Here is a 144,179-nt window from a genome sequence, read left to right as displayed (position 1 = left end):
CCACCAGTTCCAAGTCCACCTGGGTGAATAAGTGACACAGCTGCAGAACAGGGAGCTAAGAGTGGATTCAAATCTGCTCTTCCACTGCTTCTGGACTGTGCTGTATCTTTAAAATTTTGTCCTACATTTGTGGCTAGTTTAGCCCTTCCTGGTAAACCTAGGGGCTTCCTATCACGAAGAGATCGCTTTTGTGGTGGAATATATGGATAAGATTCTGTTTGTAGAAATGTATTGAAAAGCTCTGAGAAAGAACTGTTAAGTGCAGGTTGCTGACTTGCTCTCACAGGTGTTTGGGGAACATTTTTTGATCCTCCTCCAAGCCACCTACTCATCCACGTGGTAGCACCACCTTGATCATCACAGAACAATTTCTCCATCTCCTCCTTTTTCATTCCAAGGATGCTTCCCATTAATCTTAACACTTCTTGCCGCTCACTTTTTGGAGTTTGAAAATAGCCTATTAAGAGATTTCTCAGAAGTACCTTGTCCACTTTTCCTTCTGTGTCATTTACCAAGTTCATCCATTTGTTTTGAATGTCAGCTAACATTCCCTGTTGGACCTCATTGTGTTTTTGAAGTTCTTCAATTTGTTCTTCCTGTAGATGTAACTGTTGTGTGAGTCTCGATGCTGAGTCCAAAGCAGCATTGGCTTCATCCAAACTGTCCTGTAAAGACACCAGCTTTCCTTCTAAGTTTTCAGCCTTTTTCTTCCACTTACTTACAAGCGCACTTTGCTCTTCTAGTTCAGCAGCATACATAGCTCTTTCCTCTTGTTGCGCACGCTCTAGTACCATCTGTAGGTTGGCTAGTGATAGAGCATACTGCTTTACCTCATCTTGTGACACCGAAAGCTGAAGAGCGGTTTCATCCCTCTGCTTGGAGACTACATTCAGTTGTTCCTGCAATGACTCTACCTGCAAACTGGCTTGATGACTTGCATTTTCCAGTGCATTAGAGGATGAAACTAGCTTCTCCTCCAATACTGTGACTTCTTTTCTTAGGTTAGCCTCTCTCTCGGCTGCAGCCAGAGCTTCACCAGTATAAAAATCCTGTGATTCTACAAGTTGATGACGCAGTCTCTCTAGCTCCTGGATTAAGCGTAATACTTTATCATGTAAATCCTTCACCTCATTAAGTAGGGAACTGTTTTCCATTTGTTTCTGTTTCAGGGCCAACATGACATGGTCTCTTTCCTCTTGAAATGTAACTGTCTTCTGCATCGACTGAACTGTATTTAAAAGCTGATTTAACTCCCCAGTCTTGCCCTGTTCTTTTTCTTTCAATAGTTGCTCAAAAGCAAGAGCCTTCTCATTTATCTCCTGGCGTTCAAACTCCCTTTCTTGCAGCATCATAGTAAACTTCATGTTAGTCTCTTGTAATGCTTGACATTCTGTTTGCTTTACCCTGGATATTTCTACTAGTTTTCCATTTTCCTCTTTTAGTTGACACATGTCCATTTCTAAAATTGATATTCTCTCCTTTAGGTTTGTTACTGCCTGCCTCAGAAGTTCATTTTCATTCACTTGGTTAGTGAAAGTTTTATTTAAAGAACGTAACTGATCATATTTGGCTTTGAGTAAGAGGTCTTTACCCTTAAGCAACTTTTGTAAAACATCTTGTTTTTCCTTTAGCTGCTTAATTTCTGAATCAGTTTGTTCATGTTCTTTTCTTTCTAGCTCTGAGGTGGCAGCAATCGAATCAGACAATCTATGGTTATTTTCCTGGAGAGTTTGAATTGTTGCATCTTTTTCCTGCAGTGATTTTCTTAATTTTTCTATTTCTTGTTGAAGCAATTTAGAAGGTTCACTAGGTATATCAGACTTAACTGCCCCGAGAGATTCTTCTGACTCTGAAACAAGTGATGATCCAGAAAAGAGCCGTTGTGAAATAATATCAAGTTTTCCTACAAGATGATCCTTGGTATTCAAAAGTTGCCCTAAGCTGCGCTGAACTTGTGCTAATTCCTGACCCAAAGTTTTGAGTTTGGTTTCCTTCTGGTCATAACTTTGGATTAGGCCAGTATATTCTACCTGCAGTTTAGAGTTATTATCACTGTCAATCAAAACCTGGGTCTGAAGTTTTTGAAGTTCTTCCTGTTGTTGGGCTGACTCATGTTCCATATTTTGCACTGTGGTCATCACCTGTTGTTTCCACTCTTCCATTTTCATCACTTGCTGTTTTAATTTATCTCGTTCCTGTAGAAGCTCCTCAAACTGATTACTGTTAACACCTCCAACCTCATTTCCTGTGTTAGATGTCTGTAACACTGTCAACAAAGTCTGACATTTCTGACTTAATGCATCTATTTCAATGTCTTTTTCTCGAATGATAAGTGATAAATTCTGAACAGTTTTTCTAAGCATTTCCTGGCCACTACTTTCCAATCTAGTGGACAATTTTTTATTTTCATCTTGCAGCTTAATAAGTGCTGCTTGTTGGGCAGCAGCCGTGTCTATCATTTGGTGATGTTCTGTTTTTAGGCGGCTATTTTCCCTAGTCTTCTCATCCAAAACAGCTAATATTTGTCCTCTCTCCACGGCGTAGGCCTGTAGTTGCTGTTGAAGGTAAACAACATCCTGGGTGTAAGAAGCTGAAGACATTCTTGCATGAAGAGCTTTTATCTCCAAATCCCTCTGCTGGATGATCTGAGTTAGTTTACCAACCTCGTCTTTGGACAGCTGATCAATCTGTTTTGTTAAAGTCAGATTTTTTTCTTGCAGAAATTTAATCTCCAACTCTCGTTCTGTTAATTTTTCATTTTGCATGTCTAATTCTTTAGTAATGTTCCCTTTATCATCTCTAATTTGGAAAACTCTCTTTTTTTCATCATCCAGATCTTGGGTGATGCCTGTTAGTGACTTATCCCTTCTAGAGGTTGAAATCTGGCCTGTGAGGGAAGCCAGGCTGCCCCCCATGTGGCCCAGAGACTGGCCCAAGCCAGAGCCAAGGCCTCGAAACCAGTTCATGGCTGTGGGTTGTAAAGCGACGTGGTCCACTCCCTCTCTGTAGAGAGTGTCCAGTGTTGCCGGACATTCCCACCAAGTGTCCTCAAACTGCTGTGAGCTAGTCGGAATCACTGCACTCAGGATTCCACATCACAAAGGGCTTCCTAGGCAACAGTGACCTCAGCACCCACCAACTGCCTGGCTCTGCCCAGCACCTTAAAGGGCCAGCCTGTCACACAGTTACACAGCCAGCCCCGCGGGGCCTCTGCTCTTTCCAGTGATTTTCCACTGCCAGGGTTGGCTACTTCTTCCCCCTTTTCATTGACCATTCTCAAATGGTCAGTGGGCAACTCCCGCCAACTCAACGGCCATCACCATGGCACCCTCTCTAAGAGCTGCAACTGATCATAAAGAGGCGCCATGGTGGCTTTCTCCCTAGTTATAATTTGAATCAGAAAATCAAATTTTATAATGAAGAATTTGGCCTCTTATAGTAATTATTAGTTTCAGCTCATGGAAATTATTTATTCTCTCCAAATGGGGACAAGAATAGAATTCACATAAAACAGATATTTATATATCTGATTTACTAAACTATTGTTTTTACACCATGGCCAAAGCGAGTAGTGAAGGTTAAAGTCAGGTGACACACCTTACTGATTCCATCAATATAATGCAGATTCTGAAATCTGCTTATGCTCCATACAATAGGAAAAGCAAAGTGATATTTTGATCTATGACACAATATGAATTATTCTACAGGAAAGAACCCAGGAATCTCATGAAAAGACAGGATATGTTAATGGTATGTTACAATTTGCCTTACAATGTGACATGCTCTTTGGTACATGGTCTATAATGAAGAATAGAGGTGGAGTGATTTGTCATCAGTTAATATAGAGCCATCATAGAATTCTAAATTACCTATTGCTGGACACAATTTTGTCAAATAGCCTAAATTTGCATATAAGTTAAGAAAAGTGAAAAAAATTATGATGTACTTTCAACTTTCTTTCGACTGTAATTGGCCTTTAGTAAATTATTGGTGACTGCAGAAATTATTGAGGTTAGTCATGTGAATAGAGTATTTGGTATTTAAAGAAAATTATTTTGATATTTTACCCATTAAGTTGTGCTGTGCCCCATCCCTTTGACTCTGGGAGGGCTTGTGAGTGCTTTGATCAAGAGAATAGCAGAAATGAGCCTGGAGGGTCCATGTGTAGCCACTTCAGTGGACAGCCCTGGCTGAGCTCTGAGCAGACAGCCAGCATCATATGTCCTTTAGATAAATGAACCATCTTGGTCCAGAGCAGTTGAGCTTTCAGATCCCTGCCTCCCCAACCAGTATCTGACTGCAATCACATGAGAGGATGCAAGCAAGAACTGACCTGCTGAGCCGGCTCACATTCATCACTGACAATATTATCAACAGAGCAAAATGTTCTTTTAGCCTGCTATGTATAATCAGTGTCACAGTAATAGTATCCGGAATGAGTGTGTACCCAGGAATTCATTTATTTGTACCTCTTGGTATGGTTGAAAGAAGCAGATGAACTATGGACAAATGCAAACCTTTGCATTTTACTCTTTGTTAATAGAGTGGTTATAGAAAAACCACTTAACCCTAAGTTTTCATTTCAGTATCTTTACAAAGGAGTTGTTCATAAAATGTAACTTTCCGGATTCTTGTAAGTATCAAATGAGATAGAAACAAAATAAAGGTCTTGAAAGTAACAAAAACCAAAGTGGCAGGCCTATGGCACAGTTAGTCAAAGTTTATGAACCTTTGTAGTTCTGGACAAGGTGCTTTCCAGATGCATAGAAAAAGTAGTGTTCTGCATTTGGAGAAACAGGAGGTAGTTTACATCTAACATCCTTCCCATTCTGAAGGCCTATGATCCTACATTTCATTAGGGTTACATATCTTTGATTCACTCTTAGAATGTCTAGAATAAAAGAGAAATGAAAATTTCAAAGTTACCTAATATATTCTTCCTTTCATTAATCATGTTATTGAAGATGCTTATATACCAAAAATATTTTTTCCTGTATCAACCAAGACAGAGTCTCTCACTCAATGGATATGGGCTCTGTTTTTTATAAACATTTACTGTGAAATTTTTCCAATGTTGATGAACAATTAATGACACCTTTTCCTATGAAAAATAATTAACTGTAATTATCCATTCCAAGCATGGATCATTACATTTTCATTGAGAAAAAAAAGCTAAATTATAATAATTAAAGTTACACACAGAAAGAGAGAAGGAAAAAATCCAAGGAAGAAACTCATTTATTTAAAGGAAAGGTATTCCTATTTTAACCACATTATTCTTTGACATGTAAGATAGCATCCATCTTAATTGGCTTAAAGTAGCTTTTTTTTTTTTTTTTTTTTTTTTTAGCAAAAAGTAGGTCAACTGTCAATTCTTCTATGACTGCATTTATAACACAGGGGAACAGATTTTCTCTTTACTTCCCCTATGATAAAATATAAAGGAAACCATGTGTATGAAGCACAGGAGTTAACCTCTAAAGAGCTTAAAGCATAAGCAAAACAGATTGGTTTTCCCAATAGCTTGTTTCATCAAGTAAGGTAATTGCAAAATGTTAGCGTGAAGAACAGAAATTTCCATATATGTGTATTTGTGATGCCAAATACAAACTTTAAAAATGTATTACAGATTACTGTTCATTAATGAGAAGCACTCCAAGAAGCTAGGACAGTGTGCTCTCTCTCCAGAAACCAGATGGTTTAAGTTCCTATAGGGAAATATAAGGGAATGACAGAAAAGTCTCTGAGGGCATAGCTTGGTGAAACTTAAAAAAACCTTATGAAGGAACATAAAACTCTTGATATGAAAAGAATTTGGGAAATGCAATGAAGAAAATGTCAAGCAGGTATGATTTTTATGATACAAAAAGAACTGATTATTTAATCATCATAAGTATCATGGTATGGAATTGACTGGTGATGACTTTACATTTTGGAAGATTAAACATCAATTTGGACAGAAATTCACTCAACTGATTTAAAACATGGTGATGCATTTGTTGACCATTTGGAAAAAATAGCTGAATTGACATAGGCCTATATAGAAATTCACCTAAACTAAGTTGTCAAAGTGGTTAAACATCAGGCCAAGGTCTCCAGGAAAAAAGGATTCATCATTCAAAAGCCAATTCAGATGCCAGCTGCTCTGAGCAGCTCACGTCACCCCTGCAGTAAGGCACTTTGGGGAATCCATTGTGCCAACCTAATGTCAGTGTACTTCTTATTTCATAATTATAACTTGTTCCCTCTTTATTTAAAAAAGTTTTGCCCATAATCTCACAAATCCTGCAGAATTCAGTTTCTCAGGTTTACAATGTAACAAAACTAAAACAAATCCCTGTGTTTAAATCATGTTCTCTATAAATACATCTTACTTCATCTCTTTTGCATATTCTCTAGCTCATATTATGTTGAGCTTTTTTTATTGCCTATTTGATATAGAATGAAAAATTAAGTATATTAATCTGATTTGTGAAAGTGCACACAATTTCTCCCAGCCCAGATATTCTGGTGTGTCCAGTGGAGGGGAAGGACCTGGAGAGTCAGCTGAGTAGCCAGCTCAGGAGGCCTAGCTGCTGTCCAATGCAGGGGAGAGGGCGAGCCCAGCAAGGAGAGAGAGAGCAAGAGATATGGAGCTTTAATTCTTAATGAGAATGACATTACAAATGTCTGCAAATATTCTGGCAACATGTTTAGTTATTACACCAAGCCATGAGCAAAAAACAAGTTCAATTATATTTTTTAAATAAATATGTGTTACCCTTACTAACTGTAACTCCCACATCACTTGTATAAAAATGAATATACAGGGAAAATGAAATAATGAGAAAAGTCCATGAAAAAAAATCAGTGAAGTGTGACAAATCACATTCCTGATCACAATAAATGTCAATGGATCAATCCCTAATGAGTAGGTAGGTCAAGTCAACTACTTATTCTTAAAAAGCACACACACAAAGTGTAAACAAAACACAAAATAAGTTCAAAAAAATGAAAGGCTGAAAAAAGAATAATAAAGCAGATCAAACACATTTTAAACAGACATACAGAGCTTTTTAAAGCAACAACAACAACAAAAAAAACAAAGTGGCTATTAGAAATATAAATAGATGAATCTCTTTTAAATATAAGAGAGAGAGAAAGACAGAGAGACATGTAAAAGGTACTTGGGAGAAACTGAACACATGGCTTTTTCAGGTGGCTTATTCTGTATTTACTCCCTGCAATACTCAAGCAGATTATTCAAATTCTCATTGTTTGCTTCTGTGTCAAACAGAGATTAAAATAGCTCCTATTTTATACGGTCATTTTGAGAAATAAATAAGTCATAAGAAACATTTAGCACAATTCCTTGCATATATTAATTGCCTACTGAATGTTTCATATATATATATATATATATAGATATATAAACTCAAATGTTTATATGTATATATATGTGTGTGTTTATATATTATACATATATAAGTTTATATATAGGCATAAGTGATAAACCAAAGTTATTAACAGTATTTATTGATACTGAAATTTGAATATATTTCTTTCCCAACTGTATTGTAATTTTTCAATACTAACCATGTATTGCTTTTTATGGCATTTTTAATACAGTTTTATTGAGATATATATATACACCCTACAATCACCTACAGTGTACAATCAATTATTCCCACTATTATACAGTTGTGCATTCATCACCAGAATGAACTTTTGAACATTTTTCTTACTCCAAAAAAAAAAGATAAAATAAAAATAAAAATAAAAAAGAACACCCAAAATATTCCATCCCCCCCATCCTACCCTATTTTTCATTTAGTTTTTGTCCCCATTTTTCTACTCATCTGTCTATACGCTGGATAAAGGGAGTGTGAGCCACTAGGTTTTCACAATCACACAGTCACACCCTGAAAGCTACATAGTTATGCAATTGTCTTCAAGAATCAAGGCTACTGGGTTGCAGTTCAACAGTTTCAGATATTTCCTTCTGGCTGTTGTAATATACTAAAATCTAAAGAGGGATATCTATATAGTTCATAAGAATGCCCTCCAGAGTGACCTCTTGACTCCATTTGAAATCTCTCAGCACTGAAACTTTGTTTCATTTCAATTCCCCCTTCGGTCAAGATGATTTTCTCAACCCAGGGATGTCATATCCAGCTCATCCCCAGGAGTCACATCCCACATTGCCAGGGAGATTTACATCCTGTGGAGTCAAGTACCAAGCAGCAGGGAGGTCAGTGAGATCACCTGTTTAGCTAGAAAGAGAGGCCACATCTGAGCAACAAAGAGGCACTGAGGGGGAGACTCTTAGGCACAATTATAAGCAGGTTTAGCCTTTCCTTTGCAGTAATGAGCTTCATAAGGGTGGGCCCCAAGATAGAGGGCTTGGCATACCAAACTGTGAGTCCTCAATGTTTGTGAGAAAATCAGCAACGACCCAGGTGAGGAAGTCCAACATTTCCATTTCCCTGCAAATATATCCTCATTCTCTGCCCAAATAACTTTGGGATGTATCAGAATTTCACACTAACCAGTACAAACCTACCAGATCTCACTTCTTTTTCAAAGTTCCATGTAACTACGGCATTTGACTAAAGTGACTCTACAAGTTAAATTTAGTGTGCTACAGAAAATATAGATCCTGCACCCAATAAACATCTCTTCCCTTGGTCTCACACAGAAGTAAAAATTTTAAAACACAGTCAATATCGTCCTTTACCCTTTTGCCTGATTTGCCTTTGTCCAAACCACATTCACTTCATTCAATTGAGGTCTGAATTCTTTTTCACTTTTTTTAGCAACTGCTGTCTGAGGTAATACTGACATTCATAGGTGCCAAGTTCTAGCTCTGAGTTTCAGGTGTCACACAGATACCCAAACTTCCAGAGACCAACCAGGTTATACACAAGTAGCTCAGCATCTCAGAGTTTAGAGATAACCATTACAACTCAGAAATAGATGTGCTCCTTACACTCTGGGGACCATTACAATAAGCATTCCCCTGATAAGCTGTGCTCTGAGTTAGTTCATATTAGTGAGGCATTATAATGTTTGTCCTTTTGTTTCTGGTGTAATTCACACAAAAGGCTGTCCTCAAGATCCATTCACCTAGTCGTGTTTCTCAAGCTTTATTCCTTCTTGCAGCTGCTCAATATTCTATTGTATGCATACACCACAGTTCACCATTGTGTTCATCAGTTGATGTCCCCTTAGGTCACCTCCATCCATGGCAAATTGTGAATATTGTCACCATAAACAGCAGTATGCAAATGTCTATTCATGTCACTGCTCTCAGATCTTCAAATATATGCTCCATAATGAGGTTGAAGGACCTTATGGCACCCACATATTCAGCTTCTTGTGGAAACACCACACTGTCCTCTAGAGAGGTGACCCCATTCTCCTTCCCCACCAACAGTGAAGAGGTACATTCCTCCCTCCATGTTTTCTCTGGCACTTGTATCCCTCTGTTTATCTTTTCCCTACAACTTTTAAAATTCATTTTTATTGAGATACATTCATATACCATACAATCACTCAGAGTATACAATCAATTGTTCACAGTATGATCATATAGTTGTGCATTCATCACCCCAATGTCTTTTTTGAACATTTTTCTTGTACCAGAAAAAGTGAAAAAAAGAATAAAACATGAAAGTAAAAAAGAACACCAAAATAATTCCCCCACACACACCCTATTTTTCATTTAGTTTTTTGTCTCCATTTTTCTACCCATCCATCCATACACTGGATAAAAGGACTGTGATCCACGAGGCTTTCACAATCACCCAAAGACTTGCACCCTATTCTGGAGAGATTTAGTGCATTTCTGGTTGTACACTGCCCAGCGGAGTTATTGTTAGGTGAAGCATATGTCTGTTATTGTCCTCTACTTAGAGATAAAGTATGGTTTTAGGTGATGTGTTCAACTGCCAAGTTGACAAGGAGTGGACTGTGATGTTTAGGTTCATGTGTCAACTTGGCCAGGTGATGGTACCCAGCTGTCTGGTCAAACAAACATTGGCCTAACCATTGATGTGAGGATGTTTGTGGCTGCTTGATAAACCAACAGGCGGGTTTGTTAAATCATCAACCAATTGGCTGCAGCTGTGACTGATGACATCAACGATGAGAGAATCCATCAGCTGGATTTAATTCAATCAGTTGAAGACTTTTAAGCGAGGCAGATAGAGGACCTTCACTTCTTCGGCTGACCAGCGAAGCATTTCCTGAGGAGTTTGTTGAAGTTGCCAGTTCATTTCCTCAGGAGTTCATTGAACATCCTCATTGGAGTTGCCAGTTTGCTGCCTGCCCTAAGGAATTTGAACTTGTGCATACCCACAGTTGCATGAGACACTTCTATAAATCTCATATTTATAGATCTCTCATTGATTCTGTTTCCCTAGATAACCCTAGCTAATACATATGGTAATGTCTAACTGTTTTTTTTTTCATATTTTAACTTTTTAATTTTGAGATTATTGTAGATTTACATAAACTTTGAATGTTTCCTCTTGCAGATGTAACAAATAATCACAAACTTTGTTATTTCAGACAATACAAATTCATTGTCTTATCAGTCTGGAGGTCAGAATTCAAATTGCTTCTTAAGTGGCAGAAATCACAAATCTCTCTCATGCTTCGAATCCCTCCTCCTTCTCTCTCATATTTCTTTTTCACTGCAACAGGGAAAGGCAGTGATCCCTACAGACTTTGTGAACATTATAGATGTTGGAGAAAGTATGCTCTTGCTGACACCTTGATTTTAGACTTCTAGCCTCCCAAACTGTGAGCCCATAAATTCCCATTGTTTAAGCCAACCAATGTGTGGTATTTGTCATAGCAGCCCTGGCAAATTAATGTATATCTATTGAAAGACATTTTGGTTGTTAGTATTTTTTTTGAAATTACAAAATGAATACAACACAGATTACCATTAGTAGATGAATGGACCAAGAAATTGTGGTAGAGCTATATGATAGAATATTAGTAAGTAATATAAATGAGTTATTGATATATCCAACCACATAGATGAGTATTTAGATAATTAAGATGAGTGTCAGAGCCAGATTGAAGAAAAGACTAGACACAGTATAATTCTATTTATGTAAATGCTAAAGAATACAAATTAATCTATAGTGATTGAAAACAGATCAGTAGTTGCTTGGTACATTAGTTTTTCATCACTGCCATAAAAAATACCATAAACTTAATAGTTTAAAAAATGCAAATTTATCATGTTATAGTTCTGTATGTCAGTCCAGGTCTCACTAGTCTAAAATCAAGGTGTTGAATGCATTGCATTCCTTACTGAAGGGCTAGGAAACCATTTGTTACTTTGCTTATTAATGTTGTTGGCAGAATTCACTTCCTTGTGGTTATAGGGCTGAAGACCCCTGTCCTTGTGGTGAGTCAGTTGAAGGTCATTCTCAGTTTCTAAAGGCCTTGGCCCATGGCCCTCTTTCTCCATCTTCAAGGGCAGCAACAGCAGATCAAGTCCCTCTCATCCTTTGAATATCTCCTCCTTCTTCTCTCTTATATTACTTTCTCACTGCAATTGGGAAAGTTTCTACACTTTTAAGAAGTGACTCATTTGACTAGATTGGGCCACTTGGAAAATCCAAGCTAATCTCTTTCTCTCACTGCCCATATCCTGAATCACATCTATCAAATCCCTTTTCCCATTTAAGATAGTGTAGTCAGAGGGTGCTGGGATTAGGTAGGCCATCCGCATCCTCGGGGGACCATTATTCTAGCTAATGCCCATGGACGTGGGAGGAAGGAGTGGGAGACAATACAAAGAGGAGGACCAATGAAACTTTTGGAGTGGTGGATGTATCCATTATCTTGATTGTGGGGATGGTTTCACAGGAGTGAATGTGAAAAAATTTACCAGATTGTTTACTCTAAAATGTGCAGTTCACTGTATGCCAATTTATTCTGATTAAAGTTGTTTACAAAATAAGAATCTAAGTTTGGGTAATGTTAGGAATGATGGCATATAAACTGCTTCACAGATCTTAGATTCTGTGATCCAACAATTAAGAAATAATACAACCTACATATGGGGGATCCCAGATGAAAGTAGTTGTTTAGCTACATGTGTATAATGTTGATCTTTTTTGAATTCTCACTAAAATTACAGTAAAATAATATTTTAAAATGCTCTAGGCTCACAAGAATGGTTAGAATTTTAGAGGAGATAACTGTACTTCATTTTTGAAATGTGGAAAGCAGATGGTTACATAATAACTGATTTATCAGTACCAGTAGAGCAGAAGCCACAAACAGATAATGGAGAAATCTGAGAAACAAAATTATTTACACTGTATAATCCTCAGGAATTGGTGATACCATACAGATGTTATAAGAATCAGAGCTCTATTTTGGTTTTAACATTTTTTATCTGCTGCTATGTATATGTCACAGGAAGGCTGCTGGTAACAAAGAGATTTCATATTTTCTTGGGAAATTGAGTGTTTAAATGAGTATATACAAAGTTATGGTAAGCACCCTCAGGGCTAGCAAAATCAGAAAACCTTTTCCATTACTAAAATGAAGGACAAGGGCACAGGGATTATCGGAACCACTGGCAGCAGCAGGAGGCCACCAGAGAAGAGCTGGTTTTCGGTGGAGGAACACAGCTACTGCCAAGAGGTGAGCCAGCAGGGAGAGAACCAGGGGAATAAACACTCAGCCCTCATTCTCCGACTGTTCTGGAGGCATGGCGAAAAAAGCAATAGAGGATACTGCATTTTGACTGTATGCCTTTGATCACACATCTCCACCTTGTGTAATTGAAAACCATTTCATTATTCTGGAGCCAAGTTCAAGGATTGTACCCTTTATGGAGGCTTTTGTCATTCTTCCACTCCTTGATGGAAAAGTTGGCTATGAGTGTAGTCAAGAGAGCAGAAACAGACTGTACGATAAATTCCACTGAAGAGAATACCACGTAATGCATCCTGAAGATTTGTATACACTCAAAATCATCAGGTGTAATATTTGCCTCTCATCTTTGTAAAATCTAGAGAAGAGAGAATAGGCAGAGTTTTTAGCATATCTCTTACAAATAGTTTCTCTATTTTAATCAGAATAACACAAATTACATATGTATACCATTATATTTAAAGCATATTGTTAAATTTCCATTTTCTGAAAAGTAGGAAGACGGCCATGAAAACAGTTTCTCCAGTCATTTTTAGATTTCTTACATTGGCGTGACTTTGATATCAATATTCAATAAAGCACCTTCTGGTGCTTTTGATATGACAATGTGATTGCTATTGAACATTAAACAAGGGATGCTCGTAATTTTATGACAATTATGTTTTAGCTTTCCATACCAAAATAATGGTAATCAAATGTCATGCTTGAGAACATTAGCTGATTGTCATAGGGAGAAACATCCTGCCACCAATGGCATAATTATAGGGAGAACTTATTGGGATATTTCACCTTCCTTTGAAGGGTAGGATTAAGTCATTGTAACTGATAGAATGCAGCTATGGCCTGATGGGCTGATGTAGCTTATCAAATCCTGTGCGCAAATGTATTTGCATTATATTCATTTAACTACCATGTATTATAGCTCAGTTACATTTCCAAGTTCAAGGAAATGAGCTTGCTACTCCCATCTGCTGCAGAGTATATGGGTCCTCTGAGAATAGAAAGGAGATGCTATTGTATGCTATTTCACATTTCCTTGGAGTGAGACTTGCTGTCATTTATATAGGATTCTAGGCAAAAGTTCTGCTTTCATTACTCTTGTTTTTCCCTCATACCAATAGAATTCTTAACCAATCTCACTGGAGAAGGGAGACCCTTTCTATGCCCCTCACCCCCCAAAAAAGGATCAAAGCCTGCATCAATCCTGAACAGGTCTGTGAAAACTATATAGGAATCAACACCAAGCAATCTAGAAGTCATCACAGAATTTATTTTAATAATATACCTAAAAATAAATAATGGAAGAATAAGATTGCCAATGTTTGGTCTTGCATTTTAAATGTCCCTGAATGTTTGTGTTCATTCTTGTGATAATGGGACATAAAAACTAGCATGATACGTAAATAAAATAAGAGGAATATCTTTGTTAAGTTTTGACAATGATTTTTACATGAACAATTTCAACTGGAGTAAAAGGATGTTTGCACAATATATATATGTTCCAGCCTTAAAAATGTAATTACATATATATATACAAAAACACATCTAATTTTGCTACACTTGTGTTTAAAATGTAAAAGGTAAAATGAAGCACAGATGCACAGCGATAACCCTAGAGCCCTCCAGTATCTGAGCTAAACTACTGAGACTCCTCCACTGTTTCCTGCTTTTCTTCTGTAAATGAATAATGCATGTACCTGCTGATCCCAAGGCTAAGCAGACCAGAGAGGACCAGTAAATTGGTTTTACCAGTCGTTATAAATGGCAGGTCTTGCCTTTCATTCTTCATGCATTATGTACCTTAGAAAGAAATGAAGGCCATACTCAGTCAGCACCCTTAGAGCCTTTGCCTGAGTAGTGTCATTACCAAGCTGCATCCAGAAACTGGGTGCACCTGAGCCCTAACTTGAGCTAAAGAATTAAGAAACTTAACATGAATAATAATAATTATTATAGCTACCATTTAAGGGTTGCAATGTATCAAGTGCATCATACACTTTACATTCATTATCTCATTTAAAGAAATAATCACATGGAATAGCTGTTATTTTCCCCATTCTACAGATTGTAGAAGCTGAGGCTGACAAAATGTTAAGTAATACACCAAAGTTTACTCAGCTCATGTGGCCAAGGAAGGGCTCACCTACAACTCTGTCTAACTCAGTGATACATTGGTAAATAACTAACAACCAAGTCTCAAAAAATGGACTTATTTATAGCATTTTCTAATTTTTATGATGTAAGTACTATTACCATGGCCAATTTGATTACCAAAGTAACATCATTGAATCCAGAATAAGGTAGAAAGGCACAAAATCGTCTCTCACCACCATTTTAAGCCAGTCCCACTACACCACTGAATTTCTACTCCATTGGGTTACTCTGCAAAGTCAAAAAAAAAGCAACAAGCAGTAAGAAAGAAACAGACAAAAGAAAGAAAAAAAAATAGGTAAACTCTTTGGCAGGGATCTGACAATATTCTGCTGTTCACTAACCACTTAGAGGATTTCCTGTTCAGACCTTATTTCCAGCCAGAAGGTTTATGGTCTGAGAAGAAGGAATTTTCTGACTAGATTATGTACAATATAGCTTCATGTAACAATCCTTAAGAAGGAACATGGAACACTATGTATGTATGTATGTGTGTGATATACATTTTATATATATATATATATATATATATATATATATATATATATGATGAACACATGATTTTTATATATGTGGATAGGTGAAAAAGAAAGGAAGAAAAGCTTCAGAACAGCTTCCTAGAAAAGTTGTCAATGTTTGTGTTAGAAATAGTTAAGGGTCAGAGAAGTAAAGGCAACATTTAACTGGTCACTTACTATGAATGGTTGGCCCCTTTTATTGGTTAGGTCATTAAATTGCAACAATAGTACTTAAAGGTAAGTAATATGGTGATGATTTTATGGTTCTAAACAAAACGTGGCTTACACTTACAAAAGCTAGGAAAATAGCACAGAACTGTTTTCATCCCAGACATGTCTTAATTCAGTGTACATTAAGCTATACCCTTCCATCCAAAGCAAATGACTATTTCCAATTTGTGCCCACATTCTGCATACATCGCCCCATCTACTTCCTTATGTTAGTTTTCTGCCTCTTTTGCATATTGATGAAACTTGGTTCAAGTTATTTATGTAAGATAATCTCTATTCTTTTTTCAAGGTAATGCATGTTATAGGACTCATATTATCAAATTAAATTAGTCCTGGGGAAGACAAAGCTGTCTCCAAACCCTCACTTAACCCTTCCCAACTTTTCTATTATGTGTGGATGTTTCAATATGTTTCCATTCTCTCTGTGAGAAGGGTTAGGTCTAACAGAGCGGCCTGACCCTTCCTTACACCTAAAATGGGAATGAGCAGAATCAGCTGCTTATCAGAGCAGGAACTCTCCACAGCAGGACCCTCTTCCCCTGGATTATACAGATATCCCACCCCTGGGCAGCATCCATTTGTCTGTCCCCTCTGATGTGAAGTGGGGCATGCAGAGCTGCCATCCCCTGACCCTGACAACAGTTGGCCTCGCCAGGAGACCGGGCATGGTGGGATCCCTTCCCCTGCTATTTGGACCCTTCTCGATGTGTAAGTAATAAAGCAGTCATTTGTTGAGCTTGGGTTCCCATGACACACCACATAGCATCTCACTCCACCATTAGATGAGTGAAAAGTGCATGGAGGATGTACAATTACATTTATTCAATGATTGTTTTTTTCTTTCAATTCTTAGTATAATTTTACAGTCATTTTTTTGACTCTAGTCTTTATTCCCTCACAGTCTTAAAAGAAATACTCTTTAATCTTCCCAATTAAAATTTTTATTTTTATAGAATCATACTCTACTGCGACGTCTATAACAACACACCCTCATTCGTCTCATGGAATGTTGGTTCCCAAGTTGAGATAGTATATCAATCCAGGGATGGGATTCATTTTGTTTTATTTTCTTTTTAGTTCTCTCAATTCCCTCATCCCCACCTCAGAGCCTGTAAATATGTATAGAACATATGCTAAATAAATGGATGTCACCTGCTCAGTATGAGACTTTAGTGATTGAATTTTGAAGAAAGTGATGGAAAAGCTATTAAAAATGCAGTATATTCTATTGGAATTATAGAATATGCTTGGTAGGGAAATGGAGGATGTCTATTTTAAATCTTTCTTAGAATATTGAAACTAAATGGAGGGAAAGTTTTATTTTTGCACAAATTAATTTTGGGAATATGTTACAATGGATCAAATATTTTAAGCAGGAAGATTTTTAAGGAATCAAGCGAATATGTAGAATTTTATAAGATCCATTTTTCTGAAGTAACATGAATCTGGGGAGAAAATGAGGTCATAATCTATATTGAATATGTATAGAGAGTTAATTACATGCCAGAGGTATTATTATGAAGTATTAATTATTATGACTTAATAATTACATGAAGTATTATTACATGAAGTATTATTTTAGGGGAGATCTGAAGGTAGTTTTCCTGCAACTGAGAATTTCTTCATTTTGTCTTCTTTCCTGAAGCACATGAAATATTATTTTAATCCTGACAACAGATCTGCATGGTGGATAGTATTATTACCCCTCCTTTTTAAATGCAAAAACTGAAGCTTAGTGAGGTTGACTCATTGACTCATTCTGCATTGGTTATCAAGTTCATAACTACCAGAGCAGGTACAGCTGACCCTCGCTATCCAGGCATTCTGTATTTGCAAATTTGGCTAGAAACTAAAAATATATTTGTAACACAAAATCGTTACCCATGGCACTTTTGCCATCTTTCATGGACATGCGCAGTGTCCAGAAGTTTGAGCTGCCCAATGAGCTTCTTCCCAGCTGAGGTCAAACAAGGTGACACTCTGCCTTCTTGTTTCCACTCTCATATTGTAAATGAGTATCCTTTATATATATATATATATATATATATATATGATTAGTACCATGTTTTTTGAGTTTTTTTTGCTTTTTGTTGGTGGTTCCACTGTTTAAAATGGTCCTGGAGATTACTGCTGTAATGCTATCTAGTTTTCTTAGGTGCTAGAAGGCTCTGATGTCCTTATGTAGGAAACACATATGTTAGATAAGCTTTGTTTAAGCATGAGTCATAGTGCTTTGGGCCATGAATTCAATGTCAATTAATCAGCAATGCATATTAAGTAAGGTGTCTTTAAACAGAAACTCACATAAAACAGGGTTACGTATTGATCGGTTGATGAGACTGTTGTAACCAAAGGCTTGTGGGAACCTAACTCAGTGTTTTCCTCTAGGAGCAGTGGTTCAATACCTGCTAATTCATTCTTTGTGTGCAACTTTGTAAAGCATAACTACTGTGAATAATGATAAGCAATTGTACTTAAATCCACATCATTTACCCAAATCCATGATCTTAAACACTATATTAAATAATGTTTGTTCCATCCAGCAGCATATGAACTCCAGCTTCAATTAAATTCTTTCTAGATACTTTTGAATAGCCATGGGGAGGCCTCAACTACCTACCACTTGGTATTGATCTTCATTGTAATGGTTAAGTTCACGTGTCAACTTGGCCAGGTTATTGTGCCGGGTTGTCTGGTCAGGCAAGCACTGGCCTGATTGTTTCCATGAGGATATCTCATGGGCTTAAATCATGTTAAGTTGATTGCATGCATGACTGATTACTCCTACATCAACTGAGTGATTGCCTTCAACAAGGAGAAACATCTTATCCAATCAGTTGAATGCTTTAAAAGGAGAAGTGATGATTTTAGCAATTAATATCATCTGCTAAAATAGAATTTCCATATCTACTTCAGCCAGCCAGCTTCTCCTGGAGAATTCACTGAGGACCTTTATCTGAGTTCTGAGCTTGCTGCCTGCCCAGTGAATTAGGACTTGTGCCCCCCCACAGTCACATGAGACAATTCCTGATGTCACTGCCTGGGATGTTGGCACCCAACATCCTGAAAACTTAATAGGGTTGCTTCTGAAAGCTTGATGTGAATGCTCTTGAAAGCATTTTTTTCTTCTCACCATCCTACTGTACTTCAGGGAATGCTGTTTTTATGTTTTACTGACTGTTTATTAGCAGTCTTTTTTAATTTGGGGAATTTCTTAACTCTAAGGACTTTAGGACTGGGCAGAGAGCAATCTGTATGGCAGTTATAGTTCGGTGTTTTTAACCACCCCTCAGCCCCTGGCCATTTTTTCTTAAATTTATGTGTGCCTTTAACATTTTCTGCTCTTTGGAAAAGTTTTGACCAAAAATTTTCTTGGAAGGATATCCCCAGTGACCCTGTGGTTCATCGGGATTCACTAATTCTTCTGTTTGCTTCAGATATGCTAAATTCAGGTGGAAATCTGCTTAAGCAAAACCTTGGGTCACTACAGTATTAATTAAAAAATAATTTTACATAGTAATACCTTTTCTAAGGTTCTTTCATATCATTTTCTCATTTCAACCTTATACCAACCCTGAGAAAGAGGTAGGAAATATTATTTGCTATTTGAATTTGATAGAAACCAGGCTTAGTGCCATTCAGCACCTCTATATGGTCATGTAGTTTGTGAACGATAAGACATGGGTTTAAATTCAGTTTTGCCAACTAAAATCCATTTTCTTTCAACTAAACCATGTTGTCTTCAAAATACATAATTCCAAACAATGCAATGACCACCAGATTTGATTACGTTAAAGGACAGGTTTGAAATACATGAGTTAGCAGGAAAGAATGTGTAAAGTAGCATATCTTATTCACGAACATGTATAGAACACTAGGATGAGGATACAAGTAGAAGATATGATTCCATTTTCAAATGGAAAAAATGAAATGAAGTTAAACTGTAGATCCATACCAAATTCACCATTGTTAATGATTGTTGTCTGAATACTAGAGAAATTGGATGGTAATAACAGGTGCCACTAAACGTGCATATTTAGATCACAGGAATTCCCATATTTGCTTCTACAAATCTTTCTTGCTTCCATGATTCACATACCATGAACTATAAATTGAATAGAGGTTATGCCCACCCTAGGGCATTTCTTCAAACTGAGTCTTAGTTAACAACTCCCTCTGACATTTCTTGATCAACCTAGAATTGTAAGATATTATTCTCAGTAACAGACAGCAAATCAAATTACTATTTCATTGCTTATGAATACAGCAATAATGCAAAAGAGACACCATGAAATAGAAACACACAAATTTAAGATTAGCTTTAAAATATCCTTGTTTTACCTTGCAAGCACTTTTATAAAAATAATTCTAATGAAACATAATATCAAAAGTAGTGAGCCACTTGGGGGTCCTTATATTTCATATCTTTAAGGATAGATGTTTCGTAATACACCTTATTAATAACACACTGATTTTAAACACTGATTGTTTTTCTGGCAGATGAATTGAAATTTTTGAGTACTAAAGCCTATGAAAAAATTGCCAGCAATATAAACTCATAATACTAATTAGAATAAATGTTTCTAGCATCTGCTAATTTTTTCTCCTTATTCATCCAATACAAATCTGGACATATAAACCACTCAAACTCTTTATTGCATAACAAAAACACAATGCTTTGAAGAGGATGAAGCATCTGGTGCTGGGTTATTCTGGTTAATATTTTGAATAGATGTAACAAAATAGGCTAACTCCTTCTAGTCTTCAGGGAATCAACTTATTAAATGGTTCTAAGTAACAAAAGGTTGAATTATTTAAAATTACTTATACTACTGCCCCATCATGCCGGTCTTCAGGTTTTTATTTTTTATTTTTTTCAACATTTTAATTTGATATACTTCAGAGCTGACAAAAAGATTTTAGTCATCGATTTTTATGCTCAATTTAAGAGAGAATATTAGAGTCATTTCTTTAATTTTTATTCATTAGTTCAGAATTTAATACCTATTATGGTTCAAAAAGTGTTTTAGGTTCTGAAAACCGAGTGGTGAAAAGAACTTAGCCTTTCTCCCACCAAACTCAAAATCAGAAGGGGAAGAAAGCTGAGGAAATCTGAGGTTTCACGGGATATGCTAAAAAGTGTGGTTTAATCATCTAACTTAGTCCAAATAATAAGTCAGAAAAGGATCACAGAGGAAGCAACACTTAAGGCACATCTTGAGGTAGGCAGTATAAAATGGCAGCTCCACTGGACTGTAAAAGCTGGGAGTGGCTGCAATGTAGGGTGGATGTCAGGAAGTGACAATAAATGATCAGTCAGAATAGGGGACTGAACACTACAGCCCCTGGACTGGCTCGCTGTTTTTGCACATAAAGGTCTATTGTGACATAGTCACATTCATTCATTTATGTTTAGGCTATGGTTGCTTTCACACTGCAATGGCAGATTTGATTGGCTGCAACAGTGAGCACAGAAGATATTTACTACGTGCCCCTAACATATAAAGTCTGGTAAATGTTTCGGGCTTTGAGAGTGTGTGACGCCTGCAGCATCTCCTGCGTGAAGAAGGCCTCCTCCTTGGAGATCCCTTCCCCATGACACAGTGGAAGCTCTGGCTGCTGTAACCTTGGGCACAGCCCAGCCTAAGCACATCTTGTTTTGACAAAAAAGCACATATTTAGATTTCTTCCCCAAAAACCTGCATGTAAGCTCTGGCATTTAGCCAATTTTGGCAACCACTAATCTGCTTTCTGTCTCCATCACTCTGTTTTTTGACAATCTTACTTAATTTGCAACATGTGGTTCTTGTCTATCTGGCCACTTTCATTTGGTTTTGAGACTCATCCATGTTATAGAATATGACACTAGGTTGTTTCTTTTTTTTCCTAAATAGTATGACATTTAATGGATATATATATATATATATATTATTTATCCGTTTCACTGGTTAATGGACTTTTAGTTGGTTTCCAAATTGTGGCTGTCATAATGAAAGCTGCTGTGAACATTAGTGTACAAGTCTTTTTATGTACTTGGTTTTCTTTTCTCTTGGGTAGCTATTTAGAAGTGACATTTTTTTCCCTAATGTTTAATAATGTGGAGCTTCTTTTGATGTACTAGAGTCATATATTTATAGTTACAGATACTATGTGCCACAGCATGCTCTTTTTAAAAATATTAAAATGTTTTGAAATCATTTGCCCATTTTTTAAAACCTTTTATTTTGAAATAACAATAGACTCACAGGGAGTTATAAAATAGTATAGTTCCATGAACACTTTATTCAGCCTTCAGGAAATTATCATTGGTACAATAATGTAAACATGATTACAAACCTTATTCACTTTTTGAAAATTTTTCATGCAGTCATTTGTGATGTGTTTGTATAGTTCTATGCATTTGATCTGAGGTATATATTTTGTAGCCTCCATCAAAATCAAGATACCAAACTGCTTCATCACCAAAAGGAACTCCCTCAGGCCACCCTTTTATAATTGCTTATGTCTTCATCTCTGTATCCTGGAAAGCAATAATATGTTCTCCATCTCTATGGTTTTGTCATTTTTAAAATGTTATATAAATGCAGTCATACTGCATGTAACCTTTTGAGATTGGCTTTCTTTCACTATGCATAAGGCCCTTGAGATCCATCTGGGTTGTTTCATGGATCAGTAGTTTGTTCCATTTTATTGCAGAGTAGTATTCCATCATATGAATGCACTACTGTTTGCTTATCCCTTCACTTGTCAAAGGATATTTGGACTGTGTCCAGTTAGAGGATATGAAAAAAGCTGCTATGAACATTCGTGTACAAGTTTTTGTGTGAATATAAGCTTTTGTTTCTCTGGGATAAATGCCAAAGCGTATTATTTCTGGGTTACACAGTGTGCTGGTTTGGAGCAATCATGTACCCTGGAAAAGTCTATGTTCTTTAAATCCATCCCTGTGGGAGCAGACCTATTGTGGGTGGGACCTTTTGATTAGGTTGTTTCCATGGAGATGTGGCCCAGCCCATTCAAGGTGGGTCTACATCCCCTTGCTGGAGTCCTCCGTGAGGGGATAAAAGGCAGATGAAACTCAGAGACCACAGAGAGACATTTTGGAGACAGCCATTTTGAAACCAGGGCCCAGGAGAGAAGGACCAGCAGATGTCACCATGAGCCTTCCCATTCGACAGCGGAACCCCGATGCCAGCAGCCTTTTCTCACACAGGGTGTCTTCCTCTTCATGCCTTAATCTGGACATTTTCATGGCCTTAGAACTGTAAATTTGTGAACTAATAAATCCCCATTGAAACAGCCAGCCCATTCCTGGTATATTTTATTCCAGCAGCTTTAGCAAACTAAAACATATAGTAAATGCATGTTTTGTTTTATGAGAAAAAGGAGAAGAAAAAAAAAAAAAAAAAAAGAGCAAACTCTTTTCCAGAGTGGCTGTATCATTTGGCATTCTCACCAGCAATATGTAAGAGATCTGGTTTTGCCACATCCTTGCCAGTATTTGTTGTTATCAGCATTTTAAAAAAATCTAATGTAGTGATAGTGTATTGAGGTTTTAATGTGCGTTTGCATTTCTCTAATGGCAAATATGCTTACTTGCTACCTGTATATTCTCTCAGGTAAAATGTCTATTCCTGTCTTTTGTCCATTTACTAATTAGATTTAGGTTTTACTGTTGATTATTGAAAGGACTATACATATTCTAAGATTGGAGATTTTTTGACAGATAAAAGAGGTTTAAAAATATTTTCTTACAGTCTGTAGCTTGTGTTTTCAAACTCTTAACAGGGTCTATTCCAGAACAAAGTTAAAAATTTTGACTAAGTCCTCTTTATCAATTTTTTTTTCTTTTGTAGCTAGGAAGTATAAGAATCACAATTCAGATATTGATACTGGATATTGCAGAATACCACACAGTGTTGGTTTCTGGAACTACAATCTGAGTAATGGGGAGAATAATTCCTTCCAGTTTATTCTTACTTTAGTTCATTTGCTTGTCTGCATACATTTTAGAATAAGCATGGTATATTTACAAAAAAAAGCTTGTAGGGATTTTGAGAAAAATGATGTTAAACCTATATATCAATTTGGGGAGAATTAACCTCATTACTATGTTGATCTTCCAATCAGTGAACATGGTATGCCTGTTTATTTATGTAGATATTGTATTTCTTTCATAACTATTTTGTAGTTTTCAGCATACACATCCTGTACATGTACATGTTCAGTAAAATTTATTCCTAATTATTTCATTTTTTGGACCTATTTTAAGTAGTATTGCATTTTAAATTTGGGTTTCCACAAGTTCATCAATAGATTATTGAAATATGATTGTTTTTGTGTACTTTTTTTGTATTGAGCTTGTATCCTGAAACCTTGATGAACTCACTTATCTGTTCTAGGTTTTCTTTTTTTCCGTTTGTTTTCTAGGTTTCTTAGTATACTCTAAATAGACAAACATAGCTTCTGCACCTAGGGCCAGTTTTATTTCTTCCATTTTAATCTGTAGGCAATTTATTTCCTTCTCTTGTCTTATTGTGCTGTGAGGACCTTCAGCACTAGGTAGACTTAGAGTGTTAGGAACAGATATTCTTGCCTTGTACTGGATAGTAGAGGGGAAATACTCAGTCTTTCACCATTAAGCATAGTGTTAGCTCTATGTTTTTGCAGATGTTCCTCATCAGGTTGAGGAAATTTCCCTCTATTCCCAGATTGCTGAGAGGTTTAACATGAACCAGTGTTGAACACATGCTTTGTCTGCATCAATTGATACGATTATGCACTTTTCTTCTTAAGCCAGTTGACATGGAAGATTGTATAGACTGCTTTTCAAATATTGAACCAGGCTAGTGTGGCAACCCATGGCCTGAGCAAAACAGGCCTGCAGATCTTTGGTGCACAGCAGTCTGCATGACTTAGGCAGCTGAATGTTTAACCTATTGTCTTTCTAAGCCAGTAAAGAGAAAAAGGGTAATTTGACCCTAAAATGTAACTTTATGGGAAGCAGGCAGGAAGTGAGAGGTTCTTAGTCTCACAAAAAGAGCAAAATGTAATAGTTCAAGTGCTATTTTAGTCCTTCCTGCACCACCCCCCAGGTCTGAGTAACCTGTTCCTGTATCTATGCTCCCCCCACCCTTCGGAGGGCCTTTTTCTTAAACACTTATAAAAGGCTTTCTGTCCTTTTTGCATCGCTCGGTGGTCTTCCCTGTGAACGTGATGCCTGCCCAGCCTGAGAGAGCTGTCATGATCTCTCCATGACTTCTCGCCCTGCAAGTCAGCCCTGAATAAAAGTTCATGTATCAGAAAATGCTTGTTGTCTTCTTTGGCCTTTGGACTGGCATGGCCCTCTTGGGCTGTGACACTCGAAAATAGCTAAAATACATACCACTTGGTAATGATGTATAATTGCTTAAGTGAATTAAATTTACTAATAATTTTGAGGATTTTGCATCTAAGTTTTTGGGAGATACTGGATTTTAATTTTGGTCATGCTGTCTAATCGCTTTGGTGAATAAAATTTACTAATAATTTTAGAGAATTTTGAATCTAAGTTTTTGGGAGACATTGGATTTTAGTTTTCCGGTGTGTGTGTGTGTGTGTGTGTGTGTGTGCGCGCGCGCGTGTGCGTGTTCTTTGTCTGTTTATGGTACCAGAGCAATATTGGCTCCATAAAATAAGTTGAGAATTATTCTCACCTGTTACATTTTCTGAAAGAGGCTGTTTTAGAATTGGTGCTAGTTCATTAAATGTTTAGTAGAATTCAATTTCTTCGACTATTCAGATTATCTACTTCATAATATATGAAACTTAGTATATAGTGTTTCATTTTGTTTTGTTTTTAAAATTGGTCCACTTCATCTAACTTGTCAAATATATATGGAGAGAGCTACTTTATAGTATTCTCTTTTTATGTTTTTAATGCCTGGAGGGGCTGAAGTGATATTTCCTATTTCATGCTTGACATTGGTAAATTTTTTCTTTAATCCTTTAGTCTTGGTCAGTCTTGCTAGAACTTTTTCAAATTTATTGATTTTTTCCCCAAAGAACCACCTTTTTGTTTCACTGACATTTTCTGTTTTTTCATTTTTAATTTTAATGGTTTATACTCTTATCTTTCTTACTTCCTTCTTTCTGCTTCCTTTGGGTTTATTTGCTTTACTTTTAATAGTTACTTGAGGTGAAAACTTAAATTATTGATTTAAGACTTTTCCCCTTGTCTTATTTAAACATTTGATGCTGCAGATTTTCTCTTTTCACTATTTTTTTAGCTGCACTCCACAAATTTTGGAGTTTATTTTGTTTTCATTGCTGTCTATGTATTTTCCAATGCTTAAATTGTGTTGTTTGACTTGCAATGACTGGGTTTAAGAGTTCTTTATTTGTTTCCAATGCAAATTCTTTAACAAAAATATGATTTTAAAATAACTTCTAACAGTCTCATGCTCATTTTCACTGTCTTTTGAAGCACAAAAGTTTTTTTTTAATTTTCCTGAAGTCTAGTATATTAATATTTTATATTTTTGATTAGGTTTTTATACTGTGATTGAAGAACACTTTGCCTAACCAAAGTTTGTGAAGATTTTCCCTTATGTTTTCTTATATTATTTTTATAATTTTTTTCAGTGCTTTAAATTACTTTTATTAAATAAGTCATCTAGAAATTAACACCAATTGTATACATCTTCCTAAAAAACTCATACAGTACCTAAAATCAAATTTTTGGCACACAAATTGATCCCATTTACATTTTTAAAGCACAGAGTATTTAATGCATAAACTGTAATTATTATATTGGAGTTAACTAAAAAAATACAAAAACTAATTAGAAACTGAAGGAAAAATGAAAAGGATGAGGGAAAGAAAAGAAAATATTCAACCTCCAAAATGAATAAATAAGTCAGCCCTTTTGTTTGGAGGTTAGTGTTCTGTGTTGACCGCTTGTTCTCCAAAAAAACCATGTGCATTCTTTCCATCACAATTCTTATTCCACATCACAAAAACCATCACATAAATTTAACACAATTAGCAATCTACTCAGAAGAAAGTATAACTGGAAAAATATATTAAAATTGCAAACTGTATTAGAAACTGCACAGTTATGCCACTGTTCTCTTTTTTAGAGAACAGCAAACACTTTAGTAAGCACCAACTTCACAGGAAAAAAAGAGACTAAAAAAAGAAAATTCTGCTATGCACATAAACCAATGGCACTAAAATCTATAGACACCTTTAATAATTCATTTTCTTTATAATGGCCCCACTCTACTGTTCTGCTAATCCATTCAAGGTCCTATGACTAGTATTCATTTTATAGGTTGTTGCTGTTTGACTGAAGCTTTTTCTTGCTAAATTAACCTTTGTTATATCTGGTAGATCCAGAACATAGTCTAAAATTTCCTCATATTTAGAGAAAACAGTAAAATATTTTGTAAGGTGATTTAACTTTCTCTCTACCTTCTCTTGTATTCTCTAGTTTTTGGGAAACTGGAGCATTCTTGATGTTCCAAGAATTTGACATAAGAACTTTCATCATTTTATATAAACTTTGATTCATTCTAAATTCTAAATTATGACACAATTGCATTGCTACAAGATTACACTGCACCTGCTATGTTTGTAGCAATACGAACATTCTATTGAAGTCAACACATAACCAAGGATCCAGCTATGAATGAAAGGACAGCAGAGCTGAGGAACGCTCCTGTGGGCAGAGCACAGCTGCAGCCATGTGACTGAGTGACTCACTGCTGAAGTGCTGGGTAGGGTGTCCACGGAGGAAACATGGCACCTTTAGGGAACTTTGCGTGTTAAAATTATCTTCCTTTTTGTCTCAGCTGCTAAAAGATCACCTTATGGACACAAGAGAAATTTAAAATTGATAGAATGTTTGTATCAACTTGAAAAAACAGCATATAAATAAATACTGGTCAAGGGCAACCCTGTTATAGAATAACAGTAAGTTCCAAATGAACCTTCAAAACCATAATTTGACAAAAATGCAAACCAAACAATGAACATAAATCCAATCTATATACAAACTTAAACATTTTAAAATCCAAAAAGACATTAAACAACAAAATAAAATATCCCAAACACCAAAGGGGAAAAAAAAAAAAAAAAAACTGAAGATATATGGGAACCTAATTGCACAAATGTCTCCAGAAAACAGTGGTAATGTTAATAATCTATAGAAGAGAAATTTTCAAGAAATCATGGTTCAGCTTTTCAAATGTTTTTGGGTAAAGTATGACCTGAGACTGATTCTTGAGCCTATTGTGATTCTGATTAAGATATTTGGACATGCCCTTCAAATTACATGATGAGATGAGTAAACAGAAAATCTTGTCTCCTTCCTGCCTTTTCAACACACCAACAGCAAAACATATTAATGAACATAGTACTCTTTCTAGTAATGCTGAAGGCAAAGGAGCTGCCTGGTATTTAAAGAAGTGTGGTTCTTATATTTCCTTTACATATGTTTTGGCTCAAGTTGAAAAACCTTTAGCTAATGAAATAAAGGATTCCTCATGTTACGTGCTTGAGGCCTCATACCATGAATAGTGAATCTACAAATATTACTTGCAGAGCCTAGAGTTGTCTGTTAACAATACACATACATTATCAAGAGGATTTATAAAATGTTTTAAATGCCAACCATGACTTAGACATGAATGAAATGCATAAGTCCAGAATATTGATAAAAACCAACCAGCATGTTACTCACTTCAACTATCATTTTAAATAGGCACTGTGAAAATGGGAATGCTGTTGTACAATGCATGGTACTTAATGAAATTAGTGTTCTTTAATGAGTACCTGCTCTACATTAATTCCCTTTAGTTAAAGAAGCACATGAAATATGCAGAAAAAAAGTTACCAGTCTATAAAAGGAGTTAGTGTTAGAAATGAAAATGAAGCACTTGTGTCTTCATTTTTAAAAACTTCACAAAGGTGCAAACAATGTAATGCTTTCCAGGCTCACATGGGCAGATCAGTACTACTATGCCTAGTCTTTCTAGATGTATCATCATCTTGTGGCAGCACTTTTTGCAAATTTGACATAGCAGCAGTTCTCTCAATGTCTATCACAGCACACAGCTCTGGGCACTTAGTAAGAGTTTGTGGAAGGGGAGTAGTAAGTGTTTTTGGAGTCTGAGGGTTGTCGGAGTCACTTCTACCTTCCAAGTCAACCTGTATGTAATTGAGCTGCCTGTATTCTAAACTTGGGCACCTGGTATCAAAGTTAAAGACTGTTGGCGTACAGTACTGATGCCTTGAATATTCTTTTTTGTGAGCACTTGCTGGCACTGTTACATTCTCTGTATTTACATAGTTATGCATTGGATCTAGATTACTATGGTAGCAATTTAGAGATGGGGTCTTTGGTCCTAAATTGTCATCTTCATCCCTACTTAGCTTGCAGGCTTCCCAAACAGGAGGCAAAGATGGTAAATTTTCATAGTTTAATAATGCAGTTCTCTGAGCTGAGTTGTTGATATTCTGGATATCTGAGGTACTGGTGGATATCAGACGACCTCTCCTGACCCCTGGGGTACTAGGGACAGACAGCCCATTTACATTTTCATGCACCAGTTTGTTAACAGAAGGTGCATCTCTTTGTTCATCACTGTCATTTCCAGTGTCCCATTCTGTGTTATTTGCACCACTTCCACTAACTTGATCTCTTCCAAGTTGCTCCAGTTTCTCTTTTTCCATTAATTGCTTTTGAACAGGGGTTGGTACTAAAACAAATTTGACTCCTTCTGGCTCAAGAAGAATCTGAGGGTCCCTGTCCTCACCGCTCCTTGGTTCTTTTGGTGTGTTGCTTTCAGCATTAGAAACCCTTGCCTCCAATGCGACATGCACACTTGTTTGATTTTTCCACTTTTCTTGCACACCAGTAGTGTTGACACAGGATGTACTTGTCCCTCAGCCACCTATGAAGGCAGGCGTGCACTTCCCACAGATGGATGCCTGCTTGAAGGATGGGATGAAGCATCTCCAAATAAGGGATATGGGGTATAGCCATTAGGTAAGTTCTGAGCAGCAAACCATGGAGTTGTAGGTGTTTGAGGTGTTCTGGGAACTTCCAATTCTGTTTGATGATTATTTCTTTTTTCAACTGGCTCTTCTACCACATTTATACTATTATTTTGCATAATCTCTTGTAACATGTTAAATAATTCTTCTGCACAGGCACACTTAAAGGCAAAAATTCCTTGTCCAGTTAGGCACCTTCAACCACTTTCAAAAGAAAAGAGATTTGAATCATAGCCATAGCGACGCAGGCAGAGGTAGTGCCATTTTACCGAGTCACATTTGCTGGTGTATAAAATCAGTTCTGTGTCTGCAAGTTCTATTTTGCCAGAACCTAACTCATTCCCATCATCATCCATATTAATCACCTAAAACTGGTTCCAACGGTTTTCTAGGACAGTGTCTTTATCTGCACAGCTACAACAGCTACCCATGGCTTCTTCAGAAGACCGTGTGAGCTCTAGATCTGGGCACTGATATTCCCATCCTTGCTGCAGCGTCAGGAGTTAAATCATACTTCAAGATACCATGTTTTCTTTGTTTGCTGATTTAACCTTGAGGAATTCTCTTCTGAGAAAAACAGACGTAATTTTGTTCCAATCTGGTTGAAAAGCTTCCACTGTATCCTTCTTTGTGATAAATGGGCTGTTCCATCCCTTCTGCACCTGGGCATCTACTTCTTAATGGTCATTTCGTTCGGCCCGGGCGCCTGGAGGGGCGGAGCGCGCGGGTCGGTGGGCACAGAACCCCCCGCCCCCACCCGGCCGAAGCCCCTGCTCGGAGCCGTTGGAGCCTCAGCGGCTGAGCTTTCAAGGAAAATTTTATCGTTTACACTTAGGCCTGTGATCCATGATGAATATTATTTTTGAGAATGGTGCAAAGGTTAAAATTAATCTTTATTGTCAAGTGGATATCCTATTCCTCCAGCACCAGTTGTTAAGAAGTGTATCAATATACAATTTAATTCCCTTTGCATATTTGTTGAAAATCTTTGATTATAAATGTATTCTCAAATCATTTTCTTTACTCTACAGGTATGTCTTGGCGATAATACTGCACTTTCCTAATTATTATAGCTTTAAAGTATGTTTTGGAATCAGAAATGTTATCCAAATTTGTTCTTTTTTCAAATTATTTTGGTTACTCTGGGTCTTTTCTTTTTACCTTTGACTTTTAGGATTAGCTGGTTATTTTCTGGAAAAAAAAATCCTGATGGGATTTGGTAAGAGCTGCCTTGTATCTGTGAATCAATAAGGGAAGGTTTATCATTTAAAAATATTGAGTGTTCCAGTCTGTGAATATTGAATCTCGCCAGTTATTCGAATCTTTAATTTCTCTCAGCCATGTTCATAGTTTTGGTATACATGTTTCTTTTCTTTTCTTTTCTTTTTTTTTTTTACCTCTTTGGTTAAATTTACTTCTTTTTACATTGCTTTGATGTTGTTACAAATGGAATTCTTTTCTTAATTTCATTTTTACTATTCATTGCTAGTATTTAAAAATGCAATTGATGATTTATATTGATTTTCAAGTCTTCACATATGTTGAAATCATTTATAAATCCTTATAAGTATTATTTGCAGAATATCTAATTTTATTGTTGTTGCTGTTTTTGTTATTGCTTAATTGCTTGCTTGTCTGTTTTATTCTTTGCCTTATTACACTGGCTATTTCGGTACATGTTGAATAGAAGTCATGAAAGAACATTCTTTACTTATTCCTGATCTTAGGGGAAAAACATTTGGTCTTTTACCAATAAGGTTGATTTCTGTTTATGACTTTATTCAAATTGAGGAAGTTTAATTCTATTCCTAGTCTGTTGTGAGCTTTTATGCTGAATATGTATAAGATTATGTCAGTTGTTTTTTCTCTGTCTACTGAGATGATAGTGTATAGATTCATTGATTTCTGATGTCAAAGCAAACCTACATTACTGGGATAAAGTTAAATTCATTATGCTGTAAAAGTATTTTTGTATTTTGCTGAATTTGGATTTTTTTTTGAGAATTTGTATGTATTATTTGGTAGTTTTAATTTTTTGTATTGTCATTTTTTACTTTGATTTTAGGGTAAACTGTCTTCATAGATGACTTGGAAAGTACTGCATTCTCTTCCATCTTCTAGGAGAGTTTGTGAAAGGTTAGTATTATTTCTCTTTAAATCTTTTACGGAATTCACCTCGGGAAGCTACCTGGCCTTAGATTATCTTTGTGGGAAGATATTTAGTAATTATTATTTTATTTGTTACCAGTCCATTCAGATTTTCTGTTTCTTCTTGAATCAGTTTGGATGATTTTTGCTTTCTAGAAATTTAGTGAAGTTGTCTAATTTGTTGGTACAAAATATTTCACACTAGCTTATAATCCTTTTAAATTCTCTAATATTAGTAATAATCACTGCTTTAATTACAAGTTGTTGGTATGGTTGAATATGTCTGCCGTTTTACTATAGATTTTCTATATATCTTATTTCGTTTGTTTCTCTGTTCTACTTGTCAAACTTTTGTTTTAAATATATATTTTAGCACACCATTTAAATTTCTTTGTTTTATTACAAAGGTTTTGTTTATTTCCTTATAGTTTGATATTGAGATTACAGAATGCTTATTAATTTATCAAAATCTACTTCAGATTAATACTAACTTTATTTTGGTAAAACACACAGCTTTGCTCCATTATAGCTCTGTTTTCCCCCTTCCTTTGTGCTATTATTGTCACATATGTTATGTTTTTAAGTGTTTCAGCCAATCAATATAGTTTTATAAATACTGTTTATGAAACTTTCTTTTAAATAAAAAGAATAAATGCTAAAATTATTTAATAAACTTTTATGTTGTTTTTACATATATATTGATAATTTTATTTCTGTCTGTGAATTTGAGTTACCATGTAACTTCATTTTCTTTCAGTCTGATAGAATTTTGTCAGTATTTCTTGGAGGGTAGGCTTTCTATCCACGATTTCTGATGAGCTGATAATCATGTTATTGTTCTCCTCTATATGGCGAGTCATTTTTCTTTTGTTGCTTTCAAGATTTTCTTTGGTTTTGGTTGACAAATGTATCTATGTGTGGATCTCTTTGTTTCAATCCTCCTTGAAGTTCAGTAGACTTCTGGGATTCATAGATTAGTGTTTATCATCATATTCTGGAAGTCGTCAGCTATATTATTTCAAATACATTTCTACTCTTTTTCTCTTTTTTTTCCTCTCCCATAGGAATCCCCAGTACATATATATTCCTATACTTAATGATGTCCAAACAAGCTTTGAGACTCTCTTATTATTTCTTCATTTTTCTTTCTTTTCTTCAGATTGGATAGTATCTATTGGTCTCTCATCAAGTTTGCTAATTGTTTCCATTGTCATTTTAAGTGTGTTCTACAGACCCTTTAGTGGATATTTAATTTTAGAATTGCTTTTAATTCTGTAATTTCCAGTGGGTCCTTGTTTATGATTTTTATCTTTTCATTGCATTCTCTACTTTTGAGTAATTTTCATTTTTTTAAAATATTTGAACATGAAATTCATTAATGCTTTGGAACTATTTACAATAACTGTGATGATGTATTTGCTAAGTCCAAGATCTGGGCCCCCTCAGGGACAGTTAATATTGACTGATCCCTGCCTACCCCCTCCAAGTGTGGCTCACATTTTCTTTTCCTTGGCAGGTTTATTAATTTTTATTGAAACCTTGACATTTGGGAGTATATATTGTAGCAACTCTGAATTGGGATTCTTCCTTCCAGAGGATGTTAGTGCTCTTTTCTTTTTGTTGTTTATTTGCTCACCTGGATTACTTTTATAGAGTTTTTCTCCTTCAGTGTGGAGTTACTGATGTTTCTCCCCTGTAATCTTCAATATTTGTTTTCAATTTTAATCTGGATTCCTAGCAGTTACTCTTGTGCCACCATTGCTTAGTAATGAGCCAGTGCTTTGTCAGAGGTTATGCTCAGACACCTTCAGCCTATGTTTTATATTGCTTGGCAATAAATTTGTGTTTGTTTCAGGGGCACATTCATATTCTGGCAGTTTGCAATCTTCCACATCATTTACTTCCCATCAGGCCCTCTTGGGTCTCCTCTACACATGTGGGGGTCCTTAAGTCCAGACAGAGCTTTAGAGAGAGACTGCACCCCTCCAGTCTCTCTTGAAGTGATTGGTTTGACAAAGTTGCATAGTTTTGTCATTGTTCTTGGAGGAGAAGATTTGCCATGCTCCTGACTCCATGACTGTAGAAGTCATTTCAAAATTAGTTATCATTTAGGAAAAATAAAAAAACAAAAAACTGAACCATACAGAAAAGTTGCAAGTATACTAAAACTAAAGTTAATTTTCATGAACCACTTGAGGATAAGTTGCCAATATGATGCATTATCAGTCCTGAAATCTTTAGTATTTCTTATATACAATGATATTAACCAACATAATTCCAAAACAATTATCTAGATAAGGAAATTGATGTTCCTATATTGTTAGCATCTGTGGTGGCTTTGTACTATGTGAAACATACCTAAGTTGGAATTACAGAGTCCCAGACTTTCCTTGCTTACATTGTTTCCAATTAGGTCTGGTCACAAGAGAAATTTACATGATATATGGAAGTTTGAATTTAAGTTGTAGCCATTTTTTATGCTCTGAAGTCAGTGTAGGCTAGTGATTTTGGAAACTTACATATGTGCTTGCTGTGGAGAGCTGGTGATTTTGCAGCTTACACGTGTTGCTGCTTATCTGCTAGCTCACGTTTGGCATCCGGTAGCTGCAAAACCCATGTCTTCCACCACCTCCTACTGGGTCTCATCCTTCATCTTCTCTAAATCCTGGACCCAGTGAATTTGTTACTCCATAGTGAAAGTTGAAAACTTATGCAACAGGTCACTTGCATCTCTGAAATTGTAGGTGGAGAGAGAGAGAGAGATGCTTGCAATTTTAGCTCATGTGCTCCAGGTTGTCATTTTCCTCAGCCACTTCCCATCCATCTTCTGTTCCCAACTGCTAGCTCTGATGACTGGAGGCCCGGGTCTCCATGCAGATAAAACAATCCTACATATACTCCCATAATTGCAAATGGTCTCATTCCTGTAATGAATCCCTTAGTCTATGCCATTCACAGCAACCCTGCTTCTCCAAGGAAATTGTTATTGATCCACCTCTAATTTTCAGACTCCAAGTTTTGCCAGTTTTCCCAATAATATTCTTTTTTAGGAAAAGTTCCACTCCAGAACCCCATATTTTATTTAATTTTCTGAAATAGTTCCTTGGTGTTAACAAAATTTTAATGACTATTAGTTTTGTGTTGCTGTATAACAAAGTACCACATAAATAACAGTATAAAATAACATTCCTTTATCATCTCCCAGTTTCTGTAGGTCAGAAGTCTGGGCAGTGAGTAGCTAAGTCCTCTGCTCAGGATCTGACAAGGCTAAAATCACGAAGTTGGCTGGTCTTCGCTCTCATCTGGAGGTCAGCATCCTCTCTCAGACTCGTTCTTGATGTCAGTAGAATTTAGTTCCTTGTGGTAATCAGTGTGAGGTCCATGCTTTCATGCTTCCTGTCAATCAGGGGTTGCTCTCAGCTCCTGGAGACCAAGCTCAGGTCTTAGTCAAGTAGCTGTCATTCAGCAGGACAGCTTACTTCGTCATAGTCAACAGGAGAGCCTCTCTTTTACAGACTGTCACCTCCTAACTCATGCCCACCTAGGGTAATTGACCTTTTCTTTAACTGAAAATCCACTACTTTTGGGGGTCTTAATTTCATCTGCAAAATTCTCCTTTGCCGTATTATCTTTGCTAGAAACAAATCCCAAGTTCTGTTTGCACTCAATAGGAGGGGATTATTCTAAACTATGACTCATTGGGTTTTACCTTAGGGTATGTCTGCCAAAGTGATATTGAAACATTTTGATGATTACATGGCTATTACTCTGGGTTTGGGTTTGTCTGGTGTTTCTTCATGATTCAGGTTATGTATCTTTGGCAGGGATATCACAAAAATGTGTCAAACAATATCAGTTTGTCCCTTTACTGGTGACATGAACATTGATCACTTAATTAAAATTATCTGGCAGTCTTTTCCTTTATGTATTATTACTCTTTTTTTCTGGGTATTAATAGATATTTTGAGAATAGGTATTTGGAAATTAGGTAACCAAAGTATTTCCCATAAACTGTTAATTTGCTAATTTATTTTTATCAGTGTTGACCCATAGATGTCTGTTTAAGCAATGGTGTGTAATCAGTGACTATCATTGTTTGTTTTAATGCACAAATTGTTTCAGATTTGACCTTCATTCTGGCTTCCATATCTCCTTGATTTGTCTTCATTATTTACTGAGCACCTCATATCTTTTGGCACAATAAAATGTTTCAGTCTCATTTGGTACTTCCCCAGCCCCAAACATGAAGATAATAATTTTTCCATAGTACCCTGGTTCTTCTAGTGGACAATGCTATTTAGTAACCAAGCTCTGGGAGCTAGGTGTGCTCACTGCTGCAATGCCTGTCAGTGGATGGAAATAGAGCATGCGTATGTCTATATTTAAGTCTATATTTTAAATATTTATATATATTTTTATACAGTAAAAAGCATGGTTTCATACAATGCCTCAAATTCCAAACCAAGTATTTCCTCTTATTTCATCATTTTCTTTTTACTGTGTATATAGTGTTTTTGCTGTTGTTTTATTTGGGCATACAAAAATTTATTTACATATTTACTTTTAAATGTTTTTGTGCATTCATCACATGTGGATTTTGAGCAATATTTATGACATCCTTTGCTTTTAAGCAGGTGTCAAGCAATTCCCTGATGTTTCCTTTGGTAAAAGCAGTGTTTATTTTCATACTTAGATACATCCACTTGAAGTATTATAGCATGTGCCAAAACCAATTATATATTTTTACAGTGGCTCCCCCATGGCTTCCTCACATTTAATAAACCACATTTATTAAACAATTTTGATATGCTATCTTTATTAAGTACTAAAGTTCTAATATTTTTTATAAGTTTATTTGATCACTCTTGTTATATTTATTTCCAGGTATTTTATCTGTATACTTGTATGCAGATTAAGATTCTCTCTCATTATATTTTCTAAAAGGTTGTTATATCTGTGTATAAAAGTTATTGAGTTTTGCATGTTATGTTTATATTTTGCTACCCTCTGATTTTTTTTGTTATTATTTGAGCTAGTTTTTATCATTGATATCATTTATCACTGATTTTCTTGAGTTTTCTAACTATGCTACACTATAAACCTGCAAATAGTGCTACTTTTACAGTTTTACATGTTCTTATTCAATATCTAATTGTTTTCACTTATCTAATTTAATGGGTAATATCTCCAACACAATATTGAAAAGTACTAGAAATAATGGGTATCTGCCTGGTTTCTGACTATAGTAGGGATAATTCTAGTGTTTTCCTTTTAAGCAAGATGATGCTTATATGCATGTGTATGTGGGTGTGTGTATGGAAAGGAGACAGAGAGAGAGAGGAGATAGGTAAAGAAATATCTAAATATCAACTAATATTAATTCATACTTTTAATAATTTAATCAGGAATGTATATTGAATTTGGACAAAGTCCTTTATCATATCCTCACAACAGGAATTCATACTAATTCTTATCTTTAATCAAAGATAAATTTTCCTTAGATCCTTTCATGTGGTGAATTATATTAATAAGCGCTGTTATACAGAACCATCCATAAATTTGTGCTATAAATACTATTTATCATGCTGTACTATTTCAAAAATGTGGTGGCGGATTCATTTTGCTAATATTTTATTTTTTCGTTTCTTCCTTGATCTTTTTAACTTTATTTACCTTATATCTTATTCTTAAATTACGTTGAATGTATCTCATAGTCAGGAGATCCAGTTACCATGACAGCTTGAAATCAGGTTATTCAAGTGTCCAATAACTAAAGTAACAAGCTTTTTATGGTCTTTTCAACAACACGTATGCATACAATCGTACTTCAAGTTAATGGAATGGAAATTACCGTAGGCTTACATATAAATTAATGGTTACTTTACTATGGCAATTTTCAAAAAGAGTATGAATAGGTTTTATACAATGCACACCAGAGAGCCAGAATTTGAGCATAAATAAAATTTTAAAGAGACTTATTGAGAAATTGATTTGTCATATTTGTGAACAGAGTGATGTGATCCTTAAAGACTAGGTTGTTATTAAAAAATAAGCATGGAAGAGCAAATCCGTTTCCCTTTTCTACAACTACACACCCATGGTATATTAGCAGAGTAACACACATTACATATTTTAATGCCTACAAGAGTTTTAAGAAAGCCAAATTCAATAAAAATCTTGTCTACTAAGGAATCAAAATCAAACTTGAGAGATATCTTACTGAGGAGCCACAGTTCTCTGTTCTCTGCTGTCTCTCATTCAGCATTGTTTCAAGGCCACACTTTCTTATTAGCATCATATTTTGATAAAGACAAAGTGGACAAATGCAAAAAAAAAAGATGAAATAAATTGTTTTAATTTCAGCATGATTTTGATAGTCTATAATCACATTCAATACAGATAAGCAATTTTTAAAATTCAAAATTTAGAATGTAAATCGATCTGTCTTATTTTGGGAATGAGCTTAAGCTTGAACCCGAAGCCTGTATTCAAATGACAGTGATTTTAAATACTCACTAGTTCATCTTTATGATTGGTGTGATAATATTGCTTTAAATAAACAAACAAATTTAGAGTGAATTGAAATAAGTATTGAATAATGCAGACCTGGACATTCCAGATAGAGCACATTTATAGAAAGTTGATCAAATGAAACAGCCGGAAATTCATTTTACGAGAAATGTTTGAGGGAATATGTAAATGACTGACGGGAGAAGTGATGCCTGCTTTCGAATTTCTGAATAACACTCATGCAGAAAAGGGTGTAACTTTAATGTCTCATTTCAGAGGTGAGAGTTTGGCCCAGGTATTGCAAAAGAAATACAAGAGCTACCATTTATCAAATGTTTAATAAGTGCCTGTCCTTGGTAAGTTCCTTATAGATCTCATCATATTTGTGGCCACAGGGCACTTGTGAAGTGCATAATTATTACTAATAAAATAATTTCCATTCCAAGCTTTACTCATTTCCTCTCCCTATTTTTTGATTTTATTATTTATTCTCTTCACCCTAGTGCACATTTAGGTTTGTTCATTATTCTGTATCCAAGTGATAAAAATCAAAAAGTCTTGCTTTAGCATACCAATTTAGTACATGTTTTTAAATGGTGTGAGTGCATTTCTTCTGTCACGTATGTGTCTGTTTGTGTGTGTGTGTTTGAGTGTATAAAAATAAACACATTTTTGTCAAGGAACAGTAGGATAGAAATAACATAAAAGAGAAATGGGAGTATAAATTAGTGCAATCTGCCACTCATTTTGACCATCTCAGTAAAAATACATCTTAAAATAAATCTTAAAGTAGTGAATTAATGTATTCTTACACTATTATTATTCATATCAAAATTTTAGAACCTAAAAATGTCTAAAATATAGGCATCTCTAAGAAAATTACAGTACCTGTATAGAACAGCATATTACAAAATTCAATGAAAATAATGACCCCATAAGAATTTCTAGCAAAATAGAAAATTATTATACTAAAACTTAAATTTAAAAAGCAGGTTATACAATTAAAACATACATCATCATCCCAGTTTTGTAAAATATGGACAATTTTTTTTGTAACAAAATGTAATGTAAAGTTAACACTAACTGTGTCTAGGCTTTATGATTATATAGTTTTATTTCTTCTGTTGTATTGTTAATGTTCAAATTACTTTCAAAATAACATTTTAAATAATTAGAAAATAAGTAAAACGAATTCCTCTAAAGGAAGAGAAAAACATGTTCTTGATAAATCCTTCATGGATACCTAAAAAGATCAATGTCCAAAATGTAAACTCCTTTAAACAGGAAAATTCATTATCTTATTTACACGCTAAGAGAGGCATGCTCACACGTAAGAGTGGGATATGATGTGAAATAAAATGACATATAGCTGCCAATAATTAGAGTATACTTTCTTTACACAGTAGCATACTCTACACTCTAAAATGATGGAGGAGTTCTCCATGTGACAGTACCTTAATTTAGATCCTTCCTAAGTCACTGCCTGCCTTATACTAGAGTTTAGTGTGAATTCCACTATGAATGTCGGGATTGGCTTTTATGTGGAAAGGGGAGACTAAGCCAAGACCACCCAAAGAAGAGGAACCACATGTTCCCCAACTTCCCATACCTCCAGAGAGGTCGAGAGGGCTGTCTGCAGAAAGCTAAGCTCTGCTGTAGCAAAATTCAACATTTTCCCTTGCTAAGGTCATTGTCCCTACACTTTTCATAAGGTAGTGGTGAGGAGCTACCCTTCTCAGTGGGGGAATGATCAGACTTCTTTGGTGACAGGCAGTCTGGATTCTAGGGACAACTATTCATTGGAACATCATCACAGCACCTGCGAATCGTGGGGTCTGTTGGTTTGGCCGATTGCCCTCTGTGGGCGAGGAAGCTGCACCTGGCAAGGGAAGGTGAGTTTGGCTGCAGCGCACCTCAGGACACTGATCCCAGCAAGCTTTTAGCCCTGATGACTCAGAGTGAGCTTCCTGTTCATTTCACTGTAGCTGATAAGGAAAAATATTTCAGAGATTTTACACTCTGAAAATAAAGTCCTGTTTGTATTTAAGTGTATGCATAGCAAAATAATTGTCTTGAACAGTCCATCCATCTAGGGCGTGTGATTTGGTGGGGTGGGAGCAGATGTTGGTGCATGTTTAGGAAGATCAGAGAAGTACTGAAGATGGACTGAAGCAATACTCAGCTTTTGTAATGCAAATAAAGTTACACAGCACAAAAACAGGCTGGAAAGGTAGACCCTGGAGTACAGGGGCTGCTAGACACCTTCATCACCCTGTACATATTGGGAACCTGTTTTGTAGCACCCATCTTCCACAGTGCTTTAGTTTGCTAAGCTGATGAAGTGCAATATACCAGTTATGGGTTGGCTTTTACAATGGGCATGTATCAACTTACAAGTTTACAGTTCTGAGGCCATGAAAATCTCCAAATCAAGGCATCAACCGGAAATGCTTTCTCTCTGAAGACTGGCTACCGGTGATCCCCAGCAAATCTGTCACGTGGCCAGGCACATGGCAGTGTCTGCTGGTCTCTCCCTTCTCTCCCAGGTTTCATTGCTTCCAGCTTCTGGCTTCAGTGGCTTCCTCTCTTTTTCTGTGGTTTCTCTGTGTTTTCAGTGTGTCCTCTTTAAGCTTCTCTGGCTTTGTTCTGTGTCTTCTCTGGCTTTTATCCTCTTATACAGGACTCCAGTAATAGGATTAAGACCCACCCTGAATGAGGTGGATAACATCTCAACTTAAGGTCCTACTCACTGAAACATCCTACTTACAAGAGATCCACATGTGCAAGAATGGATTATCTTTAAGAACATGATCTTTTCTCGGGTACAAATAGCTTCAAACCATCACACAGATTTGTAGAGAAAGACATGTCATCTGCCTAAGCAACTAGTCTGCTCATTGATAGGAAGAAACATGGATATAGAAGAGAAGAAAAGCTACCTTAAAGCAAAGGCTTATGTGGTGAAGGGATGGGATGAGAGGAAGAGGAGGCTGGGTATTACCCAATCAGAAAGAAGAGATACAGTTTTCACTAATTGCAGACTTCAGCTTTGTAGGTGGCAAAGCCCACCCACCAAGGACCACCAGAAACCTACCTGAAGGCAAAAAAGTGAGGGTTGGTTAGCTGGTTGTGATATGAAAACTTAGAGGAATCTCAGTAAGGGAGGGTTGGGAGGAGATTTTCATGTGGTTTAGGTTTGAGTTAGATGATTCAAAGGAGGAATTAGGGTTAGGGGGTCAGTACCGGATTGGATGCTGTCAAGAGACAGGACAATTCGCTGACTGAGTAGAGCATTTTAATGATTTTTTATTGAGGTAGGGAGAGTAAAGTGGGGCTGGGAGCTGCCATTGGTAAAATAGTAATAATCACTCTGAGCAAGACTATATTAGACAGAAGAGGATACTCAAGTTTTTGAGTGTTTGCAGAATGGTCTTGCCAATGACTTATTCTCAGCATTCTTTAGGTTCTGTTAAGAATACTGTATTTGGATGTTTTCAGGACTGTTTGCTTTTTTTTTCAGAAGCCAACAGGACATTCCATGACCATGTGGGCCAGAGGAAACTGGTCATTTCCTTTATTGTAATGTCCAGAAAACATGCATCCGTCTTCTCCCTATACCCAGTTATCATCTTAGGAGAGAAGATAGGGGTAATAAGTAGGTTTTTTTTTTTTTTTTTGGCTTGTTTTGATTTTCCCTGAAGCAACTAGTGTTACCTGAAGAGAACATTTAAATGATTAAAATAGGCTAATCTAAACTAACAAAGTAACCTTGAAGTGAGAGTTTGGGCAGCAGACTTAATTACCCATATACCAAATGAATATATAATATATTCTATATATTCTAGTTTAGGATTTAGTAGAATAAGTAAAGTTTAGATGTTATTATTTAAAGAAAATAACTAGGGAGATAGAATTATGTGCATTTAAATTTCTTAGAGAATACACACACACACACACACACACACACACACACACACAAAACTGTGGTCAATTAATGTCTGTAATGACAGAGATGGGGTGTTTGGAATGGAGATATGAATATAAATGGGGGCATTTTACTTCTAGTTACACAATTATTTTTCTCTCCAATACATGTATTTTATCATTTAAAAAACTGGTTTATGATTTTAAAAAGTTTACATAATATATACTTTTAAAAGTATATGTTTTTTTTAGACAAGCAATATTTTATTAAAGGTAATTAATATCAAATGAGTGTCTAATATCCAATGAGAAATAAAATAAATTATTTTATCCAGTTGTTTAATCTTTGGTTCCATTTTATCAAAAAATGTAATGGCATTGTATCATCCTGTAACATTTCCTTTCTTGGTTATTCACAATGCAACACTCAACCATTTTTCTTCCATTCATGCACAATACAGTACAACTTTCAGATTGTGGCTCTATTAGTTTCCTGAGACTGTCGTAACAAATTCTTTCAAACAGTGGCTTATAATGACCAAGATATTTTCTCTCACAGTACTGGAGGACAAAATTCACTTTCACTAGGCAGATTTCTAGGTTTCAGCAGAGCTACTCTCCCTTTGTAGGCTGTTAGGGAAAATCCATTCCTTGCCTCTTTCAGAGTCTTTTAGCTGCCTCCATACCTTGACTCATTTAAACGTCACTCCAATCTGGTCACACTGCCTTCTCCTCTTCTGTGTGCATCAAATACCCCCTCACCCTCTCTTTTGTAAGGATGCTTGTGATTAAATTTAATGCTCACCCATGTAATCCAAGATGATTTCTACATCTCAAGATCCTTAACCTAACCACCACTACACAATCCCTATTTCCTAATAAGGTAACGTTTACAGGTTGCAGTCATTAGAACCTGTTGTGTTTGGGTTGCCATGATTCAGCTCACTACAGTGGCTGACCAGGCAACCAGAAGAAAGCCCACCCTTGCTAATAAGCATCAGCGCCTAATACTCTAGCAAGGATTCTAGACTTTCAGTTTTTATGATTGCAGCTAATTCTTCAATGTAAAATTATCTCATCCACAGAAGGCCATAGAGAATTCATGCCTAACTATAATTTAAAAACAATCATTTTGCTGTTCTTAAATATTACCTAGATCAATACCCTAGTTTTCTGTGTATGGGGGAAAAGGGGGATTTCTTCAATATAAGCTGAAATGCTATATAGTACCATCAACTATTCACTTAAAATTTGATAGTGTTACATAAGTATATTAAATTAGGTACTACTTCACTATAATTGAACCTATACAGTTTGAAAACAAAATTGAAAATCTCATGAAAACTTGTTTACTTTTTCTTGACCTAAAAACAATTCAAGAATTCCCACATAATTTTGTAACTTCATGCCCACATTAATTAATATATATTGTTAGTGTTAGTGCGCTTGACCGATTATATCTTAAGGGAGGAATTTAAGGTCAGAAAGGAATCTCATTAATTTTATAGTTTCCAGAAATAGAATAAATATTAAATAAATAGTACAGCTATTGATAACTTTACCTGTTTATCTTAGATCATGAACTTGTCCTTGCATTTTTACTTATAAATGTGTAAATTAGTTTTGGCCGACACTTGATCAATACATCAGAAGTGAATGATCAGGCCTGATGTCAAATAATTAGAAGTGATGTGTGTTATAATGTTTGGAGATTCCCCATGGGTAAAAATGTGTTTAATTTTTGACAGTTGCCAAGCATTACCAAATCGGAGATAAAATGTCACTTTTAAAAACAGATAATGGATGTCAGAGCTGGAACTAAATTGTAAATCTTTCCTTTGGAACTCACTGTGGGTCACTAGTATTGAGCAATTACATTATAAACTAATAGATAAAAGAGCACAGCAAGCAAGATAAAATTTGCTAAGGAGTCTCCTCATTCCACATCTACATATAAAACTCTCTTCTAATTGCCTAGAGATATACTGAATTTTTCTTCCCAGGTGACATGCCTTATTTGCCAGTGCTGCTATGACAAAAACACCACAGACTGGTTCACTTAAACAACAGGAATGTATTGTCTCAAAATTTTGGAGACGAGATGTCCAAGGCCAGTGTGTCTGCAGCATCGCGCTCCCTATGACGTCTGCAGCGTTCTGGGGATGGCTTGCTGTCAGTCCATAACGCAATCTCTGCCTCCGTCACATGGCGTCTGTCTCCTTCTGTCTCCTACTCCTGTGCAGTTTCTTTTACTTACAAGCTCTCCAGGCACATTGGATTAAAGCCCACCCTGATTCAGTTTGATCTCACCCTAACTAATAACACATATGAAAAATTCTTATTTATGAATGGGTTCACACCAACAGAACAAGGGGTTGGGACTTGAAACGTCATTGCAGAGACATGACTCAATATATAATAAATAGGAATCATACAAAATGAGGCATTTCCTCACATACATGGCAATAGGAAATGAAAGGGCATTTTACTAGTTATAGGAAATAATCACCATCTTAAAATATCTGCTAAGATCAGTTAGTTGCATGGCCATACAAATAGAAACAAGCTGAACCATCTTTTTTACTGGAAAGCAAATAACCTTAGCTTTTTTTTCTCATTTTGGTATTTGATAGTTTTATATTACATATCTAAGTGATGTTTTACTTTCTTTTCCTCTATTGATTACCTGTGACCTGGCATGTAAGTACTGGTTTGACATGTGGAGATACGCAGTGTAAACAGTTATTATAGAATAGTTTCGTATAGACTGTAAAGCCTCAAGGGTGAGTTTCTCACTTTCACACTTTTCATTCATTTACTGATTCTGTTATAAGCTTATGCTTATTACAATTTTTTTTTTTTTTTTTTGCAAGGCAGCCCCATGAGAGATGGGGAAGAACTTCATCTGTGGATGCCAACCAGGGATTACAGTGCAGGAGACTGGAAACCTAACAACAATGCAGCTTACCAGGTGATACAGAAAAGAAGGCAAAATGCACAGTGTATGATTTAGGATAAATAAGACCACCACATAGATCTCACTGTATGAATGGACTCAGCCATTGATATCCTTTGTTTATAACACAGCCATACTGGATTAAAGTCCAGCTGCATATCTCTCAATATGAGATTGTGTAAAAGGATGAAAAATAAGACCTTTTTTCTCCCCCTGCTGCATGTAATTTTAAATAATGTTCAGAAAAACTCCAATCTAAATGCTGATTTTATTTTTATCAACTATTTTTACCCTCTGGTAGTGTTCATAAAATGCTTTGCCTAGGAGTTGAGTTTTCACTGTTGCTCTCAGCGTGCATGTTTTCTATATGTAGCATCCATGTGTGGCCCCAACCATTCGGCATGTACACATTAGCATGTGTTAGAAATAGAGTTCTTATTCTGTTTGGCAATATCCCAACAAATTTGTTACATAAAGTAGAAAATGTTTTGAATTATGTAGTGTCATTATGCCCCTGCCTCTTCAAATACCTGTTGACTTAATACCCCCTTAAAATTTTCTTATTAATTTGTGTGACAATTTACTTATTGTTTTGCCCATTAAGTGTGTAAAATTCATGAGAAACAAAGTTTCATTGGCTAATTCATTTATAATGTGTTCTGTAGTGCCTGGAATGGTGCAAAATAGCTATTTTCAGTGAATGCATAAATGTAAGCACAATTGCATCATCAAAGGTGTATTCCAAATTTCTTTTGATTGATGTGTTCAGAAATTTAGAAAAAATGGGAGTAATCTCAAAAATGTTTTTTATTATTCATAAAAACATAGGAAAATGACAATCTTGTTAACAGATATGAATGAATCTAAATGTTGCCTCATTGGTTAGTCAGCCTTGTCAAGATCAAATAAGATGTCTTCAAAGTTCCATAAAAAATGAATGGAGGGATTATTAATAAACAGGACTTGGGTTAAATTGTTAACATATCTGCTTAATATAAACACTCAGAATGTTAGTTAAACTCAAGTTCTCACTGCATCTGAAAAAAAAAAAAAAAGGTCAGCATTATTTATCTTCATAATAAAAATACTGTTTTTCAAATGTCTAAGAGACATAAAATGCAGGCAGCATCTTGGTTCCAAGAAGAGGATCTTCCCAAGAAAGAGGATTACAGTAGAGAATTTAACTCATTGTTCATGAGGAAACCAGAAAGATGTTTTACCCATGCAAAGAGAAGTCAAAGGAGCACATTTGTGTGTGTGTGTATGTGTGTGTGTGTGTGTGTGTGTGTGTGTGTGTGTGTGTGTGTGTGTGTATATATGAGTAAAGTTGAAATGAATTTACAAATAAACTCAGAACTGACTTTTTCCTGGAGGGGTGGCGAGAAGGAGGGAGTCAATAGAAACTCCAATCAACAGAATTCATTTGTGTGTCTATAGACAAGAATTATTTTCATTATTATCAGGTGTCTACAATTTACAGAGTTGTAAAAATATATAAGGGCAATCAACAGCAACCCAGAGGCATGTGTTTTGAGTCATGTACAAAGTAACAAGTAGACCCATGCTTTTGTGTTTGTTAAGAAACTACGTGTATGTTAATAATTTTCCATTGGAGACACCTATTCATCTTTTTGGTGTATTCCAAATTTCTTTTCAAGAATAAGAATATTACAATTAAATAAGCACGTTTCAGCCATCAAATAACATTACAGCTTTGATAGAATTACAATGAGAGAGTTCCCTGCTAATTGCTTATCTGCTGAATCTGATCATATTGTAACAAGCTTCGGCCTTTACCAAATTTCAACAAAGTTGACAGGTTATTGATATTGTTCAGTAAAAGAGTGCTTGGAAACCCCAGCATCCCTTAAAGAAACCATATCATGGCAAAGGGTTCATTATGATATTTTAAGTACAATTGAGAGAATTTATAAGTAAACACAAAGCTATTATCCCCCATAAAACAGGTAGGAGGAAGTTTGATATACATTCTTTGTTTACTATACTTTCGTTTGTAGGAGTGTGAGTACAGGCTCATATGATTAAGAAAATAAGCTGTCAGACATGCCTGCTATTATACCTAAAGCTTTGGAGCTGTGTGTTTAACAGTGAAGGGATGTGCTCCTAGGAAGGCTTCCAAGAATCACTCGGGAGCCCCAGTCTGGGAATAAACTTTTTCTCTCCCCACAGCAGTCACAGCCCTTTTGCTGAGATTTCCTGCCCTAGTGAACCAGAATTAGTGTTGGAAAGGTTTTGTCATCTTGTTATTATTGTTTTTAGTACAATGAACAAAGTTTGAGAATCATCATGCAAGAAAGCATTTCATTAAAGCAAGAAGCAGGATATAAAAAAATCCCTTTATCATTGTTAATTATTCCCTGGCATTTTATCACATTTATTGTATTTTTAAGATTTGAAAGCAATGCAAGCAATGAGCATAAGAAATTTGTTCAACCTCATTAACAATCAAAATATCCAAATTAAAATATGATGGCATTGCTTGTCCATCAAGTTAGCAGTTTCTTGTTTGTATGATTTTTAGATTGTTTTAATGAAGATACTAGTGTTTCTAAGAATGAAAGAATCCTTTTCCAATGCAAGTTAGGGAATTATTAATTATTTGGGCACATGCTTGTAATTTGTTTCCTTCTTAAAAAATACATGCTTTTAATCCAGTAAATTTTCTTTTAGGAGAATATAAGAAGGTTACCATTAAGTATATAAAAATATTAATATAAAGAAATATCCATGACAAAATCATTTATAATAGTGAAAAATTATAAACACTATACATGTCCAAAAATATTTCATTAAATGAAACAACCAATAAAAATAGTGTTTATAAAATATTAAAAGCTATGGGAAATGTTAATGATATAGTTGTTTTGTCACTTAAATTGCTATTTTTTTTATTAGAGAAGTTTTGGGTTTATAGAACAATCATATATAAAAAATATATCATCCTGTTATTAACACCCTACTTTGGTATGGAACATTTGTTACAATTGAAACAATATTATCATAATCATACTACTAACTATAGTCCATGGTTTAACTTAGGGTTCATTGTATTTCCATGGGTTTTGTTCTAATTTTTATACTAGTACTATATTTACAACCTAACATTTCCCCCTTTTAACCACATTCAACAATATAATTCAAAGCTGCTAATTACATTTGCAATTTAGTGCTAACATCACCACCATCTATTACAAAAATACTTCCATTGTCCCAAACAGAAACTCTGCACTTTTTGAGACTTAATTCCCTCCTTATCTAACTCTACCCCAACCTCTGATAACCTATATTCCAGATTCTGATTCTGTGAGTTTGTTTTTCTAATTATTTCATATCAGTGAGATCATACAATATTTGTCATTTTGTGTCTTCACTCAAAATGATGTCTTCAAGATTCATCCAGGTTGCCACGTTTTTCAGAATTTCATTCCTTTTTTCACAGTCAGGTACCATTCCACTGTGTGCATCTACCATCACATTTTGTTTATCCATTCATGGTTTGATGGATACTTGGGTTGAGTGCATCTTTTGGCAACTGTGATAATGCTTCTAGAAACATTGGTATGAAAATACCCATTTGCTTTCAGCTCTTTGGGATATAAATCCAGTAGTGGGATTGCTGGATAATATGATAATTGTATTCTTAACTTTCTAAGGAATTGCCAAGCAGTCTTCCACAGCTGCACGATTTTACATCCCTGTCACAGCCCAAGAGGGCCATGCCAGTCCAGAGGCCAAAGAAGACGAGCATTTTCTGATGCATGAACTTTTATTCAGGGCTTACTTACAGGGTGAGAAGTTGTGGAGAGATCATGACGGCTCTCTCAGGCCAGGCAGGCATCGTGTTCTCAGGGAAGACGACCGAGCGATGCAAAAAGAGCAGAAAGCCTTTGTGCCGATTTGAATGTATTGTGTCCCCCAAATGCCATTATCTTTGTGGTCTTGTGGGACAGACGTTTTGGTGCTGGTTAGATTTGCTTGGAATGTGCCCCACCCAACTGTGGGTGGTGACTTTGGTGGGATACTCCCATGGAGGTGTGACCCCACCCATTCAGGGTGGGCCTTGATCAGTGGAGCCATATAAAACATGCTGACTCAAGGAGACTGAAGGGAGTGCAGCTGTGAGTGACGGTTTGAAGAGGAGCAAGCTTGCTAGAGAGGAATGTCCTGGGAGAAAGCCATATTGAAACCAGAACTTTGGAGCAGACGCCAGCCACGTGCCTTCCCAGCTAACAGAGGTTTTCCGGATGCCATTGGCCATCCTCCAGTGAAGGTACCCGATTACTGATGTGTTACTTTGGATACTTTATGGCCTTAAGACTGTAACTGTATAGCCAAATAAACCCCCTTTTTATAAAAGCCAATCCATCTCTGGTGTTTTGCATTCCACAGCATTAGCAAACTAGAACAGCCTTTTATAAGGGTTTAAGACAAAGGCCCTCCTAAGGGTAGGGGGAGTCTAGATGCAGGAACAGGTTACTTTGACCTGGGGGGTGGTGCAGGAAGGACTAGAATAGCACTTAAACAATTACATTTTGCTCTTTTTGTGAGACTAAGAGCCTCTCACTTCCTGCCTGCTTGCATAAAGTTGCATTTTAAGGTCAATTTACCCTTTTTTCCTTCACTGGCTTAGAAAGACAATAGGTTAAACATTTAGCTGCCTAGGTCATGCAGACTGCTGTGCACCAAAGATCTGCAGGCCTGTTTTGCTCAGGCCATGGGTTGCCACAATCCCCACCATGAAATAGTGTTACCGTATCTCCACATCCTCTCCAACACTTGTAACTTTCCATATTTTTTATAGCAGCCATTCTAACAGATGTGAAATGACATCTCATTGTGATTTTGATGTGAATTTCTTTAATGGCTAACGCTGTTGAGCATTTTCTTATGTGATTTTTGGCCATTTGTATATCTTCAGAGGAATGTCTTCATATCTTTTCCCATATTTAATTTGGGTTCTTTGTTTTTTGAGTTGAAAGCTCTTTTAATACATTCTGGATATTAAAACTTTATCAGATATATGGTTTCCAAATATTTTCTCTAACTGAGGAGGTTGTTATCTTACTTTTATGAACTGTCCTTTGAGGTGCAAAGTTTTACATTTTGATGAGGTCCCTTTCATCTATATTTTCTTTTGTTGCTTGTGCTTTGGATATAAAATCTAAGAAACCATTGCCTAACACAAGGTACTGAAGATACATCCCTATGCTTTCTTCTGGGTGTTTTATATTTGTGACCCTTATATTTAGGTCTTTGATCCATTTTGAGTTGATTTTTTTGTGTATATTGAGCTTAGGATTCACCTTCATTCTTTTGCAAACAGAGGCCCAGTTTTCACAACACCATTTGTTGGAGAAAATTCTTTCCCAGTTAAGCAGGAAATTAATTAAATGTTTAAAAAGTTGAAAACAATTCATTTTATCTCCCCCTTCTGGTCCCCATAGAAAGGTCTCCTGTACATAGGAAGAAAAAAGACATTTGGTTCTTAACTTCCTTGTTCTCCTTCTATCTTCCATTTCCTTAAATAACCTCTGAGGATGAAAGAAACTGGATTTCCTTCTTAGCCAGTGTCTGTCCTTTAGAAAGCTGGCTGGTCTAGTTCATAGGTTGGCAAACTTGTTCTGTAAGAGCCAGATAGCAAATATTTTCGACTTTATGGTCTGTATGGTCTATGTCAGAACTACTGAATTCTGATGTTGTAACGCAAATATGCATAGACAGTGTGTAAATGAATAGTCATGACCCTGTTCAAATAAAACTTTATGTACAAAACAGGCAGTGGGCTAGATTTGCCCAAAGGTCATAGGTTGTCAACTCCTGTGCTCTGGATGCAGTCTGTAGCTGTAAATACGTGAAGTGGATAGAGAAAGGAACCTAGAAGGGTCTCCACTCAGCAAGGTCTAGTTTTCAATATTATTATCTTGTATAAAATTACAATTTCAGTGTTAGAAGCTAGCTATTGACTCCTTATGTTTGAATTCATACATTAATAATCCTAAACTTCCCAGCACACAGTGGATGTCTCTAACAAAACAAGGGGGAATTCCGTATGAGGAGAAACAAAACAGAAGAGCTAATTTTTGCATATTAAAATGTAATCTTGCTTTTTTTAATTTAGTAGCTTTTTGGAGACCTTATTTAACCATCCTGAAATTTACTCATTTTATTTGTACTATAAAATGATTTTCAGTGAAATTATAGAGTTGTGCAGCTGCCACTGAGGTCCAATTTTAGACCGTTTGTCTTGTTCCAGAAAGAGAGACCATGCCCACTAGTAGTCACTTCTCATTCCCACCTCTGCCCCAGACAACCACTGATCCACCTGTTCTCTCTGTGCATTTGGCTTTTCTGGGAAGTTCTAATAGATGGACCATATAATGTGTAGTCTTTGGTGTCTGGCTTCTTTAACATAAAATAATGTGACATTCTATTTTATGCAAGAATCACACTTTGTTTCTTTTTAGGACTGAATAGTATTCCACTGTGTGTTTATAGAACATTTTGCTTATCTGTTCAACTGTTGATGGACACTTGGATTGTTACCACCTTTTGGCTATAATGGGTAAATAGTGCTACGACCATTCACATATAAGTCCTTGTGCAGACAAACATTTCATCTTTTTAAGTAGATGTCTAGCAGTGGAATTGCTAGGTCATATGGTCAATTTACATTTAACTTTTTAAAAACTGCCAAACTGTTTTCCAATGTGGCTTTGCCGGATTACATCATCAGCAACAATGTTACAGGGTTCTAATTTCTCCACATACTTGTGAACACTCGTTATTGAGTCTGATTTATTTCTATCCCTTCTGGTGGCTGCAGAAGTATCTCATTGTGATATGATTTGCATTTCATATGATTAATGGTGTCTTTATCTTTTTAAATATCTATCTAGACTGAGATATAAGTATGTAAAGACATAGTAAAAAGACTGGAATTATATACTGGCAACAGTTTCCTCTAGATAGCAAGACCATGACAGTTTTTTAGTCTGTCTTTTATTTTTCCCCTTTTTCAAAATGTAGAAATATTTTTAATATTAAAAATGGTTTTCATGAAAGAAATTTAGTATATCTTTCTTCTCATGAGATTATAGCATTTAGTCTTAAAATATTAGTATTTTTCAGGATGGGCAATGAACTTTTTGACTCAGCTACTTTACTCCAATATTGATAGTTGGTGTACTCAGCTTTATCCTTTCAGGACTTCTATTAATAACAGTATTAGATATTTTGCCAAGATTTAATTTCTCAATTGATTTTGAGTCTATATATTTCAACTATCTATGGGTCAGGAACTGTGCCTTGGGGTTGGCACTGATCCCAGGTGTTTGATTCTTTCCCAAAGTCTGTAGACAAATGTATTAGTCAGGGTTCTCCAGAGAAACAGAAAAGACAGGATAAATATAAGATATGTTGTAGGAACAGACTCATGTTACCACAGGGTTTGGTGAGCTGAATACTGTAAGGCAGGCTGCAAGTTGAGAACTCTGATGAAAGTTTTGATGAATTCCCCAGGAGAAGCTGTCTGGCTGAAGGAGGGATAGGAATTCTTTCTGACTGCTGAAATCATCAGTTTTCCATTTAAGACCTTCAAGTGATTGGGTGAGACTTAACTCATTGCTGAGGGCAAACTCCTTTGCTGATTGCAGATGTAATCAGCCATATATGTAATAAAATCTCTAATGATATAAATCCATGAAATATTCTCACAGTAACAATCAGGCCAATGCTTGCTTGACCAAACAACTGGACACCATAACTTGGTCACATTGCCATGTGAACTTAACCATTACAATTACTATAAATATAAACTATCTGTACATAAAGACAAGAAAGAAACTAGAGAAAAGAATATGTAACATATAGGATGGACAGAGGCAATAATATCCTCGCTATATTAAGAGCTGATACAAATCATTAAGACAGATGAGTGAAAACAAAGCCATGCATGAGCCATGAATCTAGCATGCCATGTATTCGATAAATAGTTTTGAATGAATGCATAAAAATGAAATTCACAAAAGGAGAAATAATAATGGTCAGTAACATGTGGGAAAACATTCAACTTAACTGAATATTTAAGAAATACAAAACAACAAAACACAATTTTTAACATGTCTGGATGGTAAAATAAAAAATATAGAAATAATGATAACACACTTCTAATACTTAAAAAAATCTGAAGCCCTTTTTAAGAGGAAATTTGTATTATATACCAGAACTTCTAAAAATTTGCAAAGTCTTTGACCCAACAGTTGTACATATAATAGTTTGGGGATTAATTTTAACAGAATTCCTGGCCAAACAACTGGACAACATAACGTAGCCAACCAAGCTGACACATGAAATTCACCATCACAACAGAATTACTTCCAGAATGGGTACTGGATGTAATGGTCTTTTATAGAGTTCTGATTTTAAATGGAGTAAAATAAGCCTAACTTATGAGCCTTTGTTTTAAAACAAAGTTTGTAAGTGAATTGGATTCATGCTTTATTACCACATGAAAAGAGAAATATTCTTCTCTCTGCTAAATTTTCCCCTATTCAAGTTACCACAAGCTTTCAACATATTTCTTTTACTGACAGTTAATTTAGAAGCCATCATAGACATATACAGTATTAGGAAAGTATAATTGAGGGAAGATTGGGAAGAATTGGAACCAGGAAATGATCCCAGATAGAGAAGAAAAATGCACATTCTTTCATTGTACTCCCCCCTACAGTCTGAATTATTAAGACAAAAAGTGATTAAAATATTGGTTAAATGAATCTAGGAAGTGTTGATATTAAAACTGTGGGAGGGTTCAGGAAATAGATTGATAGATAGATAGACAGATATAGAGATATAGAGATATATAGCTGGAGGAGGTGAAATTTTAGCTATTACATATTTTCACATGCATTGGAGGCCTTTATTAATTTTTTGATCCATTAGGTGATAAAGGCTTTTATGAGTCCTTGTATGTATAAATATCCAGTTTACTATTTATATCTGACTACAGGCCAGGAGAAAATGGTGCCAATCTTGAAGGTTATAACACCAGGATCAATCATCAACAGAAGGATGGGGTTAAGTATTCACACAGTTTACTCAGAAAAATATTGCCCCTTTTTGGCATATCTTCCCTTATCTTAAACCTTCAAAACACCTATTAAGTAGGAAGAGGGACACAGATTGGAAGACTCATAGTGGAAATACCAACAGAAATTCAGTTTGATCCCAAAATGGGACTGAACTTAGCAGATTATTGTAAGAAAGAACACTCAATCTGACCTACAAAAGTGTTTGAATTTTTAATTAGACCTCTTAAAATTTAATTCTTATATAGTCATCCTTGCTGCTGGGAAAGAAAATTTTGACCTAGTTTTTCTGTATTTTCTGTATGTTCTGTAGTAATTGAGTCAGTGATATGACACACAATTCCCTTGGTGGTTAAAAACTAAAGGGTATAGTGGATTCTTTGACTCACTTCTGTATGGTTATTTGTCCCTGTTTTATTTCTTTTGGGTATAAATTCTGTCAACTAGTTCTTTCTTTTTTTTTTTAAATAAATTCAGTTTTACTGAGATATATTCACACACCATACAGTCATCCATGGTGTACAATCAACTGTTCACAGCACGATCACACAGCTATGCCTCCATCACCCCCAAACCATTTCCAACTACCCTCCTTACACCAGAAAGAATCAGAAGAAGAATAAGAAATAAAAATTAAAAACAACACCCAAATCATCCCCCCATCCCACCCTATTTTTCATTTAGTTTTTGTCCCCATTTTTCTACTCATCCATCCATACACTGGATAAATGGAGTGCGATCCACAAGGTTTTCACAATCACACTGGCACCCTTTGTAATCTACATTGTTATACAATCGTCTTCAGGTATCAAGGCTACTGGGTTGGAGTTTGGTATTTTCAGGTATTTACATCTAGTTATTCCAATACATTAAAACCTAAAAAGTGTTATCTATATAGTGCGTAAAAGTGTCCACCAGAGCGACCTCTTGACTCCATTTGACATCTCTCAGCCAGTGAAGCTTTATTTTGTTTCATTTCACATCCCCTTTTGGTCAGGAAAATGTTCTCAATCCCACAGTGCGGGGTACAGAGTAACCCCCCCAGAGTTATATCCCGCGTTGCCAGGGAGATTTACACCGCTGGGAGTCAGGTCCCACGTAGCGGGGAAGTCAGTGAGTTCACCTGCTGAGGTGCCTTAGCTAGAGAGAGAGGCCACATCTGAGCAACAAAGAGGTACTCGGGAGAGACCCTTAGGCACAATTATAAGAAGGGTTAGCCTCCCCTTTGCAGTGACGAGCTTCATAAGGACAAGTCCTGTGATAGAGGGCTCAGCACATCAAACCGCCAGTGCTCAATGTTTGTGAGAACATCAGCAACAATCCAGGTGAGGAAGCCCAACACCTCACACCTTCCCCCAGCTCCCCGGGGCAGGGGGGGGGGGGGCACATATATTTTTGCTTTCTGCCCAAATCACCCTGGAATGTGTTGCTATTTCACTTCAACCAGTACAAACCCACTACATTCCACTTTCCACTCGAGGCTCCATGCAATTGTGGTGCCCAAACTGAGTATAGAAGTTATATTGCTTAGAAAATATAGATTCTACACCAAAAAACATCTGCTCACACGGAAGCCGAAGCCTTAACACACAGTCAGTCTCAGCCTTCACCCCACCCCGGCCCGACCTGCTCCAGTCCCAACCAGATCTGCTGCTTCATTCAGATCCCTAATTGAAGTTCAGGCTCCCCTCAGCATTTTTGTTTGTTTGTTTAATAGTTGCTGTCTGCTTCAACACTGACATTTATATCTGCCCAGCTCTAGTTCTGAACCCACGTGCCACATAGACACCCAGTGCTCCAGAGACCAGCCAGGTCACACACAAAGGGATCAGCATCACAGACTTTGGAGACAGCAGCCACAACCCAGGAAAAGATCTGACCGCTGCAATAGCCGACACGCCGGGGATCATTGCAATAATAGTTTCACTGTTAGGCTGTGCTCTAAGATTCAATTCTGAGTTTACACATTGCAGTCAGTCCACACCGGTGAGACACTACAGTGTTCCCCCTGGCCTCTGGCGTACTTCACTCAAAACACTGTCTGCTCCCTCTCTCTCTAACTAAGCCACCGGGGCAGGTGATCTCGCTGCCCTCACCTCTATGTGAGACCTGACTCCCAGGGGTGTAAATCTCCCTGGCAACACAGGGTATGACTCCTGGGGACGAATCTGGACCCAGCATTGTGGGATTGAGGACATCTTCTTGACCACAAAGGGAGATGCAAAATGAAATGAAATAAAGCTTCAGTGGCTGGGAGATTTCAAATGGAGTTGAGAGATCACTCTGGTGAACATTCTTATGCATTATATAGGTGACACTTTTTAGGTTTTAATATATTGGAATGGCTAGAAGTAAATACCTGAAACTACCAAGCTCCAACCCAGTAGCCTTGATTCTTGAAGACGATTGTATAACAGTGTAGCTTACAAGGGGTGACAGTGTGATTGTGAAAATCTTGTGGATCATGCTCCATTTATTCAGTGTATGGATGGATGAGTAGACAAATGGGGACAAAAACTAAATGAAAAAGAGGGTTGGGGGGAAGATTTGGGTTTTCTTTTTGATTTTTATTCTTATTCTGATTCTTTCTGATGTAGGGAAGATTTTCAGGGATGGATTGGGGTGATGGGTGCACGGCTATGTGATGGTGCTGTGAGCAGTTGTTTGTCCACCATGGATGATTGCATGGTGTGTGAATACATCTCAATAAAACTGAATTAAAGAAAAAAAAATGCTGTCCACAGGATCCACCCACCCTTAACTGTGTCCCACAGCTTTACTCCCCCTCACTATTGTTCAATATTCTACCACATGCACACACCATTCCCCACCACTCCGTTCCTCAGTTGATGCACCCCCAGACCACCTCCACCCATTGCAGATCATGAACACTACCCCCACATACTCCAGTGTGCAAGTGTCCATTCATGTCTCTGCTCTCAGATCTTCCAAGTACACACCCCACAGTGAGGCTGCAGGACCCATGGCCCCCACACACTCAGCCTCCCGTGGAACCACCACACCAACCCCCAGAAAGGCTACACCCCTCCACCTCCTCATCAACAATAAATGGGCACATCCTTCTCTCCATGTCCTCTGAGCACTTTTACCCATATTCACATTTTTCCTACAATTTTATAGAGATATATTCACACACCATACAATTATCCACAGTGTACAGTCAGTTGTTCATGGTATCATCATATAGTTGTACATTTATCACCAGTCAGCACTTGAACATATTATTATGAAAAAGTGTGTTTTTTTGCAAATAAAAAAAATAATAAAAAGAAAAATAAAATGTCATACAATACAATATAATAGTAAGGACAGCAAACAACACTGCCACCAAGAATCCCATATCCCTCCCCTACATCCATCCCACTCTCATACACACCCAACCTTGGCACACTGCCTTTGCCACACTCAGTGGAAGCATATCACAATGTTACTGTTGACCATAGACTCCAGTTTGCTTTGATAACATTTTTACACAAATACCATCCCCCTCACCACACTCTGCGTGGTCGACATTCATTTGTTCTCTCACATGTAAAAACACCCTTACACTGGTACATTTAGCAAAAGTCATTGGCCACTCCAGTCTTTGCCAGATTATACAGTCCCAGTCTCCCCCATCCATCTTTACCTCTGGTGTCATACATTCCCCCACCCCACATCTTCCAGCTTCACCCACAGACATCTTTGTTCAGTGTACTTACAGTATTGTGCTACCTTCACTCAGTATTATGCCATCTATTTCTGGATCTGTGCAATCAATCCTGCTGAACATTCTGTAGTCCTTCAGCATCAAATGCCTGATCTCCAACTTCTTTCTATCTCTATTTCTTTTTGTATTCTGTATGACTCTACAGCATCAACAACTCATGGATCTATTTGCCTTTAATCATCTACTCCTTCTTGTCTTATCTCTTGAAAGGAAAATCCATATTCCACCTTTGACTAGAGTTTACTCTGAGGAATTCAGGTAATTCTTAACAAAGATGTTTAAACCTCATTAAGCATGTTCTTACAGGCTTAGCTGACCCAAGGCGTGGGGGAAACTTTAAGACCCAGATGCTTCAAGATCCCTGAAAACCAAATGCACTGAGATAGCATCATCAAAGCCAAAATTCTAATTTCTCATTAGTAAAAAGAATAATACAATCTCATGGTTCTACTATTCTTCTTTTCTCATTCTGTCTTCAGGCAGACTGCCCTCCACTACTCAGTCATTCCCTTTAAACCTCTGGTTACTTGATGATCTCCTACAGTCCTAGTACAAAATAATGGTTTTCTTCTGAGAGCTGCCCTTTTTCTTGTATCACAGCAACTCAGGAACAGAAATTATATATATTATTAGCTATCAGGATATGGACAATCTCAGTAGCTATAAACATATTACTAGGCACAAGCCCTTATATAATATTTCATTTAATCTTTAAGAACGTTGTCAGTTGGGTAATATTAGGCCAGAGAAACCAGAGACATAATTAACCAAATCCAAATATATTTGCTTAATCAATGTATCTCTCCGAATATTTTCTAGGATACACCACTCCTTTGACCAATTCTATGAACTTTCTTGTTCTCTCTCTCTCTTTCTATCTCTCTGTCTTTCTACACACACACACACACACACACACACACACACACTCACATACATTCATGTCTGTCATGTTTTCCATTGGTTGACTTATGCAATGGTTATCTCCACATATATGGTGCATATCTCAACCACCCCAAATTAAAGAAACTCCTGTTTTCTCTCCTCACTTCTAGTGTCAACTGAGACTGCCCCCAACAAACCATTACATAGTAAATTAGCCCCTACACAGCTTTGTAGTCTTGTTCCTTCTAACTCCAACATTATCTCATTCTTAATCCATCAGCTTTTTAAACTTTGCCATGCTCAAAACTGTGTTCTTTTCCATTCACCACCTCATTTCCCCTCCAAGACTTCTCTGCAGTTGACTTCTACATATCCTAAAAGTCTCAGTTATTGTTAATCCTAAATCACCTACAGCAAGAAAACCTCTTCATCTGCCAAGGCTTGACTAGACATCTTTTTATGTTCCCATAGAAATTTGCGCTTGCCCATATACTATAATTTATCAAACTGTATTGAATTCCCTTTCTATTTGGTATCTGCGTACTAATCTTTAATTTCCTCGGGGTCTCAGTCACCATCATATCCCTAGGCCCTAACAAAATCCTTGGATCAATATAGACCCTCAATAAATACTTCAGGGATGTTAAATGAATAGGAAACTGGCAGCAATCAGAGTGATTGATACAGTTGTCCAGACATTTAAACTTCCTTCCAGCTTAATTCCTTTACTAGGCTTAATTTATTCCTATCCTAGGCCACTTTTTGTGCCGTCCATCCTGTCATTGCTAATGCACTATTCTCTTATTCTTTCCTCTTTCCTTCTTATTTAGCAGCACCCCTCATCAAGTGGTGTTGCATTCACATTGAACTAAATGAAAAGCATAGTTAATATTCATTTCAAAAACACTTATGTAAATGTGATCACTGTTTTAAAAATGTACCTTAACCAAAAGTTGTAGACCATGAAAAGCTTTTTGTATAATTTTCCTCCTCCAAGATATTTTGAGTTCATTGTTAACTACTATAAATGTCACATTGCCCAAATTGAGGGACATTTTAGAAAACTGTGAAAATCATAAGGTCACAGGTTGGAGGAGTCTAAGGAGACATCATGATTTAATGCAACAATGTATATTGAGTTGTATTCTAGAACAGAAAAAGGACATTAGTGGAAAATGTGGTGAAATCAAAATGAAAGTCTATAGTTTAGTTTATGATATTGTGCCAATGTTAATTTTTAGTTTTGATAAATATGCTATGGTTCTGGAAGACATCAACATTAGGCTATCCCGGGTAAAGATTATACAGGAACTTCTCCATAAATCTAAAATTATTTTAAAATAAAAAATTAAATTTATTGGGTTACCAATTTTGCTGCAAAACTATGGTGCTCCATAGGCAAAATTATAGGGCTGCCACAGGGCAAGCCATGCTGAATCATGGAAGATAGAGATGAAAACCACCTAGAGGGCCTTTGTCAGGAGACAGGAGAATGTGAAATGAGCCCCCAGCCTACTTGTAAATAGGGTTAGTGTAAGGGGAGGTCAGTGACCTGGAGGGAAAACACAGGCACTCAAGCCCCAGCAGGAGAATTTTGGGGTCTATCTGGACTGAAAAACTCAAGAGGAAATAATAAGACCTGAGCTAGGAGTTAACATGTAGAAATAGGCACATTTGGAGCAATTTCCTTGGATAAGATTTATCTGTGTCAGTGTCTCTTTCCTGAAGAGTTAACTGCTAATCCTGAGCACATATGGACCCACCTGAAAGGGGCAGGTTTCTGCCTTTTCCCCTCAGCACAGGCTTTTTGTCTCCTCTTTTTTTGCACATCTCTGTTTCAAGGACCCCTTAATATTTATGCCGAGAATTTAGAATAGGAAAAAATGCAAAAGGAAATGAGCTTGACTATTGAGCACTGTGGGGCTGATGATATAAGCTGGGCTTATATCATATTTATCCATAAACATCAGTGCAGAGCTGCTACTGAGAATGAACAGATTAGGAAAGAGAAACTCAAGAGAAAGGAAGGGCCTATCCTATAGAAAGACTACTGGTTTCAATTAAATGGTAAGTTGAAAAATAATATATTCCAAACATTATGTTAATTTAAATAATCATTCTGAGAAATGTAACATAATATTTAATTTATTACAGGCGTCCCCGGGCCGAGACGCCTGGGCCGGCGGCGCTGAGAGGCGGACCACAACCCGGCGCGGGGCAAGAGGGAAGGAAGGGGTGGGGGTGGGGGCCGCGCTCGCCCGGCGGCTTCGCGCGGATCCGGCATTCGCTTGCCCCTCTAGTTTCGCTCGGATTTCTTTAAACTTTTTTAGAAATTCCCCTCCCTCCTTCCCTCCTCTCCCCCTTGGCCTCCTGCTCCCTCCTTCCCCTCCTCCTCCTCCTCCCCTCCCTCCCTCCCTGCGCCGCCGCCGCCGCCACCATGACTGAGCCCCGCCGCCGCCGCCACCATGACTGAGCCCCGCCGCCGCCGCCACCATGACTGAGCCCCGCCGCCGGCCGAGGAATGGGCTCCGGGCTCTGGTAGGAAGCGCAGGGAACGGGGGGCGCTTTTAGAACACCGATCTGGGTTTTTTTAAAAACCTCCTTTGAAAACATAATGGCAAACTCGACGGGAAAGGCGCCTCCGGACGAGCGGAGAAAGGGACTCGCTTTCCTGGACGAGCTGCCGCAGTTCCACCACAGCAGAGGGTCGCCCTTTAAAAAAATCCCTGCGGTGGGTGGGAAGGAGCTGGATCTTCACGGTCTCTACACCAGAGTCACTACTTTAGGCGGATTCGCGAAGGTTTCTGAGAAGAATCAGTGGGGAGAAATTGTTGAAGAGTTCAACTTTCCCAGAAGTTGTTCTAACGCTGCCTTTGCTTTAAAACAGTATTACTTACGTTACCTAGAAAAGTACGAGAAAGTTCATCATTTTGGGGAGGATGATGATGAGGTACCACCAGGCAATCCAAAGCCACAGCTTCCTATTGGTGCAATTCCATCTTCCTACAATTACCAGCAACACAGTGTGTCAGATTATCTGCGTCAAAGTTATGGGCTATCTATGGACTTCAATTCGCCAAATGATTATAATAAATTGGTGCTTTCACTGTTATCTGGACTACCAAATGAAGTGGACTTTGCTATTAATGTATGCACTCTCCTATCAAATGAAAGCAAGCATGTCATGCAACTTGAAAAAGACCCTAAAATCATCACCTTATTACTTGCTAATGCTGGGGTATTTGATGACACTTTAGGATCCTTTTCTTCTGTATTTGGAGAAGAATGGAAAGAGAAGACTGATAGAGATTTTGTTAAGTTTTGGAAAGACATTGTTGATGATAATGAAGTTCGTGACCTCATTTCTGACAGAAACAAGTCTCATGAAGGTACATCAGGAGAATGGATTTGGGAATCTTTATTTCATCCACCTCGAAAGTTGGGCATTAATGATATCGAAGGACAACGGGTACTTCAGATTGCAGTGATTTTGAGAAATCTTTCCTTTGAGGAGGGCAATGTTAAGTTCTTGGCAGCTAATCGTACCTGTCTTCGTTTCTTATTACTTTCTGCACATAGTCATTTTATTTCTCTAAGGCAATTGGGACTTGACACATTAGGAAATATTGCAGCTGAGCTTTTATTGGACCCTGTTGATTTCAAAACTACTCATCTGATGTTTCATACCGTTACAAAATGCCTAATGTCAAGGGATAGGTTTTTAAAGATGAGGGGCATGGAAATTTTGGGAAATCTTTGCAAAGCAGAAGATAATGGTGTTCTAATTTGCGAATATGTGGATCAGGACTCATACAGAGAAATCATTTGTCATCTCACTTTAGCTGATGTGCTGCTTGTAATCTCAACACTCGAGGTGCTATATATGCTCACAGAAATGGGAGATGTCGCTTGCACAAAAATTGCAAAAGTAGAAAAGAGCATAGATATGTTAGTCTGTCTCGTTTCTATGGATATTCAGATGTTTGGCCCTGATGCACTAGCTGCAGTAAAACTCGTTGAACACCCAAGTTCCAATCAAGTTTTATCTGAAATTAGGCCACAAGCTGTAGAGCAAGTCCAAACCCAGACCCATGTAGCATCTGCCCCAGCTTCCAGAGCAGTTGTAGCACAGCATGTTGCTCCACCTCCGGGAATAGTGGAAATAGACAGTGAGAAGTTTGCTTGTCAGTGGTTAAATGCTCATTTTGAAGTAAATCCAGATTGTTCTGTCTCTCGAGCAGAAATGTATTCTGAATACCTCTCAACCTGCAGTAAATTAGCTCGTGGTGGAATTCTAACATCAACTGGATTTTATAAATGTCTTAGGAATCCCTCATGGACCACAAACTGTAGGAAACCATTTTCAGAGGACTCCTGTTACCAACCAATCTCAAATTTGACTGCAACACAAATGTCTTTTCCAGTACAAGGTGTTCATTCTGTGGCACAGACTGTTTCAAGAATTCCACCAAATCCTTCAGTTCATAACCACCAGCAGCAAAATGCTCCAGTGACTGTCATTCAAAATAAAGCTCCAATTCCTTGTGAAGTTGTTAAAGCTGCAGTAATCCAGAATTCTGTACCCCAGTCAGCAGTTCCTGTTAGTCTTCCTGTTGGAGGAGGAACTGCACAGAGTTCTGTGGTTCAGAATCATAATACAGGGCCACAACCTGTTACAGTTGTAAATTCTCAAACTTTGCTTCACCATTCATCTGTAATTCCACAGCAGCCTCCATTACACACAGTGGTACCTGGACAGATACCTTCAGGCACTCCTGTTACGGTAATTCAACAAGCTGTACCACAGAGTCATATATTTGGCAGAGTACAGAACATACCAGCTTGTACTTCTACAGTTACACAGGGTCAGCAGTTAATCACCACATCACCCCAACCTGTGCAAACTTCATCTCAACAGACATCAGTTGGTAGCCAGCCACAAGACACTGTTATCATAGCACCTCCACAATATGTTACAACTTCAGCATCCAATATTGTCTCAGCAGCTTCAGTGCAGAATTTTCAGGTAGCTGCAGGACAAATGGTTACCATTGCTGGTGTCCCAAGTCCACAACCCTCAAGGGTAGGGTTTCAGAACATTGCACCAAAACCTCTCCCTTCTCAACAAGTTTCATCAACAGTGGTACAGCAGCCTATTCAACAACCACAACAGCCAACCCAACAAAGTGTAGTGATTGTAAGCCAGCCAGCTCAACAAGGTCAAACTTATGCACCAGCCATTCACCAAATTGTTCTTGCTAATCCAGCAGCTCTTCCAGCTGGCCAGACAGTTCAGCTAACTGGACAACCAAACATAACTCCATCTTCCTTACCATCACCTGTCCCAGCAACTAATAACCAAACCCCTACTGCCATGTCATCATCATCTTCCACCCCTCAATCACAAGGACCACCTCCTACTGTCAGTCAAATGCTATCTGTGAAAAGGCAGCAACAGCAGCAGCATTCACCAGCACCCCCACCACAGCAGGTACAAGTACAAGTACAGCCACAGCAAACGAATGCAGGTGTTGGTCAGCCTGCTTCTGGTGAGTCAAGTCTGATAAAACAGTTGCTGCTTCCGAAGCGTGGGCCTTCAACTCCAGGTGGTAAGCTTATTCTCCCAGCTCCACAGATTCCTCCCCCTAATAATGCAAGAGCTCCTAGCCCTCAGGTGGTCTATAAGGTGGCCAATAACCAAGCAGCAGGTTTTGGGGTACAGGGGCAAACTCCAGCTCAGCAGCTATTGGTTGGGCAGCAAAATGTTCAGTTGGTCCAAAGTGCAATGCCACCCACAGGGGGAGTGCAAACCATACCCATCTCGAACTTACAAATATTGCCAGGTCCGCTGATCTCAAATAGCCCAGCAACCATTTTCCAAGGGACTTCTGGCAACCAGGTAACCATAACAGTTGTGCCAAATACAAGTTTTGCAACTGCAACTGTGAGTCAGGGAAATGCAACTCAGCTCATTGCTCCAGCAGGAATTACCATGAGCGGAACACAGACAGGAGTTGGACTGCAGGTGCAAACGCTTCCAGCCACTCAAGCATCTCCAGCTGGACAATCACCGTGTACTACTGCTACTCCCCCATTCAAAGGTGATAAAATAATTTGCCAAAAGGAGGAGGAAGCAAAGGAAGCAACAGGTTTACATGTTCATGAACGTAAAATTGAAGTCATGGAAAATCCATCCTGCCGACGAGGAGCTAACACCAGCAATGGGGATACAAAGGAAAACGAAGTGCAAGTGGGAAGTCTTTTAAATGGGAGAAAGTACAGTGACTCAAGTCTACCTCCTTCAAACTCAGGGAAAATTCAAAGTGAGGCTAATCAGTGCTCACTAATCAGTAATGGGCCATCATTAGAATTAGGTGAGAACGGAGCATCTGGAAAACAAAACTCAGAACAAATGGACATGCAGGAAATAAAAAGTGATTTGAAAAAACCCCTAGTTAATGGAATCTGTGATTTTGATAAAGGAGATGGTTCACATTTGAGCAAAAAACATTCCAAATCACAAAACTTCCAATCATGTAGGAAATGGTGGGATACCTCCAGTGGAACCACAAGGAACTTTAGATGCTACCCAGCAAGATACTGCCAAAGGTGATCAACTAGAAAGAATTTCTAATGGACCTATTTTAACGTTGGGTGGTTCACCATCTGTGAGCAGCATACAGGAGGCTTCAAATGTGGCAACACAGCAATTTAGTGGTACTGATTTGCCTAATGGACCTCTAGCTTCAAATTTGAATTCAGATGTGCCTCAGCAACGCCCTAGTGTAGTTGTCTCACCACATTCTACAACCTCTGTTATACAGGGGCATCAAATCATAGCAGTTCCCCACTCAGGATCAAGAGGATCCCAGTCTCCTGCCCTGTCATCTGAAGTTCCATCTACAAATGGCACAGCAGAATGCAAAACTGTAAAGAGGCCAGCAGAGGATAATGATAGGGAAACAGTCACAGTAATTCCAAATAAAGTAGGAGTTAGAATTGTTACAATCAGTGACCCCAACAATGCTGCCTGCAGTGCAACAATGGTTGCCGTTCCAGCAGGAGCAGATCCAAGCACTGTAGCTAAAGTAGCAATAGAAAGTGCTGTTCAGCAAAAACAGCAGCATACACCAACATATGTACAGAATGTGCTCCCACAGAACACTCCTATGACACCGTCACCAGCTGTGCAAGTGCAGGGCCAGCCTAACAATTCTCAGCCTTCCCCGTTCAGTACATCCAGTCAACACGGAGATCCAATGAGAAAACCTGGACAAAACTTCATGTGTCTGTGGCAGTCTTGTAAAAAGTAAATGACAATTTTATTTGAAATATATAAACGCTATCTTTATTTTGGAATGCTTTTATATTTAAATTTCTGTCATCTATAGTTTCATGAAAATTATCATTTGAAATCACTGTTGTTTAGCAAAAATATTTTATGGTAAGTGATATTTACATAGATTCAGTGGCACTTAGGCAAAGAAACTTATATAAATGGTATAAAGAGCTTCACTGCCTAATGGTAAGTTTTAGGGCATGTGTTTCAGCATTAGTTTTTAATACAAGCAAATCAGTTAAGAATTTGATGGTATATATGACTAAGAAAAAGACCTAGGTTTTAACATTTTTAAAGTAACTTGAACCTAGTGGTAGCTAATTTCTGTATAATAGATGTTAGAGGTAACATCAGTTAGAACAACTTGTCTTAAGTGTAAAATTGGGGCAGACACCTTATGAAAATTATTTTAAAAGGCATAACATCTTACATTGTAGTCAACTTATAACAGACAAACAATGAATAGAACTGAATTTAAGGCTCTTTTAGACTTGAAGGAAAACTTGAGAATAATATTAAAATAAAAATCTTAGTTCCTTGAACAATCCTCTGCCAAAATCCTCTGCGTTGAGTAACTCTTTAGAGCTGTAGGACTAAGATGCTTGTCTTAATAGACATAACACCCTTCATTTCTTAGATATCTAGGATTCCATTTCATTCTTAAGTAAATAAAATTACCACATTCTGAAAAAAAAAAAAATAATAATTTATTACAGCTTAAGATGGCCAGTGATGTGAATGAACTATAATTATAATTATTATTTTCCAAAGTCAAGAGATGTTGAGAGTTATAATTGCTTACATGATTATTACTTTGTTACTTAATATAAAAATTTCACAATTTCTTAGAGAAATGTCACAATTAACTGGGAACATATTTTTAAGTGAATGGGAAAGAAAATTATTTTTTATATGAACCATTTCTACCATTTTCTAAAATATAATACAGTTATTTTCCAGAACTACTGCTTTTTCTTAGAGAATGCTACATGTGAGAAATAAAAATTCAGCACAAAAATATTCTTGTACTGTTCTGAAAAAAATATATAGCAACATAAGCTGTGCCTGATTATGAAATAAATAGTATTGACATTTATTCTGTGGCCACTAGCAGAATGACTGAGTGCACCAATAAAAATTCACAGGACATAATCCCATCAACTGAATTAGAAAAACATGATGAACCCAATCAAAACCAATTCTGAGTAAATATCATAAACAAAAAATAATACAAATTTTTGATGTTTTTATTATTTAATGCAATATCAAAATTGTTAAATATGTGAGCAATGTATTTGTTACTAGCAAATATGAAATACAAAGTAAGTGTAGAAATAAGCCCATAGATTTGTAGATTTGAATGTTAAGCATTCTTCAGAAAATATTGTTATACATTCTTTGTCCTTAACTGTGAATTAATCCCCAGTGCCTTATTCTAGTTGTGTTGACTTTTTCAAAGTATGCTTTATTTTATTTTGTTCCTGATCACAATGTACCTTATCTTTCTTCATATTCTTTAGTTTATGTAATTCTGTGATTTTGATTATTATCTGTCACTCAATGACTCTGTAACCTCCTCTTACTCTGACTTTTACTCTTTAATTATGTTTAGATTATATCATGTGTTAGTGTAAGTATATTTGTAATACTTAATGTTATACATATATACTTATATACGTTTGGCAAGCACATAGTGCCTTTGCATGAATATTTACAGATATTTGGGTATAAATGTTTCAAAAGCATGCTATGGATCTATATACAGATACATATATGCATATAAAGAGCACAATCAGTTTACACACATACATGTAAGAATGTAAAGGCATATCTCATTTTATTGCACTTCACTTAATTGTGCTTTGAAGATTTGTGACAACCCTGCTTCAAGCAAGTCTATCAGTACCATCATTCAACAGTATGTGTTCAACTTCCTGTCTGTTCCGGTTTGCTAATGCTGCCGTTATGTGAAATACCAGGAATGGATTGACTCTTATAAAGGGGATTTATTAGGTTTCAAGTTTGCAGTTCTAAAGCCATCAAAATGTCCATATTAAGGCATCAACAAGAGGATACCTTCACTGAAGAATGGCCGGTGGCGTCTGAAACACGTCTGTAGGCTGGGAAGGCTGGTGTCTGCTGGTCCTTTCCTCCCAGGTTGTGTTTCAAAATGGTTTTCTCTAAAATGTCTCTGGACTTCTGTCTTCACTCCTCTCTCTCAGCTCCTGTGCGTTGTTGCTTCTTTCTCCAGAGTGTTTCTTCAAGCATCTGGGGGTCCTCTCTTAGCTTCTCTGGGGCAAACTCTGAGCTTCTTCTCTTAGCCTAGCATCTCCAAACATCTTTCTTTCTGCATCTCCAAGTGTCTCCAAGCATCAGCATCAGTATGGGCTCTTGAGCTCTCTTAAATACTCCAATGAACTAATCAAGATCCACCCTGAATGGTGGGGTCCACACCTCCATGGAAATAATTTAATCAGAGTTCTCATCTACAGTTGAGTGGGTCACATTTCCATGGAAACATTCAAAAGATTCTACTCCACAAGATTGGATTAAAATATCATGGCTCTTCTGGGGTCCATAACAGTTCCAAACTGGCACACTGTCTCTGTGTCACATTTTAATATTCTCACAATATTTCAAATTTTTCATTATTATTATATCTGTTATTGTGATCTGTAATCAGTGATCTTTGTTGTTACTTTTGTAATTGTATTGGGGCACCACAAAACACTCCCATATAAGACAGAAAACTTAATCAATTAATGTGTGTTCTGACTGCTCCACAGATCAATCAGCCATTCCCATATTTCTCTCTCTCCTCCAGGCTTCCTATTCTCTGAGAAACACAATGCTGAAATTAGGCCACTTAATAACCCTACAGTGGCCTCTAAGTGCTCAAGTGGAAGGAAGAGTTGCATAGGTCTCACTTCAAATTAAAAGCTAGAAATGATTAAGCTTAGTAGGAAGACATGTCGAAAGTGCAGTCAGATCAAAAGCTGGTCTCTTGTGCCAAACAGTTAGCCAAGCTGTGTATGCAAAGGAAAAGTTCTTGAAGGAAATTAAAAGTCCTACTCCAGACTTGATTCTTCATGATGGTTGTACAACTATAAAGCTTTTATCATGTGACTGTGTGATTGTGAAAACCTGGTGACTGACACCACTTTATCCAGCGTATGGCCAGATGAATAATAAAATAAAGACAAAAATGTATAAATAATAGGGGGTAAGAGGTATGGGATGTTTAGGGTATTCCTCCTTATTTTTATTTTCTTCTTTATTTTGGAGTAATGAAAATGTTCTAAAATTGATTTTGGCAATGAATGCACAGCTCTATGATGATTCTCTGAGCCCAGTGATCGTATACTTTGAATGGATTAGATGGCATGTGAATATATTTCAATAAAATTGCATTTAAGAAAAAGTCCTACTCCAATGAAATCGCAATTAATAAGAAAGCAAAACAGCCTTATCACTGATATGGAGAATGTTTCAGTGATCTGGAGAGAAGGCCAATCCAGCCACAACATTCCCTGAAGCCAAAACCTAACCCAGAGAAAGACCCTAATGCTCTTCAGTTTTACCAAGAGCACAAGGACTCTTCTTCCTACAAACCAGTGTTGCAGGAGACTAGAAAAGTGTGATTTCACTGCAAATAGAAGCAAAGTAAGGCCTCTCCTCTTGCATCATTTAGGTGTGACCCTATGATACAAGATGGACAAATAAGTGCCTAGGATAGACTAGTAATTCATCAAGCAGATATGTACAAATTCAATACAAGGTAATGATAACCTTTAAAATCAGTGTGAAAATAATGAACTACTTAAAAAAAAAAGGTATCTAAACAATTGGATACCTGATGAGACAGCAGAATACCTAAATCTACCTATCACTTAAGCAAAATTGTAAATGTAAAAATGAAACTATCAAAGCAGTTAAAATTAGAAGTACTGTTTCATTTACTGGGAATGGGGCAGGCCTTTTCATATTTAATGAATTACATGCATAGTAGATAAAACTGTCTTGAAAATTTAAGCACATATAATGCTAAAGGCCCACTTCCAAGCTCCTTCTTTGACATTTTTTAAGAAAAACTAAAAAGCTTGAAACCATTTTAAAAAGTTCATAATATTTAATGTTTTTAAAGTCCTGCCTGTAATAAAATTGAGCAAAACATTTAAAAGCAAGTTGCAGTAGAAGGCTATACTATCCCACAGATGTAAAAAACTGAAAATTAATGAGAAAACAAATCACAAAATAAATAAGAACTATAAAAATATAACCAGACAATTTATATGAGTGAAGCCAAATGCTAATAAACATGTTAAGATATTCAAAAATGTTCTATAAATTTTAATTTATACGTATACCATATTTTCACCTATCAGATTTCCAAAAACAAATTATGCTAATGTTCATCGTTGCAAGGTTGTCATAGAAATAGATAATCTCACGTACAGTGGGTAAAATGAAAAGAATGTGAGTTTGTAATTCTCTTTAGATGTAAGTTTCTCATATTTTTATTTTTGTAGGATCATTTAATTATAACAAAGGATGTAATATGCAGCAAATATATGAACCATGAAACGGACCAAATAGCATAGCTTAGAAATATACTGACAAATATAAATCAATAAGAAAGAATCAAAAGAGAAAAAGGAGAAATACTACATTAAAGGGTATTCTTACAACTTAGTAGTACAAAAATGTAAAATGTGGTACAAAATGGCTACAGCTAATAAGATTGTATTTTTAAAATCTTGATTCAATAAATCACTTGTGAGCCAGAGGACTTGTTTTTTTCCCCACAATTAATTTACAAGTCTTTTTTATTCTGAGGCTATTTACTAAATTTAGAGTTTGTCTTCAGTTATCCAGACAATGGAAAAGGGAAAAGAAAGAAGAACAAAATAAAAAGATGGAGTTTCTCCCAAAGACCTGCCTTGACCAAATCATCCATTTCTCTTTCTCCCAGCTTCCACTGCCCCTTCTCTGTCTGATATGATTTCAAAGGATGGAGGACTTCCCTTCAGATGTGAACCTAATGCCTCATATGCAAATGAGATGACAGGTGGGGACAACCACACCTGCAGTTTCAGAACTGGGCCCGCCCACACCAAACACAAGCACGTGATTAGAGCGTTGGAGCTGATATGCATATATCAGCCCCACCTCCCTGACCTCTAGGAGCTGCAGACTGGTACAACCACGTGGACATAGATGCTGTCCTTCAGGCATGTGTAGCGAGACCCCATATACATGGAACACTCAAAGACCCCACGAATTTCCACGGTTGATAAGTCACAACTCTGTGACAGGAGGGTGATGCATTTCTCCACGTGCACCTCGTGGAGAGGACAAGGAAGTTTGTGTTTGAGACCCTCCCAGACCTCATCCTATACATCTCTTCTTTGGGGTTCTTATTTGTATCCTTTTATTATAATAAATCTATAATTATATGTATAGCATTTTCAGTGAATTCTGTGAGTAGTTCTATTGGATTATTGAACCTGGGTGTGTGGGAACCCCCAAATTTGTATCCAGTTGTTCAAAAGTGCAGGTGGCCCTTGGAGCTGGTCCCTGAAAGGAATTTTGTAGATCACTGCCCTTGACCTGTGTGGTTTGGCCTAACTGGAAAGAGTCAGAATTGAATTGGATTGAGTTACCGCCGTATTTGTAGTTGGTGTCAGAAGTTGGGCAGCTTTTGATAGTCTTCTCAATTATGTTAAATATATATCTAAACTTTTCTAACTCTTACATATTTCCGTGTATTCCATTTATTTTAATACAGGCAGAAATGTTAGTAAATTTTACCACATGTCTTGAGAGAAGCAGAGTTGATCCATAAACTCAACTCGATTCACATGAAGCAGAGTTGATCCATAAACTCAACTCAATTCCTCTTTGTGGTCCCTTACTTACCTGATTGGCCTTTCTCTCTTGAATCATCAGGTCAAAAACTGCATGTTAGAAACTGCTTTTCAAAATATAATGTATGTTAATGCCTACTTGAGTGAGTTTTATCACAAATTACCAAACCTGGAAATTAACTTATATGTGTGTATGTGTTTTAGTCTGAATTTGATTTTCAAGCTTTGCTATTTAAATCTTAGAATCCTGATGTTTTATTTCCCATTAATAAGCTCTTTATGCAATTTCTTTTAGTACTTTGCCATTTAAAGCAATTATTCCCCATTTTGGGCCTTGCCGATCTAAAATAGTACTTCCCAGCCCCTTTCTATCATGGATGGTTTACTATTTCTTGACACTAAATTCTTACTTAAATTAACTTCTTTATTCATTTGCTTAAGTGTTTGCTGTAAGTTTATGACAACCAGAATGTAGCCTCGAAAAGAAAGGAGACCTTGTCTACCCTGTTCCAGGGCCGACTTCTCCATTTGCCACAGTGGGTGCCATAGCTAGGCATTCCCCCAAGCTAATCAGGGTTCCTCCAAATTAATTTATTTTAAAGTGGGATGGAGAAATGAATTTTTAGGTCACAAGAAAAAATTTAAGATATAATCATATGTTCTTATTATACCAACAGACTTGTAAAACATAATTTTAATATACATGTTTTAATGGAAGAAGGCACCCCTGGAGTCGTAATGTGGCTTTGCTTCTGGAGTAGTGTTGTGTATATATCGAGACCAGAGATTTGTGGTGGATCGTGAAGTTCAGAATTAATTCAATATCTGAATGTCTTCTTTTTTAGATCACTAACCTCCTAATGTTACAAGCCCTTCCTTATAGGTCATTCTCCTTCTATGTGAATGACCTTTATAATTTTACATCTTTTCACACCTCACTCTTTAGTTTATTGTTAGAGGAGTGATGGGAGGAACCTTTCACCAGATTCTGCATCTAGGAATAAATATCCTAAGTTACTGTAAAGATTGTCACAGAACTCCCTAAAACTCCTTTTAATTGTGCACTCAGGGCTTCCCCTGGATTTGATTTTTACCCTGACGCATGTGCATGTCCACAAGTGTGTAATGATTCATTTCCATCTGTTTTCTATTATCTGCGAATGCCTCAAAATATCTGCTTCATTGATGGAGCCCCATTCATTTTCCAGTACTGCTGTCAATTTACTATTTTTCCTTGAGTATTTTTTCTATTATCTTAAGAAACTTAGAGTCGATATTTGACTTTAATATTTGGTTTGCATATCTTTTAAAAAATTAAAAATATAACTTTTTTTTTTTTTACATTCTCATCAGTTACAGTAGTTAAGTCTGGCTGGAGATCTACAATTTGCATTGCTAACAAATTCCTAGTGATGCTGATAGTGCCTGCTCAGGGAAATCACTTAAAGAACCACTGCTATAGCCTTAATTCTGTATATATCTGGTTCCAGGAGGAAGACTTTGTTGGGTGTTTAACCAATTTAAATTATATCTTGAAGCAAAAGAGGAATATTTGCTGACATCTCAATTATAATGAGTTTCAGTTTCCACATATGGAAAAAAAATTGAGCATTTCTCAGAATTTAATGTTTATACAAATCACATGAAGATATTATTGAACAATGCAGACTATGATTCAGGAGGCCTGAGGTGTGGTCCCAAATTCTGCATTTCTAACAAGCTCATTAGTTGCCTAAGGACCAGCATCACTGGTCATAATCTTAGAGATACAGAACCTCAGGCCCCACCCCAGACCTATTAAATCAACCTCTGCATTTTAATAAGATCACCAGGGGCTTTGTATGCACTTTAAAGTTTGGAATGCACTGGTCTAGAGCCTAAGTTCTCATCCCTAGATGCATATTAGAATGATCTGGAAAATTCCAAGTCTTGATATTCTGATTTCAATGGTCTGTAGGAGGTTCTATTAATATGCTTATAATTTACTTTGAAACCTATCCTGGTGAATCTAATAGTCAGCCATGGTTCAGAACCACCAGGCCAGCTGGTGACTGACATCTGATCTTGACCTCTACATGACCTCTGTCATGCATTGCTAGCCTGCATTGAATTGGTTGATGTGCCTGACTGTGCAACTGCTTCCTTCCATCCTGCTCCAAGTTCACCTGCACAAGGTTTCAGTCTGCTAGAGCATTAACTTCATTGATTAAGGGTCTCATCTTTGATCAAGAAAAGCAGAACATTCTATTTTATAAAATGTTTATATCTCAAAAATATAAGGTCATTCACACATTGAGTCCCTTTTACCAGATTATAAGCCAGCACTGAGCATAGTAGGTGACATATGGACTGACAATATATGCTCATTGGGAGAGTATTTTCTGCATTTTGGAAAGATTCAGCTTTTACCCTACGTTCATGAACTTTGCTTCCATAAAGAAATTTCCATTTAGATCTGTTACACTTTTGGCAAGCATTTTGGAGAAAAATTTCATGCCACTGCATTCTTTCTTGATTGAGCTCCTATTATTTAGCCAATAGTTTGCTAAATACAGGTGAATCGAAATGTTTGATTGCTAATGCCCCTTTCAGATATAATTCTATAATCAAAACTTAAAGCTCATAGAATGAAAATCAAGGTGACATTTCATGCTGAACTATTTCTTCCTGGAAATGAAAGTTTTAAGGGCAAAATATGTCTCCTGAGTGCTGCTGTATACAATATCTTACCTGCCATGGTTGCTCAGCACTTGTTAAATGAAAAATTTACCCCGAAGTCCTGTAAGTTAATATTTTGATCAATTCATTGGAAATGAATACAGATGACACAGTGGCCAGCCCTGACAGGGCCTGCCTGGAAAACAAGGATTAGTTGAGCGATCTGTAGCTAATTATGTTCTTGGAACTTTCCTAGATCCATAACTCAAAGTCTCACAGTGTCCATAATTTTCATCAGATATAAAACAGTAATTACAAAGATATAATGAAGGAGTGAACTCCAGACAAGGCTCTTGAGTAGACTGGATGTCACAGTAGGAAACATATTTCTGTAGCTTTTAAGAAAGATGAGCACCACGGGTTTTGACACTGTAGTACATGTTCTTTGACAGCCAGCCCCTCTTTAATTAGGATCATTTCAGATGGTCTCATGTTCTAAAGTGTATTAAGAATAATGCAAGTCATGAATGATTAACTGCAAGAAAGCACACGTGTTTCCTGTTGACTCGGGAACCCACAGGCTTCCTCGTGAATGGCTTATTTGATAACAAAAAAGTCCCACTGTGGAGATAATATGGACTTTGCCTTATTGATCAATTGGGTCATATTTACAGAAAACATAGTGCAATTCAATTGGATAAATGATCTCAATAATCTAAAGGTTTAGATATCAGTAGCAAATGGGTAAAATGGCAATGACAAACAACAGGACAAAGATAAGGTAAGGTTTTATAAGTTTATGGTTATGTCTGAATACAACTAAATAGGTGATTGAATATGGAGGCATTGGCTATATTGATTTACTTTATGACCAATCATCCTAAAAGCCAAAATACTGATATCCATGTCTGCTGAAAATAATGTGTTTAGCAACCTCAGAACAGATGTTATTTGCTAGGAAATTGATTGATCAAGCTTTGTTTACCAATGAGATTTATTTGGAAATGAGATTCCTTTGAACATACAAATTGATGTAATTGTTTTTCCTTTCAAACTCCCTATTGTACCCACCACCACATAGGTTTGATCTCAGATTGATTACTTGTGTCATGTCTGCAGGTTAATGTTTTTTTACTGACTCAAAAGAGAGAGCAATAAATTTATATTGTGTTAATTTTTAATAAGAAAGGGACATTTTAATAAAATTTGGAAGATACCAAGTAAGGAGTCTGATTTATAATTCAAAATAAAAATGATGGAATTGCAGCTATAACCTGAAATTATAATTTCCACAAAATTTACTTGGCTGTGAGTTATTAGTGGAAAGTACATGGATTTTTTGATGTGATAATGAGCTTACACCACACTCTTATTAATGTGACTTGAATTAATTAAAATGATCCTTAAAACATAAACTTTTTAAGAAAATCTAAAAAGAAATATAACAATATATTCTAAGCATCAATGTATTGATTTATTACATTTTAAATTCCAATTAAAAATGTTCCGTACTTTAGTCCTGAAAATATTTGATCACAAATTATATCTTTGAGCACTGTGACTTTGATCTTTGGGGAATTCTGCAAAAACGAAGTGGTACAGGATGACTACAGTCTGAGAAAATATAGTTCCAATTTTCAAGATACTAAAGAACTTCAGTGCTGCAAAATGTAGACCAATGAATACATTTTTTGTAACTTGTATGAATAAAGGGGAAAATCTGAAATATTTTCAGGAAATACTCGTTTTCACTCAGAAGCCGTGTCCATCTAAACTGCACATGGATGGCGGCACCATCAGTCAAGACAGTGAACATCATCCATCTGGAGTTCAGAAGGGCATCTGGTAAGTTACTCTTGCAACTTCCTCTCATCTCAAAGGCTAGATAACTTTTTAGATATTTTGCCTTTAATAAAGTTGCATATATATTGGATCCCAAGGAATAATTTCAAAAAATACCAAGTAGTGCAATTATCAAACATTCACAAATGGCTAAGGTGGTGCAAACAGTAATCAAGAAACCTGGTATTCTCTGTGCCAGAAATTGATTGGCTCCCAGAGTTACTTCAGCCTCACTGCTTTTGGTGAGGGTGAACACTTGTAACTAATGACAGAAAAATGCAACAGTACAGGAAGATAAAGATATTTGCATGCATGACCAAATAGTCCTAGATGAAGGCTAAGCTAAAGTCAGTTACTAGGAAATAAGCCAGAGTGATGGTGTAGAGATGGGAAATCAGAGGGCAGTCAGAAAAAGAAGCTGCAGGATCAACCACGGGTATTTTGCTAAATTTTTTAGTTAGAGCTACATGTGTAGCTTCAGTTTTCAGGCCCATAGTGACATTGTTTATTTGAACCACCACACTTGTGCAGTCCGGTCTACTTACTTTCTCAAGGGCCAGCAACAAAAATGATTTTACCTCTTAAAATCATTCCAGTTTTAATAAATAGCATGTCTGTATGTTAATATATCTTCAGTAAAGTTTAATCATAGTATTATAATACATTTTGTAATAGCAGAAATAGTAATTTGTAGTACAAGAAAAATGACTCCTATGCCTGCAAGGAAAAGAAAGATAAGTTTAAGGGTGAGAAGACCCAGGTATAAGAAAATGTTTCATTTTATGGCTTTACTGTATCAAACATGACAATGCAAAAAGAATGAAAATTGCACCTGATACTTCCTCAGTGTCATCGAGATGAATGGTAGTGGGATTCTTGCAAACTGAATCCCCCTTACCAAAGTAGTCATTCCTCAGCTTCTGTCAATTGTAGACATGTGGAAATGGGGATAAATGTGATGCTTGCTAATCTGAATTGCAGGAGAAGCAGTCCACTTAGGTTTATATGTAATATCTACCAATATTTAAATGATGACAACATCTAATTGAAGACACTCTCCAATGGTTTATGACATCCTTGTCCCATTTTTAAATAGGTGGTTTTTCATTATAATGCAGTGAAATTTGTCCACATTTATTTTATATTTTGTGCTTCTTTCTGTCCTCTTCCTAAGAGTCAAAAAATACTTCCTACATTTTGCATTTTAATTCATCTGAAATTTTAGTGATTATAAGTTCTGTTTTAGGATACTAATTTTATCCCTTGTCCACCCCCACCCCCCGCCATGTGAAAAGTCAGTTGTGTCGGCCTAATTTATTTAGGGATGTTTCCCCTTCACTGGTTTTAATGCTACCTTATATTTTTGCATACATTTATTCATGTGGTTATTTCTAGAAAAGCTATTGTATTCAGTTGTCTTGTCCTATTTCACTGTATCATTACTCACTATCATTAAAAATGTTTACAAATACACTCACCTTCCTTTTTGAATTGTCACTATCACGGATCATTTTGGCCCATCTCTGATGTGAGTCTACCTTCATAGTCCTCAATGCTGCCATTGATAACCTTGGCCCTGTGTTCTTCAGTAAATATCATCATTTTGGGAAAATAATTATTTAAAAAGTTAATGGGAGAGAGAAGCTAAGATGGTGGTGTAGAGAGGTGTGGAATTTAGTTATTCCCCTGGAACAACTAATAAACAACCAGGAGCAACTAGTAAACAATCTGGAACAACTGCTGGAGGACAACCATGGCTGTCCACATGTCATGCATCACCCTGGTTTGGGAGGAATGCCTGATAGTGCAGCACAGAATCTGTAAGTAAAAGCTGCAGAACTGCACCAGGAGCCCCCTCTTCCCACAGCAGGCTAAGCTGCAAGACCTCCCTGTGGGAGCAAACAGCATTCTTAGAGTAGGTGAATATAGCTCAGCCCAGCTCCAACTGGGGTTTTAATTAACAAATGTGGAGTGCTGAATACAAGCTACAAACATAGACAAGAAGCAAGGTGCCTTGAGTTCACTCCCAGTGAAGAGGAGGTGGGGCTGACAGAGATGAAAAAAATTAATTAAAAAAAGAAAAACAATACAGAAACATTTAGAGACTGACCTTAGAGAGCTGGAAAACACCTGTTCCCTGGGAAGGGGGTGGAGCCTACTAGACCAGGTACTCTATCTGACTGGCAGGTGAAACCAGAAGGCCATCAACTGGCTCTGAAGGGGAGCTTTCTTTCCCTTTTTCTTTCTCTGAACCTGAGTGGCTCAGTGGAGCCTCAGCAATTTTTAGTTCCCAGTGCTCTGACCCAGACAGGGGTGGAGATGACAGAGTCAGAGAGACAAAGAACAATTCAAATGCAAAATATAACTCCCTATGGGGTATATATCCCCTAAGAGGAAGGAGGTGGGTCCCAACTCAAGGGCCTGCCCTCCCCTCAGAACTCAGACCCCAGGCTCTGGTAGAAAACAGTCAAAACAGAAACAACCTAAGTTAAGAATTAAAGGGGCCACACCTCTTTACACCAGTCAGGAGCAACAGGCTGACAGGCACCACCTGCTGGACAGGTTAGGGAAAGCAGAGTGACTAGAGACCTCACAGAAAAGTCTGTCAAACTCTAAGACACACCCTCAGGGAGACTTGAAACTGAATATAACCCCATTCTGAGATCTGAATCCATTCCAGTCTGGGAAAATCTGATTAGAGTAACTGGGGAAGCCAGATGCCTAGGCAGCAGAGGACTACAAACTACACTGGGAAGAGTGGAGACATGGCCCAGTCAAAGGAAAAAATATACAACTCAGTGAAGATACAGCTGAGATTTTGTTTCACTTGATGAAACAGTCAACTAAAGATTTTCAAAGAAATCTGATAAATCAAATCAAAAATCAAATCAGCAAGTTCAGGTTAAAGAGAGGAAGGATATAAAGAAAACACTGGGTGCATATAATGTAGAAATCAAATGTTTTTTTTTCAAACCACTGGCAGAATCTATGGAAATGAAAGTCACAACACAAAAGATGAAAAAGACAATGGAGACATACAACAGTAGAGTTTAAGAGGCAGAAGAAAACACTCAGGAACTGGACAACAAGACACCTGGAATCCTACACACAAAAGAACAAATAAGAAAAAGAATGGAAAAATATGAGCAATGTCTCAGGGAATTGAATGACAACATGAAGTGCATGAATGTACAAGTTATGGGTGTCCCAGAAGAAGAGAAAAGGGGCAGAAGCAATAATAAAGGAAATAATCATTGAAAATTTCCCATCTCTTATAAAATTACAGATCCAAGAGGTGCAGAACACACCAAACAGGATAGATCTGAATAGACCTACACCAAGACACTTAATAATCAGATTATCAAATGTCAAAGACAAAGAGAGAATCCTGAAAGCAGTGAGAGAAGAGTAATCCATCACATATAAAGGAAGCTTTGTGCAGATTTCTCATTAGAAACCATGGAGGCAAGAAGGAAGTGGTGTGATATATTTAAGATATTGAAAGAGAATATGAGGGAGGATTCAAAATATTCTCTGACTAACAGATAATGAGAGAGTTTGTGAACAAGATACCTGCTCTACAGGAAAACCAAAGGGAGCACTACAGACTGATAGGAAAAGACAGGAGTGAAAGGTTTGGAACACAAGTTTGGGTGACAGTAGCACAACAATGTAAGTACACTGAACAAAGATGACTGTGAGTATGGTTGAAAGAGGAAGGTTAGGAGCATGTGGGACTCCAGAAGGAAAGAGGAAAGATAAAGACTTGGACTGTATAACTGAGTGAAACCTAGAGTGCTCAACAATTGTGATGAAATGCACAAACATGTTTTTACATGGGGAAGAACAAATGAATATCAACCTTGCAAGGTGTTAAAAATGGGGTGGTATTGGGGAAAAATGTAATCAATGCAAACTAGAGACTATGGTTAACAGAAACATTGTATTATGCTTCCTTTAATGTAACAAAGGCAATATACCAAAGCTAAATGCCTATAAGAAGGGTAAAAAATGGAGAGGTATGGGACTGTTCTAGTTTGCTAATGCTGCCAGATTGCAAAACACCAGAAATGGATTGGCTTTTATAAAAGGGGGTTTATTTGGCTACAAAGTTACAATCTTAAGGCCATAAAGTGTCCAAGGTAATGCATTGACAATTGGGTACCTTCGCTGGAGGGTAGCCAATGGCATCCAGAAAACCTTTCTTAGCTGGGAAAGCATGTGCCTGGCATCTGCTTGCCCCCAGGTTGAGTTTCAAAATGGTTTTCTCCCAGAACATTCCTCTCTAGGCCACAGATCCTCTTCAAAATGTCACTCTCAGTTGCTCTTGGGACGTTTGTCCTCTCTTAGCTTCTCTGGAGCAAGAGTCTGCTTTGAGTGACTGTCTTCAAACTGTCTTTCATCTGCAGCTACTCTCTCAGCTTTCTGTGCATTCTTCACAGTCCCTCTTGGCTGTATCAAGCTCACTCCTTCTGTCTGAGCTCACATAGTGCTCCAGGAAACTAATGAAGGCCCATGCTGAATGGGTGGGGCCACATCTCCATGGAAACTATCCAATCAGAGTCATCACCCACAGTTGGGTGGGTCACATTTCCATGGAAACACTCAAAGAATTATAATCAAATTAACGCTGATACCTCTGCCCACACAAGATTAAACCAAAGATAATGGCATTTGGGGGGACATAATACATTCAGACTGGCACAGGGACTCTTGGCATTGGTGATGTTGTCTGACTCTTTTATTGTAATTTAGTTTAATTCTATCTTTCCTTTTGGTGCTTTTAGCTGTCATTTTTTTTCTTTCTCTTTCTTTTTCTTTTGTCTCTCTACCTTCTTTGACTCTTCCTCCTCCTTTGTGGAAAAAATGGAGATGTCCTTATATATGTAGTGGTGATGGTGGTGAATGCATAAATATGTGATTATACAGGGAACCATCAATTGTTTACTAAGGACAGAATGTATGGTGTGTGAACAAAGCCATCTTAAAAAAACAAAAAACAAAAAACAGGATCATGAAGAAAACTTGAGGACACTATATAGAGTGAAATAAGTCAGACACAAGACAAATATTGCATGGTCTCACTGATATGAACTAATTATAATATGTAAACCCATAGACATGTAATATAAATTACCAGGATACAGAATAATGCTAAAGAATGGGGAGTGGTTGCTTATTATGCGCAGAATGCTTAACTGGATTGAACTTAAGTATTTGGAAATGGACAGAGGTGATGGTAACTTGGTATTGTGAGAACAATTAACAGTGTGGAATAGTGTGTGAATGAGGTGGAAAGAGGAAGCTTAGAGTCATGTATGTCACCAGAAGGAAAGTTGGAGTTTAAAAGATGGGAATATATAAAACAGTAAATCTTGTGATGGACAGTGTCCATGATCAACTGCACAAATATTAGAAATCTCTTTCATGAACTAGAACAAATGTATGACACTATAACTAGAAGTTAATAATAGAGGGGTATATAGGGAAATATACCTATTGCAAACTATGTACTACAGTTAGGAATATTTTAACATTCTTTCATCAACAGTAACAAATGTACTATACCTTGAGTCGATAATGGAGGGGTATGGTTAGGGGTATGGGAGGATTTGAGTTTTCTTTTTTGTATTTCTTTCTTTTCTGGAATAATGGATGCACAGCTGTATGATGGTATTGTGGGCAGTTGATTGTGCACATTGGATGATTGTATGGCATGTGAACAATCTTAATAAAATTGAATTTAAAAAAAAGTTAATGGAATTATGATTAAAATTCCAGTTGACACACAGATGACCTGAAAAAGTATTGCCACTCTTTGCAATACTGAGGCTTCTCATCAATGCAAGTACTGCAATTTTCATGGTAGTGTATCTAATGCAGTTCATCTTTAAGGCCTTCCAATGCTTTACAGTTCCTTCATGAAGGCCTTCTTTATTTTTGTGAGATATCTTTCTGCCCTAACTACCCACATTTTTGTCTGTGCTGCCTTGTGCAGCATCCATCTTCTTTTCGCTAAGCCACTTGCCTCAACACAGAGCTTTGGCCTAGTTAATGAGCAGCTTTCCATCCCTGGGGCATAAACTCTCCTGGAGTTCAAACCCACATGTGTGGCCACCACCTGTGGGACTGCTGTAGATAAAGATCTATAATGTGTGCAGCTTCTCATACCTGGCTTCTCCCGCAAACGAGAGAAGTGTCATGTCACTTAATTCCCATCACAAACGATGGGACTATCTTGCAATGTTTGTACTTGATTCCTGTCACAAACAATGGAACGTCCTGCTTTGTTACAACCCAGCACTCACTACATTTCACTCCCAAGGCCAGGCTTATCTCTTATCAGCATGCCTGCCAATTTTTGTTTCTTAAATTTCAGAATACTCTCCCTTGAGCTGTTCTTGCTCTTGCAACTTGTGATTCAGTCTCAAATTATTTTCGCTGCATCATTGTGATCCAGCTGGTCCGGCTCCCACAAGTGGTTCCCATGTGAGGATATTAGCATCGCAACTTAAAAAATTTAGAGTAAAGAGAGCAAGTGCTAATTTGCTTTTAGGATTGGTGTCCATAACCACCCACACCACCCACCTGCTTCACCCAAAAGCCACAGCTCGTCCCAAATGATACCCTAACCGCCCTCACTGTGCGTGGAGCCTCTGTCCCTCTGCCTTTATAAGCACATTTGCTTTAAAGTACCCACTCCTTGAATCCCATGGGAAATAGACTATCCTCCACCCCTGGGCCACAATAAAGTCTCAAGCTCCCTGTTCCCCTTGACTCTGTGTGTGATCCCCACCCACTGGTTGAGACACGAGCCAGTGGATCCCAGGGATCCCTCACGGTCTCCTCTCTTTCTTGGGACCTGTGAGTAACTATCCTTGTTCACGCCTTAATGGTCTCAGTTTCCCATTTTCCCAAATTTAAAATCCAATTCACCTAATTTGAAACAATTCTCATACACTGTAAGTTGCATCAACTGGTGAAAGATACTAATTAAAACTTATTGTTAAGTTATTTAAAATTTAAAGCTTTATCGTAATTTCCTTAGGAATAGGAATGGCGCTGATGTTTGTGGGATGGGATTGTATTCAGCAACATTGCTCAACTTCTGGGTTCTAATCCTTAGCCTGCAAGGCCCCTTAGATTTTCTATATGCACTAACAAATAATGTAAATTTCATTTCTTTATGTTCAATCTGTTTGTCATATATTTCTATTTTCTTATGGTATTTACTCTCTATTTGTTTTGGTATGACATTTTTTTTTTAATTTTTTTTTTATTTTTCATTCTTTTTCTTTTTTATTTTTTATTTTTACATTGTATTTTAAAGTTGAAGGGGTTATTCGAACTCATCTGGCCCTGCTGTATCTTTTTTTTTTTTCATTTTTATTGAGATTGTTCAGATACCATACAATTATCCAAAGATCCAAAGTGTACAATCACTTGCCCCTGGGTACCCTCATACAGCTGTGCATCCATCACACTTAATTTTTGTTCAATTTTTAGAAACTTTTCATTACTCCAGACAAGAAATAAAGTGAAAGATGAAAAAAGAAAAAAAGAAAAGGAAACTGTAATCCTCCACTATCCCTAACCAACCCCCCTCAATTGTTGACTCGTAGTATTGATACAGTACGTTTGTTGCTGTTTATGAAAAAATGTTGAAATACTACTAACTGTAGTATACAGTTTGTAATAGGTATATAGTTCTTCCCTATATGCCCCTCTATTATTAACTTCTAATTGTATTGTCATACATTTGTTCTGGTTCATGGAAGTGATTTCTAGCATTTGTACAGTTGATCATGGACATTGCCCACCATAGGATTCAGTTTTATACATTCCCATCTTTTGACCTCCAACTTTCCTTCTGGTGACATAAATGGCTCTGAGCTTCCCCTTTCCACCTCATTCACACACCATTCGGCGCTGTTAGTTATACTCACATCTTGCTACCAACACCCCTGTTCATTTCTAAACATTTGAGTTCATCCTAATTCAACATTCTCCTCATATTAAGCAACCACTCCCCATTCTTAAGCCTTGTCCTATATCTTGGTACCTTATATTTCATGTCTATGAGTTTACATATTATAATTAGTTCCTGTCAGTGAGACCCTGTAATAATTGTCCTAATGTGTCTGGCTTATTTCACTCAGTATGTTGCCCTCAAGGTTTTGTCATCAACCCATTTTTCTTTAATATGGTTTTGTTCACTCACCATACATTCCATCCCAAGTAAATAATCGATGGTTTTCTGCATGGTCATACATTTATGTGTTCACCACCTTCACCACTATCTATATAAGAGCATCTACATTTCTTCCACAAGGCAGGAGGGAGAGTCAAAGAAGGTAGAGAGGCAAAAGAAAGAGGAAAAAAAAAAAAAAAAAGACAGCTAGGAAGCAGCAAAAGGAAAAATAACCTTAAATCAAAGTAGAATAAAGAATCAGACAATACCACCAATGTCAAGTGTCTAACATGCCTCCCCTATCCCCCCCCTTATCTGCATTCACCTTGGTATATAACCTTTGTTACATTAAAGGAAGCATAATACAATGATTCTATTAGTTACAGTCTCTAGTTTATGCTGATTGCATCCCTCCCCCAATGCCTCCCCATTTTTAACACCTTGCAAGGTTGACATTTGCTTGTTCTCCCTCGTAAAAGAACATATTTGTACATTTTATCACAATTGTTGAATACTCTAGATTTCACCAATTTACACAGTCCCAGTCTTTATCTTTCCTCCTTTCTTGTCATGTCTCACATGCTCCCCACCTTCCTCTCTCAACCGTATTCATAGTTACCTTTGTTCAGTGTACTTACATTGTTGTGCTACCGTCTCCCAAAATTGTGTTCCAAACCACACACTCCTGTCTTCTATCACCCTGTAGTGCTCCCTTTAGTATTTCCTGTAGGACAGGTGTCTTGTTCACAAAGTCTTTCATTGTCCGTTTGTCAGAAAGTATTTTGAGATCTCCCTCATATTTGAAGGACAGCTTTGCTGGATACAGGATTCTTGGTTGGCCGTTTTTCTCTTTCAGTATCTTAAATATATCACACCACTTCCTTCTTGCCTCCATGGTTTCTGCTGAGAGATCCGCACATAGTCTTATGACACTTCCTTTGTATGTAACGGATCGCTTTTCTCTTGCTGCTTTCAGGATTCTCTCTTTGTCTTTGACATTTGATAATCTGATTATTAAGTGTCTTGGAGTAGGCCTATTCATATCTCTTCTGTTTGGAGTACGCTGCGCTTCTTGGATATGTAATTTTATGTCTTTCATAAGAGATGGGAAATTTTCGTTAATTATTTCCTGTATTACTGCTTCTGCCCCCTTTCCCTTCTCTTCTCCTTCTGGAACACCAATGATATGTACATTATTGTACTTTGTTTCATCCCTGAGTTCCTGGAGACGTTGCTCATAGTTTTTCATTCTTTTCTCCATCTGCTCCTTTGTGTGAAGGCTTTCAGGTGTTTTGTTCTGCAGTTCCTGGGTGTTTTCTTCTGCCTCTTGAGATTTGCTGTTGTATGTTTCCATTGTGTCTTTCATCTCTTGTGTTGTGCCTTTCATTTCCATAGATTCTTCAAGTTGTTTTTTTGAACATTTGATTTCTGCCGTATACATGTCCAGGGCTTCCTTTACAACCTCTATCTCTTTTGCAATATCTTCTCTAAACTTTTTGAACTGATTTAGCATTAGTTGTTTAAATTCCTGTATCTCAGTTGAAGTGTACATTTGTTCCTTTGACTGGGCCATAACTTTGTTTTTCTTAGTGTAGGTTTTAATTTTCTGTTGTCTAGGCATGGTTTCCTTGCTTATCCAAATCAGGTTTTCCCAGACCAGAACAGGCTAAGGTCCCAGAGGGAAGAAATATTCAGTATCTGGTTTCCCTGTGGGTGTGTCTTAGAAAATTGCTTCACCCTTTGATGCCTCGGGTCACTGTGCTTTTCTGCCCAGCAGGTGGCACCTGTCAGCCTATAATTCTTGACTGATGTGAGGAGGTATGGCCGTGTTCCCCCAGGCTCTGGGGTCTGGTTCTGAATAGAAAGGGCCCCACCCCTTTCCTCCTAGAGAAGACAGAGCCCCCAGGTGGAGGTCATTAGCATCTCAATGGTCTCGCTCTCTGCTTGTGCTGTCTCCGCCCTTCCCGGAGTCACAGCCCTGGAAACTGAAAATGACTGGGACTTTCTCCACTGAGCCAAAAAAGAAACAGATAGTCCCCTTGATACCCAGTCCAAGGCGACCCTCCGGCTCTCCCAGGTCAGTCGTCACCCAAAGCCTCTGTCTGTTTTTTGGGGATGCATACCTGTAGTGAGCAGTTCACACTCGCTACTTAAAACTCCAGTTGGAGCTCAGCTGAGCTGTATTCGCTTGCTGGGAGAGAGCGTCTCTCTGGCACCACGAGGCTTTGCAGCTCGGGCTATGGGGGAGGCGGTCTCACGACTTGGTTCTGCAGGTTTTACTTACAGATTTTATGCTGTGTTCTTGGGCATTCCTCCCAATTCAGGTTGGTGTATGATGAGTGGATGGTCTCGTTTGTCCCCCCGCAGTTTTTCTGGATTATTTACTATTTGTTTCTGTTTTTTTGTAGTTGTTCCAGGGGGACTACTTAGCTTCCACTCCTCTCTATGCTGCCATCTTGCCCGAGTCCCTTGGTATGACATTTAATGATAGAGGTAAAAGTAATAGTTCTGATATCATCTCTAACAAAAAGGAAATTCTCTTACAGTATCATCATTAAATATTATTTTTGTTGTACCCTGGAATTCTTGTATCACATCAATAACACTCCTAGTTCTCTAACAGTATTTATTTGAATGTGTTATATTTATGTGTGTGTGTGTTTGTGTGTGTGTATTGTGTCTGTATCTCTTGATAGAGTTACCATTTTTTCACCATTAAGCAGTGGTTATGCTGATATACTAATGTTAAATCACCCTTACATTCTTGTAATGAACACAATTTGGTCACTGAGAATTATTTTTTCATTTATTTATTGCTATATTGGTTTTGTGAATATTTTATCTGGACTATTTGCATGCAGGTTTATTGATGATAATGCAATAATTTTTTTCCCTTTCTTATATTATCCTTGAGAGTTTTGTTATCAGAGTTATAATACCACAATTAAATAAGTCAGGGAGATTTCATGCTTTTTCATTCTCTGAAACCTCTTGCATGAGACAGTGAATATCTGAAAAATTTAATCAAATTTGAGAAATATTTTAGACCCTCTCATGGCTTTTATTTCTTCATGAATAAATTGTAGTCATCTATACCTTTCTAGAATATTGTCTATTTAACTATATATTTTCAGATTTAATGGAATGAGGGTCATAGTGTTTTACCATAATCTTAAATACTCCATTTGATTTGTAATTGTCATATCTTTTTCATTCTCCCGTTATTCCTCATTTCAGCATTTTAAATGTTGTATCTTTACCTTTTTTGTGCTATTTTAGTTGCTTCCTTAATTTTTTTAGTTGAATTGTGAACCAATTAATTTTCTTCTTCTATTCTAATGTATACATTTAGAACTATACATGTCCTCATACACAGCTTTATCTGAAACTTCAGAGGCAAATCTAAATTTTTCTTCAGTTGAGAATGACTGACTTAGACTTTCAAAATCTGTATTTTTTTGCTGCTTCATTTTTCTTACTTCTAATTTTATTGCGTTATTGTCATAAACATGTTCTGTAATGTTTTTGTATTTTGTATTTGGTGGATTTACTCCACTTTTTATGTGGTGATTTTTTTTGGGGGGGTAACATTTTATATGTGTTTTAAAAAAATATGTATACTCCAAATTAAATTGTTAATGCTGTCAGTGAAATAACTTCTAGGCTCATTTTACTGTTTAAGATGCATCCATTTAGAAATGCATCCATCTTTAAAATCTGCCACAATGATGGGAATCTTAATTTCTCCTTGTAATTATGTTGATTTTTGCTTTATTAATTTTAATTAGTAGATACATGATCAGATGTGTATATGCTTCTGATAAATTTTCTTTTTAACATTATTTAATGACTTTTATTCCAAATAATTTTCCTGCCCTTACAGTTATATTCTGTTTTCTTTTATTCAGTGAGTCTGACATAATTCATTTTTTATCTCTTTATACTCAGTATTTATTTATGTTTAAACTGTGTCAAGTATAAATTTCACTGAGGTGTTTTTTCTCCCGCATTCTGAGACTTTCTTTCAAGGTCTGGATTTAATCTCTTTACACTTATTTTTATTGCTAATATGTTTGCATTTATTCACAACATATTTTTTCTACTTTCCATACTTTATTTTTCAAAATTGAATTGCCATTGTCCCACTTTGTTTGAACGATTACATCATTTTTTTTTCCTTTTCTAAGGTAAATCTTAAATTTTCTCATTACTTGACCAGTTATAAAGTTAATCAACATTTCTATCTTTATCCAGAATTAATGTTACAGTTTCACCTACTGTCTACCATTCATCTTTTTTTTGTCAAGCATGTTCTTTTTTAATATATTTGAAAGATCCAGATAAATCATCAATCTTTAGGAATTTTACCTATAAGTCTTACAATTTTATAGCTCATTGCTTTTTGCATCATCCTCCTGCCATCTGGATTCAAGTTTCTTCCTCCTGAGATATCTTCTTGCATAGTTATTTTAGCAACTATGTATGTGATAATTCCCTCAGCATTTGCATTTCTGAAAACATTTTCTATTTACCTATACCACTGAATGATAATTTACCAAGGTATAAATCTTAGAATAGCATTAATTCCCCTCCGTGCTTAACATTTTTATTCCCATTTCTTTTAAATTCCTGAGACGTGTTCCAGCAATGTAATTCAGGGTCAGCACACTTTCTTCTCATCGTGCTTTCTGCACCTTATGGTCTCTCTCACAACTACTCACCTCTGGCACTGTAACACTAAAGCAGCCACAGGCAATTCCTGAACAATGGACTTGGCTGTGATTCAATAATATTTTATTTTCATGGTTGTGATCAAAGAGCACCTGCATATGAAAACATGTGATGAATTGCAAATGCCATACAACGGCAAGTTCTAGTATGATAAAATGAACTTTTTCAAGATTATAATACCATTATGAAATGATTCATAAAAAAAAAATCAATAATGATAAATTAATACAATGGTCTCAATGTTTTGCAAAGGGATTTTGAGCTGGCTCTGTGGGACAAAATGGCTCTGTGGGACCGTTGATAGTAAAATCCAAGCTGAGCAGTATGCCCCTTTCTGATTGGAATTCCAGAACACCACATGCCCTGTGGAAGGCACTGGATTTAAAGTTCTTGTTAGACCTTCAAAACAGGTTCATCTACTGACTGGATCCTTGGGATTCATATTATATTTGAAACCATGAGTTCAAAGAAGTAATAAAAAATTGTCTGTGAAATTAATTACATAAGGAAATGCTGTATGTTTGCAAGATGATATTTGAAAGTGGAATTACCCAAATTAATTCATGATTCAACAGCAGAAGTACCAGTTAGGCATCTGAGTACACGGTTTAATACATTATTTCATGAAATATTAATATTGAGGGATTAATTTAAATTGATTTAGATATACACACTCTAACAGGGGAAGATTTTTTAAATGTTATTACCAAATCATCATGCATTGGCCTATGCAGAACTGTTGCCAGCAATGGTGCTTATTTAGATGTTACTTAACATCTTCATTAATGATCTGTGGCAGGAGTCAACAGCAGATTAATGAAATTCTAAGAAAATAATGAATCAGTAAATATATCTAGTGATCAAGGAGGAAGAGCACAAAAGGTCTTTGATGATTAAAATACAAAATGAGTCATCCTGTAAAAGTGCACACAGTACATTGGAGAAGAAAAGATAAAAAAAATAAAAAAAGTAAATGTATTCCCTATCCCTGTTTTCTACTAACATGTAAAAGTGTAGTCTAGATGCTACCAAGTCCCTGTATCCTTTTTGAACCGATGGCTATAACTGTGTGATCCTGGAATTTCTCTGGGGAACAGATACTGTCCTCAACTTTCAGCCACTTAGTGGAGTCTTTCTCCAGTGACCTGTTTTAAATTATATTGTTTCTGGTTAGCATCGGTAGAGAGGAAACTTTAGACTCTTCAATTTCACACACTCACATATATGCAAGTGCAAACAACCATGAATTTGTCAGGTTCAAGGAAATTTATAGAGCTACTGTTCATATAGGTAGATTTTGAAAGAAAATATGAGTAAATTTTTGAACAAAGAGTGTAAGTCTCTTTCTTTAGGTTTTTGTTTGTTTGTTTGTTTCTGTCTCTTTTACTCAGTTGAGCAGGTGAATGGGGATTCTGTTCCCACATCACCAACCTGATGAAATCAGAGAGGGTTTTTCTGATATTGGCTGCTCTCTCTCCTGCTGGGTCTTGCACTCTCGTTATTTTCCTTTGCATTAGCATGCTGGGGTCCTCTCTGTTTCCACTGTTGCAGTGGCAAGGTTGACATCTCAGAAGCAAGGAAGCAAAGCAAGTATTTTGGCCAGTGTTTGGGTTAAGGTTCTAGGTTATCTTTTGCCTAAGCAAGAGACAAATCTCCATGCAGTCCAGCCTAGCTTTATAGGATTTCAAATAGGGACTTGGAGATAATTCTATACCTTGCTGGTCATCATGTCCTGTGCATACATTTCTTTAGAGAACTATTTAAAAAGAGGCTGCAGAGGTTTTTTGAAGACACAATTAACGTGTCTTCAGATCAATTATCATTTTACTGTCATTTCACCCCTGTGGAGCAGCTTCTTCCCTTTCAACACTGGCTTTGTTGCAGCTCTTAGTTATAAGGTAGTCAAATCATTTAAATTTCATTAGGACATTTATACCAATTTTTATGATGTTAAGTGGTCAGATATTTTATGAGTAGTTTTTTTCAGTGTGCTTGTGACAAATAAATAACAATGTTCTGTAAAGTCAATTCAGTTGATGGGTATATGTAGATATGCTTCCAGATATTAACATGTACAGTAAATTTCAGGCAGTATCAAAGCCTTTCTCGAAATCATCTTTCATAATTCAGTAAAAGGTGCAAACAGGAAAGTACGCATACTGAATATTGATGAATCATTGAAAAATGAACACTTCAGGTAATTATCATCCTGACCAACAAATAAAGCATACCAGTGTCTCCTCCGAAGGCCCCCATGTGTCTGTCACTTACCCTTCGCCTCTCCAAATTAAAAATTTTTCCAAATTCTAACACCATTGATTATTTTTGCCATTTGTGATTTTCATATGAGTGAAATCATATGCTACGTACTGTTTTTGTTTGGCTTCTTTTGCTTAATACTGTGCTTGTAGCATTCACTCCTGCTCTTGCAAGTAGCAGTAATTTGTTCATTTTAATGGTTGTATGGGGGGTGATGATGGTATTTACCTTGTTCCCAGTTTGGTGTTATTGTGACTAAAGCAGCTATTAACACTTCTGCATGTATCTTTTCAAATACGTATGTACACATTACTTTTAACTTTTAACCAGTGATTGGAATTGCTAGGTCATTGGTAAGGCGCCTGTTCAACTTTAATAGTTACCATCAAGTGGTTTTCAAACTGGTTATATCAATTTAACATGGTAATCAGAAATATAAGCAGTTCCCATTACTCCCCATTCTTGGTCAATTTGATATTATTAATCCTTTTAACTCTTGCCATTCTGATGGGTATGAAGTGGTATCAAATTGTGGTTTTAATTAGTATTCTTTATGATTTTCAGTAATCAATGAGGAGACTGTTCATTGAGCATCTGAATGTTCTTTTGGTGAAGTGCCTGTTCAAGTTTCTTGCTCATTTCTAAATTCTAGATACAATTATGCTGTTACTTGCATTTGCTATGAATATTTTTTTTTCTCAATTCACAGTTTTCCTTTTCATTCCCTAAATGGTACATTTCAAAGAACAGAAGTTCCTACTTTTAATGCAATCATATTTATCAGTCCTTTTCTTTATAGTTAGTGTTTTTTGTTTTGATTTAGCCCTGTTTAAGAACTCTTTACCTAATATGAATCATGATAATATTCCCCTATATTATCTTCTTTATTGGTTTACCACTCATATTTAGTTATTTATTCCAACTGTGATTTTTATTTTTGCTATGAGATAGGCATCAACTTTTATTTGTTTTCCATATTAGTGTGCAATAAGTCAGCATCCTTTTTTGAAAAGAACATCATTTTACCATTAGTCTGCAATGTCACATTTGCTCTAAGTGGAATCTTTCTATTTGCATGTGTATTTCTGGATTCTATTTTGTTTTGTATTTTTTGTGTGTCATTTGGTCAACAGCATCTTTCATGAATTCTTATGGCCTTAAAATAAGTCTTGATATCTAGTGGAATAAGTCCTCCTTGCTTGTTCTTCATGTTAGTCATAATTATTATAGGCCCTATGGATTTCCAGATAGATTTTAGAACCAGCTTTCCTATTTCCACACTTATGAATTTCCTGAAGTTATGATTAGAATTGTATTTACCTATAAAGCAATTTTGGGGAATACTAACATCTTCGCAGTGTTGAATCTTTCAGTGAAACATGATCAACATAGTAGGTCTTATTTAATTTCTTTCAGTAAATTTTTAACATTTTCTGGTTTGAATCTTACACAACCTTCAAAGTTTTGTTTTTTGATATTAGATATTTTTGAAACCATGGTAAATGGTACCATTTAAAATTTTATTGTATATTTTTCCTTGTATACCTTGTATCTTATATAGAGTGACTTTGTTAAATTGATGTATATTTTTCCTTTCTGTAAGTTACTTTAATATTTCAAATCTTCTGAAATATATTAATTGAAGCAGAAAGTTTTCATGCATTTTCTCATTTTCTTTTATTAATGTGAAATTCATGTCACATATAATTAGCCAGTTTAAAAGGTATAATATAGTGACACTGAACTACATTTATAGGTTGTGCAACCACCTATCTAGAGTCAAAATATTTCATCACCATAAAAGAAAACCACATACCCATAGGACAGTCAGTCACTCCCTATTTTCCCCTCCCCCAACCCTTGGAAAAGTTTCTCTGTGGATTTTCCTATTCCATGTATTTCACATATATGGAATCCTACAATAAGTGGCATTTGTGTTTGCTTCTTTCACTTAGATTAGTATTTTCCAAATTCTTCTGCAGTTAATCCTTCACCCACCATGAGTCCCTGCCAAACATTTATTTTTGTCCCTATAGTTTTGCCTTAACAAGAATGTCATATAGATGGACTCATACGTTATGTTGCACTTTGAGTTTGACATTCCACTTAAAATTATGCATTTGGATTCATCCATGTTATTGCATGTATCTGTGTTTTGTCCCTTTCTATTATTGAGTATATTTCATTATTTGGATGTAGCATAGTTTGTTCATCTTTTCTCCAGCTGGAGAAAAATTGGATTTATTTTCCATTTTTTAATGACTACTAATAAAGCCCCTATACTTATTCACATACAGATTTTGTATGAACACAGGTTTTCAACTCATTTAGACTGATACCCAGAAGAGGGAATGTTGAGCTATTTTGGTAAATAAATGTATGTTTAACTTTATAAGAAACTGACAAACTCTATTTTAAGGTGTCTATCATTTTGCATTTCTACCAGCAATGTATAAAACTATGCTTCTAATTACTCTTTCCTATTTTTGGGATATTGTGGTCAAACATTTTAGTTCTGTAACACTAAAACACACAGTACATTGCTACTATTTTTGCTTTATATCCTCAGTTATCTGATTTTCTCATTTTCTCACATTTTGGTGAAGATTTATGAAATGTATAATTTTTTGTGCAATGTCTGTAAAATTTTTTAATGTCTGTCTGCATTTTTCCTCTAGCTCATGTTTTAGTAAATGGTTATGTCCTTCTCATAGAATTAGTTGGGGTCTGTTTCCTAAATCCCTGTTCTCCACGGTTCATGCAATATTGGTGCTATTTCTTCAATAAATATTTAGAGGATTTCCCTAGAAAGCCATCTGCACCTGAAGCACTGTTTGTGGGTCTACTTCAGAGATATCACTGCATTGTTTTCTGCCTTACAGCATTTATTTTGATGTCACCCACCTGCCTTCTCATTGTTTCTTTGAAACAGTTCATTAATTTTTCTTTTTGCTGTTTTTATATCCTACATAAAATTCCCAAAACTCTTTGGTTTTTAATAAGGATGTGCATAATCAGATGTGGTGGTTTGAAGCTGTACTTACCTCAGAAAAACATGTTCTTAAATTTAATCCATCCCTGTGGGTGTGAACCCATTGTAAGTAGGACCTTTAGATGAGGCTACTTCAGTTAAGGTGTGGCCCACCTCTATCAGGATGGGGCTTAATCCTCTCACTGGAATCCTTTATAAGAAAGAAATTCACACACACAGAGAAAGTCACAGGAAGTAGAAGCTGACATCAGAGAAACCCAGTAGAGATGGGAGAGACCAGGGGACACTGCCATGGGCCTTGCCATGTGAAGGAGAGCCGAGGATCGCCAGCAGTGAGCCCCAGCACACAGGTCTTCAGGAAGAAGTCATCACCTTGATGGCATCTTGATTTGGACTTTTGTTTAGACCCAAACCTGTAAGCTAATAAATTCTCATTGTTTAAGCCTATCCATTTCATGGTGTTTGCATGGGCAGCCAAGGCAACTAAAGCAACAGATGTTTGTGGATGTGGATGTGTGTGTGTTTCAACTTCTTTTATTTTATGTTTATAGAGTCCTTTATTCCCTTCTTCTCTGTTCTTCATTCATATTGTAAAATCCTCACCGACTACAGCTTGTCTTGTTTCTTTCTCATTTGCTCTCATCTCACCTTTCCCATCATCTCCAATGATGTGTATGCAAGATTTTTATAATATCATCTATTTTTAAAATATTCTTTTCAGTGCATTCCATTGCTTTTCTGTATGTATCTATATGGAAGTTTTCTACTTTCCTACTTTTCTTATTCACCATTACAGTCTTTAGCTGTGACTACTGAATTCTTAATTTTAACTTATATTTTGTTTATTTATAAGATCCATCTTTTATTTTCCTGAATACATTGTCCATCAATATTTTAAGTTCTTGTCTGTTGCCTCTAATATCTAGATCTATTCTGTTTTATCTCCTAGTTTTAAGCCTTTTGTCCTTGATCTTTGTCTGCATTTTTGTTTATTGAATGCCAGACATCATGTTCTGTGCATACAATTTGCATGGTGTCAGAAACTGCAAATTAAAGAGGCTCTAGATGAGAATTCTTTCTCCAGGGTGCTTTACTTAGCCACTGCATGGTAGAAAAGTTAGGTTGGATAGAACTGTCTCAAGGTTGCTTTGCCCTTTTGGTGGGGCTTTTTGTGTCTCAATTTCCTTGGTTTCTATTGTGTGGCTTTTCACATTTTCTACCTTAGGGCATGTTTGTGGGGGTGTTCACTGCCCCCAATTCCACTGCTCTGGGTCCTGAACACTAATACCTGTTTCATCAGCACCACAAGACTGCTAAAAACCCCAATGTGCTCTTTAGATATTTTCTGCTTTGCTTTATATCACCCTGCCCAATGTAGTTTCCAAATTCCACAAGTACCAGCTGAGGGTTAGACTAATTTCTCTGTCTGTCCCTTCTGAAATTCCTAAATTTTCTTTTCAGCCCCACAAGCCTGACTGACATTCAGTTGGTTTCTATACCTCATTGAAGGGAGAGATGCTGTAGCAAAAACCTCTAGGAGCAGAGATCCCTGAAAAGGAGAACTGAGAGAAGTGTGTCAATATTTTGTAGACTTTTTTTCTCTCATGATAATTTTCATTTCTGGGCACAGAACATGGGTCTGAAAATCCAGCCAAAGTTACAGTTGACCAGGGAGGAGGGGGAGAGGCTGTTTATCTTGTGTAAGCAGGTGCCAGGGGTGGCCCTGAGGACCTAATTCTAGGGTCTAAAATGCTAAAGCCTCATGACAGTGCAAAGCCCCTGTGCTCTTAAGGACAGGGTTGGAATGCTGAGTCAGCATGATAGTGCAAAGCCCCTGTACTCTTAAGGACAGGGTCAGAATGCTGAGTCAGCATGGTAGTGCAAAGCCCCTGTACTCTTAAGGACAGGGTCAGAATGCTGAGTCAGCGTGACAGTGCAAGAGCCTCTTATGTTACTGTGGACCAAGGAGCTGTTGAGACCCCATTTTATTTTAATTCACTATAGTCCTTTACATATTAATCATAGTTATTTCAATTTCCTTGTGTGATAATTCCAGAATCTGCATCAGATTTGAGCGTGGATTTGATGCTATCTTTGCCTCTCCAGACTGCTTACTCTTACTTTTGTGGTGCATTACAATGTTGGCAGCTGGGGCTCATGTATTGGGTGATAGGAACTGGGGGGTACAGATCTTTAATGTGGGGCTTTATGTTACTGTGGTCAGGGGCTGTGCTCTGTTTACTGTTTGCACGTACCTGTGGGTGCCAGAGACTTTAAAGTCCTCTAGGGTCTTTTCTTTGTCTCTCCTCTTGGCTCTGGGCTTCTCTGAGCTCTCCTTCTCAGAGACTGGGTCTTGCAGCTCTTCCAGGTATACAACACCTACACTGCAGCCTTGCGTGACCACATTTGGGAGAGTGGGAGTGCTCTAGAAAGTTACAATTAAATTGCAGGCTTTCAGTGGGCCTGTGTCTCCAGACTGTGAACTTTGTAAGAGTGTCCACAGTGGTGCTTTCCCTCCAAGTTAGAACATTAGACTACAGGGCACTGGAGAGTGTGACCTGCCCTTTCAGCAGTTGCATAAAGGCTCTTACAAAATCTCTCCCCGTGGAGAATAGGCTTTTGTGATGGAGAATGATCTGAGCATATTTCACACTGATCAGTCTTCCCCTCCCTCTGCCAGTCAGAAGGGGTCTTTCGTGGATTCTTACCCTGGGAACCTGATTAGGTGGTGATGGTTAAAACCCATGAAAGTGGGGTGACCCCCTCCCAAGACTGTGGCCCCTTTTGTCAGTTCCCACTGAGCCTCCAGGAATTTTTCAGAATTACTATTTGCTCTAAACTTTAACAGCATTCTTTATACAATGAGTCAGATTCATCTTGTTTTGGCCAGGCTGCTTGACCCCAACACTGTTTTGGTTTGGTTTAATAAACAGCTTTCCACTCCTTGAAGCACAGAATTTCCCCAGAGCTCAAAAGCACATCTGTGCTTGCCACCAACATGCCTCACGCCAAACCCACAGCCAACCATCCCCACCACCCTCAAGTCCCCAGCCCTTTTCCTTTTAATCTCGTGTTTGCTTTGAACTAACCCATCCTTGACTCCTGCAGGAAATCCACTAACTTCTGCCTCTGGACCACAACAAAGGCACAAGCATTCAGGTCTCTTTCTCTGCCCCTCAAGCACTTCCCATCAACCCCTTGCAGCACCCCTGTATCCCTCGGACTCATGAATAAACCGATTATCTTTTCTCATGCTTTGGTGTCTCCATCTCCAGGGCCCTACCTGACCCCCACCCAGACTCAAATTCAAAACCCAACTTAGCTGATTCAAAACACCACTGAATCGTTCCTATCAATTTATGGTTCCAGAGGCTCCAGGAAAGCAGATCTTGGCAGTGACTCTCTGGATTTCCCTCTTTCTCCAGATTTCAGGGTGGTTTGTCCTGTAAGCTTGGTTCCCTGATATGCAAATCAAATTATTGATTTTCTGTTTATTCAACATTTTTGTAATGTTGGAAGGATGGGCTAACAACCCCTCAGCTCTTTATGTTAGATCTAGAAGTGGAAGTCCAACATTTTAAAAATCAAAATGTCAAGAATTTATTAAATCATTGAAATACCATAGTAGGAACATTAGTTTGTGTCAAACAATAATTCCATTTGTTTTGTTCCTCACCTCAGTGTGCTTTTACATAAGTAGTGATATACAAGATTCACTTATTTCACAAGAACATCTCTGTTGGCAGTTCTTTTTAATTGTATTGTTTAACTAGTGTTATCCATTTCTGCTCAACCTGAATCTGATTTTTTCTACATTATAGATAGCTTCATTTTATCAAATATCAATTTGCAGTTTTAATGTGGGCATATTTTCCCAATAGCAATAACTTCCTGTTGTGAAGCAAAACTAAACAGAATGATTTGTCTGTTTGCAGTAGGGCCTCAAACTCTGAATCTAATTGTTCATGTGCAAAACTCCTGCTTTATGGAGCAGTACTCCTATTTTTATAGACAATTTGGGGTGGGGGCCTTGGTGAGTGCTTTCTTAATTTAATGGACTTTAATATTCCATCACCAGCTGCCAAATAATTTGTGGAACTGCATTATCATTTTGTGTATGTGCCCTAAGAGAGAGACAAAAGTAAAAAGGCTGTTTGTCAAGCATGTGGCAAAGAAAAGTAAACATCACCTACTAAAATGCAATTATGTGGCGTCTTCTCTCTTGTGTATGCAATAAAAAGAATAGAAAAATAAGACCTTTTTTATTTAAATTTTAAAAGTCATCAATAATGGAAGTTTACACATAATTGCTTGGCAATAATTTGCTGCTTCTTACAAATTTAATAATGACACCAATGACTATATAATAACTCTACACAGAGTTTTCCCCTTTTAGTTTAATGTATCCATGCTGTAGAACATTGTAGCTAAGGTAAATCTAAGTTCATATACTGTGTGTATGTGTGGAGTTTAAAGATGACTGCACAATAAATAAAACCAAAATAGCTTAAGGCCATTTCTGGTTTCTTTGTTTTATGTTTTTGTTTTTACCCCACATGTGAAATTCTCCATATAACTGGAAATTTAAAGCTTACCTAAATGGACAAGCTTGCCTATATATATAGTTAATGTATTTTTCCTTGACATTCAGACAATTGTCTTCCTTCTCTACTTTAAAGGACAGTCATTGCAAAAAGTATCATGAATTCTTCATTTACTGTGTTTTCAATGCACTTTAGAGCTTGAATGTTCAACCCACATTCAATGTAAGAAACCAAAAATGAATCAAGATATTGCCAAGGCTCATCTTCCTACACATTACTGAGGTTGCATTGCCTCTTTCCCTATTGTACTGAAAAAAAGTTAACATAGCAAGTTTATCTGCCTCTTCTTTAAAACACCTGTTTTAAAGACCTGTTTGCTGTCTTCTGGGAACTTGTTTTTCAAGAAAGCTCCAATCACTCCCACAACTGAAAAGAGTGGGCCATTATACCTAAACTGTGGTTTAAGCTGACCACATGCTTTCCTTCTGGGAGCTTGGAATTTTTGGACATGTCAGACAGAGGGTGCCTATGTGCCCAGCCTCCAGTAAACGCCTGGGGCACTGAGTCTCCAAATGAGCCTCCACGGTGGACAACACTCCCCATGAGTTGTCACCACCTGTTGCTAGGGAACTAAGGGCGTCCCACGTGACTTCACTGCGAGAGGACTCAGAAATCTTGCACCTGGTTTCCCTGGACTTCACACCAGGCACCTTTTCCCCTTGCTGATTGTACTTTGCCTCCTTTTGCTGTAATAAATTTTAGCCATGAGCGCAACTGTATGTTGAGTCCCATAAGCTCTCCTAGAGAATTACTGAAGCTGAGATTGGTCTTGTGGACCTTCAACACATCCACACACTGAGTTTTACTAATTTAGTTTAGAACAACACCAGCTTTCCCTCTGTCAACTTGCTAGCTCATATGAAGCCTTCCTTTATGTTATTTCAGAGAAGCATAGTATATTTGACTTACTTGATTTTAGGATTGATATTTTGCTTTACAGCTGACTTGTTTTAAGTCTTAAATAAGTAAACAAACCTTGAAATCATGCTTTCTTAAACTGCATAATGAAAATCCATATGGCCATTTTAGTGACAGGCTATAGATATCAAAAACATTTTGACCCCTCCTGTTCTGGTTTGCTAAAGCTAACGGAATGCAAAATACCAGAAATGAATTGGCTTTTACAATGGCAGTTTATTAGTTCACAAATTTACAGTCCTAAGGACAGAAAAGTGTCCAAACCACAGCATCAACAAGAGGATACCTTCACTGAAGAAGGGCTGATGGCATCCAGAGCACCTCTGTCAGCTGGGAAGGCATGTGGCTGCTATCTGCCATTTCTTTGGGTTGTGTTGCTTTCAGTTTTTGATTCAGCGGCCTTGTCTTTAGGCATCCATGGGTTCTCACTTAGCTTCTCCGAGGAGTACACTGGGCTTCATCTCTCAGGTTAGCATCTCCAAATGTCTTGCTTTCTGCATCTCCAGGTGTGTGGGTCTGTGCTGGCTCTCTTAAGAACTCCGGTGAACTAATGAAGAACATCTTGAATGGGCAGAGTAACACCTCCATGGAAATAATCTAATCAAAAGATCTGATCCACAGTAAGTCTGCACCCACAAGAGTGGATTATGTTCCTGGCATAGATAACAGTTTCAAACTGGTATACCTCCTTATCCATTTTGCTGCATAACATTAAAAACATAAAAAGTCATTTAAAATGTAAATATCTTCTTTAAAATTCCTTTGCCACCATTTTGAAATAATTGCATTTTGATTGTGTTACTTTTAGTTGTATCAGTCGATGCGTTTTTGTTAGCAAGTAATAGTCAGCCTCTTAAACAATTAAGGGTTAATACCACAGTTAATAAGAAGTCCTGGGGAATGTGATTCCAGAATTGGTTACTTGAGCAACACACTCACATCACCAAGGACCCTGGTGTCTTTGATATTTCTGTTTTGCATCCTTGACATTTTAAATGTCTTCAGGTTTGACTTCTCATGATTTAAAGATTGTTGCCACAACTCCAGGCTTGAGATCCTCACAAACACAATCAAAAAGGAAGAAGAAGAAGAATATCTCCAGGCACATCTTCATTAATCAGGGAGAAAAAAATCTCCCTGGACAACCCCCGGAAGAGGTTTTCGCATATTTCATTGGCCAGGGAGCTAATCACGTTAACAAACCCTGAAGTAGCCGTTCTCTGCCAATTGAAAAACAATTACCATAATTTGATTTGGATTAAACAAAATTTACATATTGGAACTAGGGAAATGCCACCTTCCATTAGCTCATGAAGAGCCAACAATTGGAAGAATATTCCGTCTCCGTCAAAAAGGAGGGTTGGGAAGAATGACAGCAGGTTACCCAGGCAAGGGCACCTGCCACTGAGAGTCAATCCAGCAAGGATGGATAATGCTAATAGCTGTCAAGTCGTCAGAAAACACATGTATCTCTTAAAAACATTTCGTTTATTCACAAGTTCAACTTATTTGTTATTCTAATTTAATATTTATCATTGTATTTATTATTCTAACTCTATTCCTTAATTCCAAATTTTAGTAGCAATATCTTTTTCAGTTGATATACCATAATTAATTTCCTGGCTATCGTTAACCTTGTGGCCATTTTTTCTGATATTCTCTAATAAAATAAATCTAGAATAAAAGAGCCATATTTTGTTATGAAAATATCTTTATAAATGTTTTCAATATTTGGATTTGAAAGTGCTCTAAAGCACTCCTTCTATGAAATTCAATAATATGACTAATTATTGTATTGGTTTTAAGAATTTTATTTTTTTTAAACCTAGTAGCCTGACATGGTTTGGGTATCATACCGTATCTTTGATGCATTGTGCCGAGTTTCTGAAGTTTTGGAAAATTTAGAGTCAATGAAACATTTATTTTTATTTTAATGGAAATGCTTCCAATGTTTTTCCTAATTAAAATAATTGTCTTGGTCTAGCAAGTACAAACTTTAAAATGTTAAAGAACACTACATCAATTATTATTTAAAATGTAAGCTTTTGAAGGTATTAGAATTTTAATTTTTGAATTGCTTTTGATATCCACTAATAATCACTAAGTTTGAAAGTTATGTATGTCAGAATATTTAGTGTGTAACTGAGAATTACAAATAGTTTTTATACATCAAACATTAGCATTCTCTTGTAATTTTTATGTAATTTTTGTTACTAGATCTCATTTTGGCTTCCTTCTATTACTCTAGATAGACTATTTCTCTGTTTCTGACTCCCATTTTTCCAGATTGGCTTATTCAATTTACTTTTTCTAATAGTTAATTATTTATAGTCACATGTATTATAGCTTTTTGAATTTACAGAATTTTGAACAGAAAACAAATTCTAAATTACCTTTGTATAAATATATCATATCCAGCTTACTAACATTGAAACAACAATTTTTTTTCTATTTTTGATAACACGGTGAATTGCATTTTTTGATTTTAGAATATTAAATAGCCTTTGCATTTCTGGATTAAACATTACTTGGTCTTGTCATATTATTCTTTTTATATATTGCTGGATTTGACAATATTTTATTGAGATTATTTTGCATCTCTATTCATGAGAATATTGATCTATAATTCTCCATTCTTGTACTGTCCTTATCATATTTGGTATCAAATATATGTTGATCTTATAAAGAGTTGGCAAATGTTCTTTCTTTCTTCTTTAGAATACTGTGCAAGATCGATGTAATTTCCTGCATAAAAATTTTTGAAGAATTAATTAATTCCTTTGTGAGAAGGTCTTTAAGAAGAGATTGAAAATGAGATTTCTAATTCTTTTCCTCTCTTCTTTGTCAGGTTGCATTTTTAACAAATTTATTAATTTTTTCCAAACTGCCAAATAATTAGTGTAAATTTATTCACAATATACTCTTATTTTTTTATGTTTTTAACTGCGGTGATGTAGCTGTTTTCATTACTGATTCTACTTTCACAAGTTATCCCCTCTTTCCACCTTTTTGATTGATATCTTGGGTGGCTGGAGTTCAGGGAAAAAATATTCCATAAGAAGCCCATGTTATATCCGCTTATATCCTAGATGTTTTATTTTGGCTGCCTTTTTTAAAAAAATGGATACAGTTCATCCTTAGAAATTTATTGAAATTGCATATTTTTCTTTAGTTATTGAGTTTTTGTTGTGTTTAATATGAGACCAGTCAGATATTTTCCCATTGTAGGAGAATGACAGCTTCTTGCTGCATCTCAGAATAATGATTTATCTTTCAATTCCAGTAACTTAACCAAGATATGAATTACCTTCTATTAAATAGATTCCATTTTCATTTCCTGGAAAATTTTCTATATTTTATGTCTAATTATTTTTTTAACTTCCATTTTAAATATTCTCTATTTGGTGTCACCAATTTTCCTTACACATTGTCATCGATGTCCTTCTAAAATTTGATCATTCTCCTAAAATTTTTTTTAATCTCTTGTCTTTTCATTCTGCCAAAATCAAATAAAACAGCAGCTGTTAATTCAATGAAGATTATGCACACTCAAAGTTATTCAGAGTTTTCATAAATTATATGGCCAGAGCTTCTGTTAGGATTGAAAGCTACTCACTAGTTGTGCTGGTTTGCATATATTATGCCCCTTAAAAGCCATATTCTTTAATGCAGTCTTGTGGGGGGTAGACTTATTAATCTTTTTGATTAGGGTATGACCTCTTGATTGAGTGTTTCTATGGAGATTTGACCCTGTCCATTCAGGGTAGGTATTGACTAGTTTACTGGAGTCCTTTAAAGGGAGCTCACACAGAGAGCAGCTCAGAGAGACTTTTGGAGAGATGCTTGGGAGCTGATGCTTAGAGATGCTTGGAGACGTTTGGAGATGCTAGCCCAGAGTTTGCTCCAGAGAAGCTGAGAGAGACAAGCCCAGAGACATTTTGGAGAATGCCATTTTGAAACACAGTCTGCTAGCAAAGGACCAGCAGATGCCAGCCACATTCCTTCCAAGCTGTCAGAGGTGTTCCGGACACCATCAGCCACTCTTCAGTGAAGCTCTAGCTAACCCGAACACTAGCAAAGGGGTCTTATACTTCTTTGTTTTCAGAAAGTCAGTAAGATTCTTCAAAAATGTCTCTATATAGCAACCCAACCAAGGCAGCTGGCAGAGGGAGTACATTCTTAACAAAAATTCTGATATCCACTGAAGTCTCACATCTTTCTGTGACCCAGAAACCAATTAATTTTATAAAGAAGAGGTTTACTATAGTTTGTAATTTTCTAATTTTAGTTTAGATGAGACAGCTAAATCAATTGTCAGGTTTGTCTTAGGGTTTTCTCCCCTGAAGAACAGTGTTCATTGTTCAAAATGTGAGCAAACTGTTGTTTAAAATTGAGTAATATTACAAATATTATTTTATGCTCCCCATTATGATTCTCTTTTTCCAGAGAAACAAAAAAATGTAGTTGAATCACCTGAAAATGAGCACTCTTCTACTAACATCTACCTCATGTAAACTTTTACCAGTTCCTTTGTGCAATCTATTCCAATGTCATTTTGGATGAAAATCTATAGAGTAGAAATGGCCATGAGAAGTAAACATTGATCTCATGAATTTTACCTGGGGTTGGATCAGAGGGTAGACACAAACTTTGTTTGGCACAAAAAATATGTCGACTTTGAGGATTATGTCAATACCAAGAAATCTCCAAATATATTTTAACCCTTTATGTGAATTTTATAGCACTGGTCATGTATTTATCAATTCTAATTGTTACTTTTATGTTATGATTCTTCTTTCAGTCAGCCTCATCCATTTGTAGGTGAGCTATATAAACTTTTCTCTTTATTTTGCTGCCATTACATCTGGAAATGGTCTGAAAAATTCTTTTAAGTGTATTTATTTTCTAATAAACATTTCTGAAAGACTGATTAAAGTAGCTTACAGAGATATATTTTCATTATAGAGTAGCAGCATTAAAAATAAATATTTATTAAGTATGACTATAAAATTATGCCATGAATATATCAGATGTAGAAATGCAATACACAAGACCCAAATACTTGACACAAAAGCAGCTAGAATTTTAGCTCTAAGCTTACTGATACACATACTAACATCTTTCATTCATATAATGTTTTCAGTTTATAATTTACTAACGTTCTATCTTAAAAGAGGCTAAATGAAACAAGTACAGTTACTTAGATATCAGTGGAGGCATTACAAAATCAAATGTCAACACCCAAAAGTTCTTGGTTTAAAAAACATGCAAAATGTGCTATTTTTCCATTTTCAACTTTAAAGAATGCATAATTTCCTAAAGAATTAGCTAATTACTTTAGCATTATAAAACTGAGATGATTATGCTTACACACTAAGACAAGGATACAAGACAAGAAACTACTTTGATGTTCTTAGAAAAACAATGCTGAAGAAATGCAAAGTAATACAATTTTATTATGAGCCAAATGCCAACATAATTAATCACTGAAAATGTAAAAACAGTTACAATTACAGTATTTTTGTAGCCAAGACTTTTTGTTATCCTAAAGCTATAGCAATTCATAATTGTTAACAAATCTGTTATTCATGGGAAAATATTACCTATCTAACTATGAAAAGTGGAATAGTATACTGAAAGGTAAAAAATGCAATTAGGGCATTAAAATGATTATAGTAAGTGAATTACTCTGTTGTCTCATTTAATGAACTAATATTTCTACTTGCATTCCATTATTAAGAAATTAAAAAATAATATGAGACAATACTGTATTATTATTAAATTTCATCTGTTTTGTAACTTTATTAGTGATAAATGAATAAGCCTCATTATTTTCATTTCAAATTCTCAGGTTTTTAATTGGCTTATGGAAAAGTTGATAACACTGTTTAAAAATACAATAAATTTAGCATTTATAATTTAGGAAATTATTTGGATTTGAAATAGAAAGAGGGAAATGAAGCCAAAGCATTATAAATAAATTACACCAACAGTTGATGTTTTCTCTCTTTTTTAACACAGCAAATTGGAACTCTGGCTGATGGCTTTGACCATGCTAACGATTCATACTCCCTCAGCAAGAATCACAAAGAATAATGATGTTAGCTGAACTCTTCCAGCAAGAAACAAACTTTGACTTTTGCTCTTGACCTCTCAAGATCACTTTTATAATTCCACAATGTGAGACAGGAGGACATGCAGAGTCAAAGTCCATAGAACACAATTATAGGGGAAAAAAATAAAGCATTGTTTTAGCCAGTATGGTGGCTTCCTTGTAACATTCATTAATACCTGAATGACCACAGAAATGTGGGAAAATAAAATGATACACTCTAGATAACTAACCTGATAATCAAAGGATGATGTACTTCCTCAAGCAAAAAAAGAAATATTTGGCAGCATCCTCCAGCTCAGCAATGCATCTGAGATACTCAGCTCAGACTGTTTGTCACATATACACAAATGAGTTATACATATATTTAAATATTTTAAGTTTAATCAAATACCTTTTCTCAATTGCTTTGACTTCCCTTTGTATTTCCCGTTATCTGTGCCTTGATGTTTCAAAGCGAAAAAAAAAAAAAAAAAGTAAATATGTTATGTTTTGGGAAATTATGTTTTCTTGCATGATGACCCTTTCCTAGGGTAAAAATAGCTCAGTTATCAAACAAGGAAAGAAAATGCTAAATTTTAAGAATTCTAGTGCAAAGTCGGAGCCCCCTTGCCTTGTGCAGGGAGATTTCAGAGCTGACCTCTGCCCACTTCCCCAGCCTCGGTCACTTTGAGCGACCCTCCCTTTTACTCATTGTTGAACATGTATTTATCACAGCTGCCCACTGCACCCCATGAGACAGTGTTTTTCTAATGATGTGACTTTGCTAGTGGCAATGTGTCCACCTTTTCACCTGGCTTAGTCTTCTAGTGCTGCTGGAATCAGCTTCAGTCGGCATCACCTTCGCTGTCAGGCTTTCCTTGCCCTCCTCCCCCACGACAGCTAGTTCAGAATCTATCAGTGGCTAACAGATGTGGAAAGCAAAGAGTTTTCCAGACCCTTCTAGAAGAAAGGGAGTTCCTGAGGAGGCAGCACATCTAGCTCCATGTCCAAGGCCTAGTTTGGAGAAACTGAAGGGCCCGGGCATAAAGATGTTCAGCGGGGGTAACCGTGGAGCTGGCAGGGATCCCCAAAGTAAGGAGGATTGATGCAATAATTATGATAACATCCGTCATTCAGAGGGAATGTGTTTACCACATTCTAAACACGTTGAGTAAACAATACTGGCTATACTTAAATGATGCTTTTGTTTTGTTTTGTTTTGTTTTACTGAGCATAGATACATACCAGAGTTAGAGAACAGCATCTGCCTAATGTCAAAACCTGTGAATTTCATGTTTCCCTCATAGATTTCAATAATCAGAAACTCTGTTATATATCTTATTCAAATTCATTTAACAACTGCCATTCACTATTTTTTGCCTAAGGAATGCAGTCTTCAAAGAACTCCTTGTTTCTGTTTCATTAGTTGGTTGTTCACAGGAGAACACTAGAAGTGAAATATTTTGCCCATTTCTCCTCTCTAGTCCCCAATCCATGTGAAAATCAAGATAATAGTCATTAAAACACATGATGATTTGGCCCCTATTTTATCTTGAATAATCTTTTAATGCTATGTATCTGAGGGAAACTAAAATCTGAGCTTATATTTTATACAGAAATATGTTTCTTCCTTTAATGTTAAAAGAAACTGTAAATTAAGTTTGTGCTTCCACCAGATTGTATTCCCTTTTGTGATGGTTAAGTTTACTTGTCAACTTGGTTAAGTTACGGTGACCAGTTGCTTGGTCAAACACTGGCTTAGATGTTGCCATGGAGGTGGAAGTTTTCTGGAGAGTGAATTAGCATCTGCAATCAGTTGACTTTGAGTCAAGGAGATTATCCTCCATAGCATGTGTGGGCCTCACCCAGTCAATTGAAGGCCATAAGAGTAAAGAACTGAGGGTTCCTGAGTAAGAGAAATTTCTGCCTCAAGACTGCATGATCTACTTCTCTCTGAGTTTCCAGTCTGCTGGCCATCCCTGTGGATTTCAGACTTAAGACTACACCATCACTCTTACCAGACTTCCCTAGTCTGCCAACCTGAATATGGATGTCAGACTTGCCAGTCCCCACAACTGCATGAGCCAATTCCTTAAAATAAATGCCTTTACACACACACACACACACACACACACACACACATAACGTTTTCGTACACCTACGTATATAGGTGTATACTACATACAAGCAGCCCATTGGTTCTGTTTTTTGGGAGAACATGACTGATAAACCTTCCTTGCTTTTTGTTTTGTTTTGTTTTGTTTTAGTCAAATTTAAGTTGGTTGAAACAAGCTAACACCCAAGACAGACCTTAACCCAAAGAAGAAAGTGTTATTAAGTATCAGGAGTATTTGAAGTTACCCAAGAAGGAGGTCAGTAGTGGGGGGACCCAGCAAGTGAGGAGAAAGTTTATAGAGCTGCTGCCTCAGCCTGGTTTTCACTGTTTATCTGCACGATTGACCTGATCCTGTCCACAGAGAAACATGCGCATCAACATACATTGCTTCCAAACAACCTTCAGATCACTTCAAATTACTTAGTCAGCCAATATTTGCTACTAAGTATAGGTGTTCAGTGTCCTTCTGCCAAGTATAGACAGAAAAAGGTCAACAATATGTTGCTGCCTTAAGTAGAGTGTCCAATTCTGAACTAATCATCTTTAGCCAGATAGGAGCTTGGAATGTTGAGCACCTATGGCTTCAGGGGATCATTGTATATGCATATACACACACATACACAGATGTGTGTGTATGTGTGTGTGTGTGTGTGGAGAGAGAGAGAGACATTCTCAGAGAAGAATGTGTGGGTCAGCAGCAGATAAATATTATAAATGGCTAGGAGAAAACAGCAGAGTAACTTACAATTTTTTTCCTAGAATACATTGCCATTTCTTCTCGTTACCTCTGTTTTATGCTCATCTTTCTCTCTCCCTTATTCCTTTCTTTTATATAAAATGATGTGTATAAAAATCTTTTATTCTGAAATCTGTCCAGGTCCTCCTGTCTTCTATGTTCTAGTTCTACATTTCCAATATTTTTAACTTTCATACCAGGTTATATCTTTCAACATCGAACACATTTTATCTAAAATTAAATTAAGTTGTACATTGAAAACACCAGTTTTCCTCCTTAAACTTTGCCCCAACAACTGCAGAATGTTGTAATATCCCTCTAGCTATTTTTGTGTCCTTGTTCTCTCTCTGCCCTCTTTTCTTTGCACAAACTCCTTGTCTTAAACAATCAAGCACTAAGCAATCCCGTTTAATTTTATTCAAATCTGAGTCTTCCCATTGAAGTCCTTACATCTATAGGGACCCTCATTGTGCCAGTAAAGTTAAAAATGAAGACACAAGTATTTTTAAACAACGTTTAAAAATAGTATGTGAATGAACATTTTATCAACGTTTGCTGGGAATGGCAAAAATGACTTGACAAAACCAATTGTTATTTAATATGCTGATTACACAAATATTAAAGTGTTCCTGAGTAAACACTGACAAGCAATTTCTAGCTCAATTCCACTTAGTAGCTAAAAGATTTAAGGGAAGAATTGATGGTCATGAAGGAAAAATAAAGAAACAACAGTAAAGTGTAGTAATTGTTTAGAAATTGTTTCTCTGTCTTTTTCCACTTTCCTTCCTTGTTTTTTATAATTGTAAAATGGAATCACTGCAATGATGACATGCAATTAAATATTTCAGATAAACTCATAAGGTAGAAAAGTAAACAGATAAAATTTGTGTTACTTCATTACATTTGAGTTTGAACAATGCGGCTAATACTTGAATCAAATAAGCACAAACTGAACCTAAGAGCATCCCAGAAATTCTGGATTCACAAAAACCTTATGATGAGGGGAACCTAATGATTCTCTCATAAAATGGCAGCAAATTCAGGATGGGGGAAATATCTGATGCAGGCCATGGACTTCCTAGAATACCATTAAAAACAGACAATCTTTTTGTCTTTATTAGAGAAGTGGGTTTACAAAGCAATCATGCATAAAATACAGGATTCCCATGTACCACTCTTTTATTAACACTCTCCCAGCTGCTCAAGGCCCTCTGCTCTCCTGGGCTTGCGGCCTCCTTCTGCCTTCAAAGTCAACAATGGCTGGTTGAGTTTTCTCAGGTTGCCCAGCTCTCTGGTTCTGACACTTTACCTCTCTCCTCCCAGTTTAAGGACCCATTTGAGTATATCAGTTATCCCTGGATACTAAAGGATAACCTTATTTTAGGGTCAGCTGATTCGCAACCTTAACTCCATCTGCAAACTTAATTCCCCAGACCATGTTAAATAGCCACGCCCAGATTCTGGTAAATGCGATGTGGGCACTTTGAGGTCCACTATTCTGCCTGCAACAAGAGTCTTGACTGTTCTTGGTTAGCTGAAGGATTTGGTCCTTCCTGCTTTATTCTTGAAATAAGTTCCAGAATACTGCTTTTTAAAAGATATATCCACTTACTCTTTTCTTTATAGCAGTCATTGCTAACATTAAAAAAGAAGAATGATCACAAACCTACCATCACAACTAGAGTATCTAGAAAAAGAAGAGCAAACTAAACCCAAAGCCAGCAGAAGGAAGAAAATAACAAAGATTGGAGGAGAGACAGATTAAATAGAGAAAAACAAATAGACTCAGTGAAACCGCAAGTTGGTTTGTTTCAAAAGATCAATAAAATTGACAATCTTTGGCTAGACTGACAAAGAAAGAAACATAGGGAACTTAATAGCTAAAATAAAAAAATGAAAGGGGGGCATTAATACCAACCCCACAGAAATTTTAAGAAGACCATAAGAAGATACTTGAAAAACTGTATACCAACTAATGGATAATCTAAATGAAATAGACAAGTTCTTAGAAAAACACAAACAACCTATACTTACTGTAGAAGAAAACATAAGATCTCAACAAAACTATTACAAACAAAGAATTGAACAAGTAATCAAAAAACCTCCAAAGAAAGAAAAGGCCAGGACCAGATGGCTTCACTGGTGGATTTTACCAAACATTCCAAGAAGAAGTAACACCAATCCTGCTCAAACACTTCCAAAACACTGTAGAGAAGGGGGAACTCCCAAAATCATTCCAGGAGGCCAACATCACCCTAACATGAAAGCTAGATAAAGATATTAAAAAAGATGCAAAAATCCTCAACAGAATACTAGCAAACTGACTCCAATAGCATATTAAAAGAATTATACACCATGATAAAGTGTGATTTACCCCAGATAGGCAAGGGTGGTTAAACATAAGAAAATCAATTAATGTAATACACTACGTTAACAGAGTGAAGAAAATACACACACACACACACACACACACACACACACACACAATTATCTCAATTGATACAGGAAAGGCATTTGATAAAATCCAGCCTCTCTTTTTGATATAAACATTAGGAATAGAAGGAAACTTCTTCATCATGATAAGGAGCATGTATGAAAAACCCGTAGCTAACATCTTACTCAGTGGTGAAAGACTGAAAACTTTTCCTCTAAGATCTGGAACAAGACAAGGATGCCCACCGTCTCCACTGTTATTCAACATTGTACTGGAAGTTCTAGCCAGAGTTCTGTAACAACAGAAAGAAATGAAAGAAATGCAAATTAGAAAAGAAGAAGTAAAACTTTCCATATCTGACATTATCCTACATGCAGAAAATCCTGAAAAATCCACAGCAAAGCTCCTAGATTTAATTAATGATTTTAGCAAAATGGCAGGGTACAAGATTAACACTCCAAAATCAGTAGTGTTTCTATGCAGTAGTATTGAACATTCAGAAGAAATCAAGAAAAATATCTATTTACAACAGCAACTAAAAGAATCAAATATGTAAGAATAAATCTAACCAAGGATGTAAAGGACTTGTACACAGAAAAAAAACAAAGCATTACTAAAAGAAATCAAACAAGACCTACATAAACGGAGGGATATTCAGTATCCATGTATTGCAAGACCAAATGTTGCCCAGGTGTCAATTCTATCCAAAGCAATTTACAGATTCAAAGCAATCTCAATCAAAATTCCAACAACTTTCTTTGCAGAAATGGAAAAGCCATCGTCAAATTTAAATGGATGGGTAGAGGATCCGGGATAGCCAAAATCAGCTTGAAAAGGAATGAAGTTAGAGGATTCACACTTTCCAGTCTTAAAACTTATTACAATGTCACAGAAATTAAAACAGCATGGTGCTGGCACAAGGACAGACATATAGGCCAAATAGAAATAAACCCTCATGTCTATGGCCAATTGATTGTTGATGAGAAGGAATTCTTTTATAGCTTCTTATTTAAGTAATCTCTACTTCCTTCCTTTCCCTCACCTCAGATGCCTTCATAAAATGGTGCTGAAAAATGGAATTTACCTCTAGTGCTATTTTGAGGTTGACATGATAACCCTAATAAAAACATTTCATAAACTCTTATTTGTAAGTACTTTTACCAGGAGTAATTTACAAATACTATCTAAATCATATATCAAAATGAAATTGAGCATTCCACAATAACCTGTATTATTATGCCTTGGCAATGTTGGTTCATAAACTTGAAATGAGTTTCATTTAAAGGATTTTTCAAACAGGTTAAATTTTCACCTATTTGTTGGGGGAAGGAATGATTTATGGATCAAAGGATTTCTCAAGACCCCAACAATCCTGTGATTCCATTTGTCATTAGCATTAAAATAAAGTAGAAAATAAGACATTTCTTTTACAATTTTTCTACCCAAGTAGGTGTGAAAGGCTTTCTAGCCTACTGCTTCCAACTCATTGAACATCATCCACATTCTGACTGAGAGTTACACGTCCGTAACGCTTGTAGGTTTTATCTCTAATAAGCGCAATGAAACTAAGCTTAGTTCCCATAAAAAGAAATACAGTAGAACAATGTTCCTGCACTGCAGGATAGTAGCCGATTTAAATTACAATATTGCGCAAATAAAAGAAAGAAAACCAAAATGTTTTGTTCACAAAATAAAGCTTAAGTTCAAAACTACTTTACCATCACTCATAGCATAAGCCCAGTAGCATTAGAGAGCAATTTTCAATACCAGTAAATACCAAAGTGAGTACATTTCACATGCAATAAAATGAAATGGAACAGCAAAATGTTTGAGTTGAAAGGAACATTACAAGTACTAAAACAATCATCTTACTTTGTAGTTAAGTCAACTTGACACTCAAACTCTCTCTAACTCTTGAACCCTTCAGCTGTGTCTGGGATTACATAATAAGCACTATCTTCTGCATTTCATACCAGTTATCTATTCCTCCATAATAAATTACCCCCCAAACTTAATGGGCTACAAAATAATAATTATTATATCATAGTTTCTGTTGGTGAAAAATTTGGGGAGAGATTCACCTGGGTTGTTCTAGCTTAAGATTTCTTATGAGGCTGTAGTCCAGATATCGGTGAGGGCTGCAGGCATGTGAAGCCCTCACAGGGATGGAGAAGACGCTTTCACTGTGGCTGGAAAGCTGGTGCTGGTGGTTGGCGGGAGGCATCAGCAATTCACAACATGGACATTTCCACAGGGCTCACGACGTTGCGATTGCCTTCCTCCAGAATGAGTGGTCCAAGAGAGAGCAAGGAGGAAGGCACAATGTCCTTTAGCCCCATCCTCAGATGCCATGCATAGCTATTTCTGTAATATTTTGTTGGTGACACAGGTAAGCCTTATTCAATGTGGGAACAGTTTATATAAGGTCACGAATATCAAGAGGCAAGAATCAGTGGGCGATATTGTGAAGACTGGAGAACACTATACTAGTCCACAGTTATTTCTTTTACTTCCCTCACTTAATGAAAGCAGGATTTCACCCATGCTCATCACTTTCAAGGCAACCTACTCAAGTGTTGGCACCTCCCCTTCATTTTTAAATCCCTACTCTAAAACTCCCACCAATTACAAAGTCAATTAATGACTCGAAGTTTTCTTTGTTCTCCATTTCTGCCTCCAAACAATTACTCCTTCATGTTCTTTTAAAAAGGGCAATGCAATTCTAATTATTGTCCTCAACGAACATGTCAGTAACTCCCCATCTTTCAAAATTTTCTGTCAAACCCTACACTCACTATGAGGATAGCAAACCAAATCTCTGGCTTCTCAGTATTTCAATGTCCTTATTTCCAAGTAAACTAGTCCATTCCACTTGAGTGACACATTCACATGGCCCCAGTTCAGAACTCCAAAATCAGACACCCATCACCCAGATCGGTTTGTTCTCCCCTATCTGTCCACATTTTTTAAAATAATTTTTTTTCTATTCTGGAATACTTTAAGTTTACATTTAGATTACATTTAGAAGACATTATAGGAAGTTTCCACATATCCCACACTGAGTTTCAGTTCTTCCTAATGTTATCATGATATACCATTGTGGTACATTTGTCAAAACTTACTCTTAGTCATACATCATTATTAACTAATCACCAGGCTGTACTTAGATTTCACCAGGCTTCCCATTAATGTCCATTTTCTGTTCTAGGATCCAATCCAGGATAGCACATTCCATTTAGTCATATGTCTCCTTAATCTCCTCTGTCTGGTCCATGTTGCCTTGTTTTCTGGGACCTTAGCAGTTTTGAAGCCTACTGGGAGATATTTGGTAGAATGTCCCTCAGTGTGGGTTTGATTGACATGTTTCTCATCATCAGACAGGGGCTATGGATTTCTGGAAAGACTCTTACAGAGGCAAAGTGCCTTTCTCATCACACCACATCAGGGGTACATGATAGCCACATGGCATCACTGAGGATGTGGACCCTGATCACTTAGTTAAGGTTGTGTGCACCAGGTTTTTCCTCTGGAAAGCTAATTTTTTTCCCTTTCAAAACTGTATTCTGTGGAAGCAAAGTTACTGTTTAAGCCCATACTCAAAGGGCAAGAGATTGAACTCCACCTCTGGGGTGATGAAGGGTCTACATATATTATTTGGAATTTTTCTGTAAGGAAGAGTTGTCTTTCCCTCCCTCCCTCCCTCCCTTCCTTCATTATTTATAGAATTACGGACTCAATTTTTTTAAACTTTATGTTAAAATCCTCTTTGCTCATCTTTTCAACAACTCCAAGTACTACTAATCATACATCTCATGATACCCTCCAATCTACCAACTCTTTTACTTTTCTCCTCAATCTGTAAACTATCTCCCTTTTCTACCCTAGGTCCCATAATCCATTATTTCCTTAAATTCTTACAGACATGTCAATCCCTCTTGCTGTATTTCTTCTTGTTGTATCCATATATTAAACCCACAGGCCTGAGTAATTTCTCTTTTCCCTGTACTGAACTTGAGAGCAAACCCATTAAGAAATACACGAAGGGGCAAACGGAAAATACCAGAGATTAATTGTGTACAAAACACAGACTTTCAAAATTCTGCACAATCCTACTAAGTTTCTTTTATTAATTTTCCCGTTTAATCTTAGCAATGAATTTTTCAAACTTTTTCTACATTCTTGAAATGACCAAATCATCCCCTCATCACAACTCAGTGTCAGTTAAGATACCATCTTAGGAAAAGATACCATCTTGCTTCATACATTTTATCAGACCTACTTATCTGTTTATTATATGTACTCTTTCCATCTCCTTCCCTTTTATTACAACTGAGAAACTCTTTCTGTCTAAGGCCAGTTTCCCTCCTGTAATTTACAGCTCATATTATTCTCTAGCTATGCTCTCATATCTTGAGTCCTTTTCTCTTTTATACACGCAGCCAGTTTCTCTCATCTGAATTACATAGACTTTCCTCTTTTTTTTAATAAAATACTTCATCATTGTAAAAGGAGGTATACATAAGTACATTGTGTATAAAGTACAATAAAATGAACAAATGCCTGCCTAAGACTCAGCTTAAATAACAACAGCAATAGCCACACGTCTTTCCCGATCATGTTCCTTGGCTCTTCCCCAGAGCAGAGGTAACCACTTTTTTCCCTTTATCACACCTTTGTTTTTTGTACTAGGTTTATAATGTATGTGTGTGTGTGTTTTAAAATTTAGTGTTAAGTATACATATGCTTTCTTGTCTTACTTTTTTCCCATTCACGTAGGTAGGGTTGTGTTCATTTTCACTAATACATTAATTCCATTATACATTGACTAGCTAACAATTTATTCCATTTCCTCTTGATAACAATCTCAAATATTTACAGACTTAAATTTTTTGGCTTTATTTATTATTTTTATTTACTTATTTACTGCTATTATGGTCATTGAGTAGCATAATTAGGCATTAACTTAAGCATGCTTTCAAACTTATCTAGATAGTTCCAAATTGTTTTCCAACATGATTCTATCAATTTACATTAACACCAACAGTAGGTAAGAATTTATGGTATTCCACATTCTCAAAACAACTTTTAAATTTTTTGTTAATCTAGTAGTTGTAAAATGTTCATGACTCATTATAGTTTTAATTTGCATTTATTTGATTCAAAACCTTTTAATCTGTTCATTAGATATTGTTCCCCGTGATGATTTTTGCCCATTTTTCTGTTTCATTCCTAGTGTTAGTGATTGTTTTGTTTGCTAAAGCTGACAAAATGTAGTATACCAGAAATGGACTGGCTTTTAACAATGAGGATTTATCAACTTACAGGTTTATATTTCTAAGGCCATGAAATGTCCAAATTAAGGTATCAGTAGGATGATACCTCCTCTGGAGACCCATAACCAGAAAGCTTGGGTTTCTCTGTCAGATAGCAAGGCACACAAGGTGACGTCTAACGGTCCTTCTCCCCAGGGTTTTGTTGCTTCCCGCCTCTGGCTTCAACAGCTTTCTCCTAGCTTCTCTGGGGCATTATCCATGAGTTTCTCTGGGTTTTCTGTGCATCCTTCATCCTTTTATAAAGGACTCCAGTTAGAGGATTAAGACCCATCTCGAATGAGGTGGGTCACATCTCAATTGAAATAACCTAATCAAAAGTTCCCACCCACAATAGGTCAACACCCACAGGAATGGATTAAAAGAACATGACCTTTTCTGGGGTACATACAACTTCAAACTACCACAATGATAGAGGAAACACTGTATGTTCACCAAACCCTCTTTCCTTCTCTTCCTGATAAACCAGCTACAGTATATTCGTGTGTGTGTGTGTGTGTGTGTGTGTGTGTGAATTCTTGGCAATGGAATGTGAGCAGTCATATACCATTTCTAAGACTGACCCCTAAAACTTCTTGCATGATCTGCCACATTGTCTCTATATCATCATTATCCATCAAAATCTAGAAGATCTAGAGGAGGATTTAATGCCCTAGGTGATGATGAGTTACTTTTAAGAAAACCTATTCTCTGAATCACCGTTGGAAGTCCCACTTTCCAATAGCAAAAGAACTGAAGCATGCATGAGGAATAAAGCTTTATTGGGTTAAGTCATTGAGATTTTGGAGATAGTCTGCTATAGCAGTTAACCAACACTAACTTGTACAGTACTGTTCTTCTTCATTCTTATTCATATATTCTGGATGCTAGATTTATTCTACTTTACGTGTAGGGAATATTTTCTCCCCACTTTAAACTGTCTCACACTTCTTGTTACTTTATAACAGAATAGCTCAAAGAGAGGCACATGTGACAGTCTTATCTTTGATGGCTTGCCCATATGTGTCTTGTTTAAAAATTATACCCACTGTGAGATCATAAAAATATATCCTATTTGCCTCTGTTTTAAAATTTCACCATTCAAAGTAAAGTATTTAAACCACCTGGAATTGAGTTTTGTGTTTTGTATGAGAAAGGATCTAAACTTATTTGTTTTTCTATATGGATAAAAAATTATCTGGGTACCATAAATTGAGTAGCACACCTTTCAGTATTGATTCAATGATCCTTCTGTAAAATATGAAGCTTCATTACATGAATCCTTTCCTGGACTCTCCTTTCTGTTCCTTTTGTCTTTACATCTACCCCTGCATTATTAAATTGGATTGATTTACTATAATATTTAATATTATACTATTAATACTAACAAAATATTTAATATTTGTTGTTGAAATATTTCTTTTTATTTTTCTTTAGGAGCATCTCTTACCTAGTCTTGGGACTACTATTGAATGTTTCTGTCTTTGAACTTGCTAAAACATTTTCTTGTTGCAATTTTATTTTTTTCATAATATGAAATAAAGTTTAAAAGTTTTCCCATAGGTAGAAATTTGTGTTTAATTAACCCTAGGTTTCTTACAGCTTGACATAAAACATGTGGCTTTTCTTTAAATACATTTGTATTGTTGTTGGTATACAGAAATGTAACTTCTTATTTTTTTTAAAGATTTATCTATTTTCAGGAAATTTTCAAAACTAGCCTTTTAATTGTAATAATCCACTTGATTATTTTGAGTATTTTTGAAAATACTTAAATTACTTTGAAAATATCTTGTTGCCTCTCTGGCTAAATATTCCAGGTCAACATCAAATAGCAGAAAAAATAGTAGATAGACAATCTTTATTCCTGTTTTACATATAGACAACTTGCTTTGGATTTGGGTCGGCACTCTGTAAGAAATTTTCCTGCAGTATTGTGCACCGGCTTTGAAATTCATCAATTTTTACACCACCTAGTGACATAATTTTGGTAAATTATATTTCTTATATTTTGCTGGAATTGGTTTATTAATATTTTGCTAGTATTTTTGCATCTGTATTTGGGGTGAGATTGGCCTACACTTGGCCTGCTTTATTCATAATACTTTCAATATATTTCTCTTCTCTTTTCTATTTGTTATTATTGCCAGACATTTACCTATACTAATTTTTTGAAAATACCATTAAAAATTTTCCCCTATTATTTGTCTTTTTCCTTTATATTTAGTTCCTTTTAATACCCTATTTTATGTGAATTTATTTTTTTTTTTGTTAGACTTCAACCTTTATTTTGGAGGCATAGATCATGAATTATTAATATTTCTTATTTTTAAATAATATTTTAAACTTATAAATCTCAATAAAATACTGCTTTGGTGGCACATATTTTTAAATACTTTAATTTAATAGTCACTTAGCTCTAGTTATGTTTTAAATTTTCATTATGATTTATGTTTTTATCCTAAAATTATTTAGAAATCTGTTTCCTTTTTAATTCACAAAGATTTGTCTTTATTGTTGATATCAAGGTTATTTCATTGTGATTCGGTTTTGTGCCAATTTTTGAAATATGTTGAGATTTATCTTATGGGAGTTATATGGCTGACTTCCATAAATATTCATAGGTACTTAGGAGAATCTATAATAAATATTGGATATGAGACTAACATCAATTATTTTAAGCTTGTTAATATTATTTTTCACATGTTAAATATTTTTAATTTTCTGCCTGATCTAAAAATTAAGATATACATTACAATGTAATATAAATTTACATATGTATAATTATGTATTTATGTATGTAGTTAGGCATTTTATTCATATATATTTATTGCATGCATTCAAGTATACAAAGTTTTATTTCAATCATATAATTTACTGTCTTGGGTTCAAGATGCCGTCATCCAGAAAATATTTTAATTTATTTCTGTCAGGTGTCAGGTGAGTACCACCATTTCTTAAATAATTAAATTTCATACTTGTAATTTTGATGGCATCTCATGCAATATAAATTCCCACCCATGTTAGGATTAGATTAATCTCACAGTTTGCAGGGAACATTTCAGTCCTATTTCAATCCCTTCAACATCCTGAACTGTCTGTCCACAGAGCCTTCGCATGTCATTCCCCTCTTACAGAAAGTTCCAACCACCCTTTCACTTTCCCTCACTTACAGTTTAGTCTTAATCTTTCTTCTCATCTCACTTGAAATATTCAAGAATTATTCCCTCTAGGCAGTTCTTCTTCCCTAGGATAATTCCTTTGTGTATACACTGATAACAACCTAAGTAATGCTCTGTTTCGGTGCTTGTGTGAGGTTTTATTAGCATATCATTGCTGTCAGGTTCTAGCGACTCCACCAGGCAGAGGTTTCCCGAGGGCACAAACCAACCCGCCTTCTCACTGCGCTGTGCCGGGTACCTGCGGCAGGGCTTAGGGTGCTGGATGAGCAATGGCAACCTGAAGGTATTTTTTCCCTGTATCCCAACGTGGTGGCAGCCCAGCAGGGCTAGGAACCACTCCCCTCCCCCAAGTCTTCTCTCTTTCATGACGTAAAGTTGACTCACGATTCCTTATCTCTCAACAATTTAAGGAGGAGAGTAGATGAGAAACAAATTGTATCAGATACGCTGAAAATTGTATAACCCTCACCACAAAGTGACACGTGATATGTTTGATCTTTTGTATGATCATTTATAGAAAGGCTTGTGGAAATCCAGGTAACATAATGGTCACACACATAGGATAAGTTTATAGAAAGACTAAGCTATTTTTCTCCCAAAATAGTATTATTTAGTTTAAAGATGATGTTAAAGGTGCTGGCAGGTGAAATACAACCTCACAGGAAGGCGTTATCAAGAGAAGGCAGCGGTTGACAGAGTCGACTGAGAAAGAGCGCTCTCCAGAACCTTACAAGCATATTTCGCTTTCACTTAAAGCTCCCCAGTTCCTCCCGACTCTACCAGAAAGCTTAGCCCAAGCTACTACTACACCTTCTTCTCTGAGACACCTATTCCAACCACTGCCTCCAAGACAATGTCTCTCTCTGATGAAATCTTAAAGCTCTTAATATTGTTTTTGCCAATTTTCTGAGATCTTGGGCAAATTAACCGTACTGCGCCTCAGTTTCTTGTTTTGCAAAATGGGATTTAAAATAGTATCCTGCCTCGTGGGTTTCTTGTGAGGGCTGAATGACATAACATACACAAAGCACTTTGAAGAATGTATGAGATGTAATAATGGTAATGATACTTGGTTATTATGAATTACAGATTTTACTCTTTTCATCCCAGAATGATTTGTTTTCAGTGATTCCTATAGTTGTCATGATCACACAATAAAATATAAAGCCATTGAAATAAAAAAATCATAGCACATTTTATTTTTAATTTGGCAAGGCTTGAAGGAGCACTAAAACTTCTGTGCCATCTGGTTTGGAGGCCAGATATAAGCTGCAGTCCTTTATCTAATTTTGAGTATGTCCATGTATTGAGCTGCAGATTTATTTTCTTTTTAATGGCACCAACTATCACAGCCAATAGCCGTAATGGGCAGGATTCCTCATTTATTTCCCTATCAGTGTTTTACAGCCTTTTTGGTACAGATTGACACCCTTGACTAGAGCCTTCCAACAACTGTATCTTGCTCCCCAGATTCTGGTCACTGTGGCTTAAAAGATGAGTAACTATAGCGTCATAATTTCATGTGCATGCTCTTGTATGAATCTACAGTTGTTTTTGTCAGGATAGAGTGATTTAGGGTTTGCAAGATGTGCCTGGACTTCTGTTCCCCACTCGGAAAACTAGCTCTCTCTCTGCATGTAAGCTGACACACAGGAAAGGTTTATGAGGTTTATGAAGAGAAGTTCCTAGAATTCTACTGGGGCACTTGCTACAAAAAAGTCTGGCAACAATTTCCTAGGATTAAAAGAAAGGGAGGCAATGGAATCAGTCCTAGGAGGGGGGCATAAAAGAACTATGGCAAAGTTCAATCCTGGACATGCCCTGGGCTTCTCTCCATATGGACTTTCCTGGAATAGGTAGTTTAGCTTCTCTCTAGCATCAGACCTCCCTTGTACCAGAGATCCAGAGGTGGTGCTGGGCAGAAAGCAATCCCAGTGATGAGCCATCCATCTGCCTCCTCTGGGCATTCTTTGGCAGGATGGTCAGCACACATTTTATTTCATATCCTAAAACTCCAGCCAGTGTTTCCAGGAAGGGAACAGGAATTAAATTTATTTCACTGGCAGTTGTCAGGGACAAGAATCTATGTCCAGTTTTGTGTTTGGCTTGGACAGCCTCACAGATACATGGTGTAACTTTTTAAATCCAGGCACCTTCCTAGTCCAGTTGTGCAGATCACAGTGCAAATTTTTTGCCTTCATCCTTATAACTGGTTTGGTTTACAATGTTTTTTAAGTGAGAGGAAGACTTGTATTTCCTATTTGAAGATTACAAGATCAATATTTCAAAAGTCTTTAAATGCAAATGAATTAGTTGCTGCATTTTTAAAGTAGAACATCTGCAAAACAAGTTTTATTGCTTAAGCAATATGGTACTCTACTAATGGAGAATCCCTGTATTACTAAATGAAACAAGAGAAAAGGTATAATGTGTTTAGGATTACAAAAAGAGATAGAAGCCCAGTACACTACATTGAAATGAAACTAGAACCTTTTATCATTTAAAATAATGAGACACAGCCATAGACTTTACATTACTAAAAACTATATATTGGCAGAGAATGAAATGGAGAATTGTGGTTTGGAAGAGGGTTGTTATAGTACTTTGAGAAGTGTCATAAAAGTTGTGCATTGCACTTTAACTATCTCCAATAATTATTTATAGGGTAGAGTCATACCTTTGGTGTAGATGTTGGTGTTTATTGATGACAGGGGTTTCAAGCAGGGCAGACACAGACTGAGAAAAACATTACTCCTATCAGGAAGTAGAGGATAACAGACTAACTTGTTGCTTCTCAAGGAAAGTTGAGAATAAAATGAGTTGTGAATAAAACCAAATGGGCCACACTGAAAACAGGTGAATGCAGCCAACCCTATGCAGACGGACACAGGCATCGATGTGACAGAATGCACCTGAGAGTCCCCACAGGGTGCTGAGAGCACTGGGCCAGCAGCCCCTGCTGCCTGCACCACAGCACAGCCAGGCTCAGTGACTCAGCAAGAGAACCCTTCAAGAATGCCCAACTCAGTACAGAGGTCTCCCGGTATCTCTTTTTGTTAATTATGTTTTTATTGTAGAATATAACATATATACATAAATGTGATAACTTTCCAAGTCCAATTTAACAAGTAGTTAGAGCAAATTTCAAAGAATATTATAGGTTGTAATTCCACAGTTTCAGTTTTTTCCTTATTATGAAACATAACAAATATACAAAAAGATATTATCTTCCAAAGCATGATTTAGCTAGTAGATATATGGAAAATTTCCAAAGTTATTATGAGATATAGTACCATAGTTTCAGTCATTTCCTTATTGTGAAATCTAACACATCAACAAAAACGTATAGCTTTCAAATTACAATTTAACAAGTAGCTATATAACAAATTTCAAAGGATGTTATGAGTTACAATTCCACCATTTCAATTTTTTCCTTCTACTAATACCCTAGAAACCAAGGAAAAGAAAATTACATGAAGATTCAGTATTCATAATCCTTTGTTAAATTCTACCTTGTCAGTTGCTACCTCTTCCTCTAGTTTAATCACTTTCCCAATCATCAGGGGTGTCTAGGCAGAGACTGCCCTAACCTGTTCATGTTGAAAAGGGGTGTCAACTTTATAAGAAAAGGGGACACATCTAGGTGATTTTCTTGAAGAGGCTATTGTCTCTAGGTTTCAGAACTTAGCTGGCATAGGGCACTCTGAAGGATTTAAGTTTCTGATGAATAAACTTAGTGAGTGAAACTATTAGAGTATGATATTCCTATTAATTGTACTCCCTAGCATGCAATGTGTAGAATTTTTCCATGTACCTTCTGTTGTCAGCTCTCTGTGCCAGTGTCATCCCTTAGAAGTACACCGGCAAGCACTCCCCATGTGTCTTAAAGATGCGCGGCAACCACTTCACCTTCCAGTGGGCGTAGGGGTTGCCGAGTGAATGCACACCTCCCCACTGAGTGACCAGAGGCCGAGCCCTGCTTGTGAGGATGTCACATCACACCTGCCACCCGGAGCTGCACAGGTGGGCCTCGTGCTTGATTTGTTCTATGAACTTCCAGATTTACAGACCATTTTCATCAGCCTTCATCCTCTGACTAAAAAGAATAAGAGAATAGTCATTTTCCCAGGGTGAACTCAAAGAATCTGTGCTCAGATTGACTAAAAGAAGCCATAAGGGGGAATAATACATAAAAAAATAAGGAAGCAGAAGAATAGGGATGTTAGAACTGAGGTAAAGGAAACTGGGAAAAAGAGAAAACTCTACCCTAATAGCTGTCTTCAGACTCTGGAATATCTGTCCTGCAAGAAAGGGATTATACTGGCTTTGGATCCCAGGTTCAAAATTATAACCAACAGTTAAATTTCATATTAAGATAGTTTTCAGTTCATTGAATGGAAGAATTTTACATCAGTTAGAATCAGTTAAAATACTCTGCACTTGTGTTCAAAAATAAGCTATAAAACATGAATTATTAAAATCAATACTATGTATCTCCCAAGGATTTTATGAGTTCCATAATTTTTCTACTGAATGATAGAAAATGAGTATTTCCATTATAATCTAACCCTCAATAGTGTTAGAAGCAATAGTGATAATCGGGTGTTATTAAATGGATACTTGCCCCAGGAACCAGAGACATCCAGCCACATAAAGTCCTTGAGAGGAATTTCTACCCAAGGAACATGGCAAAGGAGAGCAAAGCTTCACTTCACTTCTTGCCGAGGCGTTGGCCCCAAAGGATAAAGGGAGGATTCTGGAGGACTGGAACAGTGAAAACACCACGGCTTCTTTAAACTAGTGAAGGAGTCCCACCACTGCAAGCCTTGGAGGCACTTTCTGCCTGGGCCTTATTTCTCTGGATTTTGCCTACACTTGAGTGTCTGCATGGAATGAATAATCAGTAGAAAGTGAGAGTGGTGGTCAGGGCTTCAAGAAAGTGAAAGTGCAGGTTACAAACTGACCAGGGAAAAGTTATATGCATGTGCTGACCTTTTGTGTTTTAATAATTTTAATTTTTCAACTAGATATATCCCCAGGAAAAAAAGTAAAAAGTTTAAGATAAAAAGTGACAGTCTCTTTCAATCCAAATCCACCTCATATTCTTCTAACCCAATGATAGCCACTACTAACACAAATGTCCACAAAAACACTATAAGTTCTGATTTTGTGTTTACAAATACATTTTAGTAAATAGGTAAATTTGCAAATACAGAATCCAAGAAAAAATGAGTATTGGCTCTACACAGATCTATTTGATATGGTAGCAAGGAAGAGTCCAAAAGAGCAGGTGGCATATCTGTTAAAATTTGAAGGAGATGACAGAGAAAAGCACATAAATATCTACAGAGAAACAATGAATACAAAAGACCTGTGATTAAAGAAAATCTGGTTTGTTTAAGAGACAGGAAAGAGACAGGAAGAATGGGTGAGAAGAAGATGAAGTCAGAAAAGGAAGTTAGAAGGACAGGGCAATCAGAAGAGAATATCAAGAATTTGCCACCGCAACAACTCACCTACGTATGTGGCCTTAAACTTCCTGTTGCCAGGTGTGAATTCCTCAGGTTTCTTTCAAAATTGGTTCCTCAACTGCTAGGCTAGTTCTATCCCCTCTCTCCTACTCAAGGACATTGCCCCAGATAATCTTTTCTCTGTCTCCTGTATGATCAGTCTCCCCTCCCAGGTTTGATAATTTCCATCAGTAAACAAATATGCTATTATTTTTTCCATCTTGAAAAAAGTTGTACCCCCTTCCTATCTCTAGCTCCCACTCCATATCTCTGTTCAATTGAGAGCAAATTTTCTTGAACATATTGTCAATTCTCACTGTCTCCAATTTACTCCCATTTACTCATATCCATTACACTCAGGCTTTTTACCTACACAAAGTCCATGGCTGTGGGATGCGTCAGTCATTTCCACACAGTCACTTTCCATCCAATGGTCAATTTGCATTTTCATCTTACTGCTCTACTAATAGCATTTGCCATGACCGAGCACTCCGTTCTCAAAAGACTTGCTTCATATGGCTTCTAGGACATCTCGTTTTCTCTTTTTATTTTGTTTTATGTATTTATTTGTCTTTCCTTTACTGTCTGCTCCTCTCAGTCCCATATCCTGGCCTTTCACCCTCTCCTCATTCTCAAATCAGACCGTTTTACAGCCCAGTTCTTGTATTCCATTCTTTATCTGTGCTCACCCTCTTGGTGAGCTCCTCCACAGTGGTAAAGAAAACAACATTTCCTGTTGATTGCTAAAACTTTATTCAAGTCCAGACCTCATCCCTAAGTTTCAAATCATGTAAACAATCACAACCCTGACAACTCCCCTGGAATGTCTAGTGGGCATCTCAATTCAAACCCGGCCATGATCAAAATTTTGATCTTTCACCAGGAAATGGGAACTATTATCAGTCCAGTTTCTCAGCCAAATAAAATTCCTGCTGAAGATCGTTCATTCCATTTATCCAACCCATCGCTAAATCCTGTCAGCTCTAGTTTCTAAATATAACTAGAATCTTCTGCTCTCCACCTCCTCCCTCAGCACCATCACCTTGGCCCGAGCTACTCCACTCTCATTTCGACGGTTGTCTTCTCCTCCTCCCTGGTTTTCCTATTCCCAGCTCATTTCTGTCACTTTACTTATAGCAGACAAGCAAGAGCAAAGCTTTTTAAAAAAGCTTCAATAATCACATCCCTCTTCTCACAACCGTCCCATTGCATCTAACTCACTCACGACTGCCGCACTCACCTCTCCAGGTCTCTGCAAATTGTACTTACTCAGTGAGGCCTTTCCTGACAACCTATTTAAAATAGGCCACATGTGTACAGCCCACAACCCCTCACTTTGACATTTTCTTTCCAGTTACCTAATATATTTTCTTTCACAGTCCTTACCGCTAACCAGCAGCCTATATATTTTACTTATTTGCTTGCTTGTTGCCTGTCAACCCCATTTGATGATCAGCAACGTGACCAGAGCATTTTCTTCAGTTGGTTTGCACTGTAGCCATCTCCCAATCACTACCACCGTCCTCTACTCAAGGGCACTGTTCTCCTCACTGCTGTCCCCATAGGTTAGTTGAGCTTGTTTTTAAACTCTAGAGAAATGGAGAATCATATGGTATATATATGCTTTGGTCTGGCTTCTTTCAGTCAACATTACTTTGTGAAAATTCACAAATGAATACCTTAAATTTATCATATCACTCTTATCGGTCATTGCTGAGTATTCCAGAGGAAAATAGATGGCTGCTAGAAAATAACATTGCTAGGTCTCAAGGAAAAGAAAGTATAATAAAAATGAAATCCTCAAATTCTAATACACAATCAAAGGCTTAGATGCAAATGACAAGCATGTTGGTTATGCTCATGTGTCAGCTTGGCTAGGTTATGGTGTCCAGTTGTCTCGTCAAGGTAGCACCGGCCTGATTGCAACTGTGAGGAAAGTTCATAGATGTAAATCAGTTTTCAGTTGATTGCACCCATAGTTGATTGCATCTGCACTCTAAAATCTACAATCAACAAAGAAGGTTGACTTCAGCAGTGAGAGGAGCCTCATCCAAATGATTTGAAAGTTTTAAAGGGAAACTGATGATGTCAGCAGTCAGAAAGAAGAATTTCCATTTCTGTTTCAGCCAGCCAGCTCCTCCTGGGGAATTCATGAAAACCTTCATTGGATTTCCCAGCTTGATGCCAGCCGTACTGAATTTGGACTTGCCAAACCCCATGGTCAAATGAGCCAATTCCCAGATGAATCTTATAGTATTAATATAGGTATATATGTCCTGTCATTTCTGATTCCCTGTGAACCCTGACTAATGCAATAAAGGTCATGAAAGTTAGCAGTGTTTCAAAATGCTGATCTAATGAAATGCTTATTCTGAGAAATCATCATGAGCTCCATCCATTTTGAATTTAACCTTTTAAACTTGCATTTAAATTATAGAGCTTTGAATGCTTGCTGAGTAGAATACTTACAAATACTTGGCTTAGCTTAATTCTGAATATAAGTATAAGAAAGTCTACTGGGTTCTTACCATTTTAAGGTCCACCTCTTGGACCACCAAATCTGTGTTGACAGTACCATTATACTCATATTTGTGAGAAAGTGTTTATAAACTTATAAAAACTTGGAGCACTTTTTGCCTATTTTAATTTAGAGAATTCAAGCTGAATAGATTTTCACCAAATAGATTATATCTCTAGGTGTAGTTCATATGGGAGCAAGAATGTATGTAAATTTTTAGCCATAAATGTCTCTGTAAGTATTCCTATTGAAGAGCACATTTCTTTCCCCAACTAAATATTTCGGATCAACTTTCACCAATTCCTCTGTTCAAAAATCAGGGAAGAAAGAAAATCTGCTTTTAAAACTTTACGTTACTTTGAATAATCCAAATATCTACCATCTCATGTCTTCCTTTTGGGAACAAAAGGACATTTCCTGATAGACCAATTGTCATTTCAGTAACTCCCAAAGGCTGGCTTTATGGAGAACGACATCAATTTATCAATTTTCACTACTCAACTGGATCACCATACACTTACACCCTCATCAACTCTGTTTCTTTCTTAAGCTCCTACACTTCTGCTGCTTTTGCTCGAGGATGGCTCAGTACCTTCCCAGGTTCTCACTTGTCTCTTCCCACTTTAACACTGTTGCTAATCATCCCCTCTCATCCTATCTGAACCCTCCTCAGATGCTGCCTCTCTTATCTTTCTGAGCAGAGAGGTCCTCAGTTCACTGAACAACGGAGATGCTAGTAGTTGAAACTGGAGTTTAAAAGAGAACTTTCCTGAGAGTTGGTAAAAATGTTGCTAGTGGGCAGGGCTTAACCAATGAGTAGGTGTACATTTTTACTCTCTTTGTTAGCTAGCTAAAATACCTATGTGTTAGACAAATTTAGGTTTGTATTTACATAAAAAAGATAGAAATTCTTATTAAAATAATTTTGCTCTTTTAAGTTAGTCAAAGCCTAACTTTGATTTTTCAGAGAGATGATGATACTAAGAAGCAATGTTGCAGCAGAGCTTCCTTCCCACACCTCCCTGGGACAGTCGAACCAAGCAGGATACAAAGTTCTTGGCTGATACTCTCTTGGTGCCAGTGGCACTACAGATGACACACAGGTGACCTTTTCATGGCAGAAATAATTTTAGGACACTGACAAAATTTCTTGCTTGTTGTTTTTCCAGCTTTCCAGAAACTCCTGAAATTAAATTCTACATTTTGACCAGAGGTGATGGTTAACAAATCAGGCATTGCAGCTGAAAAAGATCTTCAAGACTCTTGTTCAAGTCAACAGCAATTGCTGCCAGAACTGACATCCTGAAAGGAAAAGAAAGGCTCAAGAGGTTCGAAATGACAGAACAATGATTACTAAAGCACCAAATTATTCTTTGGAACCATACAATCATCAAAACTGAGACTCAGGACAAGTACAATCAAAACTCTGAAATTCAATCTAATGAGATGACAGTGTGAGTTAGTTAAAAATCTGAATTACAGGGTAGTGGAAAGACATTCACTTTTAGAATTAAAGGATTTTAAAGGGAAGCAACTTCTAAGATCACACAAGTTGCAAATGCATATCCGAAGAAGTTTTCCTGGTATAGTTGTGTTTTTCTTAATTCGATTTTATTGAGATATACTCACACACCATACAATCATCCACAGTGTACAATCAGTTGTTCACAGCACCATCATATAGTTGTGCATTCATCACAATTTTTTAACATTTTCATTACTCCAAGAAAAGTAAAAATAAGCATAAAAATTAAAGTAAAAAAGAACACCCAAAACATCCCACCCCTCCCTATTATTCACGTATTTATTGTCCCTGTTTTTTTACTCATCTGCCCATACACTGGATAAAGGGAGTGCTAGCCACAAAGTTTTCACAGTCATGTGGTCCCACCATGTAAGTTACGTAGTTATACAATCATCTTCCAGAATCAAGGCTACTGGGCTGCAGTTCAATAGTTTCAGGTATTTCCTTCTAGCTATTCCAGTACACTAAAATCTACTATACAACACATGAGAATAACCTCCAGAATGACCTCTTAATTCCATTTGGAATCTCTCAGCCACTAAAACTTTATTTTGCTTCATTTCTTTCCCCACTTTTGCACAAGAAGGCTTTCTCAATCCCATGATGCCAGGACCAGGCTCATCTCCAGGAGTCATGTCTTACATTGCCAGGGAGATTTACACCCCTGGGAGTCATGTCCCATGTAGTGGGAAGGGCCATGAGTTTACCTGCAGAGTTGGCTTAGAGAGAGAGGCCACATCTGAGCAACAAAAGAGGTTCTCTGGAGGTGACTCTCAGGCACAATTATAAGTAGGCTTGGCCTGTCCTTTGCAGCAACAAGCTTCATAAGGGAAAGCCCCAAGGTCAAGGGCTCGGCCTTCTAAATTGGTAGTACCCAATGCTTGTGAGAATATCAGTAAGTCATCCGGTGGAAGTTTAATATTGCCACATTTTTGGAATAGTTGTTTTAAAGAAACTGATTTAATTAATAGGTAGGACTCGTGAATAATAAACCATTTTGTTCAAGAAATACACAGTAACTTATCTGTTAAAGATTATTGATACTTGGATAATATGATTGTGAAATAACTGTTTTTGAAGATGTACACACATGAAACACACACACTTTAATATGATATGTGGTGCATATTGTATGCCAAAAAATAAGTTATATAACAAATAGGGATCCATGGCATTTAAGCTCAACATAAAACAGAAGATTAAAGAAAAGGAACAAAAGCCCTAGTCATAGATACAAAACAGATATTATTTTTTGCTCAGTTCTTACAATTAAAATCATGCTTGCAATGCATCTATGTATTTAAAATTGCCTAAATTAGAGAATATATGTACATAGTATAAATGTATAAATATATCTATATATTGATATATGCACACATACATATGCATGCATGTTTATATTATATTATATACTATTTCTATGCAAACATATGTACATAGTATGAAATTTTGGTTACAAAGATAGTGAATAGAATATAGAAAAATCACTAATCATCGGGATTTAAGATTGGAATTAGAAAATACAGCAAAAACTTTATTAAAAAGGTCTATATGTATCTTTGCATCATGTGTATGTTCATATTTCATCTTAACTGCTCAAGTTTTTCTTTCAGCCTACTCTACTAAAGTGCTACCTGCTTAGGAGTGAATAATGTTTGACCCTTGAAATTGATGAGTATTTCCCAGGACAGGACAGAAGAATCTCTAACAGGTTAGTTTCCATCAGTCCCTTCTAATTGGCACCATCACCATCCTCTCCCCACTGCAGAGATGGACCCACTACAGCATGTATAACTGGTCACTTGTAGCCTGCTAGATAACAGTTTCACTACTCACTTTACTGAGGGGTAAATCTTGTTAAAACTAGCATTACACTGTGATTTTTAAAAATAGATCATGTAAAAATAATTTTAGGAACTTTTGGTTCAAGATAAGATGGAGCATGCACACTCTACCTCGTCTCTCCAACTGATTATAGTTACGTAAACAGGACAGAATCCATAGAACGACTGAGACCTCTGAAAAGTAGATAGTAGCAGATGAATCAAGGACAAAGGACAGAATTCAAAGGACCACTGAAGTGACAGTGAGTTTATCATTTTCTACCTTCAATACTCCCTAGCCAGGACTCAATCCATTGGGAAACCAAGAAATAGGCTTCGGGGCACACACACAGGGAGCACCAGGAGAAAACACCCAGATTTCTGAAAGGAGGAGCAGGAAAGAGAACTCTGAACACTCAATGGTGGGGAAGGGGCTGCATATTTTCTTTTTGTCCCTCACACTTTTAACACACTCTCTAATGCCCTAGTCCCCAAGTGCTCCCATGGTTGGAGGCAGCAGAGCCAAAATTTAAAGGCAAGAGAAATTTTCTCCCCATCAGAGGAGCTGTGATTCCAAAGTTCTGGGAAACTCCATTGCTTCTTTCACTCTCTGTCCACCTGACCCTTGGCCAGCTGTGGACACAGTTGTTGGAAGTACACAGAGTGAGATATCCAAAGCCCAAGCGTTCTGGCCTGATGATCAAAAATAAGACCTAGTGAGCTAGAAAGTAATAAGGAGATTTCAGAGAGAGTGGAGTTTGAGAAAGTGATCCCTTAAAGTTGACTGTGAACTCCTGGTGTCTGAATTTGTCAGGCTGTTATGACAAATATGACACAATGAACTTTAAAACAGGCTTAGAAACAGCAATTTATTGGCTCAGAGTTTTGAGGCTAGAAGAAGTCCACATAAAGATGCCAGCAAGGGGAAGCTTTCTCTCTAAGTTCTGTAACATTCTGATGCTAGTTGCCATTGATCCTTGGGGTTCCTTGGCTTTCATCCTTGCCTTACATTGCATGGTGTTGTCCTCTCTTTTCTTTTCTGGATTTCACTGACTTCCAGCTTCTGGTTCCTCCCTCTGGCTTTCTTTTAGTGTCTGAATTTCTTCTACTTATGAAAGACTCCACAGATTAAGTCCCACCTTATTCAGTTGGGCCATAACTTAGCATCTTCAAGATACCCTATTTATATTGTGTTCACACCCACAGGAATGCGGATTAAGACTAAAACATATTTAAGTTGGGGTACCTAATTCATTTACTGCCACACTTGGGTTCACCCCCAAACTACATATGCATGGACTTGACCCTAAACAGCATCAATACATTTTGAGAACTAAACATAGAACAAAACAAATAGCACTGCAAAAGTTTTGAAAACTGAGCTGATGATGGAATCATAATCCAATGATCCAAGGCCTAGTTGGAACTTGCTTTCTAAACTCAACTTATTGTCTGTTTAAAATATCAACATTATCCATAGGATATTTAAAAGATCCATGGAACCATATCATGCTATCCATAACATCTTGACACAACCCCAAGTAATTTGCTACCCAAGAAACAAAGAAAATCTCAACTTGCATGGAAAAGATCAACCATCTGGTACAAACACAAAGGTAATACATATTCTGGAATTATCTGGAATAGACATTAAACAGCTATTATGAAAGTACTCCAATATGTCAGTTGAAATAGTCTTTAATAAATGAAAGCATAGACAGTATAAGCAAAGAAATAGAACAAAAGAAGAGAACAAAATGGAAACATTTTAATGAAAACATACACAGATCAAAATATAAAACAAACAAGCAAAAAAAAAGTCATTGAGTTGACTCAGAGTCAGTACATTTGTTTTCTGTGATTGATGTAACAAATTATCACATCAGGTTGATTTAATACAATAGAAAATTCTGGAAGCCAGAAGTCTGAATTGAGGTTTCACAGGGCCACACTCCCTCCAAAGGCCCAATAGGGGATTCCATTTCTTGCTTCTTGCATCATCTGGTGGTTGAAAGTGTTCTTGGACTTCTGGATGCAACACCTGTCTCCACGATCACGTTGCCCCCATATCGTGTCAGTCTGTCTCTTCTCTGTTATTCTCTTGTAAATTCACTTATCAACTTGTCATTGGATTTAGGGAACACCTGGATAATCTAGAATGATCTGATTTCAGACTCTTGACTTAATTATTTCTGCAAATAAGTTCACATTCACAGGTTCTGGGAATTAGGGTGAGTACATATCTTTTGGGGGACTGCTGATTTGAATGTATTATGTGCCCCAAAATGCAATTATCTTTCATGTAATCTTGTGTGGGCAGACCTATCAGTGTTGATTAGATTGTAATTCTTTGAGTGCTTCTGTGGAGATGTGCCCCACACAACTGTGGGTGATGACTCTGATTGGATAATTTCCTTGGAGGTGTTACCCAACACATTCAGGGTGGTTCTAAATTAAATCACTGGAGCCATAAAAATGAGCTGACAAACAGAAGAGAGTGATATTTTGAAGAAGAGCTACAACCAAGAGGGACACTTTGAAGAATACACAGGAACCGAGAGAGGAGCTTCAGCTTACAGAGACATTTTGGAGATGGCCTTTGAAAGCAGACTTTTGCTCCAGAGAAGCTAAGAGAGGACAAACTCCCCAAGAGCAATGAAGAGCAACATTTTTGAAGCAGAGCTGCAGCCTAGAGACGAACATCCTGGGAGAAAGCCATTTTGAAACCAGAACTTGGAGCAGACACCAGCCATGTGCCTTCCCAGCCAACAGAGGTTTTCCAGACACCACTGGCCATCTTCCAGTGAAGGTACCCGATTGCTTATTCATTACCTTGGACATTTTATGGCCTTAAGACTGTAACTGTGTAACCAAATAAACCCCCTTTATAAAAGCTAATCCATTTCTGGTGTTTTGCATTCTGCATTAGCAAGCTAGAACAGAGAACATTAGTCAACTTACCACACTCAGTGAACTTGACAATAGCTCTATATAAATTATTCAGTTTGAACAACAGATGGAAAACAGATTTAAAAAAACTAACTAAACAGAGACTAAAGCGTCTGTAAGAAAATACCAAAATATCTAATATTTGTGTCACTGATGTCATGGAAGAAGTGAAAGGGAGTGATGCTGAAAAAAAATGTGATGAAAATAATGGCTAAAACCTTCCCAATTTTGCAAGAGACGTAAACATAACTCAGTATTCTCAGCAAACCCCAAACACTAGAGACAAGATGAAGAAAAGAGAAAAATAGCACATAGCTTATTGGGGACAAAGATTCAAATGGATGTGGAATTCTCATCAGAAAGTTGGCCAAAAGGAAGTGGAGCAACATTTTTTAAATACTGAAAGAATAAGAACTGTCAGTCCAGAAATACGTATGCAGAAAAACAACCTTCACGCATGAAGGTGAAATAAAATTATTTTCAGTGATAGGAAAACTAAGATAACTCCACCAACAGATGGACTCTAAAGTAAAAAATACTGCCAAAGAATCTCTTAACATAGATATGAAGAATAAACAACATAAAAGGTAAATATTTGATAAAATATAAGAGATTATTAATCTCCTGTTGAGTTCCTTAAAATCTGTTTGAAGGTTGAAATTAAAAAATAAATAAATAAAACTATAATTTTGCCTGTAAGGGTTTCAGTGTATATAGATGTAAAATATAAGGTAACTACAATACAAAGGGAAGGAGGGTACAGGGATCAATACAGTGGTGAAGTTTCTCTAGACAACTTGAAGTGGTAAAATATTTGTTTTAAGTAGACTGTGAAATATTAAGAATATATATTGTAATTATTGGAGGAACAAATTTAAAAATGATACAAAAATAAGTGTATCAAAATACATTAGCTAAGTTAAAATGTAATATTAAAAGATGTTCAAATAATCCAAAAGAAAACAGAGAAGGGAGGAAAGGAATGGAAAAGAGAGGGAACAACCACTGAAAAAAAACAAAAAAGTAGAGCTAAATCCAAACCCATCAGTAATTATAGTAAATAAAATTGATCTAAACACAATTTAAAAGGCAGAGACTAAAAGAAACAATTTTTAAAAATGAAAAAAATAACCTAAAACATGACTTGTCTACAAGAAACTCAGTTCAAATATAATATTACAGTTCAGTTGAAAGTATATTCAGGTAAAAGATGTTACATGTGGACCATGAAAATGTTAATCAAAAGAAAGCTGGAGTGGGCTATATTAATATCAGACAAAGTAAACTTTAGAACAAAAAATTGCTGGGAAAAAAGAGGGAATTTCATAGAGGTAAAGATGTAACAATGTTAAAGGACATAAACCTAAAAAAGAGTCAAAACACATGAAAAAAATTGAAATAACTCAAAGAAGAGAAAAACAAATCCGTAATGATGATTGTGGATTTCATCATCCTTCTCTCAGTAATTGACAAAGCTAATAGACAGAAAATCAGCAATTATACAGACACCACAATCAACCAACAGGATTTAATTGACATTTATACATCACACCACCCCAAAAGGGCAAAATGCACATTCTTCTCTCGTGAAGTGTCAACCAACATGGATTATACCCTGGCTTATAAAGCAAATCTTAACAAATTTTAAAGGTTATAAATTTAAAAATGTATAAATTGTTTTCTCTGTCCATAATAGAATTAGATAAAAATGAACAGCAGAAAAGTAACAAGAACATCTCCAAACGGGTGGAAATTAAGCAACCACTACTTAATAATTAATGGGTCAAAAAAGAAATAACAGATGAAGTTAAACAATAATGCGAACTGAACAAAAATTAAAATACAACATAAAAAATGGTGGGGTACAACTGTTAGTGTGAAATTAATGAAAAAATTGTTATTTTTGAAAAGATTAAGGGTCTCACACCAATAATCTAAGCTTCCAGCCCCCCAAACCAAATATTGTTTTTTTAAACAGATCAATAAAATTAATAACACTCTTGACCAATTAACAAAGAAAAAAGAAGACACAAATTATGAATATCAGGAATGAAGGAGAGAAGATCACTACAGACAAATCAATGCTAACAGGATATTGAAGGAATACTATGAATAAAACTTTTAGTACATAAATTTTAATGAATTAGAAGAAACGGATAAATTCCTCAAAAATCATGAACTACCCAAAACTTATCCAGGATGAAATAGATAAACATATTGTCCTATAACTAGTAAAGAAGTTGGATTTGCAGTTAAAATCTTTCCAAAATATAAATCTCTAGGCCAAGATGGATTCACTGGAGAATTTTGCAAACTATGTAAATTAGCAAGGATACCAACCCAATTGCATCCTGAAAAACAAAGAGGATAGAACACTACCTACCCATTTTATGAACCAGTATTACTCTATGTGGTTAAGGAAATTCCAAGCCACCCACCACCACACCAACCCACCCCTGCCCCCTCAGATTCTCAGCCTCCGTTCCTCACATACCTTCTCTTAGCTATTCAATGAACACTAATCTAGGTACTGCTGTGAAGGGATTTTCACAGATGCAGTTAAGGTCCCAAATCAGTTTAAGATAGAGCGGTTAGCTGGAGTGGACCTGACCTGATCACATGAAGCCCTTTACAAGCAGAGAATTCTCTTTGGCCCATGGAAGGTGGAGGAGTCAGATAGATTCAAAGTACTGTACAAGAAAATCCAGGAGGGAGAAATTTTCTCACTCAAGCTTTGAAGATAAAGGGGCGCAGGTTTTCAAGGTAGGGTGACGGTCTCCAGTATCTGAGGAGCAACCACCAGCTGACAGCCAGCAGATACACGAGGAACTGAAATATGCCAACAACTTGAATAATTTTGGAAGCAGACTTTTCCCCAGAGTCTCCAGGCAAGAACTCAGCCCAAAAGACCCCTTGATTTCAGCCTCTGAGAACATGAGCAGAGAACCCAAAGATACCTGGACTGCACTTCTAACCTCAGGAACTGTGAGCTAAAAGTGACTGTTGTTTAAGCTGCTAAATTTGTGGTTGTTACATAGCAATAGGAAACTAACATATTCTGATAACAAAACCAACAAAGAAAGGAATACTTTAGGCTAATAGTTCTCAGGAACATAAAAACAAAATTCTTCAATAACATATTAGTAAATCACATTCAGAAACTATCTATCTATCTATCTGTCTGTCTATCTAGATCTATAACAAGAAAATTTGGTTAATCCCAGGAATGTGTCTTATTCCATATTTAAAAACTAATTAATGCCATCTACCCTATTAACATTCTGAAGAAGGAAAACCCCATGATCATATAAAATGATGCAAAAAACAAATAATAAAAAAATGACAGAATTCAATGTCCATTCATGATAAAAACTCTCAGCAAACTAGGAACAGAATGGAGTCTCACCATCCTTATCAAGGGTATCAAAATAGCATAGAGCAAATATACTTAATGATGAAAGATTCAATACTTTCCCCTTACAATTGGGAAGAAAGGAAGGATGCTTACTCTCATGAATCCTATTAAGCATCATAAAGTGCTAGCAATTACAAAATGCATGAAAAATAAAAAGAAGACATACAAATTAGAAAGGAAGAAATAAAATCAAACTGTTCACAGATAAAATGATTGTATATGAAGAAAATCCTAAAGAATACATAAAAATGTTTCCTGGAGCCAATACATGAGTTTATAATGTTGCAAGAAATATGATCAACACATAATTAATTTTATATTTTGACATATTAGCTATAAAAAAGGAAACAAAATTAAAATAAAATGACTACTATTGGCAATGGTTCCAAAAAATGAAATACTTAGGTGTAAATTTAAAAATATTTGGACACAATTGATATGCTTGAAACTATAAAATGCTAATGAAATATAATAAAGAGGGCCTAAATAAACCAAAAGGCATTGCTTTCATGAATTGGAGCAGTTATCATAGTAAAGGTATCAAATCACCCCAAACTGAATGACAGATTCAATAAAATTCCAAACAAAATTCCAGGATGAAATTTTTCTGGGTGTGGACAAACTGACATTAAAATATATATGAAAGCCTAAGGAACAAGTATTCTGAAAAACAATTCTAAGAAAATAAAGTTAGAAGAATTACTTCACCTGGCTGAAGACTTACTATACAGCTTCAGAAATCAAGACATGGTGGTGTTGGTGACTAAAAGATGCATTCATCAATGGAATATAATAGGATGTTGGCAATAGACTCATGCAAATATGGCCAATTGATACTTGACATAGTGCAAAGGCAACTAAATGGAAAAGGTATTCTCTTTAACAAATGGGGTTGGAAAACTGGACAACCATATGCAAAAAAAAATGGAATTTAACATAATACTCACACCTTACACAAAATTAACTCAAATCGTTCATACATTTAAATGTAAAAAGAGTATTATAAGACATTTAGAAAAAAGCCTAGGGTAAGGCAAAGAGTCTTCGACATGATATCATCATGCCTGGGGTAAGTCAAAGAGTCTTCGACATGATGCCAAAAGCACAACTGATGAAAAATGATAAATTGTGTTGTATCAAAATTAAAGCTGTTTATTCTGTGCAAATATACTGCTGAGAGAATGAAAAGACAATCTCTAACTGAGGAGCAAACATTTGCAAATCACATATTTGAGAAATGTCTCTCATCCCAAATAAATTTAAAAAGAAATGCTCAAAACACAACAATAAATTAAACAATCAACCACCTTTAAACTGAACAGAAGTTTGAATAGACTCTTCACCAAGGAAACGTATGGATGACAAGCATATATTTTTTAAAAATCTCAATATCAGTAGCAATGCAAATCAAGAGAACAATGAGACACCACTATACACCTATTAGAATGGCAAAAATATAAAATACTGAAAATAACATGCTGGGGAGAATGGGGTGTAATGGAACTCTCAGATATTACTGCTGGGAATGTGAAATGGTAGAGTCACTGTGGAAAATAGTCTGGCATTTACTTATATAGTTAAAAATGTATCTACTGTGTGACCCAGCCATCTCACTCCTATTAATAGTAGAAAACTTAAATTTTCAGTTACACAAAATCTGTAAATGGATTTTATACATCTCTATTCAAAATTGTTTCAAACTAGAAACCACCTGAATGTTCTTCAAGAGTCAAACAGACAAACAAATGTAGTACAACCATACAATAGAATACTATATAGCAATACAAAGGAATAATCTATTGGTCTGCTAAACAACTTACACGGCAACTCTCAAAGGCATTCTGTCGAGTGATAGAAACTCATACCCAAATGTTAATACATAATGTAAAATTCTTTGAAGAACAGATGAGTAGCTGTCAGGGGTAAAAGTTAAGGTGTAACTGTAAAGGGATAATAGTACGGAAGAAAGCAGCCCTTGTAGGTATCAGTAGGGTCCGAAATAATGAGATTTTGCTCCACTAAATGAAACACCATCTGCAGGCTGGAATTGCAGGTATTTTTTCTGATGTTCCGATACTGACACTGAATCTGAACTTGGGCACCAGGCTGCTCACCTTTAGATCAGATAAATCTGCTCTACCATCTTCAGATCAAGTAACCTGCCATCCACCATCCACTTTGCCAATAACTGCCAGCATTTGATGGGAAAGCTACACCAATGTCTTTCTTGTTAAACCATTAATCAAACCCAGGAAGCCCTGGAGAATACAGAGTTCACTACAGAATCCTCAGAATGGAAGAACTTTCGGATGTCTCCACTCTAAAATGAACCATTTCCCTGTGCTCTGTCCCTTTGTGCAGGGCTGACATCTTTGTGGCATGGATACCTCATAACCTATTCTCTGAGTTCCATCAGAGTCATGCCCTTTACCACTTCCTCCTGCACCCTCGCTTTCTCCATGCTCCAACAATCCCTGGGTCCCTGTGTCCTCGTTGTCCCTCCGAAACAAAAGCTGCTTCTTTTGCCTCTGCTTGGCTAACTTGAAACCCATTCTCAGTAGTATCAAGTTCTGAGGATGGATATTGTGGTATGGGTGAAGGGAGAACCGAAGAATAGAAGGGAACGTCACAGAATTCTGGAGGTGAAGAGGTTAGGAAGAGGCCCTCACAACGTGTGCAATTAGGGAGTTTTAAAAGATAACCTGAACTTTCATAATGATATTTAACACACTGCTAGCAACTTCTTCAATCTTACTGTACAAACGGTAACAAAACAAAACAAAGCATAACGAAAGATCAAAGCAATTAACAACTAAACAAAAAATTCTCTTTCCCTGACATGAATCAAATCTCAGCAGTCTATGTCATATTTTATTTTTGCTTGGTAATGTAATTGAATCAGAAAAAAGGTCAGGGAAGAGTGTGGTGGGGTGATAAGATACCTCACGCCACCTTCCCCTGGAGCTAATACGAAGACTGAAGCTGAAGGAGTGAAGCTAATCTAGAGATCCAAATCATAATAATAGGTTGATTGGGGCAATATTTGGTGGCAGTCAGGTGTGTGCTAACTCAAAAATTGTAGCACTTATTGCAATGTCAACTGGATCAATGACCAAAATTGGACTTATTTGTCATCCATGATTATACACTCTATTTAGAAAGGCATCCTCAAAATTAATTTGGTGACATTTGAGATCTGGTTGATTTTCATTGTGGACTGCATCAGTAGGACATCGTTTATTGGCATCAATAGCTCAGAGATAGTAGACATGGTATTTGGCTTAAATGAAATAGCTCCAGTTTAGTTAATTCCTGGAAAAAATAAATTTAAAACTCTACTCATTTCTGTTTCCAAATATCCGCAGTGCTCCCATTTTCCCCTAATCTCTCTTTGTTTCACCTTCTGCCACATGTCACCATTTCCCCCATTCTGCTTCCCCTTTACATATGTTAGTCCACAACCATTTTTGTTTTTCTTTTCCTAATTTTGTGGTTTTCAATCAAGGCAATAGCACATCAGAGAAGCATTTGAAAACAGGAAGAGGTTTTTTCAGTTGTCGCAATGATTGGGAAGTGGAAATACACTTGCGTTTTGGAAACAGGCCCCAAGATATTTCCACATTACAAGTAGTGGCTTGTATCCCATAGAAGAGTGGTTGTATGGCCAGAGGATAATATTGCTGCAAACATGTTTATAATCATCTGTGCACAGAACCAAACTCTGTTTTTGTATAAACAAACATGAAACATCTAGTACAGCTTTAATAAACTGGATCTTCCATGAATGCAAGAAACACGAGAATTGAGAAAAAATTATACTTTGTTTCATTCCAAATTTTAACAACTATCGGTCATCATTTCAGAAAAATCACACCAGTGACAAAAATATCTTATAAAATTTGAGTCTATCCATATTTGCATTTGGAACCATATTAAGTACCTGGCTCTGTGTGAGGGGCAAAAACACACGGCACTGAGTTTGCCAAATGTCTTCTTCTTTTCCTCTTCCTTACCAGACGCTAAACTACATTTCCCAGCCCTCCCTGGAAGTAAGTGAGGCCATGTGACCAGTTCTCACCAACATGTGTCACCCCTGGGGCCAGTAGTTTAAAAGTGGATGTACCCTCAAACATACTCTTCTCTATTATCTCCAGGCAAGAGACAGAGGCTGAAGTGAATAGCAGCTGGTGTTACCAATCCTGACTAATATAAGGTATAAGTATCAGATTAATTTACTATGTCTTCTAGGGTAGTCATACTTTAGTATTTACATATGAAATTGTATATTAGTTTACTATAAATAAATTTCTTGTTGCATCTCCTTTGTATCACAATTAAGGAATATATATATTCCTTATATATATATATTTATGGGAATAAATGTGCATATATGTATGTATGCATGTATCTATTCAGCTATTTATCTATCTAATTATGTTTCTACAAAGGTCATATGGTCTGTGAATTTCATCAGATAAATAAGCAGTGTGTCACACAATATATCCTATAAAAATGAAGTATTGAATCTGGTAGAGTTGGAAACCAGAATCCTAAATATCGCCTGGCCATCTGCCTCTACTTGTTTTCTCCTGTAGTAATCACGTGGCTTATATCTTTGACCACCTACTTTAGACCTATCACCGATCTGGTCAACAAATAAGTTGCTACAAGACACCTTCTCATTCTGAATTACAACGTGTTTAACATCTGATTAACCCCCTCCATGGAATAGAATACAACTCCCCACCCCTTAAGCATGGGCTATGCATAGTCACTTCCTTTGAATAAAAAAGAATCACTCTGCAGTGGAGAAATCTGACTAACCCTACTGCAGCCAGTGATTGTGTGTAAAAACATGGTGATAAATCATGCTGATAGTATGAACTTTTGAAATGATGAAAACAGTACTTTATTTCTGTGTTCTTCCTCCCAATTATGCATCCCATCTTCTCACTGGAAAACCATCAGACACATTCCAGTAGAAGGGAAATCTACAAAATACCTAAGCAGTAGTCCTTCAAAACTTTCAATGTGATAAAAATGAGGAAAGTTTGAGAAACTCTCACAATATAGAGGAGCTCAGAGTGACATGATGACTAAATCATGTCATCATTTAGTCATCATTCCTTGGAACAGAAAAGGGACATTAGGCAAAAACTAAGGAAGTACAAATAAAGTGTTAACTTTAATTAATAATAATGATCAACCCTGCCTGATTAGTTGTGACAAATGTATCATACTAACATAAGATGTTAACAAGAGGAGAGACTGGGTATGGGATTCTATGGCACCACTCTACTATTTTTGCAAATTTTCTTCAAAAAAATTATTCTAAAATAAAAAAACATATATATTGTGAAAAAAAACACCTTTACTCTGTTATGTGTATCTGTTAATCATTACACCTCAATATTGTAAGCTAAACAGTAAACTTTAGGGTTAATCTAAACTTATATCTCCTTTGTAACCCTAACCCATTGCCTGAAATTCCTATAAAATCTATAACCTCGGTGTTTTCTTACATGCATTTCATCCTCTGTATTAGGTCTGCCATTCAACTAGCTAAGGATTTAATTTTCTCTTATCTGAACTATTCCAATGGTTTCCTACCTGTTCCTCTTGCCTTACTTATTTTTCCACACCAGATCAGTCTCATTAAATATCACCATATATTTCTTCTCCCCTTTGGGAAAACTTTAATTCTGATTGAATCAAGGTCTTCCATGGACCCCGTTTGACTTTTCTCCCTTCTGCCCGGCCCACTGTTTTATGTGGCCTCTGCTCAAAGTGGTCCATTGACAATGCTTATATAGATCTATACATTCACATATTGAGAATTTTGCATATGACAATCTCCTGCCTGGATCACTACTTTTTCTAATTCCATAAATACTAGTTCCAAAATTACCCTTTCAATAAAAAATCTTCATTGTTCCTACTTTAAAAATTGTGTAACCCTCCTCTCATTTCAGAATTTTTTATATTATTGCTTAATATAGCAATGTGCATGTCTTATCTTATTAAATTGTAAATTTCTTGAAGTCAGGATGTCTCTTGGAATTTCCCAGTACACATTGAATATAACTGTTGCCATATGTACACACACACACACACACACATATGGCTTAACAAGTAAATAGTTATGGAGACTATATATTTTAAAGAAGAAGAATACTATTTTAAAAATTCAAAAAGAATGACCCAAAGGAGTAAATGATTCCTGGGAAAATTAGTGCAAAGGAAAATGAAGCAGTAGCACAGCCTTAGACTACAATGCAGTAGCACAATGATTTGCCAGAAAGTT

The 144,179-nt window shown here is 36.6% G+C and overlaps 2 protein-coding genes, 1 long non-coding RNA gene and 1 pseudogene across 5 annotated transcripts in view; 2 read left to right on the top strand and 2 right to left on the bottom strand.

The window, feature by feature from the left end:
* The window catches only part of LOC119524344 (thyroid receptor-interacting protein 11-like), a 3,075-nt gene extending 109 nt beyond the window's left edge, over positions 1–2,966 (bottom strand). Inside the window, exon 1 of the mRNA XM_037822933.1 lies at positions 1–2,966. This exon is cut by the window's left edge and continues 109 nt beyond it. Coding sequence (XP_037678861.1) covers positions 1–2,966 — 2,966 coding nt within the window.
* A 25,578-nt stretch (positions 2,967–28,544) lies between these two features.
* On the bottom strand, positions 28,545–30,037 carry LOC119524350 (annotated as a pseudogene).
* Positions 30,038–61,477: 31,440 nt separating this feature from the next.
* Positions 61,478–66,899, top strand: LOC119524346 (AT-rich interactive domain-containing protein 2-like). The gene is given in 4 exon segments (XM_037822934.1): positions 61,478–63,186; positions 63,188–63,249; positions 63,252–65,365; positions 65,367–66,899. Coding segments are annotated over 4 exon segments (4,695 nt in total). The 3' UTR covers positions 66,177–66,899.
* An 8,483-nt stretch (positions 66,900–75,382) lies between these two features.
* Positions 75,383–129,727, top strand: LOC119524351. Of its 3 annotated transcripts, none has more exons than XR_005214798.1 (3): positions 75,383–75,508; positions 76,463–76,572; positions 129,333–129,727. It is a non-coding gene; the product is annotated as an uncharacterized LOC119524351 (long non-coding RNA). The 3 variants fall into 3 exon arrangements; XR_005214797.1 differs by lacking the exon at positions 129,333–129,727 and adding an exon at positions 106,286–106,435; XR_005214799.1 differs by lacking the exon at positions 129,333–129,727 and adding an exon at positions 100,771–100,884.
* The last annotated feature ends 14,452 nt before the right edge of the window (positions 129,728–144,179 follow it).

This window comes from Choloepus didactylus (genome assembly GCF_015220235.1).
Source record: "Choloepus didactylus isolate mChoDid1 chromosome 5 unlocalized genomic scaffold, mChoDid1.pri SUPER_5_unloc1, whole genome shotgun sequence".
NCBI lineage: Eukaryota > Metazoa > Chordata > Mammalia > Pilosa > Megalonychidae > Choloepus > Choloepus didactylus.
This window is presented reverse-complemented; position numbering and strand designations above follow the sequence as displayed.